Source organism: Zeugodacus cucurbitae, chromosome 4 (assembly GCF_028554725.1).
Source record: "Zeugodacus cucurbitae isolate PBARC_wt_2022May chromosome 4, idZeuCucr1.2, whole genome shotgun sequence".
Taxonomy (NCBI): domain Eukaryota; kingdom Metazoa; phylum Arthropoda; class Insecta; order Diptera; family Tephritidae; genus Zeugodacus; species Zeugodacus cucurbitae.
In genome coordinates this window covers 39,747,131-39,891,309 of record NC_071669.1, presented here as the reverse complement: position 1 = coordinate 39,891,309, position 144,179 = coordinate 39,747,131, and the positions used below count along the sequence as shown (strand labels likewise).

Here is a 144,179-nt window from a genome sequence, read left to right as displayed (position 1 = left end):
CTAAGTAAGCTAAGCAAGCGTTGTTCAAATAATCTTCTTCCAGTTGCATTTTGTATGAAGGCCTCATCAGAGTGGAATCGTAAGGAACCGTAACTCCGACGAGCTGGCAAGGTAGCGCATTACAGGCCTAATATCATCAGACCATGAAAGAGTTGGTGTTGTTGTTTTATGATCCAGGACTAGACGACTGGAATCGCATGAGTTGGATGAGTAACGAACAAGCTGAGAAATTATTCAGATTCAAAGGCCCATGGATCTACTTTGTTTGCGAGATTTTATCAAATGAAAATTGGCAATGTTGTCTGAAAAAAGGTGAGGCGGAAGCACATTTACAGCTTCACCTCGACTGTCCGGCATGCACAGGTTGAAATGTCGTGTGTTTCACATCATCGCTGAGATTGATTTTAGTTAACTTAACAATATGTGATAGTCTCAAAGGGCTTTGTCGTTCCAAAAAAGTCTCCTGGACTTTTTTGCATTATAAAGGACAGATGCTTGTATTTTCCGAAGTGGAATCATTTTGATTTCGTGGGGGTCAGTTCTGAAAACTAACTTATCTATTAAGAAATGTAACTAGTGACGGTCCTAGTTAATTTCTTCAGTATATAAAGCTTTATATTATTTCTAAATCTATGTCAGTTCGAAAACTGAGCACTTTCCTAGCGAAAAAATGTAAATGGATATTAAAAAGAAACCACGTTGGAGAAACATGCGTTGTTTTAACTTGCAACAAGCACTTCATTAATCAGTTATCTATAAAAGAGAATATTTTAGCACCATCAGTAGGATGTTGTAAACTCATCAAAAGCATTGTCAATATATTATATTAAGTTTACTTCTGCTATAAGTTCAGAATCGAGCAAAAAACTGTTTAAGAATAGATATATCGATTATATAAATATTATTATATTATATTAATTTAATTTATGACTCATGATATGGATGAACAAAATCACAAACAAATTCTATTATTGTAATCTAATCCCCAAATGTGTGTGCTTATTTGCATATGAAGAAATAATGTCTCTACTCTGTGAGTGCTTCTCACAATAAAATCAGCTGTTTTTGCTAACACACTCTTTTGCTTTCTTTTCACCCTTTTTGGTCTTTTCCATTGCTTTATCGCTGTTTTTTTGCTCCCAATTAACTTCTCTTCAACGCTCACGCCAACTCCAATTATATTCAGTCGCATTGTCTTTCAATAGCTTTTAACAACTTTATAATTATGTTATTTGTTCATTTTATGGATTTGAAGATTTTGTTAACTACTAATTGATCTGCGGATGTCGTTCGATGTCGGCAATGTCATTGTAAAATGTTGTTGACCAATGCAAATTTTGATTTTGTGTTGTTGTTGTGTTGGTAAATAAAAATTAGTGTTTGCGGTTTTAAGCCAATTTTAAAGGTTCGCACAGATGAAAACAATACAAGTTAATAAATGGCCCCTCATCTCAAGAGTGCAATGTAAAGTGAATATTGAAATTAATTTCATTGATCGAAGTGTTGAAGTGACAGAAGAGGGGATTTGTGTACAAAAAAAATATTAAAATGAAGGATTATTTCTCTTATCTTCAATGAGCTTCGGGCCCCTGAGTGGCACTTGCATCACTTTCTGACTGGGTTAATTAAAATCTCGCGTATTATATCAGAGTGATAGAGAATAAAAAAGTATTGACGCAAGATTACAAACAAATTTATTAAAATTAATATTATTCACACTTTGTTATTTTCTGTCGATTTCATCTTACCAGGCCGCATTCGGTATACCCTGGGCGTATGCGTATCCTCCGACTGGCAGAGGGGCGCGAAATTTCTTAAACAGATGGCCTGCGGAAAACACTGTGGGAGCGGCATAGCTTGCCGAGCCTACGAAAGGTGGCGACGCTGCATATGCCACTGAGGCGCCATAAGCCGTCGTTGGTGCCGCAAATGTGGCGGGCGCGGGTGCTGCGCCAAATGCCAATGGCGCTGCGATATTTGGCAATTGTGGCGCTGCAAAGCCTATAGCAGTAGTGTATGTGGTGGTTACCGGCAAGCCAGCGGTGGCTTTTACACGCGGCTGTGCTGCATATTTGACAAATGTAGGCGCCGGCGCCGCGTAGTTGAATTGTGGCACTTGCACATAATTGACGGGGTACGAAGCGAATTCGAGTGGCTTGGCGAAGGCAGCGGCACCGTAACCCTGCAAAGGTGCCGTGTCACATGGTATGGGAGCGGCAAAGGCTACACCGTTCGGTGGTGCGTTAAAAACATGTGGCGCGTCGACATAACTGGCCTCAGCAGCACGTGGAGTGGAAAGCATGAGGCACATGCAGATTGACAGTAGCTGGAAGTAAATTAAATTAAATTTAAAATTTTGAGGCGTTAACTTTTTGATGATATTTACCAGTTTAAGCATTTTCGTTAATTAATTTCCGAACAATAGAGTTGACACTTCCACTTCCTTCAATTGAATGATGGTCCTTTACTGTTCGAAAGTGAATTTATACAATATTAAATAGCGTCTACGCTTGGGTGTTTCTACTACTATTTGCAGTTATTTGCATATTACATGTTATACTTTGGATTACTTGAGTACATATAAACTCGTTGACCAGTTAGTCGTGCCTTTAAATCACGCAAAACTCTTTCAATTCAGAAAGTTGAAAATAAAATGCATTGTCGGTGCTTTCGTTGTGACTTGCCACAAGCCGTCGAAAACCATGTCTTCTGCATCGATCGATACACGAAAATTCGTACGTGATACATGTGTTGATGCAATACCCCGTTGCGTAAGAAACAGTGCGTATGTCATTCAAATTAATTTATTTAATATCCAAATATGTGATAATATGTATATAATAAATCGCAGTAAAGGTTTTATTTGGACATTTAATAGGATTAAATTAATACTTCGAAACTCACTTTTAAAAGACAAAAAGTGTAACAAAATTATTAAAAAATTTGGTTTTTTAGGTGGACGCTTAATCTCTTAGCTCAATGGTTTTGCAAGTTGTTGTTTTTTCTCATTTTTAGGCTTTATGCTTTTCAAACAAACTTCACAGAGTAAACTCAGTTCGGTCAAAAATTGCCATTTAAGGGGTTATATACTGTTAGACGGCCGAAAAAAAGTGAAATTTCCAGAATTTTTTCTGAGAAAACTTTTTAATTTATTGATCCAAAAATTTATACACATATTATGGTATCTTTTAACTGTATTTTAAGACTTAATTTTCGTAAAAATATTTATTTGAAAAAGAGCTACAGCTGATCTCCAGGAGCTCTTCTCAAAAAAGACGTTTTGCGGTGACCACTATATCTCGGAACTGGATCATCCGAAATTAAAAAACCAAACAGATTTCGTTAAAATAATGTTGAATCTAGTAATTAATCGAAGGAATAAGCAAAATAAAATTTTTTGACAAAATGGCGGTTTCTCAAAAAAAAAAATCGATTTTTCACCGAAATTTCGGCCTTAAATTGTTTATAAAATAAAAAAATATTTATCGGAGAGAAAAAATCTACGATTAATTACTAAAAAATATATTTAAGAAGGTCGTGTTAAAATTTGAGACTAATCGGTCTAGCCGTTTTCGAGTAATGTTGGTCACCGACTTTGAAAACACCATTTTGAGAAAAACGCGTTTAAAGTTTGGACCTTGTACTTAAAAGCACTCTGAAATGCCTTTTCAAATTTTTCATTTGCTTGTAACTTTGAAAATATTCACCGGAACGATATGAAATTTTCTGTGTGTATTCTTAAATATATGTACATTAAGAAAATGAAATAAAAAAAATCGATTTTTTGAAAATTCTAACTGTATATAACCCCTTAAATCATACCATCAGGGTTACTCTCACAATTTCGTCGTACCACTATACATTGATATTGATTGTTACTTAATATGGTCGTTCAACTACAAAATGTCCATTAGCTTCAGAATTTTGTGAATAATTGTTAGACATTGGAAATTTTTAATTATATATAAATAATAACATTAAATAAATAATATAATTAATAAAGCCTCAAAAAATGGGATTGGAAATAGCATTCAAAACGATTGGCAATGTTGCTGATCCTGATTAGGTTGTTAATTATCCTGTAGATTTTTAAATGCATTGAAGCTACCTAAAGCTCCAACACATAATTTGCGATTGAAGATATATAATTTCGTTTCTAAATTTGAATACCCAATATTCTGTAATGGCACGATACAAAAAAGTCATAAAGACAACATACTCGGCATACAATTTTGATGGTAAAATTTCAAGATGAGGTTGTACCTCTACGATGGATGTCAATGATTCCTCCAGATTAGCCTACCGTTCAAAAATATTTTCCATGTGGATTATATTTATGGAATACTCGCTGTTTTTGTAGGGTTCTTTTTATACTCTCGCAACAAAAGTTGCTAAGAGGGTGTTAGAGTTTTGTCCACATAACGGTTGTTTGTAAGTCATAAAATAAACGAGTTAGATATAGGGTTATATAAATCAAAATGATCAGAATGACAAGATGACTTCAAATCCGCATGTCTGTCTGTCCGTCCGTCTGTCCGTGCAACGGTTAACTTGAGTAAATATTGAGATATCTTAACGAAACTTGGAACATGTATTCCTTGGCACCCTGAGGAAGTTGCTTTCGAAAGTGTGCAAAATCGGACCATTGCCACGCCCACAAAATGGCGAAAACCAAAAACGTATAAATTTTCGTAACTAAGCCATAAATAAAGTTATAGAGGTAAAATTTAGAAGAAACGATCGCACTAGGAAGGGGCATATTTGGATGTAATTTTTTGGAGGAGTAGGCGTGGCTCCGCCCCCAAACCGGCATTCCATTCCTACAGGGTATGTTAACCTGTCTAATAGATCCACTTCAATCGTCAACCAATAAAACCGTCCATTCAAATTAATTCGAAATTTAATGAAATTTGCCATTTTTAGATTCAAAATCACGAAAGTGCACTTACCCACTCCATAAAAAATAACGTTAAATCTGTGAATAACTATAACATATATATTTCTCTTTCGTTACCCTTTTGAGGAGACTGTAGCGAGGTCAATGCATTCGAATGAATTCATTTCAATTTTGAATTTTATTTAAAGTTCATTTCAGTAAAATTATTTAATTATAATTGAGGGCAGGCAATACGCTAATACAATAACAAAACCATCTTCTGCATAAGCGCTCACACCAACATAACGGTGGCGGCGACGGCTTGCTGCTGACGCATCCACTTGAGGTATTCATTTGTTATTTTGTTTTGGCATTTGAAAAACGTAAAAATTAAAAATAATAAAAATAAAATTAAAATAAAAATATGATCATGTGATGTAGCAAAACAAACGTTTTTATCGTTATTCCATTATTTGAAATGTCAGTCAGTTAGCCGGTCATGTGACGGCGAAAAAGCGCTTTGCTTTATAAATGCTTGATTGTACTAAATTTAGGAGTAACATAAATTTTCAAAATTAGTATTGTAAAATTAACATAACTGTTTTGTGCATATTTGATTAGCCGCATGCGAACTCATTGAAAAATTCGCTTACAAATGTGTATATACAATGTCGCAAAATCACACGAGTGAGTACTCGCGGTTGTGGGACTTTCAGTTTCGTTGCAATTTTAAAAATTTGTATTGCCATATAGGTCAATCACTGTGCCGGTAAATTGCATCCTATTATCTCTTCGTGTATGGCATTAAAGTCGCTTGTAAAAAACGAAGTCACGCAACCACCGCTGGAGACCGAGAATGGCAGACCAGTACTCGGTGCGGAGCGAATGTTTCATACAAAATGCATAAATAATTTTCTAAAGTGGCTATAGCAGGTGGACAAATTCGAATAGAAGAAAATGATTTATTATAGACACAGTTATACGTACATACATATGTACATATAATAAATATTCAGTAATAATATAGCCATGTTTTCGATGTCAACTAATTTATTTCATTATTTTTGCGCAAATTCAACTCAAGAAACACCCACTTAAAGAATAATAATAGAATTCATGACATGATTATTTGTTTTTGAATCTCTTTAATGGGGTTACCCGTTTGAATTATTAAAGACGATTACTTTAGTAAGATTAAGAGGAATGCAATTAGATTTTAAAGCCAAGGAATTATTATACATCAATTTATCATTTGAGCAAGGCGGTGATCATCATCGGCCAAACTTGAGACCAATAAAGGTCTAAGGGAATTAAGATTCTACGTTAAAAAGCTTCTGTTATCGTTGGATTTCTTGTTAAAGAATTATGCCAAAAAAGAGACCAGTATCATTTGGTGTAAGAAAATATCGAACGAATGTGATCCAGAGGATCATATGGTCGCAAGAAGAAAAAAGGGTGGAGAGAAAAATTACATGCTTACAAATAATCTCAAGTTGAAATAGATCGTAGGCGAGCATTCAATACTCTCGTAATCTCCTCAATAACCAGTATGTTCATTATGAAATCAACTTTATGTTGCTTGTATCACGGCTAGGGACGGATCAATCCGTTTTAAAACCAAACCGCATTAGACTAATAATAATATTCGTTTGGAAACTTATTGGAATATTAGCTTGACTAACCTATACTATCTACGACAATCTTTTATGGATAGGGGAATGTAGTATTGGTTTCTAGATATTTCTATTTATTATTCTAGATCCCAAGTGGGTTAGTTGAAGGTATGAATCATTTCGATAGTTTTGAGAATTAAGAATCATATTCCGAGCGGTTTATGAAACGTGTAAAATATTAAATGTATTTGAATGCAATGTATGCTCCAAATTTGATTGGCATAGTTCTAATAGTTTGAAATATATCAGGAAATTGTTTGGAAAATACAAATCGCTCATTTACATGAATAGCGTCACAACTCAAAAAAGTCGATTTTTCAGGAGAGCTGTTTAAAGTTTTTAATTGTCTCTTATTCAGCAAATATAGAAAAATGCCCTACGTGTATTAAAAAACTAGTGGCATGTAATATATTAAATAAAATGATGAGCATAAATGGACTCGTTGTTGTGGTTTAAAAAGTAATGCAACATAACAAGTCGAAAAACGGCAAATTCTTATTTCACGGTTTATTTTTCTACGTATCAGAATGAAATTTTTATACAACATGGACGATGAAATTATGCACATTTCTGCATACTCAACTTAAAAGCCGTATTTTTTGAGTTATGTTAATAGTTGAATAGTTTCATGTAAATGAGCGAAATGTAAGAAAAAATCATCTTTGACATGAGATTTTATTAGCATTTTTTTATATTTTTTATGATTTCACTTTTACAGTAGGAATATAAATTATACCTAGTAATAGAAAATGTTAAAAAACAACAAAAGTAAAAACAAAGACATAAAATATGACTCAAATATGCATGAACAACAAAAATCCTCTTGTCAATTAAGTGTTTGCAAAATGTAAGCACAAGTCGAAGAGAGATTAAAAAGAGGAGAGATTATTATTATTTTCAAAAGCCCACCAACACGTACTCTGGCATGTATTCATTCGACTTTTTGTTTCGAATTGTAAAGATTTAATTGGTAATACCTTTTTTCGGAAGTTCACGAGAAATTTAGCTATATGTTTTGTTTTAATTAATTTAAAGGGAAAATGCAAAATAGTTGTACAAAATTGTTAATATTAAGCTAAGGACTATATACAATATTATTCAGGGGAATAAAGGGAAATATACTGAATTTGAAAAATGCATGTCAAAGTTGATTTTTTTATATAATTTGCCGTTTGCAAACAATTACTTGACAAACTGTATATGGTCCATGAAAACTCAAAATTTGATGTAAATACAAACAGCCTTACGTATATCACCGAGAGGATGACACATGGCCGAATAAAATCGGTGTCAACTCCAGTATCGTAGATTCGGTTGTCATGAAATGAGTTTTGAACTTCTTTTTGTTTTAATTCAGGCGAAAATTATAAAGAAATAGCTTAACTTGTTACAATAATATATAATTTATGCAATAACATTGAACTGAGCGCATAAACTCAAATTTTTTAGGTAAAAATTATAACTGCGGCAACGAATAATCTGCAGCAAGCCACACTTAAGCATCGCCATGTACCAAGCATCCGACGCGTGCAACAAGTGCCGCCAAGCTCTCACACACTCGCACTCGCACTCAATACGAAATCATCACTTTATATGTATGAATGTGCAAATTTATTTCAATATGTCGTGTGCTTAAAGTGGCAGCTTAAGTGTATCACGCGCTGTAGTCTGCAGAGCAAAGCGAAGATGTAGTACAGTGTGTGAGTATAGCGAAATACATTTTAGAAATATTGACACAGATAAATTTCAGTAATTCAGTTTTTTAGGAGCCTCTTCACAGCAGAAATGAGCATCTCTGACCACAACACAGGTAACAGGTTGGTAACAGCATTTCACAGAATACGATTTTTATATTTTTGTTGTACAGATCACTTCCTATTTTACAAATATATATGTATTTTATATTGTAATTTTAAAATTATTATTATAATTATTACGAGGAGTTGGTAAAAATAATGATGAAATAATGAAATTTGGTACGATTTAGATTCCATTACCAATTTTTTTTTTAATTTCTTGCAGTTCCACTTTACCAACAACTTCATCCCACTGTGCATTCATTTGTTATGAAGATGCTTGGCTTGTGTCAAAATAATCGATATCAGCCTGATTGTCTATCAGTCGCCTGCCTACCCGTCATCTCGCTGTTGTCGCTTGTTGTCTGCCTCTATGTCTTTCTCATTGTGTGTGCGTGATTTATGGTTTCGTGACTTTTCGTTGCTATAATGCCGAAACGCACGCCGCTACTCACGTCAATAAATCAAAACAAATTTGCAAATTCTCAGTCGCACACATACGCACAGGCTCTTGACGCATGGCCGGGATTTGGCCATATAACCATTTGCGTTTTAGCTGCTCGATAATATTTATTGCTCATAGATATTCATCTGCTTCGACTATTATTGAGTTATTGGCTTTATGCAATGGCCATACTCGTGCGCGCATTCGTTTTTAGTGGCTTGTGTGGCGCGTCGAGTGGTGTAATGCAGACAAATCACCCATTATAGGCTCATGTGCTCTTTCATTTGATCATCCGCAAAATCCCAATTGAATTGCGTGCACCAAATTATAGGGTTATTTTGGTAATTATAATATTTTTTTACATTCAAAGTCTTGCGATATATGATATATAGGCATATGTGATATTCGAAAAGAAATATAGCTTAAGAAATAATTGCGAATGGTAATAACTGAAAGCATTGAAATTGTTTTATGCATCGGAATCAAATAGAGCTATGCGACTGCATATAGAAAGTATTGACCCGCAAAAACTGTTCCCTTAGATATTTAATATACAAATGTATAATACTTACAGCCGGTTTCACGAAATAAATTTAAGTGAAAAATAATTAATCTTAGTTTCACCATTGGACTTAATTTGTATTTAAATGATCTCGCTTTGCCATTTAAATATTATTTAAATACTGTTGTATCCAACTATGTTCACCTTTTTTTATCAACTGATTTCCAATTTTTTCCCATTTTGACAAATAAATTCAATTTACTTGTATACATAAATCAGCTGCTTTTAAGTTTTTGGATGCCAAATGTGAATAATGGTGAAACGAAGGAAACGAAGAAAGTCCAAAGTTAAATACAAATGAATTGGAACATAATTTTCAATGAAATTTATACCTCATAAAAGCTTGGTTTTCTATACACGAATCAATTTCAGCATATTCTTTTTGACAACTACATTGACCAAGTATTCTAGAGATTCTAGAGATAAATTTTGAATTAGCCATGGAGACAGGTTCATTAAAATTGGCAATGTACGCTTTTTGAGTACTGACTAACGAATGCGATAGCGGAAAATGGATGTTTATCTTCATTTTAACTATTACATAACCTATTTTCGGTCCATTTGGCCATTTGGAAAACCATATTGTATTTCCGATAGAAAACCTTTATTTTCATTTCATTTCATATTGTTTTACTTTGACCTTAATTTGACAAAATTTGTATATTACTGTAATTGGCAGAAATATCATTACTGAGTAAAGAAAGGCTTCTGGATATTGGTATATAATGGGTGCTGTCAGATATAATGAATTTTGGTTTGCTCCGGTCAAATATGCCAAAGGGTCTATGGTGACTAAAGTATACTCCGTTAAATATTATGAATTTAAATAAATATATTTATATGTGTATATGAAATATATTAGGCACCAATAAAGATGAATAAATTTCGTCCTCTTTTATTTAACGGTCGAAATCATCAAGACCCTCAAATACCGAATATGAAGTACTTATAGCTGACTTTATACCTAAAATATCAACTAAACTATGGATAATGAATTTCAGGGGATATTTTACCCTAATAATAGTGTGGTTCATCTTCCTAATATAATAATTTAGTTTATTCTGGTTGACTTTATACATATGTATATGTATATATCGATCAAAGTACGAGATACTTTAATAAGCTTCTTTTATAGAAGACTGTCGTAATTTTTATACTCTCGCAACATGTTGCACAGAGTATTATAGTTTTGTTCACATAACGGTTGTTTGTGTCACCAAGAAATAAAAGAGTTAGATATAGGATTATATATATATAAATGATCAGGATGACGAGTGGAGTTGAAATCCGGATGTCTGTCCGTCCGGCTGTTCGTCTGTCTGTGAAAGCGATAACTTGAGTAAAAATTAAGATATCTTAATGAAACTTGGAACACATATTCCTAGGCACCCTGAGGAGGTTGATTTCGGATTTGGGCAAAATCGGTCCACTGCCACGCCCACAAAATGGCGGAAACCGAAAACCTATACAGTGTCATAACTAAGCCATATACAAAGTTATGAAATTAAAATTTGGAACATAGGATCGAATTAGGGAGGGGATGTAATTTAATTATACTAATTGTAAGTGGGCGTGACCCCGCTCCCAAAGAGGTTTTTTGTATATATCTTGCAAATCAAAAAAAAACTATATAAACCAAACTTTCTGCAGTCCTTTCTTTTAGCTACTTCCTTAAACAGTCCAAAAATGAAATCGGATAATAACCACGCCCACTTCCCATACAAAGGTTAGGTTGAAAATGTGCGTTAACTCACTAACAAAAATCGTCAGAAACACTAAATTTTACAGAAGAAATATCAGAAAGAAGTGATTTTTTTACAAAATGGAAAATGGGCGTGGCGTCGCCCACTTATGGGTCAAAAACCATATCTCAAGAACTACTCGATCGATTTCAATGAAATTCGGTAACACGGGTGGAATATGGGCGAAATCGGTTCACAACAACGCCTACTTCCCATATAACTCAATTTTGAATTTTTCTGATTCGTTCACTTTATAATACATATATGCATTAGGAACAAATGAAGATAGCGGAATAAAACTTTACACAAATTCTGTATTTGGGCTATGACATCAGTTGTAGAAAAACTGTCAAAATCGGACCATGACTTCTCAAGGCCCCTGATATCGAACATGAAAACCTCCGTGCCTAAGAATAATTTTTCACCAAAAAATATAGGTAAATCTCTCAGATATTTTAATGTAATTCATTTCCTCTGAATTTTTTATTTTATTACAGATTGTCTATGTACCAAAAGTGGTTAGAATCGAGTCATAACTTCCTCCAGATCCCATATATCTTATTATAGGTAATATAAAATTAAGTGAGCATATAGTTTTCGATATATTGTATCTTGGTGGTGAATGTGATCGGTTCAGGAATTACCTCAGTCCCCAAATACTATTTATGATGATTTTCGTTATTCTATTGAACTTTATGTACAATATATATCAATAATTTGCGAGAGTATAAAATGTTCGATTACACCCGAACTTAGCCTTTCCTTACTTGTTTCATTTGTAATTTCATTCGTCAAAAATATGAATAATAAAAAAGTTAAAACAACAAAGTATAAATAATAAATGTAAGTGAGTTCTTCCATCGAACTTCACAAAATGTTATGTTATTATTAAGTCCTACGGAGAACTAGGTAATAATAATAATAAGCGGCGTAGTCACAGCAAAAAGTTTAGCAGCGTAACGACATCCACATTGAAAATACAAGTACTTTAAGTGTTCTCAAAACAACATCGTCAACAGAACTGAAGACATTAACACCTATATACATATGTATGTGTTGGTAATTCAAGCGAATTCTCAAAGAGGCCTTTACATACGCATCTAACATTTATGGGTACGATTTGTCAGCAGCGCCCACACCGGCTTCATAAACCTGTCCATCAGTGTGAGAACAAAGCCACAACACGCCTATAATGATGCTCGAATTGCGTTGCATGACAAGGCCGCTTCCGTTGATGCCTTTGCCGTGCATAAGCTATGTTACGGTGACGAAACCACACATCCACCCGCACCACTACCGAATGGCATAACATCGCAATTGCCTTTGCATACGCACGCACATCCCACTTTGACAAATATGCCGGACACAATTTCAACATCCACGACTTCCGAAACGAAATGGCGTTGCAGCAAAGTTTTGCAACCTAATTACGTGCGTCCTTGCCAAAGTGAAAATGGTGCGAAAACAACAACAGCAGCAAAGTAAACACAAATGCTTACCGCATCATCCATCAATAAGTAATTCGTACCAAAATAAGAACGATAGATTAGCTTCCAATAGATTAGCTTCCAGGCACATACAGTGATGTTAAGAAAAATAGCTTAATGACATCATTTGCCGTTATACTATATAAGTAACTTTTAATCTTACATTGAGTATCGGGTTCCTATTAAAAAATTTAACGTCACTATATTTGTTTGTATGCCCTCGTAACCAAATATATACACATATAGTCAAAATAATTAGTAAATTATAAATTCACTTTTATTTATAAAAAATAAATAAAACAAGTAAGGAAGGGCTAAGTTCGGGTGTAACCGAACATTTTATACTCTCGCAATTTATTTATTTAACTTTGTCTATATTAATAATACACAATATGACCCACATATTCGTCCTATATATTGTATAAAGTCCATTGAAAGTTGGAAACCATAATATTAAGTTAGAAGCACCGAGGTTCTCTTGTTCGATATATATATGGGGCTTTAAAAACCTATGGTCCCATTTCAGCGATTTTTAAAATGGGGCTGCCACACTATAAACATAGTATTTGTGCAAAGCCCTGCACCGATATCTTCACTAGTGCTTCCTTATATATTGTAAAGCAAACGATTCAGATTGTCTTCAAAGTTCTGGTATATAGGAAGTAGGCGTGGTTGTGAACCGATTTGGCCTATTTTCACAACATATCATTGGGATGTAAGAGAACTATTACAAACCAAGTTTCATTGAAATCGGTCGAGTAGTTCTTGAGATATGGTTTTTGACCCATAAGTGGGCGACGCCACGCCCATTTTCCATTTTGTAAAATAATCTTGGCGCAGCTTCCATCTGCCATTTCCTATGTGAAATTTAGTGTTTCTGACGTTTTCCGTTAGTGAGTTAACGCACTTTTAGTAATTTTCAACCTCACCTTTGTATGGGAGGTGGGCGTGGTTATTATCCGATTTCTTTTATTTTTGGACTGTATAAGGAAATGGCCAAAATAAATGACTGCAGAAAGTTTGGTTTATATCGCTTTATTGGTTTGCGAGATATGTACAAAAAACCTATTTGGGGGCGGGGTCACGCCCACTTTTCAAAAGCATTTACATCCAATTGTGCCCCTTCCTAATGCGATCCTATGTTCCAAATTTTATTGTCATATCTTTATTTATGGCTTAGTTATGACACTGTATAAGTTTTCGGTTTCCGCCATTTTGTGGGCGTGGCAAAATCGGTCCGCCCATTTTCGAAAGCAACCTCCTCAGGGTGCCAAGGAACATGTGTTCCGAGTTTCATTAAGATATCTTACTTTGTACTCAAGTTATCGCTTGCAACGACAGACGGACAGACGGACGGACGGACAGACATCCGGATTTAAAATCCACTCGTCATCCTGATCATTTATATATATAACCCCATATTTAACTCTTATATTTCTTGGTGACACAAACAACCGTTATGTGAACAAAACTATAATACTCTGTGCAACAGGTTGAAGATATTAATAATAAAAACTTAAATTTGTAGTAGATAATTAACACTGAATGAAAAAATGTATTAATTTTTGTTTTCTGTTTGCTTAGTTTTTGTTTTGATGTTTGCTTAGTTCTTTCATCAGTATCTAGTATATACGCCATTGTTTTCAATTAATTTTGAAATTCGTCTTGGAGTTCTGGAGATAAGTTTGCGGAACGTATCAATTGAAATCTCAGACCAGGTTTCACCAAAATCCATAATTGGTTCTTACTTTGGACTGATTGCTTCCCAATCCGTTGCTTCAGCTCTCCCCAAAGGTTTTCAATTGGTTTCAAGTCGCTGGACTGACTTGCCAAATTAAGAGAACTTACACCGCTGGCCTGGAACTAATCTTTTACCAACTTCGAAGTATGCTTAGGCCGTATCCCGTTTCCACATTTGTGGCATACTTTCCATGAAAAGTAGTCGCAGACCATTACGTTGCCGTTAGCATGTTTAATGATCTCTTTTGTAAGCCCAACTCAATTTTTTTTTGTCGCAATAAAGGTATTCTTCTTGCTATTCAGTCAGATAAATAAGTTCGTTATAGCGTTTAAACACGGAGAAACAACAACCCATTAAAATAAATTGTCCAATTTGGTGAAAAATTTAGAATATTTAATAATGTACTTTTTATTTTGAGCACTTAAAAACTAACTTCTATAATAGATTGGCACGCCTACTTCAATAACTAGCATATAAAATATTTGTAAGAGATACATATACAACATAGATTCCAAAAAAAACTCTGCTTATTTTTTATACACCACTGTACATATAGACATTCGTAGGTATTTATACTAGATAACAATTTTCCAAAATCCCATAATGTAAAAAAAAATGTGAAAGTTTAAAAAATAATATTTTCCAAAAACAATCAATGTATCGTTCTTCATTTATAAAATATATTTATATTTCATATCCAGTAAATAAACGAATCAGCATTGATGTGCGAATAGAATAAAATTTTGCGCCACGCAAATAAACAAAATGTCTCGTGCTCACGAAAATTCGCAGAAATGTTATTTGATATTTTGACTACGTCAATCTTATGTAAACAATATTTTTTGATTATTTTGTTTTGATTATTGTGTCCTTTAATTACGGCATTTGATTTGTAGCATTTGGACAAATTACGTACGTCGAATCGCCAATATTTTAATTATTAGCATCGACAAGTGATTTGCAAAAAATCGAAAACAATAACAATAAACTAATTAACATTTCATTATACATTAATGAGTTAGTTAAATTGAATAAGCATATTGCGTGAAATTATTACGAAAATCGAAGAAAAATAAACAAAATGCAACGGTTAAATATGAGGAGGATTTTGCTTTGTTATATGCGTCAGTTACAATTTGATAGTGGCAAAAATTTCGCCAAATATGATTTAATGGTTTAAAAATGGAATGTGGGATATTTTAAGTAAATAAATATATTGCAAATTTCCCACTTATATATGCATGTAATTCTTCCAGAGGCTTTTAAGTGAAGTATTAAGCTTTCAGAGTAATAGTGCAAAATCTACTAAGTATAGAATACTAAGTATATAGAAAAGTATTTTTCAAAAGGAAGACCATATTTTCTTAAAAATATATAAATATATTCAAGGTCATAACGGCTATTTTATGATAATCGTGACAAGCGCACGTCTGAAGTCCGCTATGTTGGGTAAACCAATAATAAATACGAATTAAGACCACTAAAAAAGCAATTAATTTAACGATTTCTGTAAACAAGTACTTTGCAACAAAATACGTAAATCAGAGAAAGTTACAACAAGCGCAAATACCAGTACATATAACAGCAGCTAATTTTATATCGGAGAAGCACCATAGCTCATATCCACCATCCTAGATGAAATACAAATTAATGCTCTTGTGTATATTTATTCAATAAAAAATGTTTTATTCCTGCGAGATAATGAATAAATAACAGTTAATCAACACATCAATCCAAAGGGCCAATGCCCAGTACAAGGCTATGACCAACGCCGGCAACAGTTGAAGGATATTGCATTTTTAACTGCATTTGCTCAGCTCGGCGCGCCCCCTCTCCACAATCACCAATGCACATTTTCATTGATCACACGCGCCTTTCATTTTTTGTTTGCAACGGCAGTTCGGTTCGTTGTTGAATATTCAGTGACTCAGCTGCTGCGTTGTTGCGCTCTACATTGTTAACCCTTCGACTTCAAGGACATTGCGTCGGGCATTGACCACAAACTTAATGCATTTATGAGCACAGCAGCCGGCTAGGAGGATGCAATGGACTATAGTGAATTTTACTCTTTATAGGCTTAAATATGTACATATATGGATATCTCAGAATTATCTGACAGTTTTTAAGTCACTTATTTGGAAATAGTATTTTATGAAGGCCATTGCAATAAATATTGAATAGATGTTTTTGAGGAAAGTAAAATCTTTGGAGAGTATCTGCAGGTATTCTTTGTTACTCAGTCTCTCATCCAACCATTTTGTGGATTTATCATTAAGAAGGTGTAGCAAACTTCTTGGTTCGTAGCAGTAAAGTGGTCGTCCCACACTAAATGTCAGTAAAGCTGCGATCATATATCAATGATTTTCGTCAAATCAATCAGTAGTTCGGCGCCGGTTTAAAATATGTACTTCCCTTCGATTCATTAGCTTTGAATTTATCTCGCCATTAAAGTTAAAGGGACTCATTCACTTTGTAGATTTTATAAATAACGGTTACTTATTTTTATTTCAAACAAAAATTAAAATACTAGTTTAAACTCAATATGTACCCCTAATTGTAAGACTCTGCCCGTTCACTCCGTTCACTCCGTTCACTGATGACTCGTAATGATTTGCATAGCGACGAATGTACGTAACGGTATGCAAATAGAAGAGATGACAAGTTGCGCGTGTGGAATGACGATGTTGTGGATATTAAGGCATGGAAGTTATAGACTGATTGGATTCAAATGAATTTACTGACAAACATACATACTTTGTTGTTTTACTTGGGTAATTATAAGGCTTATGCATCTGAAAAGCTATAAAAAGGGATAATACAATAAGAGTGTGGTTACTAAGTTACTTTGTATTCCTTATATTGAAATCAGTTACAGTTGCAAAATAATCTTTAATCAGTTTTAAAATAATCTTTATAAATGTCGAAATTCAGCTTAACCAACAAAGCTGTGCTTGCATGCACAGCGACATCTTTAAGTAGTAATATCAAGTGTACTCTTAAGCCTGGCTTCATGAAAGCTCAACTTAATTTAAGTCCGCTAGATGGCGCTATAAGCCATAAGATCGGCTAAGCTTCTCCATCAACCTTCGATTGATGGTTGATTCAATGTTTGAACCACTGAGCGTTGTACAGTGGTTGCTAAAAATTTGAAACAAGCGTTTACTTAAGAATTCTTCGAAAAAAATATTTTTAGTTTGTAAAATAATTGTATACTCTTGCAACATATTGCACATACATACTCTCTGTTTTATCCACATAACGGTTGTTTGTAACACGAAACGTGTTAGAGATATATATACCAAAGTGACCAGGATGACGAGTAGATTTGAAATCTGGAGGTCGGTTTGTCCATCCGTCAGTACAAAAGATAACTTTGAGCAAAACAAAATCTTGGTACACGTGTCCTTTGGCATTATAAGAGGGTTGTTATGGTGATAACCGAAATGGTGATAACCAAAAACCTATAAGGAGCTATAGCTAAGCCATAAATAAAGTTATATAACTTAAATTTGGTACAGAGGATCTTACAAAAAGAGGCTGTGGGCGTAGTCCCCTCATGGGTCAAAAACCATATCTCAGGAACTGCTAGACAGATTTCAACGAAGTTCGGTTTTGTTTGGCATACCAATTATATAGTTTTTAAATCGGCGAAATCGGTTCACAACCACGCCCACTTTCCTTATACCAAAATTTTGAAATCCATCTGATTCGTTCACAAAGTACAAAGTAAGCACCAATGAAGATATCGGAACAGAACTAAATACTGCATTTCTAATGTGACATCGCCAAAATCGGATTATGAAGGACATGAGTATTTGTGACCAATTTTTTTACCAAAAACATAAGTCGATCTCTCAGATATTCTAAAGTAGTTCAAATTATATGTTTTCCTTATAATAGTGTGTCTCTGTGCCGAAAATAGGAAAATCGGGTCCATTCTTCCTCTAACCCCCATGGTGTCCTTTATTCCGTATATATCGATTAATACACAAAATCTTGGATTATCTCAGCCTTTATATACTATATATTTATTTTCCGTTACGCTATTGGCCTTCATGCTGGAAATATGGGACGAATTGTGTGATATCTTAATAACATTATATTCGGTTGCAGTCGAACTAAGGCCTTCCATACTTGTTTTTATTCTCTTTATAGTTGTTTATAGTTTTTAAAAATTATCTTAGTCGTTCGATGTCCTCATATTGGCCGAATTATGTTGGAAGTTGATCTCTGTTGGAAATTTGCCGTATGCCTGTTGAACAGTGCCGAAAAACTCCCATAAATGGAGTGAGGTGAACCCTACCAAGTCTTTAGTGCACACCTTGAGTTCTGTTCTAGACGGAATTATCTTAATGTTGCAACAAGTATATTTTTAGCCTGTGAAAGCTAAAATCCTTAAACAATATGAAGTATCTTACAAAACGCGATCTTTCACGGTTCCGAAAAAATGGAGACATATTTTACACAATTTTAAAGTAGTACGGTAGTTGATCGGACAAGGGCATACTTCAATATATATTCACTGTGATATTTTCAAAGCCTTGAATTTATTTCGTGACAGTCTATAAACAATTGCAGTTCTTGACAACAATCGCTAAATTCGCGGTCACCTACTAACTAATGTAAAAAGTGAAAGAGCAAATACGAAGAAATCGCCGAAGCACGACTTTTATTGTCTCTTTTATCTAAGCAAATTTAAGCAATCTACTTCGCGCATTACTAAAAGACAACCGTACAACAATGAAAAGTCTGGTCTCGCAAACTAATTGTGCGAATCAAGGTCGTTGCTTCATGTAAATTACAGTTGTGACAGAAAAAATGTTTTTCTTTGGGAAGTCGGCATTCGCCGCCAGCACCCACAACATGATAAATGCATGTGCTTTTGTTGCATGAATGAAGCTTTTGTTTAGCTGCAGAGATTGCAAATTGCTGATATGCAACAGTGCAATGCAGACATGCGGCAGACAGTATGCAACAGCATAACAACAACAACAAATTGCTGCTTTTTATTGTTGTATTCATAAGTAGGCGGTGTGGGTGCAAATAAAGTTAAATGCCACAATTGGGGGCACAGCTGGCCAACAAATTAGCTCCCTAATAGACGGGCTATAGGCCTTTGATTTTCCAAAGTATTTTCATTACGCTTTATTAAATCAGTGTTGCACCTACAGATTATGCAATTCTTTGATTTGTATAATTTATTGCCGGTGAAACCGATGGATTTTCCTACGCATTGCATTGAGCTATTGGAGCGAGCACAGTAACTTTTTAGTGGTGTGCGATGTGGAGTTTGAAGTTCGTTGCTTCAGTCTTTTGTTTAAGACTCGCTGCGCTGCTTGCCATAAGCTTTGTTTAAATAACGCTATAGAAACGGACGGATCTATGCTTGAATGAGAATTGATTTTCTTCGCATTTTGATTGAATGATGGATCCACTCTGGTTAGTATAATTAAGCATGTACACAATTTTCGATTTCTTTTCAACAATTTATTACAAAATACTTAAAAATTAGGCTCAATATTAAACACACGAAACAAACAAACAAAACTTCTGCAGAAAAAATACTCGTTGGTTGTTAGCAGTTAAGGTTTCTCAGCTCTGCTCGGCTCACTCACTGCAAAAGTGACTTCCAATCACGCTGGTCGCTGTTCTTATTATTATGAATAGTCTGCATTATTAACTCACTCCAGTCTCTCTGAAATAGTTCACTGTAGAAAAATATAGCACTTCTGTACCTACGCGCTGCTGGCAAGATTTATCAACATGGAAATAGTTGTTTCCATCTCCTTACTTCTACTTGTGCTGGCATTAGTTTTATTTTGTATTAACGTTAAGTAACTCATTAGCCGTTGTCATATCCTTGTCCAAACCAAGTATTTCTCCACTGTCCCTTCAAATTCACTCCTTAATGCAAATAACCATGGCCATAGCCGTAGTTCAAACCATAACCTCCCAAAGACCCGTGGTAGGCAGGTGCGGCATATACAGCTGGAGCGGCGTGCACCAAAGCAGGGGCGGCATGCACTACAGGGATCGCCTTGGTGGCCACTTTGTATGTGTTGGCGTATGATGTAGCCAAGGGAGCGATGGTCTTCACCACAGGGGCTGCTACAATGGGTGCGCTGTAGGTCTTGACAATTGGTGCGGATGCCACAAGGGCGGGTGCGTGATATGCTGGTGCAACAATACCACTGTAACCGCCATAGCCCAATCCGCTTAGTCCATAACCACCATGTCCGCCGAGTCCATAGCCACCAATGTAGCCAGCGGAGGCAACAGCGCAGAGAGCAGACAGAGCAACGACCTGAAAATTGTTAAAGTGAAAAATAATAAGTTTTTAAGCTTATTTAGCGATATTTAAGTAATATTGAGAAGGGAGGGACTTAATTGAGTCCTGTTTGAACTTCGAAATACATAGTTTCTGAGCTAAAATTTTTCAAATATTTTTCTTTGAATATAGATTGAATATGTTTTCGTCTTGTATAATCCAACATTTTTAAATCTAAATGTTTTTTTAATATTTAACTCTGTTTTGAAAATTGATTTTGAATTGAACTGTAAATATTTATAAGTCTGGTTAAAGAGACATATCTTGGGCTAGGATTCTTTAAAATGTCTGATATCTGGGCATCTCCTTTGTGTACTGAGTAAGAATATAAAATTTGAATATAATTATTATCATATACTAAATAATTATTTTAACTATGATTAATATTCACTTAATAGTTGATTTGAATCCTTATATAGTTTATACCTTTTGATTTGGAAATTAAATAAAAATGAATTATAAACAATATTTCAGCACAAATTATTTTTAAAAGCCACTTTTTTTATTTCTAATTAAAAAAATGATATTATTTATTCTATATCCTAGACGAAATTTATTAACTGTATTTTTGGTCCATATACATTTAAAAAAAATTCACTATTCATATTTTTAATACAGCACTTCACTAATATAGTTTAGAAGCGCACACCAAAAATAAAATTCTCAAATCCTCGAAGATCCTTGAGCTGCTTACCAATTTGAACATTTTGTTTTGAGTCGAGTTTTCCAAAGTTTTTAGAATTGAAGACTTGAAGGTACCACTACCACTAGATATTGTTAACCGCAAATGTGTTATGCCTTCAATCAACAACCGAGGCAGATATTTATACGCGAAAATCAGAAAAATTCTTAAAGAGCACTGCTCAGCTAAAGCGCACACAAACACAAAAGAAAAATTGGCATATGAAAAGCAAAAATCAATAAAAAACAAACTGACCGCTAAATCGCGAGAGGCTACTCAAGTGAGCGTCAGCGCAAATAAAAACAAAACTTAATGGCTCGCTTGAAAACCCTACTCCGATCCGCTGCCAACAACAAGCACTGACTCTCAAACAAGTCAGCTGATGCACGTACTCGTGCTTAGCTTGCTCGAGAGCGAGGGGTTGCAAAAACATAAAAACCAAAGCAAAATAAAAACTGAAAGGCCGGATAGAACCGTGCGCATGCGCTCAAAGCGCTGTGAGTTCAGATAGTAAACGCTCAAAGCAACAAAAAAGCAAGATTGCCGGCATTCAATATTCGATCGCTCAGTGTTGACGCTCATTGGCGGCAATCATAATCGCTGCTCCATTTGTGATGGTAATTTTATTAGCTTCATTCTTTCATTAATGCTTTGAGGCTTTAATAGGCGGACAATTGAGTTAATAATAGCGATTTGGTTGGTTTGACTTAGAAGCGCTTCGTCTTTTGATAGTAAATGACTTATTTGGTGGCCAAATGCGGGTAATAATGCTTTTCGCACCGGAAATATTTGAAAATATTTCTTTCAGTAAACTCCACCGCATTCTAAAATAAAACAATATATTCTTGTTTATTTGCTTGTTATTATTATTAATATTATTTTTTTTTTATATCATATAACATCACATCTACATTACGTAGATAACCTCATTGCATTAATTATGGAGTTAAGCCTGTGTACACATGAGCATAAATTGAGTTTTTGTTCGTCTCATTTGTTGTCAAATGCTACTTGTCCTCTGGTCATGTGATCGATAGAATGTTATTCGTAATATATGTATTATTTGCTATTAATTTTAAGGTAGGCTTAATAATTTTATGATCTGTTTGTAAAATCGCTTAGTGTATTACAATGCTACAAATATTACTAAGCAGAATAATTTTTCGTTTTTCTTTTTTAAGAAAAAGTAACATTAGTAAAAACTTTAATGTATTTATATTTTTTAAGAGATAATATTAATTAATATAATTTTTTGCTGACATATCCTTACATTCTTATAATTTGAAAAAATATTTAATGAACGATCTGACCTTTGCTTCTTCTTACTTGTTGGAGTTTAAAATTTCAGGTGTATTTAATATGTTGAATTCTGTATGTGTGTCCATCTATTCATGCAAACGATAACTTGAGTTAGAACAAGTAAGGAAGGGCTAAGTTCGGGTTTAACCGAACATTTTATACTCTCGCAATTTATTTATTTAACTTTCTTTATATTATATAATATTGTATAAAGTCCATTGAAAGTTGGAAACCATAATATTAGGTTGGAAGCACCGAGGTCATCGTGTTCGATATATGGGGCCTTAAAAACCTATGGTCCGATTTCGGCGATTTTTAGAAGGGGGCTGCCACACTATAAACATAGTATTTGTGCAAAGTTCTGCACCGATATCTTCACTAGTGCTTACTTTATACATTGTAAAGTAAACGATTCAGATCGTCTTCAAAGTTCTAGTATATAGGAAGTAGGCGTGGTTGTGAATCGATTTTTCCTATTTTCACAACATATCATTGGGATGTAAGGAAACTATTACAAACCAAGTTTCATTGAAATCGGTAGAGTAGTTCCTGAGATATGATTTTTGACCCATAAGTGGGCGCCGCCACGCCCATTTTCCATTTTGTAAAAAAAATCTGAGTGCAGCTTTCATCTGCCATTTCTTATGTGAAATTTAGTGTTTCTGACGTTTTTCGTTAGTGAGTTAACCCACTTTTAGTAATTTTCAACCTAACCTTTGTATGGGAGGTGGGCGTGGTTATTATCCGATTTCTTTAATTTTTGGACTGTATTAAGAAGTGGTTAAAAAAACTGGAGAAAGTTTGGTTTATATAGCTCTATTGGTTTCCGAGATATGTACAAAAAACATATTTCGGGGCGGGCCCACGCCCACCTCTCCAAAAAAATTACATCCAAATATATGTCCCTTCATAGTGCAATTCTTTATACCAAATATTATTTCCATAGCTTCCATGGGCAGAGCACACTGAGATTCCAATCGTCAGACATGCTTTCTTCCGACCATATTCTGCAAAGAAGCTGATGCATGCACCTTATCAGTTCTTCGCCGCCGTATTTGAATAGTTCTGCCGGTAATCTGCTGCTTTGTTGTTCTTCAAACGGGTAATTGCTATTCGAATTTCTTCATGGTCGGGTAATGGAACATCTGTTCCATCGTGATCGATTGGGGGATCGGGCTCGCCATCTCCTGGTGTTGTACTCTCACTGCCATTCAGCAGGTCGGAGAAGTGTTCCCTCCATAATCCCAGTATGCCCTGGACATCGGTTACCAGATTACCACCTTGGTCTCTACATGAGGATGCTCCGGTCTTGAAACCTTCGTTAAGTCGCTTCATTTTTTCATAAAATTTTCGAGCATTCCCTCTGTCCAGCTTCTCAAGCTCTTCGTGCTCACGCATTTCGGCCTCTTTCTTTTTTTGTCTGCAGATGCGTCTCGCTTCCCTCTTCAGCTCTCTGTATCTATCCCATCCCGCACGTGTTGTGGTCGTTTGCAACGTTGAGAGGTAGGCAGTCTGTTTTCTCTCCGCTGCGAGACGGCAATCCTCATCGTACCAGCTTGTTTTTTGTCATTGCCGAAAACCAATTGTTTCGGCTGCAGCGGTGCGCAGTGGGTTTGAGATGCACAGTTGCCTTATACCGAGATGCTGATGAGTGCTCTCAGAGAGCAGGAGTGCAAGACGAGTAGAGTATTTCGTGGCTGTCTGTTGCGATTGCAGCTTTTCGACGTCGAACCTTCCTTGTGTTTGTTGTCGAGCGTTCTTTGCTGCACAGAGGCGTGTGCGTATCTTCGCTGCTACCAGATAATGGTCCGAGTCTATATTTGGTCCTCGGAGCGTACGCACGTCTAAAACACTGGAGACATGTCTTCCGTCTATCACAACGTGATCGATTTGGTTACGCGTGTTTCGATCAGGAGACAGCCAAGTAGCTTGGTGTATTTTTTTGTGCTGGAATCTGGTACTACAGACGACCATATTTCGGGCCCCAGCGAAGTCGATCAGCCTCAGGCCGTTTGGCGATGTTTCGTCATGGAGGCTGAATTTTCCGACTGTTGTGCCAAAGACACCTTCTTTACCCACCCTGGCGTTAAAATCGCCAAGCACGACTTTTACATCGTGGCGGGGGCAGCGCTCACATGTGCATTATAGGCGCTCATAGAAAGCATCTTTCTAGCTCGCCTTCAAACGGATGTCTGTTAGCTACCCAGAGGATACTTGGTCTAAAACCGCAAGTCGTGAGCTGCTTGAACCATGTGGAGAAGAATCGTTTCTGGCCACTCCCAAGTGAATGACAATCAAAAACTTTCCTCACTTGCTTGAACTTCTACACATGATCGCATCCTCCATTTGGCTACAACTAAGTCAGATAATATGATTTTATATAGGATCAAAATATAGAGGAGCATCTGCAGTTTAAAAATAATTTAGTAGTATGTGTGGCATGTGCGGAATCGGACTACAATCACACTTGCTTAGAACTTAGAGGAAATAGTAATTATAATATTTGTGTGTATCTGTTCTAAAACTGATTGATATCGGACTATATCTTTTCAAACCCCATAGCTATTTCGGATTTCTCAAGCTAAGTCAAGTCAGAAGCCCACGGCTTATATCATAATTTAATAAAATACCAAATACATATGTACATTATATATTTTCAGAAGTTTATATAGAATTTAATTTCAATAATTAAGTTAACTTCATAATTCATTTGGTGTCCAATAATTTTCAAAAAATTTCGGCAATGCAATATATTTCTTATCATAGGTAATTTGTTGGAATAAGGAAGATTAAGGGGGATTTCCCATGTGATGGGCATACAAAATAATTTTTTTCTGAAATTGCTTTCATAGCATTTCTGGAATACGGTAATAAAATGATTTTAAAAACTTCGCCGTTTTATAGATACAGCAGTTAGTAGTAGGAAGTGTTCGGAGCGCTGAGCAGCTAGAATAAATATACGATTTTTTTAGAATGTCTACCAAAAGTACAATAGTAATAGTTCATTGCATGCATTTAAGATTACAGATTAAAACGCCAGATAAACCGATGAGCCGGATTCGTGGAGGAAGTGCGAGTCCATTTTTAGAGACGCGACTGCTTAGAACGCTGTAACTCATGTTATACACAACGTTTTTAGCTTAACATTTAAATATATATTGTCAAAATATCTAACTATGTACTCGTCGTAGAAAAAAAAAATCCCTAAAAAAGGGCCGTCACATGGGATGACCCACAGAAGTATACTTAATTTCCAATTGTCCAAGTATTACCACTGGTTTAAAATTGCACAATTGATATGAATTCACAGTTACTGAAAAGTGAACGCATTCGTGAACGCAATGACGTCCTGAGATATTTGAAATATTTTTTTAGCTTGTACTCCAATTAAACGCTTTTGGCAATAACATGCAGGAATTGCAATGTTGCAAAGTCTTGTTCAAAAATTTTAAAGAAACTTTCAGATTTCTTTACTCTTCAACTTTAAAAAATATATTCTACACATAATCGCAGTCGATGTTCATGTCCACTCTCTGAATTTTTGTGGTTTATTAAAGGTTGCATAATGGATTGTATTCGTGTACTCTAATTGATTTAATTACAAAACAATTAAATGCAAATACAAAACTTTTTGTTAACTATTTTGGCGGATAGTTATTCGTGAAATGTGTAAACGTAGTAAGGCCATGCGGCTGAGCGGTCGATATGATTTAATTTACAATTGGTGAATTTTATTATACTCTTGCAATATGTTGCACGGATGTCTGTCCGTCTGCCCGTCTGTCCGTGCAAGCGATAACTTGAGTAAAAATTAAGATATCTTAATGAAACTTGGTACACATATTCCTTGGCAACTTGAGTATCTGGGCGAAATCGGACAATTGCAACTCCTACAAAACGGCGAAAACCGAAAACCTGTGAAGTGTCATAACTAGACCATAATTAAAGTAATGAAAGTAGTATTTGGCACAGAGAATCACATTAGGGAGACCATAGTTGCGTCTAATTTTATTTGAAAAGTGGGCGTGGCTCCTCTCCCAAATAGGTTTTTTGTACATATCTCGCACACCAATAAAGCTGTATAAACAAAACTTTCTGCAGTTATTTCCCTTACGTAACCCAATTATTCACTATAAAAAAATTTCGAAATCGGAAAATTACCACGCCCAATTCCCATACAAAGGATATGTTGAAAATTACTAAAAATGCTTTAATTCATTGAGGAAAAGTACTAGGAAACTTAAATTTCATGGTAAAGAAGGGACAGAAAAGCAACACTCAAATTAGTTTACAAAATGGGCGTGGCTCCGCCCACTTATATCTCCGGAACTATTCGACCAATTTCAATAAAATTCGGTTGATAACATTTTCCTGGCATCCCCATGCATTGTTTTGAAAATGGGCCAAATCGGTTGACCACCACACCTACTCTCCATATACCAGTTCTTTGAAGTCAATCCGAATCGTTTTCTTTACAATATATAAGTAGTGAAGACATCGGAATAAAACTTTGCACAAATACTGCATTTATAGTGTGGCATCGCCCTTCTAAAAACCGTCCAAATTGGACTATTTACCATATGTATCAGTTAATATGTGAGATATATTTGCAAAATTTAGTAAATATTTAATCTGTGATAGAATGTAGCTAAATGGCAAAAATAGTTGAAATCGGTCCATGAATTACCCAGCCCCCGTATATTACATATACTGATTTTTGTTTCCTAATGGACTTTATACCGAATGTGTGGGTCAAATTGTGTATTATATAATATAAATAAAGTTAAATAAATAAATTGCTTGAGTATATAATGTTCGATTACACTCAAACTTAGCTCTTCATTACTTTTTGATTACTTGCGTACATCGATGCATATCGGCCATCACTAGTTAAAACAACCGAACAAATTGAATTCATGAATGAATCGTTTCAGATGTAGTAAAGTTCTTGAGAATAGTACACAATAAATCAAAATTTAATTCGTTGTATAAATTTATTAAAAATACTTAGAAATACGCTCGAAATCGAATACACAAAAACAATCTTATAGGTACTTAGTCAAAGCTTCTGATCTCCCAACTGCTCACTCTTTCCAATAACTACATGTAAACATCGCCATCGCCACCAACTTCGTGATATGAATAGCCTCTTTACACGATAATGTCACTCGAAATTCATTCGTGATGAAAAGGATTTTATGGTAATGATTATAATAGTGTTTCATGGAATGTTTAACTATAATTAGTATATACGATGCTCGGATCACTTATCGATCTTTAAACCTATATCTGTAGCAATCTTCAAGAGTATGTTGACTGAGAGCTCATTTGCCTTTTTCATATCCTGGTTCGACTTAGTCCATATCAATCCTTAAACACTTAATGCAAATAACCATGACCATAACCATAGTTCAGACCGTAACCTCCCAAGGAACCGTGGTAGGTGGAGGCGGTGTGATAGGCGGGCGCGGCATATACAGCTGGTGCAGCGTGCACCACAGCAGGGGCGGCATGCACTACAGGGATCGCTTTGGTGGCCACTTTGTAAGTGTTGGCGTATGATGTAGCCAAGGGAGCAATGGTCTTCACCACAGGGGCGGCTACGAGGGGCGCGCTGTAGGTCTTCACAATTGGTGCGGATGCCACAAGGGCGGGTGCGTGATATGCTGGTGCAACAATACCACTGTAACCGCCATAGCCCAATCCGCTTAGTCCATAACCACCATGTCCGCCGAGTCCATAGCCACCAATGTAGCCAGCGGAGGCAACAGCGCAGAGAGCAGACAGAGTAACGATCTGAAAATTGTTATTATTTATTTATTAATTGTTTAAAGATTCAATAAATTTGTCAGAGCAATAAATCTAATAATGTTTAATTTTTCTAGTAATTATTATATTAATGCACACATATTTTACTTCGGTTAAAACACTGCACTTTTCAATGATTTTTTTTCAAGCTTGAGTAATACAATCGAATCCTTGAATATCCTGCTTACCAATTTGAACATTTTGATTTGAGTTGAGGTTTTTTAAAGATTTTAAGAATGCAAGACTAATGTTAACACCAAATGTTGTTATGCCTTCAATCAACAACCGAGTCAGATATTTATACCAAAAATCAGAAAATTCTTAAAGAGCACTGCTAAGCTGTAGCGCACACAACGACAAAAGCACTTTTGGGTAAAACGCCGTGACACAAAATAAAAATTGGCATTTGAAAAGCAAAAGTCAATAAAAAACAAACCGACCACCAAAGCGCGAGAGGCTTAAGTGAGGCTGACATAATCGCTGCTCCATTTGTGATGGTAATTTTATTGGTTTTATTCATTGCGGTTTTAATAGTCGGACAATTGCGTTAATAGCGGTTTGATATGACTTTAAGATGGGTCTATATGATTTGGTATAAAACTGGGGAATTTTAGTAAGTAAAGAAATTGAATAATTACATTTTGAAGGCTTCAATTTGATTGGCGAATTTTAAGATATTTTGAAAAATATTCAGTTCAATTTGGATTTTTTGTGGTAATACAATTTAAACTCGAGAGCGTAGGGATAAAGTATAATTAAAAGGTGATCAAAAATCCTTATCGAAGACAGTCACAATATTATGTGTGTATTACTTATTGACCGATGTATACTGGATTAACATATTGAGAGAGACGGAAGTAATTATATTACGTAAATTTAAGATTGCCAGCAACAGTATCATCCATTTTAAATATGGAACCGTACAGTAATCGATATCAAATTGACCGTATTATATTCAGTTTAATATATTTAGGAGAAGAAGTTTTTAGTATAAAGTGGCCAAATATTTAGAGTAGAAATTATGAGAAAATATAATTATGTGTATGGAGGATAAAAAAAGTTTCTGGATTCTCGATCGCACCCCCTAGAAATATGCGAATAGTCCAAAAACTAGTATATACAAAGTTTTGGGTCAATCAAAAAAGGTTTAGAGGTTGCGCAAGGAGCTTGAAATCCTGAAAAAAAATAAGAATTTTTGCCATTTTTCCAAAATTTTAAATGGGCGTAGCTCCACCCACTTATGGGTTAAACCCTTGCATTCCAATGATATGTTGTGCAAATAGGGCAAATCGCTTCACAAGCACACCTATTTCCTATACCAGAACCTTGAAGTCGATCTGAATCTTTTACTTTACAATATATTAATCAAGCACTAGTAAAGGTATCGGAACAGAACTTTGCATAAATACTACATTTATAGTGTGACACCCCTTTCTAAAAATCGTCGAAATTGGACCATAGATTTTCAAGGCCCCAGGTCAAACATGAGGACCTCAGTGCTTTTAATTTTTTTTATTGAAAATATAGGTAAGTCAGATATTTTGAAGAAATTTTTAGAGAATACTTTAATAATATGCCTCCGTGCCAAAAATGAGTGAAATCTGGTCATAACTTCACCTAGCTCCTATATACCTAATTCTAAGGTTTCCAACTTTCAATGGACTTTATAACATATATATGCCGAATATTATATAATATATTTATATATAATAATTATATAATATAGATAAAATTAAATAAATAAATTGCGAGAGTATACAATGTTCAGTCACAACCGAACTTAGCCCTTCCTTACTTGTTTTCTCTAAATTAATTTTGTATAAGTATATACATTAGAGTTTACACCCACCTATGGAGTGGAAGTTACTTTTAGAGTTTGGTTAAGAGTTTAGAGTTGGTTTATAATTGTAATTAGTACTTATTGCTTGTCTATATAACCGTACTTATTACTTGTCTTATATGTCTCAAGTTCAAACACGACAAACGACGAGCTGTCCTGTATTTGGTTTGCCGAAGAAGTTACTTGTTTCTCAAATTCATACATGAAATGGTATCTGTTCTTAAAACATGAATTAAAGCCCGATAAAACCACAAAGGAGCCGCCGGTTCTTGAAATAGCTGAAATATTAAGAATTGTAGATGTTTAAAAGAGTGTCGTGTTCCCAAGGGATAAATAAGTTTCTTCAACCAGAAAAATGGTGATATGCGGTGTCGATATGGTTGCAACTGTGAAGAAAATGCAAAAGCAAGATAGAAAAGAAAAAAAGTTTATCGCGTGGCACAAAGGTATACTATTTGAAGCTCTGCTGTTCTTGATCTTTGGCTGATGACTTTTCAATTGAAAGCTAAATATAATTTCTCGTACCATCTAGTCCTAACCAAAAAGACCCAGAATAGGTCAAGTTAAATTTATCACCGGCTCTACAAAGATCGTACTGGAGTCTCCTACAGAGCCGCTATCATTATTGCTTCTTCTGTTTTAAAAAACGTTGGTTTTATATCATCGAACGATCCAAATTGTGTCTTTAATCATTCAAAGCTGCGCCGTGAAATAACTAAAGTAAGATCAACTTTACAAGAAGAAGACTGCAATAAAATACTTCGTTAGCTGTTGTTGGAGGTGGAAGGAGGAGGAGGAATTCAACAGGCAATCACATTGTTTTATCTGTCAACATGTCTTCTTTTATTACATTTAGACGGAAAAACTACAGAACCTAAATTCTTTTCGGGCGCCATCGGATCTCAATTGCTGATAGTCGAATTACCGTTATACCTACAATATTACCTGAAGTAACTAGGGCTATCAGTGCTGTTATATATTCTTTAACTGAGCCAGAAGAAAAGCGGGTTGTATTAGCCACGTACCAGAGATAAAGAGATGTCCAACTATATTTTCATTGGAAGTGAGAGCGCAATGACAAACGTCAAAACCTTCTTTGGAAAACTTTGACAGTTGACTGGAAATGTTGCCAAAATATAATGCGACGGACACATTTTTAACAACCGTGAAAGATCACTAATAAGAACTTAAAACAATAAATATTAATAAAAACGCGAAATTTAAAAGTTGTTAAAGATTTTTTTTGTGATTTGCAGCATCATTTTTCATGAAAAATTATAAAAAAAAATTGTTAAATGTCAGTTAACACATATTCATTAACCTTATTTATTACTAAATGTTCAAAAACCGGCTGTTTTAACATTCCATTATATCGCTAAATGAAATATAAATATATACTTTCAGTATATGGGCATTTCCGCCAGAAGGTCTACCACAGACAAAATATTAAACATTATTAGAATTACAAAGTTTTTGCATATTTTCATAGGAAAATATCTAAATTTATTTATATTAAATTAATTTTAAATTAATTCATAACCAATTACAAGATATACCAAAGTCAAGTCGAATACGAGCTACTTTTCTCATTTCGATTTTTCTACTGCATTGGTTTTTTCGTCAAACTTGTTAAAGAAACATATCATGTATACTTTTTTTTTTGTGTAAAACCTTTATAAGGGTACAAAGATCCAAATAAAATGCATAAGAAAGCATGCGATTGCAAATAACTGTAAGTTTTTGCTCTCTTATTATCCTATATTTTAATGTCCCGTGCGACATCAAAAAACAACACTTGTTCCCACTGCATCGGAAATATAAGCAGCAAGCTCGCCAAATTTTGGGTATAAACAGTAAAATTTTATACAATTAAAATAAAAAAAACCTTGTTCAAAAATCAGAAGATTTGTGGTTTTGGTAACTACTGAAAATTGGTCCCGTGCGACATCGTAGGTGTGGAATTTAAAAATTGAAATTTGTTTTTTGTCTTATAAAATTGGCTTAAGTATGTAAATTGATACATTTACATTAATTATTTACATATGAGCAAAAACCGCACTTTAAATTCCACTAACTAGCTATTCAAATAGATTTTGGCGAAAATTATAGGCTTCAAAATCAAAATAAGAGTGCTCATTTTAACAAGGTTGTAAGGGAAAATCGTTTGCTTTTAAAAGTGACAAGTTAACGCATGACATTATATTTTCTTAATAAATCTCTTAACTAAAATTAAGAAATCCTTTAGTTGCTTTTCTAAAATATTTATCTCAGTTTAAAATCAAATTTATATTATCAAGTGTGGTTGATTTTATAAAATAATTAAAATACTCTTCATTAAAATATAATTTTTTTGCAAGGAGTCGTCGATGGAGTGGGAGCAGTTATCAAAAGGATAGTCTAGCAGATAACGAAATCCAAAAGTTTTTATATCCGAGGAACTGTATTTCACATTCATAATACTATTTTCATTCCATACTATAGAATTTTTGTTGTGTTTCTCGTTGGATATTAGTTAAAATAAATAAATAAATACATTTACTACTTTTTTAAGCCATTTTATTGGACTTGTTGTTAAATAATTCCGTATTATAAAACAGAATCAACATAAATATTATGATGGAAAAAAATGTCCCGTGCGAATGTGGTTAATAATTAATTTAAAAAAAAACTATACATTATTTTTGGATGAAATTCATACCATCTTTAACGGCCAACAATGCGCAACATTTTACAATCAAAAACATTTGAATATTGCCTCACAATTCGCTGAAATCGCCGTTTGAATCGTTGTTCCCAAAAACGACTTCCATTTTTTGTCCCGTGCGAATGCCTTGGGTTTTTGCAAATATCTTGAAAATGAAAACCGTTCCAAAATCAACCTTAACACTAAATGTAGAGCTAATGAAGGGCTATTAAAAAATCCTACTGTCAAAATTAAAAAACATTTTTGTTTATATTTTTTTTTTGTTGAAATGTGTACGATTGTCCCGTTCGACATGGCGGAAATGCCCATATAATAATTTTTACCCGTAATAAATATTGGGTATGGTTATTTAAATGCCCAAAAAATATTATTTTGTCTGACCTGCTAACAACGCTCTCACACTGGAATAAGTTGGACATCCCTTTATCCCTGCACGTACGTTATGAAACTTTATGGAACGATGTGGTTTACAATAAAATGTAATTCCACGTTCATTAACGGTCCCAAAAATCTATGGCAAACCATTAACCTAAGCCGTTAGTTTAATATTATATAAAAACAATTGTTGACAAAGTAATCCAACGAAATGGATAATTTGATCACTCTGAAAATCTTCACATTGCCATGCGTGAAGACAGATAGGTTTTAAGAGTTAGGCATATCGATTAATTGCAAGATCTTAATAAACGCTGTAGAGAATGATATCACATGTAGTAGAGTTCTTAAAGGTAGTAAACATTAAAACAAATTTTAGTTCGTTGTATAAATTTATTAAAAATACTTAGAAATACGCTCGAAATCGAATACACAAAAACATTCATCTTATAGGTACTTAGTCAAAGCTTCTGATCTCCCAACTGCTCACTCTCTCCAACAACTAAATGTAAACATCGCCACCATCTTCGTGATATGAATAACCTCTTTACATGATAATGTCACTCGAAATTAATTCGTGATGAAAAGGATTTTATGGTAATGATTATAACAGCGTTTCATGGAATGTTTAACTATAATTAGTATATACGATGCTCGGGTCACTTATCGATCTTTAAACCTATATCTGTAGCAATCTTCAAGAGTATGTTGACTGGGAGCTCATTTGCCTTTTTCATATCCTGGTTCGACTTAGTCCATATCAATCCTTAAACACTTAATGCAAATAACCATGACCATAACCGTAGTTCAGACCGTAACCTCCCAAGGAACCGTGGTAGGTGGAGGCGGTGTGATAGGCGGGCGCGGCATATACAGCTGGAGCAGCGTGCACCACAGCAGGGGCGGCATGCACTACAGGGATCGCCTTGGTGGCCACTTTGTATGTGTTGGCGTATGATGTAGCCAAAGGAGCGATGGTCTTCACCACAGGGGCAGCTACGATGGGTGCGCTGTAGGTCTTCACAATTGGTGCGGATGCCACAAGGGCGGGTGCGTGATATGCTGGTGCAACAATACCACTGTAACCGCCATAGCCCAGTCCGCTTAGTCCATAACCACCATGTCCGCCGAGTCCATAGCCACCAATGTAGCCAGCGGAGGCAACAGCGCAGAGAGCAGACAGAGCAACGATCTGGAAATTGTTAAAATTATTTATTTATTAATAATAAAATAGATAGACAAAATTTTAAATTTTAACTATAAATTTTGAAAATCTACTGATTATTAATTTGTGTAAAGATTCAATAAATTTGACGGAGCAATAAATCAAATAATGTTCCATTTATCTAGTAATTATCAACTTAATGCACACATATTTCACTTCGGCTTTTTTCACTGATTTTTTTTTTCTCAATCTTGAGTAATACAATCGAATCCTTGAATATCCTGCTTACCAATTTGAACATTTTGGTTTGAGTTGAGGTTTTTCAATGTTAACAGCAAATGTTGTTATGCCTTCTATCAACAACCGACTCAGATATTTATACCAAAAATCAGAAAAATTCTTAAATACCACTGCTATATTGCAACGCATACAACCACAAAAGTGCTTTCGGGTAAAACGCTGCGACACAAAAGAAAATTTGGAATATGAAAAGCAAAAGTTAGTAGAAAAACAAACCGTCCGTTAAAGCGCGAGAGGCTTCTCAAGTGAGCGTCAACACTTAAACACGCACTGCCAACAACAACACGGACTCTCAAACAAGTCGCGAACAAGAGCGAGCTTACTCGAGAGCGAGGGTTGCAAAAACATAAAAACCAAAAGCAAAATAAAAATTGAAAAGCCGGATAGAACCGTGCGCATGCGCTCAAAGCACTCTGAGCTAAACACTCACAGCGACAACAACAACAGCAAGTAATATAATCTCCAGCGAAATACGTCCACTGTCGGTCACTCGGCGTAGAAACTGTTGACGGCTAACATAATCGCTGCTCCATTTGTGATGGTAATTTTATTGGTTTCATTCATTGCGGTTTTAATAGGCGGACAATTGCGTTAATAGCGGTTTAAGCGGCTTCACTTTAAGATAACTAATTTTTATTCATAGTTTGTGGCAAACATCTAATAAAGTTTTTCGTGGTTAAGTTTGTTTAAAAACAAAATATAAATTTTTAGGAAAGAATGTTTGAACAACCCGATGGCGTTTCCTTGGGAAATTATCTATCGTAGTTATACTCATCAGCCGCTGGTAGCTGTAAACACCTGATAATAGTTACTCACTTGCAATACTACTTTATTTGTCATTATTGATTGATTGTTTGCCTCATGATGATCATGAAAGGGGGCCAATTTGACTCAGCGTTCGTCAAAGGAGCTTATAGTAAACGAGAACAATAATTGCTTATTGGTATATACTATTACCTTCGAGTATATTTGTATGAAGCAACAAGTATTCAATTGTACGTAGTTTAGTGCTAATAATATAAAAATGGAAGCATTCTGCTAATTAATTTAATTACCTAATAACAGTCCACTTTTTAGCGCGGGTATACACTTTTATCTGCATAATATTTGAAAATCAAAGTAATATATGAAACAAAACAAAAACTCAACTAAATTAGTGACTAGATATAAGTATATAAAGTTAGCATTTTTACCAAGCCTTGGTGTTGAGGAAATTGTCGACAAAACAATTTTAATTTTTTTTTTTTGGCAAGATCCCAAATATATTCCCTAGACGGGCAGCCGACAAGGTAGTAACAGGTGATAATTTTTAAGTTCAGTATTTTTTAATTGATCATCAAGAACATATATCTTATATAATAAACATTGTTTCTTTGATATTCTTTACAAGTTTTTCGTCTCATTCTTATTGCAAAAAGTTGGTAAGTATTAAATTCGTGGCTTAGTTATTATATTAACGGCATATTGTGGACTTGGCAATGGTCCGCTTTCTCCGACATTTGAAATATCAACCTCTTCAAACAACCAATAAACATCATCAAGACATACGAGTATATACTTCATTATTTCTACCTATTTCGTCATACTGACAATTTTGATAAATCTCACTTCAGTTTTGGGTGGTAAGCGTTCGATCCACACTCGAATTTGTTCATTGCTACACAATTTTTTAAAAAGTTCTTCGTTGGTGGCTGTGTTAGTATTCAAATTTTGTGTCTGACGATTTGTTCGAAAAAAAATAAAATTTTCTATTTCGCCTGTGTTTGGCCGAAAAAATTATTAGAATATAATTTTTCTAATAATTCTAATAATATTATTAGATTATTAGAATGAAAACGCTGTTGCATTACAGACGTTTCCACGCCCATTCAAGATTGGCCTCATATATGTAAATATATTTCTTTATTATGATTGCCCAATGCTCCTTTATATTACTACCAAAATTTTAAAATATTTAGTTCAGAAAAGTAGGGTAAGATAGACATGTACTATATGAGAAGATAGTGGTCTAAATTTGATGAGCACAACTGAGAAGCTGTCAAACAACGGATTATCTCCAGGCAGATTTGTGGCATGTATTAAATAATCAGAAATCAATAATATGAGTCAAATGGTGAATATAATCTACATTCATTGTTTTCCATGGTTTCCGTAATGCAAAAGATATATGATGATCAAACACACCCATTATTTTATTAATACAAGAGTTATTCGACTAAGAACTCTCCGTAAATTCAGCAATTTTTAATTAATTTAATTAAAACGATATTTTCCTAAATGAATATTTAGCTGTATAAACAAAGAACGCATAAATAAATAACCAATCACTCAATGTGTACAAAATATTTGTCATCATTTGTATTTATAAATTGTGTGACAATATTTTCTTTTGTTCCATTTTGAATACCAGTGTGAGTATGTTGACCCCATACTGACTGCAGTTTTGCGCAGTTATTTACCATTACCCACTTACTATCTTTTACATATGCATGTGCAACAAATATAATATCAACAATTTTTTTTAAATATATAAACACAATACGGGCACATACGTAACAGTGCAGCTTTCATATGTGTCATAAGCTGAAATTAATTCCAATTTATTTATTGACCAGGCGGATGTAAAGCAAAAAGTAGTGAATTTAATGCAATCAACTTCAGTGCTGCACTCAGGAAATACTTTGCAATGGAGTATTTCGCCTTAACCCTTGTAAATGAACTCGGAAATTCTGATTGAAATGAAAGCAATTCTTAGTTAATATTAAAGGTGATCAACGATCACAAAAATTATGTGAAAGTAATTTAATTTTAATCAAGAAATCGCATTTTAGTACTAAATATTAACAACATAGAGGCCTATAAGACCCTCTCTTCACAATTATGGGTTAAAACTCAGTTTGAGTTCGTTGCTTAGATCTTTCGTCTGTTATTTAGGTGCCTTTCGAATTCGATGCCGCAAAAGTAACAAGCAAATAGTTAAACAAATACGACTTGTAAGTTTTCCTGTGAAAAATTTGCAAAAATAATTGTGATCACTACACCTTAATGCCGGCAATCAATCAATGTTGCTGTTCATAGTCACATACGCACACTCAACTTTTCACAAATGCAGGAAGGTGCAGAAAATATTGTAAACAGATTGTCAGCAGCAACGGCAACAACAATTACAACAATGTGGGATAAATTGCAAAAATTGAAATTAAAAATTCACGCATTATGATTAAGTTGAGCGATTGACCGCACCGTGATTGGTATCGGTGGGCGTTGGCGGTGCGCAGAGCGAGGCATGCAGAGCCAGCATAAGGAGGTGATAGATGGACAGCTGGGCAGCACAACACAGCGTAGATTTGATAGACAGATATGGAGCTAATGCAGATCGCGCGATAGCCAAAAGCGCTCAAGAGGAGTGTAAATATTTGCTGCAAATAAACAAAATAGAATGAAAATATTGACGCATTTGGCCACATGCAAGCGTTAACGGGAAAAAAGCCGCTGGATTTAACAGGCATTAATAGTTGGCAACCAATTGCTAAACGGCTAAGCGCTGTCGCCGACAGCGACGAGTGGCAGCAGGCAGCCACGCGGTGGCAACACGCGTCGTTACTTCGTATTAGTATCGGCAAACACTGCTGGCAGCTGCATAAATCAAGTCAATTGTGCACGCCGATCACTGGCCGCCGAAATGCAGCGCTGTGCCTTAGTTGCACTCAAACAGCCAGCAGCATTTTCCATTGAATACCTAATCTTTTCCCGCCCCACCAAAATGTGTGTGAGTGCGTGGAAAAGGCGATTTCACTGATTTGCTATCGCTCGCGGACCACGCACTGGCGAAGTAGGTGTAGAAATGCGAGCAGCCAAGAGTACATACGAATATTTCCTCCATTGCGGACTTTGGGGTTTTGCACAAGTATTTTTGATTTTTTCTTTTTTAATTTAGTTACATATGTACATACAGACATTCAATAAGATTTGTCATGTGATTTAAATATTGAAGTCGCCACTTAAGTAGAAGGCTCATTCCTTATGCAGTCTATCATTGTCACTAGACCATTACAGCACATATTAAAAACAAATACAAAGAACTAAGCTTGAAGGCAATATATTCTTTATCCGCTTGATTATTCAACCATCGCTTCCGGGTATTTGAGCTCTTTCATCAAATTGTCCATTATACGCAGCTTCAAAATCTCAGTTTCAAAATAATGTCGCGACTAAAAGTAAAACTCTTTTGCTCGCTTTGCATAAAATTCGCGACCTCCTTTCAAATTCATATTCGACACATTTATAATGGAAACACATTTATCTGCCAAGTCAAATGAATTTTAAAGCTGGACATTTATTGTATGAAAAACATGAAAAATTCGAACGCATAAAATATGCCCAAAAACGCACCAAGCACACTATGTCTCTATAGTTATGTAAATGCATACATTAGCTTCGCGCTTTGAAATAATAAAATCGATCATAAACATTGATATTTATTAAAAACGCCTAAATCTATATTATAATGCGCTAAAGAGTGGCCAAAAGCATACAAGGTCTCAAACTCTGACCAATACTTAGACCTTCTCTGACTTACTTTGTTTACTTATACTAACTATTCACAAGCGACTGTACACGCCTACTGCAGCTGCTTCTGACATTTGTGTCGTCAAACGGACGGCGTTAAGTTGAGTGCAATTGCTCGTGACAAACGCTCAATTAATGTTGTTTTCGAATCCCATGCTACACAAGAGAATTCTAAACAAAATGCTAGTGTTGTTATTGTTTTTCAGAATCATTTTCATAATGGATGCTTTTTAGCTACTTCGGGTCAATTTTCACTGCAAAGCTCAATCCATTATTCAAGCGCATTAAACATAAATATATTATATAGAAGCTTAGCCCAAATACCCGTCAACGTTGTATTTTATATATTTGTAAACTTGACAGTTATTTTATGACATTTTTATACCCGAGCAAAAATATAGTTTGAGGTATAAAAGTGTAACCATATCTGATATCTCAAAAAATATTCGACCAATTGAAACTAAGTTCGGTTCTTAATATTTTTTGGCATCCCAATGTTATTGTTTGAATATGGGCGAAATCGATTAAAAACCACGCCTACTTCCGTACACTTTACAATGAATAAGTCAAGTACTAGTGAACATATTGGATTACAACTTTGCACACATACTGTATTTCTAGTGTAGCGTAGACCATATAAAAATCGCCGAACATGAGGACCTCGAAGTTTGCGTCTAATATGTTATTGCAAATTTTCGTTAAATCTCTCAGATATTCTAAAGAAATGCCATTCCTCATATTCGGATTTTCAAACTTCGGGTGAACTTTATAACCTCTATATTCCGGTAATATGAGAGATAAGAATCTTTTCTGAAAATGAAGTGAACGTATATTCTTGTATGTAATGTAGCTTGGTGGCAAAAATAGTTGAAATCGGTCCAGGAATAACCCCAGTCCACATATACCATAAATAATGATTTTCGTGTGTTATTTTAATAAGATTATTTAAATAAATTGTGATTATATAATGCTCGGTTACACCCAAAATTAACCGTTCCTTACTCAATTTATTTTATTTTATTTTTTATTATCTATATTTTATTAACTAAGTTATCACCTGGCTATAATTTGTCTTGCCGCCGGCGTGTGATAGTTGTTGGCTAAATGATATTCAAAATAAAATATCTCATATGTCATTGAAACACATTAATGGTCGAAAGCACAGTTTAAGACAACAAGTTGTACCTATCACAATACTTGAGGGTATTGGATGTGACTGTAGAGAATATATATTGTATATTATAATTAAAAGAAATTAATATTTAGAGGATTTACACTATACAATAGCTCAAAATAGGTCTCTTTACTTGCAAAAAATTCTCACCCTTGATCTAATTTTCTAAGATCCATCTATTTTCCAACGGTTACAAAAAATGCAAAATTCTTTCCGTTATCTCTAAATTTTAGTTTAAGTAGAATTCCTTTTCCTTTTTTCTCAGTTGAGTCCACGTTGTATAGACACAGTGACTCTGTAAAACGTATTTAGATAATTGGTTGGAAATCAATTGTTTTCACATATTAGAATGTTTGTACTATTAGAGCATATGCTTGACACATCTCGACTCGGTGGGTGAATTTTCCATGTTATGAATGAAAAAGAGGACTAATTTAGCTTGCAGCAATAGTTTGTTGCCTAATGCGGTGTATTGTCAAAGCGGAATAACACTTTTATATTCGTCAACAGAGACCGGTATCTTGAACACGACGTCAAATTGGCAAAACGATCTTTTCGTCATTTTGAACTTCTCCGGATATGTGATGAGGATCTCTCTTGTGAACAAACATAAATTTAAAACAAGTAAGGAAAGGCTAAGTTCGGCTGCAACCGAACATTTTATACTCCAGCAAATTATTGATATAGTTTTTTTAAGATAACACATAACTTGACCCATATATTCAACATAAAGTCCAATAGAATAACTAAAATTGTCATATATAGTATATGAGGGCTGAGGTAATTCCTGAACCGATTTCACTGTTAAGCCCATCGTACTTTTGGAAAACCCATAATTAGGTATATACGAGCTAGGGGAAGTTATGAACCGATTTTAACCGTTTTTGGTACAGAGACACACTATTAGAAGAAAAAGATTTCCTCTGAATGGTTTTTGATCCATAAGTGGGCGACGCCACGCCCATTTTAAATTTTGTAAAAAAATCTGAGTTCAATTTCTTTCTGTCATTTCTTCTGCACAATTTAGGGTTTCCGATGTTATTCGTTGGTGAGTTAATATACTTTTAGTAATTTTCAACCCAACTTTTGTATGGGAGATGGGCGTGGTTATTATCCGATTTCCACTATTTTCGTGGTGTATGATGGGGTACGTAAGGGAAACGACTGCAGAAAATTTGGTTTGTTTAAAAATCTATTTGTGGGTGTGGCCCCGCCCCCTTCCCAAAAAAAATGACATCCAAATATGCCCCTACCTAGTGTGATCCTTAGTACCAAATTTTACTTTTATAACCTTATGTATGGCTTAGTTATGACACTCTATAGGTCCAATGAATATTTGTACCAAGTTTCGACAAGATATCTTAATTTTTAGTCAAGTTAGAGCTTGCACAGACGAACAGACGGACGAACAGACGCACGGACCGGATCTTCTCGTCACCCTGATCACTTTGGTATATATGATTCTGTATCCAACTCTTTTCACAAAACTATAATTCTCTTTTAGCAACTTTTGTTGCGATTGTATAATAAAACTACTAGTCTGAGACTTCACTACACGGAATTTCTTGGCGATGAAATTCAGAAATTGTATTTCTGATACATAGATATATTTATGTGTATTGAACAGCTGTCTACATTTCCTATTGAAATTAAATATATTCATTACCATGATATGATACTTTTATATGTCTCCTCTACAAAGTGAGTCCTGTAAAATGTAAAACAAGTTCGACATTCGTTTAAATTTGTGATAATTGCTCAGTTGTGCAATTGTTTGGGCAATAAATCACCAAACAATTTTGCATATTGCGCTGGAGGTTTGTTGTCAACTCCTCAGGCTGTTTTGGTTATTTTTCTGGCTCACTTGATGCCTGTCTACGCAGCGCTGTAACCACCAATCCTTATAAAAAACGCCAACAATTAAACTGTATCGGGCGTTTTAATTGGCTGATTTATGTTTTTGCTTATAAAGTGTGGCGACAGCACTCGACAGGCACACACCTACACACCTGTACACGCACAAATATTTAAAAAGTACGCACATATATATACTTGTTTGTGTACATGGAGATATTTGCTAAAAGTAACGCGCCTAATGAAGCACGTGACATTGCCAAGTGGTGGGACCGGTGCGCCGGCACTTGTATGTGCTTGTACAGAAAATATATGTGTGGTGATTGGCATATAATTCGGCCAACAATTTAATGCACTGAAAGAAATTTTACTACCATAATTAAAACATTTATCAGATAAATTCGATTGGTGTTGGACTGTCGCAAATTTATTAGCTCTCTCCTTGATTCTGAAATAAATATCAAAATTATTCCAGAAAGGTCTCAATCCAAGGATAACTGAATGCTAACCAATAAGAACTATTAAAAAATATAATTCATATTATGTATATCTGAAAATAAAAATGAAAGCATTTTTGAAAAAATTTAAGCTAATAATGGCGCTTCCCTTGATGATGACTGTCATTGGTATCAATTAGAGGCAAATAAGCAATAAATGCACAATACTTTACTACGACAGCAATTAAAGTAAACAAACAAGCATAACGGTAAATTATTGCTACTCAAATTACAAGTCTAACACTTCGGCTCTCATTTTGTGATTGACTACTTCATTTCGTATATTTATTAGTAATTAAATGAGCCATAACCACATGTTGATGGCGGCAAGCAACGGCAACCACGTGGTTGTTCAACTCTCAAAGAGCACCAGCACTGGTATGCATTATGTATTTCTGTTTTATTTACTTATTAAAAAATTTTTGTTTTTGTGCAAATGTCGGTAAATATGAATGACAAAACAAGCGCTTTGCGGCAGTTTGAAGTTTGTTGCTTAAGTCTTTTGTTTTATTCACCGCTGCTTCGGCGCTTCGTGCACTGTTACTTTTATTTTCAGATTTTCGATTTTTGCATGAATTTTTCACCTGTGCTTCCCATTGTCTCACAGCTGCTATTGTTCTTTTTGCCTCTATGTTTTGTTTTGTTGTTTCTCTCTTCATTGTCACCAAGCAGCGGGCAAACCGAGCGCAATCACCTTGACCTAGTACAACATGTGGTATACTTAACCGTTAATTACATAGCAGCGCTATGCGAGCGGGTAATTACTTCAATATGACACACATGACTCAAAATAAATAAATTTGATGACAAACTATCGCTCCGAACAGGTGTAGAGCGAAATAGAAAGCCCGGTACGTACGCGTGATTTATGTGCGTGTGCAGTTGAAATTAATTAAGTCACAACGACCAGCCCGTTGACTCGAAAACTTACAAAAACATACGTTAATTACATGCTATAAAAATAGTTTATGACATGCAAGGGTACAATATAATTAATTCTCTGTGTTGAGTAGAATCTGTCACTTTTATGTAGTGCAAGTACAAATAATCTATCGATCTTTATGAACCACGAAGTCTTTTGTCATGCATTACATATTGCCCTGCAGCAGTATTAAAACTTGCATACTCTCATGCTCATGCGCACACCTCAGGGACAATAGCGACTATTTTCTTATAGTAAATGAGCAGTTGCTGTCATCGCGATTTACTAATTAAAAGCTATAAATCTTAAGCTCGCAAAGTGAGTATTTTTACGAGTGATTTCACCTATTTATAAACAATAGTATGTGATGTGGACTACGAACCTCTAATATTATTATTTGCTACTATTAATAATATTTATATATGGGTAATTTTAGGCTCCTAAGAGTAACTATAGTCTTTAAGGGCCTCTTGCAATGTCCTTGTAGTATTTCAATTTAATTTATATCAATTTAAATTTTTTTTTTTATTCGCTGAAGACCTTGTCTAACGTTGTTTAATATTTTAATTAAGAACCAAAGTTTTGGGAAGTTATTATTAAATAATAACAAAATGTAACTATTCGAATTGATGAAACAAAAACCACTATATAGTTGCATTCATATTGATATTTTAAGTAGTATTATTATTTGATTTAGGGCCGTGGCGCCACCCCCTACCAAGTCTTTTTTATAAATATATCACCTAAACTACTAAAGCTATATCAACCAAATTTGCTGGGGTTATTCTTTTAGCCGCTTCCTTATACAGTCTTTAATTCTTCTTCTTCTTCTTGACTGGCGTAGACACCGATTACGCGGTCATAGCCGAGTCCACAACAGAGCGCCACGCATCTCTCCTTTTAGCAGTTTGGCGCCAATTGGTAATACCAAGTGAAGACAGGTCCTTCTCCACCTGGTCCTTCCATCGGAGTGGAGGCCTCCCTATTCCTCGGCTTCCACCAGCGGGTACTGCATCGAAAACTTTCACTACATGACCTAGCCAACGTAGCCGCTGTCTTTTTATTCGCTGGACTATGCCTATGTCGTCGAATAACACATACAGCTCATCATTCCATCTTCTGCGGTATTCGCCGTTGTCAATGTGTAAGGGACCATAAATCTTCCGCAATACCTTTCTTTCGAAAACTCCTAGTGCCGTCTCATAGGATGTTGACACCGTCCACGCTTCTGCACCATAAAGTAGGACGGGAATGATGAAGGACTTGTAAAATTTAGTTTTTGTTCGTCGAGAGAGGACTTTACTTTTCAATTGCCTACTCAGTCCATAGTAGCACCTACAGGCAAGAGTGATTCTACGTGGGATTTGAAGGCTCTTCCTATTCATTGATTATTCGTTTTTATGTGGTGGGTCCCAAACCCTACGCACAACCGCATAAGCGAGATTCGCCTTCTCACTTTAGCTCGCCTCCAAACGGATGTCTTTTGGCTACCCAGAGGATACTTGGCCTAAGACCGGAAGTCGTGAGCTGCTTGAGCCACATGCAAAAGAATCGTTCCTGGCCACTCCCAAGTGAATGACAGTCAGAAACTTTCCTCACTTACGTAAACTTCTACATATGACGCCATCCTCCCAGTCTTTATACGAGTAAGGAAAAACACCAGAAAACTTAAATATCATAGTAAAAATGCCACACAAGGGCTACATTCAAATTTGTATACAAAATTTGAAATGGTATTCTCACTTATGGATAAAAAAAAACCATAACTCAGAAACTACTCGACCAATTTCCACGAAGTTCGTTTCCATTTCCATAGCATCTTAATTCTAAAGTAATAATACATTGATGTCCAACTGATTCGTTCACTTAGCAATCATTAAATTATGCAGGAGTGAATGTTTCGGAAGAAAACTTGACACAAATACTTTATTTCTAATGTGGCATAGCCCACTTAGAAATCACTGAAATCGGACTATAACTTTTTAGGAGCCTAGATATGGAACATCAGGACCTCGAAGTTTACGGTTAATTTGTTATAGAAAATAACTAGAAATTCAAAGTATCCAGCTCCCATATACCTCATATTCGGATTCTCAAACTTCCGGTGTAAAGTCCACCACTATATATATAGGTTAGTATGTGAGATATCTTAGCAATATTAAGTAAACATAAAAACTGGGATGTTGCTTGGTGTCAAAAATACATAGTTGAAATCAGTCAATAAATTACCCCAGTCCCCATATACAATAAGATGACTCACACATATTCTATCTGAAAAGTTATGACGATGAAGTCCAGAACTTTTTCTAGCTTGCACGTGAGCATATTCGAAGAAGAATTAAGCTTCTGTAGCTTGAAAGATACTATTTTCACCGTATACCATTGGGAGTTCATAATGTCAATATATTCCCAGGCTTGCGAAGACAGCTCAGAAAAAACTACTTTCATCAACGTTAATGAAAATATATTGTAAACATTGTGTGACAATAAAAAAATAATAGAAAAATCAACTTTCTAGGTTGCATACGTGCATTGAAGTTAAATAATTTATGCATAAATCCGTTAAAGTGTCAAACAACTTTTGCTTCAAATCATCCATACCTCTAAATGCAACTGCATCGCCATGATATTACGCATAAATAATAAGTTTGCTGAGATACCAACTGTGTCCACATCTTCTTTATCTAATATATGCTCACACGTATACAATACACACTCAATTGCTAAGAAATAAACAACAACAACATAATAAAGTTTATAGTTTACTTTTCGCTTACAAGTCAAGGCCGCCATTGTCAATAACACACAGTGTGAATGTCGGGCTCAACAGGTGTGATATATGCTCGCTTCCCTCTGTGCAAACAAACTAATGATGCGGACAACTCATTTGCTTACAGCTGTGTCTTTAACAATTAGCATCTAACTATTTATAAAACAAGCAAAGAATATAGTTATCACGCTGCGGCACATTACCCCCACCACACACGTTTCCGTCCACAAAAGTTTTTTCCCACAGAGGGAGCTGGCGGCGAATGTTACAAATCCATTTCGAACGCCACAATTAATTCTGATTAATCACAATGAGGCCACACCTGTGTCGCTTTTACAAGTGCTGCGCAAACAGATACACCGCAAGCTTCTTATTATGTAATTATGTTCGTATATGTGTAAGTGTGTTCATTCAGCAGAAATTCAGCGTAAAATGAATCAGAGCCAGTACGTGCACATTGGCACAGAAATAATAATAATAATAATAGCAATAATAGCAAAGCGTTTATTGTCCAAGCCAACGCGTTCGCTTTTGATCAGCACTCACAGTTAATTACAAAATCAAAGCGTAGAAATGTGTGGCTTGAGCAAAAAACTTGTTATGCTCGCATGGCAATCGCATAGTGGCCGGTAGCGTGTCACGCAGGCGCATATCTCTTTGCGCTGTCGCAATTCGGCTGCATTTAAGCGTTTTTTCCCAAGAACTATTGCATGCGGCAGCCGCTTAGCGGCACCGGAAAAAGGCGAACCTTCAAACGAATTGTTTACGTCTTTTTAGTTTCATTCACACAACTCAATTTAATTGCAGCAGGAAACGTGTACATTTTAACCAAAAATACTAAGCTGTTTACCTGCCTTTAACTGAATTAAAGTTAATCGCTCAAATTGTAGTTATACGCGCTTGTCTTCATACATGTTGGTTTGTGCTTGGCAATTACCGAAATTATTGAGCGCGCAGCAGATTTATAATCTAATTTTCGCACTCAGCATTAATTATGAGCGGCCTAGGCCTGTGGCCGTTAATGCATTGGTTTTAATTGATGCTGCCGTTCGCTATTAAGCCGCATTTATCTGAGCGTGCGCTTGTTTGCAGATCTCAAATTCCGCGCTGCGTTTGTAATTAATTAGCCCGCGTTGCGTATACGCCCCACACGACCATGGCGACTACTATAGCTCACTATACATATATGTACACGTGGTGAATACCAAATGCAGTCTTTAAGCAGGCCAAATTGAACAGAAATTTAGCAGTATTAAAATGGACCAAATGCAATAATTTTCATAGAAGTGAAAGCAGATTTGAGCTTTTGGTAGAGTTAGCGATATGGTACGAGTTTCTAGAATTATTACCTCACATAGAGGACCGATTGGAAATGGTTATTCCGCAAATTGACCCCGCCTTAGCCATTTTATATCATTATGTCAATATGTCAAATGTCAATATAATTTTGTACACATTTAAAAAAATTATATTAAATAAAGCACTTAATAAAAAAAAAAAAACTATTTATTTTTCCTTACTTTCAGAATAAGGTACAGGTCTCTAGACTGAGTAAACCCTGTAAACTGTCTGTACATGCAATTTTCTAAATCGTTCTACTCGTTGTAGAGACATTGCCCTAACTTAATTTTGGAAGAATCAATCAGCCGACAAAATGTATTTTATGACTTCGGCACGAATATTCGCCTAGGGCCCGCCATCGGTTAATGGATAGCTCGCTTAAACCTTCTTTCCATCAAGCTCACAATAACAAGTCAAATTGTGTAGTCAAATCTGGAAAAATGGGTAACCAATCGACGACACCTCCCTTTCATATCAAACTTTCTGATAATTCTTCTTGCTGTAGGACGATATACAGTAGCTAGAAAAAGTAAGTTATCAAAACAGCAAGCACTTTTTGAAATGCTCTCAATATTTTTCCATTATCGAAAATACATTTTTTGGTATATGTTCGGAAAGTACCGTTATCAAAGTACCGCAGTTGATGATCAAGTAAATCAAGAAATAATTACTGAAAATTGTAAAGTATGAGCAATTCACGAATTAGGAGCTTTCGAACATAATCACTTTGCATAAAAAAGACCACAGGCAGCGAAAATTTTAATAGAAGTCAGGTCGCAATATGGAATGTTATGGTAGGTCACAAAAAAGAAAATGGAGTCTTTAGGAAGAAGAGAGAAATGCGCCAAAAATTACAACGGGGAGTGTTGAAAAAATAATTTTTAATATTTACAAATGTGATTCAAATCTGTACCAAAAATTTGAGCACAGCATATAAAAGAAGTCAAGAAGGTCCCCTCAGTGTACACTGTAACAAATTGAGCCAAGCAAATATTCATGGCCGCGTTGCAAGTAAGTACCCTACCTAAATGAGGCAAATAAGCAAAAACGATAAGCATTTAATAAAAAGCGTCTATTAATACCTTAAAATTGTTGGCATAAATTGATCTGGACTGATTCGTCAATGATCAGACCTCGTTATTCCTATTCCATGGTTTACGTAGTGCGCTCACCCATAGAAGGGCAGTCATACAAGCGCACCCTACCCACCATTACGTCGGTGGAAAAGTGCTTAATGATTTGGGGTTGCTTATCTGTGAATGGCCCAAGCAATATTGCGGTGCTGGAAGAAAAATTTACTGCTGAAGTTTATGTTAAAATTTTAAAGGAGCTCGCCATCACGTCAAAAATGGAGAATGACCGATTTAAGGGTTGCATCTATAACATTTGGATAAATTTTGCTCAAAACCTGTACTTGAAGCTTGTCAATTTCTCGCAAAAACGATTGGGTCATTGTTTTCATTTTATAAAATCAATGTATTTGTTTTTTGTTTTAAAAATTCTTTAATTTGATACTGTGGAATATGGTCTTTATAAAAACAACACCTTATTATTAACTTGCCAGGATTTTTATCCCAATTTGGCGAGCACGCTTTGTGACCAACATCTATCTATTGCGATTTTTCATCAACAGTTCCATTTTGTCAGAAAAAGATATATTACTGTTTATTGAGCGCCAACAGCCTATTAAACGCTTCTTCTTGAGATCGATTGTAGCTCAGTCAGATGTTGACGCTAACACCTAGCCAATAACGCTCCATTTTACGTATTTTTCGACTTCAAACGAAACAACAATGTTGCGCTGTCACAACGGTGTTGCCGATAACGAACGCAAATCGAAATCCATACTAATCTTGGCGGCGGTAAGTGATAGCCAATGGTCTTGGCCAAATTGTGCATTTACCGCCAACTTTAATTAATTGAACAAGAATAATTACGGTGTTTTCGACGTCAAATTGCTGCGTGTGCGACTAAAAAGGAAGTGCAAAATTGTATTTTCGCCAATCACTGCACATTTTGACAGTGAAAAACGTAAAGTGAAACACCAGCTGAGTTTGACGTTGTTTTGGAAACCTGTCGAATAGAGTTATTAAATGAAATATCTAAAGTTGGGGTTTCCATATAGTTGAGTGCATATTCTCAATTGCAGTTAAGCTTGTTGTTGCTGCACACTTTTTAAATTTATGAAAATGTCTCTTAATAATAATATTTTTATTTGTTTGATTTTTCTTTAAACACCAAAAGCGCTGATGTTTAGTGTTTAATTGCACACTAGCTGTATATATACGTACACATGTCCATAAATGTAGTTACAAAATGTATACATGAATGAACAAGCGGTTTACGCAAATATGCGTAAATTATTGAATTAATCTTCAGACACGCACACTGTAATTATAAATGTAAGTCGGACATTTGGCACGTAGCAACCTGCTGATGGCAAGCGTCTAAGATACTTTGTTGTTATTGTGGTTACGCAATGCACTATTGAATGAATTCATTTTTAAATTAGTTAATTAAGTCAATTTCTTTTTCAATATCAAACTCCTGGTTGACTACAGACCTGATACTGCAACGAGCTTTCATATTTGCCAGACATGACCCCGTGAGGATTAATTCTATTTCCAAAAATAAAGAGAACCTTAAAGAGCCGTCGATTTACAAGCAAACTAGAAATCTTTGCCCAAACCACAAAGGCTATATATATCAAGTGTGAGAAATGTTTCAACGATCGGTAAAAGCGCTTCCATAATTGCATACTATCAACTGAGAACTATTTGAAAGAGACAACATTAAGGGGCTATACCAGTGTGACATTTTCAAAAAATCGATTTTTTTATTTTTTGCTTATTCGATATTCAGTTATAGGAAATACAGAGGTAGTCAAAATTATTTACACATCGGACGTTTTTTTACAAGTTTCACACAAAAAGCTTTCGCTTGTTGTTGTTGTTGTCACAGGGTAACAAAATGCTATGTTGTTGTAAACCTTGATCTATTCGTGAGCGAAAGAAGTCAGTTTGGCTAGAATTGCTGGAAATATGGCGGAGATATAAGCAAATGAACTGAAGACTCGCAGTAGTCAAAAGTATTTACACACAACATAAACTCTATTATCCTGTTCTTATTTAATGATAACTATAACATTTTAATGTTCAGTATAAATTCCTATTCTAAGGCGATAAATTCATAATGGGTTACATTACCATTGGCATTAATACCAGCCTGCTTTATGGTCCGAATTGATTCAACCCAATTGTGCGCTAAGTTAACTGTTAATTTTGACCAAATGTTGGTAATTTCGGCGTTTTCGGTTATTATATCAATTGTCCTCTGATATTTAACGAAAGACCAATCATTTTGACTAAAGTTTTGGTCAGAGCTTTGCGGAGGTCAACTTGATTTGCTTCATTCAAACTTTTGAAGGTAAAGATCCTTCATGAAATGGAGCATTATCCTGTTGTAAAATGTAGTCAACAGTTGGAAAAGGCCGACAGACCACTATAATGGCATGGTCATGTGAATTCTAATATATCCGGATGATTTAGGGTCTCTAAATTAGTACCAAATCTCCACAACAGAAGTAAAGAAAATTCCCCCAAAAAATCATAAGGTCACTCCCGACTCTATTTAGCGTCTAAACCTCTTCTTCTAGCGTCTTATTCCTCTTCTCACGTGGTAAAGGCATAAAGCGTATACTAAAGAAGCCCTGGAACTAAAATTCATGCATGCATTTTAAGGCAAATGAGAGGCATACCGCTTTTTTTGGTTTCGGAAATAAAACTTTTTTGTTTTCGGTAGTGGTCAACTTTATGCACAACGTATGTATTTATGTTTCTATTTTTAAATGTCCTTAGGAGTGTAGCATCATTGGCTGTTCATTAGACCGGACTTAATTTTTTTTTTTTGCAAAAAGAGTGTACCGCCCCCGCAAATTTTTCCTTTTTATGCCAATAACGAAATTCCAAAATCTTAAACTGATTGCCCTAGGTTAAGGCGTGGCACATGCCCACTAAAGTGGCTAAAACCGGTTTATATGGACTTTTCAAGAGACAAGGCACGAAAATATAAGTAAAATGTTTCATATATGTCTTTAGTATATTATTATATTGAAATTAACTTACCTTTAATGATTAATATTCTTTATAATCATTTAAACTTAAGCGCAAAGGTCTGATGGATTAATGCTACAGTATTTTTTCCTATACTCAGTTACTGTTTGCATAAAAGTTTTAAAACATAAGCCTTTAAAAAAATCGCAAAAAGGCAACTCTGTATACTTATATTTAAATCGTAAAATAAAATGTTGGCAAAGAAAAGCGAAGAAATACTCGTATTGAGAAAGAGGTAATCCGAAAAGGAAAGCAGGATGAAGAACAATTTCAAGTAACAGCGAATGATTTGAGTGACAATACTGAAGAACTAATTGATGTATACGATGATAATACTGATCAAACTGCTAACTGTAGCTTTCAACAAAAAAACAGAAAACGAGGAATGAAACATTTTATCACTTCAAAGCTTGTTGCGACCTTAGACAAGTGCAAAGTCAGTGATAGGGACGCAGTACGTATTCTGATAGCTGCGGCTGAAGCATTGGAACATGATATCAGTACATTGGTAATCAGCAAGACATCGATTCGGCTTTGCCGTAAACAAATTCGTTCGGAAACTGCTGCAAAACTGATGACGGATTTTAAAAACAGCAATATAAATCAAATTACGGTACATTGGGATGGAAAAAATTTACCGTCAATCACAGGAAACGCAAAAGTGGACAGATTGTGATAACAACAGATGGCATTGAACATCTACTTGGAGTACCTGCCCTGTCAGCTGGTACTGGCAAAGAACAGACTTACGCCATACTCGAACTATTAAAGGAATGGAATCTAACAGAAAAGGTATTTAAAAGTAATTTCTTATAATAGTAAATATTAACAACATTCTTTCCGAACAAGGTAGAAGCTTTATGTTTTGATACTATCGCGACAAATACACCCTTAATTGATTTAAATTTTATTAAAAAATATTATTAAATTCAATGAATTGAATGAAATAATAAGCAATGAAGTAACGCTCAAGTTTTCGAAACACTTGTGGTACCTGACACCTGAAGCAGCAGGTCTTTCATTTTTTGATAATGCTGTAGACCTTGGAGAAAAGAGAAAAATGGTTGAAAATCTCAAAAAAGAACAAAATAATGAGAATAAAAGAATAGTAACAAACATGAATGAATTAAACCAAAACAATATTTCAGATTTTGTTAACAAAAAAACAATGAGCTTTTTCGAAAGATTTAATATTCAAACTAACTTTCTAAAACTTGACCCATCCAAGTGGCACAATGAATCCGAATTTCAAAAAGGAATGAATATTGTGAAAAACTTACATGTTGTTAATGATACCGCAGAGCGTTTTGTAAAACTAATGGAAGAATATAATGCAGCTCTAACAAAAAACGAAGAAGAGAAACAATATATCTTGCAAACAGTAACTGAATATAGGAAAAAATACGCTAGCATTAATAAATCAGACCTTTGCGCTTAAGTTTAAATGATTATAAAGAATATTAATCATTAAAAGTAAGTTAATTTCAATATAATAATATACTAAAGACATCTATGAAACATTTTACTTATATTTTCGTGCCTTGTCTCTTGAAAAGTCCATATAAACCGGTTTTAGCCACTTTAGTGGGCATGTGCCACGCCTTAACCTAGGGCAATCAGTTTAAGATTTTGGAATTTCGTTATTGGCATAAAAAGGAAAAATTTGCGGGGGCGGTACACTCTTTTTGCAAAAAAAAAAAATTCCCATACAAAAAAAGACCAGTCTACTGTTCATGCAATATGCTGATTCGATGATGCTGCAATATTAAGAGGACTAATTGTGGGATTTTGTATGACAGTTCCTACTAATATTCTGCATTCTCTTTGAGTTATCACAGGTTTCCGCCCAATTATCTTTAAATTGCCCTTGCAATACTTCGTTTCCTTCTTTTTAATAACATTATAAACAGTATTCCATCAAATTCTAAAGGGTGATTTTTTAAGAGCTTGATAACTTTTTAAAAAAAAAAACGCATAAAATTTGCAAAATCTCATCGGTTCTTTATTTGAAACGTTAGATTGGTTCATGACATTTACTTTTTGAAGATAATTTCATTTAAATGTTGACCGCGGCTGCGTCTTAGGTGGTCCATTCGGAAAGTCCAATTTTGGGCAACTTTTTCGAGCATTTCGGCCGGAATAGCCCGAATTTCTTCGGAAATGTTGTCTTCCAAAGCTGGAATAGTTGCTGGCTTATTTCTGTAGACTTTAGACTTGACGTAGCCCCACAAAAAATAGTCTAAAGGCGTTAAATCGCATGATCTTGGTGGCCAACTTACGGGTCCATTTCTTGAGATGAATTGTTCTCCGAAGTTTTCCCTCAAAATGGCCATAGAATCGCGAGCTGTGTGGCATGTAGCGCCATCTTGTTGAAACCACATGTCAACCAAGTTCAGTTCTTCCATTTTTGGCAACAAAAAGTTTGTTAGCATCGAACGATAGCGATCGCCATTCACCGTAACGTTGCGTCCAACAGCATCTTTGAAAAAATACGGTCCAATGATTCCACCAGCGTACAAACCACACCAAACAGTGCATTTTTCGGGATGCATGGGCAGTTCTTGAACGGCTTCTGGTTGCTCTTCACCCCAAATGCGGCAATTTTGCTTATTTACGTAGCCATTCAACCAGAAATGAGCCTCATCGCTGAACAAAATTTGTCGATAAACACATTTCGAACCGAACACTGATTTTGGTAATAAAATTCAATGATTTGCAAGCGTTGCTCGTTAGTAAGTCTATTCATGATGAAATGTCAAAGCATACTGAGCATCTTTCTCTTTGACACCATGTCTGAAATCCCACGTGATCTGTCAAATACTAATGCATGAAAATCCTAACCTCAAAAAAATCACCCGTAATAAATTTTAACTAACTCCGAAGCCTAAACCCGAGTCTTAAACTTAGTAACAGTCTCCAATCTAGTTATAATCGATAATTCCTTTGTTTTCGATATTTTATTTACCAATTTTTATATTTTAAGGCTGAGTTAGGTTGTTAAGAATGCAATAGAATCAAATTACTACTTTTGCTCAAACCAAATCCAAGCATAAAGGCTAAATCGCCGTGTGTAAATACTTTTGACGCAAAAAAAATGTGTGTAAATACTTTTGACTACTGCGAGTCTTCAGTTCATTTGCTTATATCTCCGCCATATTTCTAGCTATTCTAGCCAAACTGACTTCATTCGCTCGGGAATAGATCAAGGTTTACAACAATAGCAAAATTACCCTGCGACAACAACAACAACAAGCGAAAGCTTTTTCTGTGAAACATGTAAAAAAACGTCCGATGTGTAAATAATTTTTACTACCTCTGTATATTTAACTTTAATATCATTTTTGATTTTTTTTGTTTCAGCAACTTATTTGGCCGGAATCATGTCTGCAATTAGAGAACTTTTTTTTTGGCACCTCCGAAGATGGTATTTTTGTAAAAAAAGTTTGAAATATAGTTGAAAATATACCTTATTATGAGCAAAAAGTTTCGAAACAATCAATCGAGTACTTTCTTTTAAAAAAATTCACGAAAATCACCGAATTTTGCATAGGTTACACTGGTATACATATATATACACTTAATTTAGACTAATGAATATTTTTTTTTTTTTTTTTTTTCAAAAAGAAAATTCCATTTATTTTCTAACAGATTAACTAATAATGTTGATTGGGCATACTTTTTGAAGGTAGCAGATGGAAATGATTCCATGCACTTTATATTTTTTTGTGAAAATTCTTAATATTTTCAAAAACACTCCTCATAATTGTACGCTTAGCACTGCCTTGTCTGTTTCTGTACTAGCTCTTTTCCTTATTGTCCGATAGCTAGAATTCCATACACTATAATTTCAACTTCTTGCACAAGTAATCGAAACTAACGAAATCATTTGAAAAGTGCAGAATTTTTCATTAATCCGCTTCCTGACAAACTCTGCTGTTATTTATTTGTTAAGCGTTAAGTTGCCTACCGATTGCCAAATGCTGCTATAATTTCGTCAGTATTGACGACTGCAAAGCACTTTATACACTATTAACGCAATATGCACATACATAATGCATGATGAATGCGCTACAAAAAAGTTTTGTTTACCTCTGTACACATTATACATGCAAACTTATGCTTACGGCAGTACTTACCATTCAACTGTATATAGATATATGTATGTGTGTGTGTGTGTGTGTAACCGATTGCAATGCAGTAGTTGAACCAATTCGCGCGTCACAATTCACAACCGTAAATCAACAGCAATGAGTGACGCTTTTGTTTCAACTTAACCCAGCCCATGTCTGCAACTCAAGTCTGTGGCAAGGTGCTTGCGTACATATTGGCAATCATTAAAATGAAAACAGCAAGCGTACATATTGAACTGGTACACAAATCTACTTATATACTCGTATACCCCCATGGTATTTAATACAACAAAAAAGTTGCAGCGATTGCGGTAAAAAGTGTTTTTATTCGGTTCATTAGGATTTCGTTAGTTGCTTTTGTTTGTTGATTTTTACTTATTTATAGAAGAAGTGTGTTGCAGCCACATTTTTTGTTTGTTATAAATAAGTTCATACGTAAGCAAGTGGACTGAGCGATAATTTGAGAATTAGATATGCATTTGTATTGCATAAAAATGTATATAGTTTTGCCCCAGAGCCTAATATACTTTAAATTATTAGTTGAGGGTATTGACAGCATTTCAGAGTTACAAAAATTTTATGTTTATTGCTACGATTACGTATACTCTTCTTAAAAATTGTGAAATCGGCAAAATGTGTAATTATAATTTATGTTGAATTTATGATGATATGAACATTCACTCGAATTGGAAAGAGACGCAGCAATAAAGCTGATTTATTGAGACATGTTTATTGTGTTCTTCTTCTTTTTTTTGGCACTACAAGCGTGGGTCGTTCGGGCCGAAAACACAAAACTTCGCCAGTTGCCTCTAAGCTTTGCAAACGCCAATTCTACATCCTTATTTCAGGCATGTTCCTATGCACATGGTCCTACTATTCGATGCGTCTGCGCCTTTGCTTCCATTGTGCACCCATGCGTCTCGAATCGAAGGAGATTTTAACCGGAAAAATGTATTCTATACATACGACATGGCCCAATCAATAAATTCGTTGGATTTTTATGCATTAATAGTTCCGTTTCCTTCGGTACTCCTCGATCACACGGACAGCTCCCAAGATCTTGCGGAGCACAATTCTCTCGAATGCTACAAATACTCATCTCTGCTTGTCATCGGCAATGTTTACGCGTCCGATAATTTGACGAGATTGATGATAGACTTATTGAGCGTCGAGAGAGGAATCTAATTCTCAATTCCCTACCGATCCCAAAGTAGCAACTGCTGTTGAGAGTTATTCTACGCTTGATCTCCAGGCTAAGATTGTTGGGGTATTTATTCTGGTTCCGAGATAGACAAAGTCCTTCACGTTTGCGAATATAAGGCATCCAACAGTGACATAATTCCCAAGACAGAAGGTATGTTTGTGTATGACCTCTAGGGAAAAAAATATGCTGGTTCAACAGTGTTGACAACTATGCTATCTTCATTTACTGAATATATGGGTCCGGCTGATCAATCCACGACTAAATTCACCCAACTGGAAACTAAACTCTTTAGCGCTGGGTAATAATATTACTATAGGTCATATATCTTTGGCATAAAAAGAGAATACAGATTCCTTCCACAGATAGCAATAGTTAGTTAAAGAAACTTCCCTCCTTTCCTATTGAATAAGTAGTTCGTTTTCAGAGTATATTTTCGAATCCTTAAAAGTGTTTACTATCGAAGATGAGTCGTATAAAATGTAGCATCTTCGGTCATTCTAATAGGAATGGTAATCTCTCTATTAATAAATATTCACCAAGCCACAAAGCAGAGGTGGCTAACTAAAAGTTGGTCTAAGGTGGGTCTAATTAACAGAAAGAGTGGTTTTATGTGCCTTTTATATAGAGCAACATCGAAGGGGCTAGGAAGTAGGAGTAGTTGTACAATATGTACAAAGGTACAATATACATATGTATGTAGGGACGCAAAAACTCGCCACCACAAAAGTGTTAAATATCAATCGATGCGCCTATAAGTATGTCACAGAATAGTTAAACTAAATTAATGTAACTATAACGGTAGATTAGCTTTATGGCGCCTAAATGTATACTCTATTTGTAATAAACTTCAGCTATAAAAATCTACACTAAACGCTTTAGTGCTAATTAGTAGATTTTTATAGCCCTGACTTGATTTTTATGAGCTCATTACAATACAAATTGGCCACAAACATTTTATAAAGCAGAGGAGAGAAAAAAATCAAACACATTAAAGTTAGCAAAGTCAATATTTTAGAGAGCAATGGCTTGACACTTTATGTGTTATTGTGCAGAGACATTGGCTGCACATACTAACTGTACATATACATATGTACACATATATTTAGATATATATAATATTAGCCATATACACAACATTAGCTGTCTATACAGTCCAACGATTGCCAAACACTTTAGTAGTCAGCAAAACTTTTAATAAATGACAAAACATTTCTTCGTCTATTTATATTACGCGTTCTCTTATACTTTTGAAAGTAGTAAAGAATACATTTTTATTGAACATCTGTCAGCTAAGACAACAAAATGCTTATGCATGTTCGTGTGGGATTGTGTGGGGAAACAGTTACACTTTATATGATGTATGCATAAATTAGTGGGGGCACTAGAAGATAGTTATAAGCGGTACATTTTCTCATACAAATAGTTTTTTGAAGACCATGTACTACTACCTAAATATATTAGTTGTAAATAAAAGTAGGCTCTTTATTATTTATAATTCATATATGTACAGTAGTTTTCCGAAATAACGAATATTCGTTTTAACGAAAACCGCTTATAACGAACAAGCAAATTTGTTACATGAGTACCTTAAATAACGAACACCGGGGAATTGTAGGTACTCGGTTTAACGAACAACATGAAGAAGACATATGAAGAAAGAGAAAGAAATCAAACAACATCGAACCAGAATTAAAAATAAAAGTTGAAAAAAATTCAAAAGAAATGGGCAAATTGAAAATATGTCGAATTTTATAAAAAAGCTTAAAATTATTGATCAACACCAAAGAGAAGTATATATGTCAGAATTGGTCCGTTTTGGAGGAATTTATTGGATTTGAATTGTTTTGTTATAGTTTTTCATTTTTCTACAAATAATTAATAAAACATTTTATTAAACTGCAATTTAGGGATATTCAACTCATTTTACCTCTAACGAAAAATTCGAAAATTCGGAAAACTACTGTATATACAGTTAGAGAGACTTCGAGTTATAGAATTCTTCATATTATACCTCGATAGTCAAATTTTGTATTCTGCTCAGGTTTAACTTACATTTCCAATTCTATAGTTCGAGTTATAGAAGTACGAGTTATGGAAGTTCTACTGTATACATATACATATATAATTTACTCGTACTTTAGTGTCTTTCAAAACAATCGAATAACGTTTCCTACTTATAATTACATCAACAACATTGTACGATTCGTAAATGTAGCCTTGAATTATTAATAATATTAACATGAATGAACTATGGCAATATGGGCATGTGCTAGTTCTAGAATTTTTCTTATACTTATTTTTAAGGAAAGTTTCCTGATATTGAAAAAAATCGATATTGATACTAAATAAAATGATTTTGAGAAAATTTTTGTTTAAAATATTTTATTTAAATAAGAATTGATCTATAAACTAGTATGTCTTTCAAGCAGAGTTCTACTCCAAAAGAAACACAAAAGAACTGCACATTTTGGTACGATTTTCCACGTGAAAACCAATTCAATGTTAGCTTCAAAACGTTTCAAAGTAAATATTAAATATTTTAACTTAAAAGCACCTGAATGCTCAAAACGCTCGAGAAAAAAACCGAAAACTCGTACAAACATACATAAGTCACAGTTATGGCTTAGTGCATAATTACATTACAGTTACATGTAATTATTATTTGTTTTTTTTTTGCCTCCACCTCTGCTGTTTTATAGCCAGACAAAGCGACGGTGTTAATGAAATGCTAATTTGGTGTGACTAAAGACAGCCGGCACTGATACCCGACCGCTGTCTACGAACAACCGTTGTCTTGTCTTTAGTTTTCGCAATGCTTACAAACTGAATTAATAACTTTTGCGTTTACACCACAATTTGCTTGAATTTACGATGTGACCACATGAAAGTTTCACTGTAATTGACTTTTATAGTTCTGCAATCTTGTTTTAATTTATATGCCAAGAGCTGTGCAAAAAATATAACAGTACTTTACTCGCATACATATTTACATATAATATATCCGTATATATTTAGAAAAAGTGAGTGTAATGGCTAAAATTTGGCTGAAGGTCACGCATAAGTAAAGCTCTGAGCAGGAGTCTGGGCAGACATAATCAGTAATTGTGTCTGAACAGGTAAAAAATTAGTCGGCAATTAGTCATCAAATTAGCGCTAATTATATAGAACTTAATTAAAATGTATACATATATTCTCATTCGATATAATCTATATTTAATTCATGTAAGTTTATGACTTTTGAATATGCAGAGTGGTTTTTTACTTAATGACATAATTAAGACAATTTTTTTTTTTTGAATTTGCTGTGGTTTGTGTGATTGCCCAACATTAGCAGAAAATAAAAGAAAAAATAAATTAATTTTGTACTATTACATTTGTTTGCTAGAAGGAAATGGTCTAAACGATCTGTCGACACAACTAGCTGCTTAAACAACTCAGAAATTAGCGTTAGGGTGGAAATGAATAAAACATTTCAAAAACAACTAAACGAAGTAGAATCATGGCTTCATAATTGGAACATCTTGGTGAATGCAACAAAATCAGGGCATATCACCTTCACCATGAAATTAGGAGATTATTCCAGTGGTAATCTCAAACTTACCAACTTAAAATAAAGACCAGAAAAATGTACTGGTCACTTGGCCCTAAATCTAAACTCAGTTTTAAAAATAATATGCTTCTATAATATATAAATCCATTTTAAAACCGCTTTGGGCTTACGGAATCCAAATCTGGGGAACTGCAAGCAAATCGAATATAGAAATAATTCAACGATACCAGTCGAAAACACTGCGGCTGATAGCAAACGTTCCATGGTTTATCAAAAATATTCATTTACACAAAGACTTCGAAATAGATATGATAAAGATATGATAATTCAAAAACTCAGTTCTAGATACATACTATGTTAACCGATTGAACAGTCACCTTAACAATCACGCCATTAACCTACTGGACAACAGTGAAGATACTCGACGGCTGCAAAGGATGCATCTCCTAGACTTACCATTTAGATCTTAATTTTAACTTTCCTTAATAAGTTATAAAATATAATAAAAAACTAAGTTATTGATATAATAGACAATCACATGCCATATTAAGTATGGTAAAGTCCGTACGCCACTTTGGAAATTGAAACGATCCACTTTTATGAGGCCCTCTCTGTCATATTGTCAACATTAGTCATAGTAGTTCCTAATGGATTTTCAAAGCAGTAAAATTTTCTTTTTATGAAACTCTAAGAGCTTTTCGACTCTTCAACAAAAATGTAATAAATTGGTTTTTTTTCAAAATATATATTAGTATAGAATATTCTTACATCAAATCTTCACATGGAATTAACTAACCACTTTTCTACTAAAAATAAAAGTATTATTTTATTAAATTAAATTTCCCAAAACTTTGAAACGAATGACCCTAATGTTAGTACATTGTCCAACTCAAATCATTATCATCACATTAACTGATGCGCACATACGGACGAACACATTAGACAGCTAAGTGTGTCTAGGTGTCTGCACAAAAACATTTGTTTATGCTAATTTTCTTTCATAAAAGTGCGCTGTATTACCAAAACTACGTTGATTTATTCCCACAAAAGCAAAAAAGTTACAACAGCGTATCAAGCGAGCGGGGAGGGAGGAAACATCTTGCTGGAAATTAGTGCTGCTAGAGAAATAAGGAAGAATGAAACGTGATTTATACACTTTTGGAGTTCAATGATGCCGTGCGAACATTACCAAATATAGCTACATATGTATAAATGAATATATACAGTGTGCTCGAATCTTGTGTATACGAGTCCGAACGAACAATTTTATAAATATTCTTAAAAATTACCACCCTAAAATTTGGTTCATATAAGAAGTGGTTTAAGTTCAAGGTTTTACATGTTTGATTTAATCTTACCGCTGTGGCTATATTTAAAATCAATATCATTAGTCACATATTAATTAAGTTTCAAGCAATCAAAAATACTTCATTCTGGAACCATATTGTATGTTATTATTTATCTAACATACATACATATATATGTTGATATATATGTTATGAGTGCTCGTGTTCTCAAGTCAAAAGGTCTGATAAACGCTTTTGGCGCTAATTAAAGAACCACAAAGAATTAAAAATAAGATAAATACAACATGTGCGATTAATGAGCCAAAGCGAATAAATTGTAATAAAAAGTACTAAAATGGAATATAGAAAAATCTAATAAACAAGTTATTAAAATCCAAAACAAAGTTTTCTTTAAAAAATTTAATGAAGTTTATAGTTTCCAAGGCGAAGTGAAATTTAATAATAATTCGTATATCTCTTTTGTTTTACTTGAAAATCTCATAAATCATAACAATGATAATCGTTTTCAAATTCTACTTGCTTGAATTCTAATCTTCCCTGTTTTGGTACTCAAATAGTACTACTCTCCTAGCAGATGGTAACACCATTTGATCCCTTAACACAGCATTATATTCATTAGTGCAATTTTCTTCTTCCAGTGGATTAAAATGTGTTGTTAAAGGTTTTTCCCGTTCAGCGAAATACCTTCCTTTTTGTGTTTTCGAAGAGAACGCTCTACGCAATTATTTTTGTGAAAAACCTTCTCAATTTGATTTGAGTCCGTTTATAAAAAACAATAGCATCGACCTAGCAGAGGTAAACTTTTAATTACGTCTGTATCTTGACCTGAAAACCGTTGTTCCCTTTTTTCAAATTGTCCTAAAATTCATATTTATAGCTTTTTTCTTTGGAAAGCAATCAAAATCTGTTAAAATATAATATGATATACATATGATATTTTTTCGACCCTGAAATGGAATTCCAGAGGAATAACAATATTAAAATTGCTTATTGAAAGTCCGTTCTATTTTAAATACTAAAAGTGATTTCCAATTTATGACTCCTCTCACTTTTTTGCACTCTTTCATTTATCAAATTACTCAATTTGTACAGACTCTCGAATATTCAAATATTTCGAAAACAAATGTGTCTGCGTTTTACTACTTGGCAGAAGGTACTGCTTTACTACTGTTTAAGAAGTTATGCTAGAAACCAGCAAATATTATATTTTCCATAGTGAAGAGCGCTCTCCAGGGATCTATCTTATCTCAGGATCTCTTGTGTTCAATAATTCTGAGATCGTTTTGGAACACTATACGATTAAAAATGCTGTGTGCTAAGGAACTTGCAGATACGTTTGAAAAAAATTGAGATGCCTAATCTAGTAGTGTTTTGTAAATAGCGGAAAAGAATAACTCATTCTGAATTATAAAAATTAAATCTGCGAATAACATCTTAATACCACAGCACAGTGAACAATTTATTTAATTATAACGATAATATTATTTTATATATACTAGCATAATAATAATTCAAATTAATGTTGCTACAAATTTGAGTGAAGGTTGCTCATTTACGATATTTTCCGCCTCGAAGTGTTAAGTGGCCACTGTCGGCTGTGTGCCCTATCTCGCCGCAGAGCTTCCAAGCCTTTGTTTTTACAGCAAACAATTTGTTAACTTGGTCAGTTATACTGCTGACCTACAACTACGTCAGTAAATTGTGGGAGTTGGCATGGAGTCGTTCCTCTTCAGTGCACATTTGCTTGTTTGGTGCGCTATTTCCACGTACTTTTGGTTCACTTTACGCATTTTCTTAAATTATGGGTCCATTGTGTTTGGTATTTTGAGTGCCGCATGAAAAATCATCTCAAAACTTCTTGCAAGAAACAGAAAAAATTGTAAAAAATAGTTTCCACGACATAAAAAATAACACAAGTCGGTCGGTGATATAAAATAGAAGACAATTTCCAAGTTTGGCATAGTTTTCTGGCAGCAACCGCATTGACATCATTTCCAAAAAGTAGCTTAAAAAACACCAAAAAAGCAATATGTGTAACTTGGTAAGTTTACTAAATAAGTATTCTGAAATACTGCAGTTCTCGCTAAGCGCTTTTCATTTTCATCTTTAGTCTGTGCTTTTCGCCTTCATCCTTTCGATCGCCGTGATCCAGGCGCGTCCAAGTCTGAAGTATCTTCCAACTGTAGCTGAGCATGTGGAGTACACGCCCACTGTGGTCGGACACACCGTACACTCACTGCCCACCGCAGTTTCGCACCAGAGTCAAACTATTGTGCATGAGAAGCGTCCCTACCTCCGTCCCATCGTGGAACACACACCCATAATTAAGACGTACTCGCCCGTTGTGAAGTCTTATTCGCCGGTGATTAAAACTTATGCGCCCAGCACAAGTGTAGCTTGGCCGTCTGTTTCATATGGACCGGCGTATCCTTCAGCTTACGCTGGTGTGTATGACGGTTGGAGTTCGCCCAGCCTGAAGAGTGTGTATGGCGGCTGGAGCTCCGGTTGGAAGCCAAGTACTGCTTATGAGGATTGGGATACTTGGGCATTGAAGAAATAAGTTGCAGAAAATAGTGGAAACGAAGTGAAAATTTGGTGTAAATTAAGAAAACATTGAACACGATATTGAAAAAGTGATTGAATACTAATAATGATGTACACATTAAGACAGTGAATGGTAGTAAATAAAGCATATAAAGCTTCATATATTGTGTTTTATCCAAATGCGAGGAATAATTTTTATTGCCATTATCGAAACATGGTTCTGTTCAAAACGATATTTAATTATCAGTTATATAAACAATGTAGCCCAGTTACCAGTTACCAAATACCGAACCTAAACTTGAATAAGCATTTTTTAGAACAGAATGACTAGGAACTTAAAACATTGTTAATCGAATGATTACTAAAATCTAGATCAAACCATGAAATCAATACATCTAGCAATCCCTTTAAGAACGGATGGAAGAGATATCTCGTTTCAAATGAAACTAACTCTCTTTGTAGTTAATGGTACACCGTCAATTTAGACGGAAAAACTATATCGATGAACTACCTAGTCTCAGTCTAGGAACTAGAAAAAAAGAAGCGCCAATTACATTCATATATCTATAGAACATATTTCGAACCAAATCAATATTTTACCTTAGTAAAGATTTGAACACTTGAAAACTACATTAGTTTCCCACAATTCTAAAAATAAGATATATTCAGTCTGACTAACTGTTGTTGGCGGCTGAGGAAATATCTTGTCTCAACAGCCCAAAATCACAACTACCAATAACAAAAAAGTCGAATAGTGGATATACCTCAGTATGTATCTCACTTCCAAGTAAAAACTTTGGTAGAATAGCTCTGATTTACCATACAGAGGACAGAAAAAAGAGCAACCCAGGACACAGGTAGAAGCGAGAGTTTCTTTTTTAAATAATTTATTTAACAAATCGTTGATTTTAAAAGTCAACAACGTTATTTTCTAACTATTCTACAAAATTAGGGTATTCGTTTTATCACAAAATCAGGGTACAAAATCTTTCGTCCATTTCTGTTCTTTTTCGTCGTCCGTTTACCAGGATGAGTAGTGGGTGTCATAAGCCAAAGGTGCAGCATAACTGTGCACAACTGGAGCAGCTGCGTATGATTTGATGACGGGGGCGGCTGCGGCATATGAGGTGTGCACCAGAGGAGCAGAGTGGATGGTCTTCACTACTGGGGCGGAGACATAGCTGGTCTTCACAACTGGGGCCACCACATCCTCCACAACATGAGCTGAGCTGTGCACAATCGACTGGCTTTGATGGGAGACAGCGGTGGGAATGCTCTTCACCACGGAGCCAACTTTAGCCAAGACGGGTTCATGGTAGGCAACGGCTGCTGGAGCGGAGTACACAACTGGACTCTCATACAAGTGGCTTGGGGCAGCAGCGGCAACGGCGACGAGGGCAGCAAGGACAAACTGTTGGAAGATTGAAGAATTGGATTGTTAAAATATTTCCAAAAAGGTTGCTAGAAGAAGGTAGTCCTGTCAATAGGGAACCTTTAACTTACCAATTTGTACATTTTGTTAATTTTTGTGTTTTGAGTTCGTAAGAAAGAACGATTTTTGACTTATGAGCGTTGTTAGCTGATTGATGTCTTTCGGTTGAGTATCCAACGCTTTTATACGCTTTAGAGTTTATGCTTTGAAAGTCAATAAAAACACAATAGAAACATTAATAGAGGCATTTCAATAATCGTAACAATAACAAAAATGCTACAAAAAATTCACTGAAACGTGCAAGTCATATACGACGACGCATGCGCAGACGGCGTTTAAACTACTCGTAGACACACACAATAGAACAACGCGTGATTGTGAGGGCGATTACTCATACACGTACACTGCGCAGGTGCGCGCTCTTTCACACCGCATAGTGGGAGCTGAAAGCAATTACGGCGTGAAGTTCAGATGAAAACACACAAAAATAAAAAAAATAATAATAAACGAAAAAAATGAATGCATTAGACCAAAGAGGCGAGACTCACTCTTATTTTCATGACGCCGCGGTAATGCGTTCATTAGCTGGTGGCCGAGCTTTGGCCGACGCTTGAAGTCGCGGCTTGTAATTACCCGCAACCTCGCACGTCTACCCCGAAAAGGTTATTGTGACGCTGTCTTGCGATAGAACAACAACAACAACCACAAACGAAAATCAGAACAAACGACGAGATTTATTTAAATAGAACATTTTTTTAATTAATTGATTTTTCTGTTTTGTTTGCGTCGGTTCCTGTATCGACGTCGGTGGCATGGGCGGTCCGTTAACGGAACTCTCTATTTATTTATGTAACTTATTATTATTATATGTGTTCTTTTGGTCACGAAACACAAATGTTATATGTATGTTTTCACGAATTTGTATGACCGTACTTCAAAGCAATAATTATAGTTGACTTCTCTGACTTACTTAACTGTAGTGATACAGCTATCAAAGAAGAAAACAATACCTCAATTTCGACTTTACAAAAACATTTTTTTACAAATACTTCCATATTTGAAATAAAATATTGTTTTTTCAAATTTCTTGGTTTTCGTGTTGCATCTAACCAGGTTTTAAGTAAATCATTAAAAGTTTGAGATAATAGATAAAGCTATGTTGTCGATTTTGATATCGCAAGCTTCATTAAATCGTCCGTGTACTATTTCTGTTCACGAATGTAACATTAAACAAGTAGGAAATTGATTTTTTCTACCGAATAACATAATCCTAATCGGGGAGCTTTACCATATAAAACAGAAATAGTTCTTTTTAGTTCAAAGTTTAAGATTTAGAAATATTGAGGTATACAATATCTATAGTTATAGCTGTAAAAATAATCACACGTACTTTGGCAAAATATTATACAGACTTAGACATGAATTTCAAAACTCGCGATCCGTGATTGTCAGATCATACACATTAAATTGAACCTCATTAAAATTACAGAAATTGCATTTTTTAATAAAAACAATCCTGAAAATACTCTCCAAGCTCCCTTGCAAACAGCAAAAGTGACTGATGTTATGTTCTTCTTATTATACTAGTCAATGGGTTTTTTGATCGAGTTTTTGTGACTAAGTGAATTTGTTGTCTAGGTTAGGGTTTTAACATCTTCTATGTTAAGTCTATTATCCGTGCTGATAGATCAGATTATTCCTGTGAAATAATCCCACATCTAAATAGAGCGCCATATACAGTTTTAAGCTTATTTGAAACGGAAAATATAGTATTTTGTTGCAGAGGCAAAACAGTTATTTCAAGATAAGATTGCAATAGACAAATGTTCATTGACGCAGCGTTTTTTAACTGAAATATATACCAAGAGTAAATTCCTTCATAACATGACAAGCCATTGATGATTGCTTCATTGCCTTGCTACTACACCATAGACCATACTGTTGTTAACAAATCGTAGTAACAAAGATACTGCCGATACAAACAATTATTATTACAAGAACAGGAACAGGAAGAACAGTTTGGTTGATCTGTACAGAATACCATATTAGCTCTGCATTCATTTCGAGTTCTTTAAATCTACAACTGCAAGATACATTAAATCGTTTGTAACTTTGCATACATTTATTTGAAGACTTAAAAAAAAAAAGTTACATATTTTTTGTTGTTGTTATTTTTTGTGATCAAACAAACGGCCTTATTTTCGGCGGCGCATGTGATTGCCCTCACTGGAACATTTGAAACTAAAAATTCCAACGGGATTAGAAAGAGTACAAGTTTAGCTCTGAGCTCCGTTCTTCAGATTTTCTCCGATTTGATTTATCCTAGTTCATACCATAGCTATATATATATATAGAATAACGTATAAAAATTTGGAACCGATTGGATTAATAGGTTTTGAGTAACCTTATGCGCTAGTCGTAAAAACACTGTTTCGAGAAAAATGCGTTTATATCTTCTTATATCTCACGTAGCTGTGTATCATCTTTCCTATGTACACTTTATTACGGTAAGTGGGGGGGACTAGAAGCAGATGTTTCAGGCAGGTAGTCACAAAATATGCCGAAGGAGGAGGGGCACTTAAGAGAGCTGTCGGCTGACGCTTCCACCACAAATCGGCTATATCTTCAAGAATTTTTGAAATTTTAAAGGAGTATTCTTGAATAGTTAAAGGTTCGAATTAAATTAAAAATCGAAATAATCGATTTTTTTGAAACCGAGAATGGTTGGTCCCCTTAAAGAGATTATCGGTAATCACAGGTGGAACTTGTAAAGGCTCAATGGTACATTATCTGATTTCTCGACATTGTACAGTAACTAATCAAGTGGAATCCATAATTGTGTTATATGGGAAATAGGTGTGGTTGTGAACCGATTTCGCCCATTTTATATCCATAAACTCATAGTATGAATAAAATATTATGTACAAAATTGGGAAATTTGGTATTGGTCGAGTGGAGCCTTTGATAACTCTAATTTAACTTGTTACAAACAACCATTATGTGAAACCTATTATACTCTGTGCATCATGTTGAGAGAGTATAAAAACTTCAAAATTTTTAAACAAAAGATAATATTTCTAATACACTACAAGATTTTGTGCACTAATTTTGTGATAAAACGGATACCTTAATTGTTTAAAATAATTAGATAATAACGTTGTTGACTTCTGAATCAGCGATTTGTTAATAAATTATTATATTCAAAAAGTTATATTTATTTAATATATAACTTTTTGAATATAATAATTTATTAACAAATCGCTGATTCAGAAGTCAACAACGTTATTATCTAATTATTTTAAACAATTAAGGTATCCGTTTTATCACAAAATTAGTGCACAAAATCTTGTAGTGTATTAGAAATATTATCTTTTGTTTAAAAATTTTGAAGTTTTTATACTCTCTCAACATGATGCACAGAGTATAATAGGTTTCACATAATGGTTGTTTGTAACAAGTAAAGTTTGTAACAAGTTATATTTATTTAATATATAACTTTTTGAATATAATAATTTATTAACAAATCGCTGATTCAGAAGTCAACAACGTTATTATCTAATTATTTTAAACAATTAAGGTATCCGTTTTATCACAAAATTAGTGCACAAAATCTTTTTTCCATTATTGTTCTCTTTCGTCGTCCGTTTACCAGGATGAGTAGTGAGTGTCATAAGCCAAAGGTGCAGCATAACTGTGCACAACTGGAGCAGCAGCGTATGATTTGATGATGGGGGCGGCTGCGGCATATGAGGTGTGCAACAGAGGAGCAGAGTGGATGGTCTTCACTACTGGGGCGGAGACATAGCTGGTCTTCACAACTGGGGCCACCACATCCTCCACAACATGGGCTGAGCTGTGCACAATCGACTGGCTTTGATGAGAGACAGCGGTGGGAATGCTCTTCACCACTGAGCCAACTTTAGCCAAGACGGGTTCATGGTAGGCAACGGCTGCTGGAGCGGAGTACACAACTGGGCTCTCATACAAGTGGCTTGGGGCAGCGGCGGTAACGGCGACGAGGGCAGCAAGGACAAACTGTTTGAAAATAGAAGAAGTAGATTGTTAAAATATTTCCAAATATCTTACTATAAGAATGTGGTCCCGCTGTGAAGAAACGTTTAACTTACCAATTTGTACATTTTGTTAGGTTTTGTGTTTCGTGTTCGTAAGAAAGAACGATTTTTGACTTCTGAGCGTTGTTAGCTGATTGATGTCTTTCGGTTGAGTATCCAACGCTTTTATACTATTTACAATTTACATTTCAAAATAACCACGAAGCATAATTAAACCATTAACAACAACAAAATTGGTATAAACATATTCGTTGAAATGAGCAATTCATTCTCTGTGCGCATATGTCGACGTTATAGTTGTGGTAAATTAAAACGCATAGCAGACAATACTTTCAATTATGGCTGTATTACTGATTACGATTATAGTTCATCTGTACATAAAAGTCAAGTGCATGCTCTTCATATTTACTGCAATAGTAGTTAAATTACTAGTACACTTTCGAATATCTTCTCAAGCTTCATGAATTCAGCGTAAGCAGATCAAAGACCTCTACTGACCTTGCAAAACATGTGAGGAATGTTTACATGTATAGGATGATACCACGTTTATTAGCTATGACAGTGCTTATCGTGAGGTTCTCTACCAGAGAAGATATGAGTACTTAGAGGTCTTATTGTGTACATATATGAAGAGTATGGATTTTTTCGAAAACAATAAACAAATTTTCAATAAATAAATATGTACTTTGTTGCTCTCAGAGAAGTTGCAAATGAAAAACCATTATATGAGTTTATTCATTTAAAGTCGCAAATTTATGACAACATCTCAAAACAGCTGTTCATCTTTACGTGACTAATTTTTTGCGACAATCGTGCAACTATGCAAGACTATTTTCAATGGCATTTATGTCGCATTTGTCGCAAAATCACAATTATATTTTGTAATAAATGGAAGAGATACTTCCTACTTCCAATAAGGTTTTTGTTGTTACTTATTCTTCGATACTTTTTACAAATAAAACCAAGACAAGTAGAGTCCGGATATCTCTCTGTTTCCGTCTATCCATCCGTATCTTAAATAAAGTTGGTGTAGAAAACGTGTAAAATCTGACCTTCTACTTCTTCTTGACTGGCGTAGAAACCGCTTACGCGGTTATAGCCGAGTCCACAACAGCGCGCCACGCATCTCTCCTTTTGGCAGTTTGGCGCCAATTGGTAATACCAAGTGAAGACAGGTCCTTCTCCACCTGGTCCTTCCATCGGCGTGGAGGTCTCCCTCTTCCTCGGCTTCCACCAGCGTGTACTGCATATACTTCTACATATGACTCCATCCTCCGTTGCCCCAAAATGTGATTAAGCAAACAACTATGAAGTGCGATCGCTAAGCCACAAATTAAGCTTTAAATTGGAAACTCGGCATTGAGGATCACTGTAGAGATGGTCATCAGCGATTTTAAAAAATATGATACTTTGTCGACTATATCGACTTAAACAAATATGTCTAATTTTATACCTAAAATATCGATCAATCTGTAAAATAAATTAATGAATTTAAAAGGGTATTCCTTCCTAATTGTAAAGCGTTCTGGTGCTAAAGGTAAATTGGTTGAATACTTTGCCTATCTCCCATTTACCAAATATATGGATATACGTTATATCGGTCAATATATACTACGGATAGGAATTGGTCAATGTGTATTATTTATCTTAATAATTGTTTGGAAGATCCAGACTTTTCCCTAGTCCAAATATACGCAATACTTCGACTTCCTGTTGATCTTATTCTGATATATTGGTATATGTTCGACATTTTAATGAATTTAGCCCTGGATTTTAATGAAATTGGTGTGGCTCTTTGTCTAGCCCCGATCGAATGTGTTAAAAAAAATAAAACTACAAAATGGTGACTCCAAACACCTTCTCAAAATAATAAAAAAGTGCTTAATTACGTAAGTTTGTATTGAGCGGGTAACCAACCAGATACAATGTCACTCCTAATGCGAGCGTCGATCGGTAGTCGATAATCGACTACTGTGTGATTGTCGATCACAAGTGATATTGCGAGTGTCGATCAATCGGTCAACCATCGACTGTGAATTAGTGATGAGCGATATTTCACTACCGGTGATTTTTCACTGTGATTGAAAAATCGTATATAGTAACTGCGATCAATTTTTAAATATCAATGATTTTCAATCGCAATTGCAGTACAGTATTCTGAGTTCGATCACAGTAGATATAGAGAAGTTCAGTGCTTTTGTTCGATCACTGTACATATGGGAGTTCAGTATTTCTAATTCGATCACTGTAGCAGTAGCAGTTCGAAAAGAAGCAATCACTGTTCAGTGATCACAGTAGCCATTTTAGTTCGAATTTTGATAATTTTGGGTACATTGATTACAAAAGCAGTTAAATGTACCCTAAATTTATTAATTAGTTAATTGTGATTACAAAAGGAGGTAAATTTTGGATATTGCTAAAATTAATAAAAATGTAAATGTAAAAAAAAATAAATTAAAAAAATTGTGGAGTACAAATACTTATAAATTCGATTTTTTTGTTGCGATCACAATAGCAATATAAAATCACAGTGATTTAAAAATAGCAATATCGCTCATCACTACTGTGAATGAATTTCAATCGCTCATTTGTCGACAAGTATTTTTCAGACGTTATATAATAAATATTAAATAGTTTAATTAAAGTTGTTAATAAGAAAAGGCAACTTGCTCGTTTAGTGGATATAATGCAGATTCGCCAAGGTTTAGAGAAGATAATTTGTGGAAAGAACAAGCAAATCGAGTCTGGTCCACCTGAAAAGTGGCTAAAGTTATGGACTTATAATCTAATATTGAATTTTGTACAGATTTTCTATATGTTTCTGGAACCTGCTTGCAGTTTACTTTATAGTAGAGTTAGTAAATGACCTTTAAAGACCTTTAAAGATATGTAATTTTCTAATTGCTTAAATATAATGTAAACATTGCTTACAATTGGTCCTCCAACTCCAACATCTCTCAATTTCTATCCCAATTTTGTAAACTCCAAGCTATCACTTTTATCTTCACTGTCATCATTAAACCATGACTCAACATTTTCTTATTTTTTAATAAAATACAATGAGTTTTCAAATACACAATGCAATTTCAAATAGTTCAAATTGCGTTCAAATGTAAACACAATTGAGAACATTTTTGTCGATCAAGCTACGCAATACCAAATCGTAATAGAATCGACTGGAGTCTATTCTACTGCCAGTCGACACTCGCAATAGGGGTGTGTGTCTGAATCAGAGAGATTCGAGTTCAATCGTAATGGAAAGTTCGCCACAGTTCCGAATAACAAACTTTGTTGTGCTTTGGTAGGATCTTCGATGAGAGCGAAATAGTTTGCCAAATACAATTTTGCAGAAATTAGTTGAAAATACATACATATATGAAAATATATAGAATATGATTACTAAATACTAAGGGTATCTTGAATTGTACTAAACGTGCTTTAACTCATTAACGGAACTCGCTAAACGCACTAAATTCTACAGTTTGCTGGTATAGAAGAGTTGCCCACAACTTATTTTAAATTAAACAATGTCCGTGACCCCGCCTACTTTTGGGTCAAAAACTATATTTTATAAATACCTTGGCAAATTTCAATCAGATTTGGGAGGTATCATTTTATTGAAATTCTGAGTTCTATGGTTCACAACAGCGCTTACTTCTCACATAACCAATTTTTGAATCCCATTTGATTCGTTCACAATTTTGGTACCCCTATAAATAATTTCCAATTTTGTTTCTTTAAAAAAAAATAATTTATTAACAAATTGTTCATTAAGAAAACAACAAAGTCTTTATCTAATTATTCTATTAAATAAAGTTAATAATTTTATCACAAAATTTGTGTACAAAATCTTTTGTCCATTTCTGTTTTCCTTCGTCGTCCGTTTACCAGGATGAGTAGTGAGTGTCATAAGCCAAAGGTGCTGCATAACTGTGCACAACTGGAGCAGCGGCATATGAGGTGTGCACCAGAGGAGCAGAGTGGATGGTCTTCACCACTGGGGTGGAAACATAGCTGGTCTTCACAACGGGTGCAACCACATCCTCCAAAACATGAGCTGAGCTGTGCACGATCGACTGGCTTTGATGGGAGACAGCGGTGGGAATGCTCTTCACCACGGAGCCAACTTTAGCCAAGACGGGTTCATGGTAGGCAACTGCTGCTGGAGCGGAGTACACAACTGGACTCTCATACAAGTGGCTTGGAGCAGCGGCGGTAACGGCGACGAGGGCAGCAAGGACAAACTGTTGGAAGATAGAAGAATTATATTGTTAAAATATTCCCAAACATCTTACTATAAGAATATGGTCCTGCTGTGCGGAAACGTTTAACTTACCAATTTGTACATTTTGTTAGGTTTTGTATTTTAGTTTCGTAAGAAAGAACGGTTTTTGACTTCTGAGCGTTGTTAGCTGATTGATGTCTTTCAATTCAGTATCAGCCATTATATACTTTTTATTGCGTTTTGTGTTGGAATTGCGGCTGGCTCATAAAGCATAAATACGAAAACTTTAAAGTGCTGCTAGCAGATATTTCGTGTATGAGCGAGAGAAGTCGTATTTGCTGTAGTTAAGCTAATGTATATGGTGAGATAGTTACGGATACGAGTACTCAACGCAGTTGAGCGCTTTGAAATTTAATTATCAAAACTAATGCAAAATTCGTTTACTGACAATACTTTGTAAAATATATACATGTTTTCAAGAAAATAGACCGTGGTTGATTGATTGTAGAGTAAGCGAGCAATCGTTTCGACGATGTAGTAAAACTATGGAAGACAGTAACGCTTCAAGAAGAGATAAAAGAACGTGTAAAGAGAAAATAATGTTTAAAGAAACTCCCTTTCTTCGCATATATCGTTTTTATACAACCCCTAGCAGTATAAACTGTGATATTTTACATTTATTTTTAATTTATCCACATGAGTAACTCGATCGCGATAAATGCCAACTGGGATGTTTTTAGTGTTTTCACTATTATATTCTACAGTATGCCGAAAACTGGAATAATTTCAACCACTCTACTCTTCTGTCCTCTATCTTCTTCAGAAAATTAATATTTTTCCTTTAACAAAAAGTAATTTATAAAGAATGCCTTGGCAGCCAAAACGCCTAAATGATACAATAAACTTTGAACAAAACTATTATAACCAGCTTATAAGATGAGACGATAAGTTGCATTTTGCAATCACTTAAAGGATTAACTTTTACAAATAGAATACGTTAAGTCCCTAGAATTATAATTAAACAATAATCGAAGGTCAATACAGAGAGAGGTAAATATTTTTCTTAGACATTGGGGACACTATTCTATTAAGATCAACTTTATTACGGTATAGAAAGAGCGCGCAGCTTTGTTGTGTACTTGTATCAGTAACTGCTTCACCAGTATTAAGCTTAACAACAAACAATTATGACTTCTCTCACTCACACATATGCGACCGCTAGTAGTAATTTAAGCTGCAATTGGAGCCAGCCGCAATCCCAAAACAAAAAACAGTCAAAAGTATAAAAGCGATAGATACTCAACTGAAAGACATCAATCAGCAAACAACGCTCAAAAGTCAAAAATCGTTCTTTCTTACGAACTTAAAACACAAAAATTAACAAAATGTACAAATTGGTAAGTTAAACGTTTCCGCACAGCAGGACCATATTCTTATAGTAAGATGTTTGGGAATATTTTAACAATATAATTCTTCTATCTTCCAACAGTTTGTCCTTGCTGCCCTCGTCGCCGTTGCCGTCGCTGCTCCAAGCCACTTGTATGAGAGTCCAGTTGTGTACTCCGCTCCAGCAGCAGTTGCCTACCATGAACCCGTCTTGGCTAAAGTTGGCTCCGTGGTGAAGAGCATTCCCACCGCTGTCTCCCATCAAAGCCAGTCGATTGTGCACAGCTCAGCTCATGTTGTGGAGGATGTGGTTGCACCCGTTGTGAAGACCAGCTATGTCTCCGCCCCAGTAGTGAAGACCATCCACTCTGCTCCTCTGGTGCACACTTCATATGCTGCTGCCGCCCCAATCATCAAATCATACGCCGCTGCTCCAGTTGTGCACAGTTATGCTGCACCTTTGGCTTATGACACTCACTACTCATCCTGGTAAACGGACGACGAAGGAAAACAGAAATGGACAAAAGATTTTGTACACTAATTTTGTGATAAAACGAATACCATAATTTTTTAGAATAATTATATAATAATGTTGTTGACTTCTGAATCAGCGATTTGTTAAATAAATTGTTTCACTTGAATCGATAAACTTATTACTAATGTTTTATTGAATTTGAAGTTTATCTGAGCTGAAGAATGGTTTGTTTATACCAATTGCTCCGAACAGATTGCCTTCCATAGATTTGAATATTTTTGCACCAATCAGATATCTTTAGTAATTTACTGAGTTATTTCTGTATAACATAATAAAAAATGTCAAATGTGCAAAACGACCAGATATGCGAATTGAACAGAATTAACTGATAGGAATCAAAACGCTAATATGATCAAATAGAAACAGAATAGATAGTGGCCACTTGTCCAAAGTATCTATATACATTCTAATACAGATATGAACTAACTAACTTTATGTTTGTTTCGCATGAAGAGTGATAGAAGACAAGATTACGCCATAGTGACGTCGTCAGGACCCAGAAAGGGAATACGCAACATGAAGAATTGTCAAATGGCAAATTGAAATGTAAAACATAGTGAACCAAATTGAATAATGTGCAGAAAAAATATCACTATGAACGTGATTCTTAAAATCGTCATCTATAAAATGATCCAATATAATAATGCATATTTTTAATTAAAATTGTTTGTTTTGTTACAAAAGGTTCGCCATATTTGCCAAACGCCCACCAAACGTCGAAAACCGAAAACCGAAAACACATAAAGTGCCATAACTAAGCTATAAATAAAGCTATGAAAGTAAAATCGCACTATGAAGGGGCATATGTGGATGTAATTTTTTTGGGGAAGTGGGCGTGGACCCGCCCCCTACTAAGTTTTTTGTACATATCTCGCAAACTACTAAAGCTATATCAAGGAAACTAGAGTCGTTTCTTTTAGGTACTACCTTATACAGTCCAAAAATGGAGGAAATCGGATTATAACTACGCCCACCTTCCATACAAAAGTTTTGTTGAAAACTACTAAAAATGCTTTAATTGAGTAAGGAAACCCAACAGAAACTTTAAATTTTATTATAAAGAAGGTGCAGAAGAGCTGCACTCAAAATGGTATACAAAATTTTAAATGGGAGTGGTTCCGCCCACTTATGGGTCAAAAACCATATCTTCGAAACTACTCGACCAATTTCACTGTTCATAATATCTTCCTACCTTCCCAATGATATGTTGTGAAAATAGTCTAAATCGGTTCACAACCACACCTACTTTCCATATACCATAACTCTGAAGTCGGTCTGAATAGTTTACTTTACAGTATATAAAGTTAGTACTAGTGAAGATATCGGAGCAGAACTTCGCTGAAATATTGTATTTAAAGAGTGCCATCACCCTTCTCAAAATCATCGAAATCGGTCCATAAGTTTTCAATACCCTATATATCGAATATGAGGACCTCAGTACTTCTAATAAATTTTTTACCGAAATTATAGTTAAGTCTCTCAGATATTTTGAGGGAATATGTTTCTTCTAATAATATGTCTCCGTGCCAAAAATGAGTGAAATCGGGTCATAACTTCATTTATCTCCTATATACCTAATATTAGGGTTTTCACACTTTCAATGGACTTTATACCATATATATGTGAGTCAAATTGCTTGTAATATTAATAAATTTAAATAAATAAATTGCGAGAGTATAAAATGTTCGGTGACAACCGTACTTAGCCATTCCTTACTTGTTTGGTACTATTGTTATTAAATTCCACCATTGCGTACTTCTTTTAATTTAGAATTTAAAATAATAATAAAGCTCTACCGCTCACTTCCACCTTCTGGCTATGTTTTATTGTTTTGTACTATCGTGCACTGGGTCTTTATGACGTCATGCGACAGGAAATTAAAACTCAAAAAGCTAACGGCAAACGAATGTCGTAATCTTGTATTCTATCATTCTTGATTTCGCATGTTATTCCCTTTTCGTTTCCAAATAATGAAAAAGAGTGAATTTTTGTCGTCTCATATCTCTTTAGAAAAGTGCGCTGGAACATTATTCTGTAAAGCCTATAAAGAATGTTGGTCTGATTTGAAGTGCACTTATGTTAAAAACAAGTAAGGAAATATATTCGGCAAAAAGTTCAATAGAATAACGAAAATCATCATACATAGTATATGGGGACTGAGGCAATTTCTGAAACCATTTCACTCGTCTTCACCACCAAGATATAATATATCGAAGACTATACGCTCACTTAATTGTATATTAGGGATCTAGGGGAAGTTATGACCCGATTTTAACCATTTTTGGTAGAGAGACAAACTGTTATAAGAAAAAATGCAGAGGGAATGAATTACATTAAAATATCTGAGATATTTACACATATTTCCGGTGAAAAATTACCCTTAGGCACTGAGTTCTTCATGTTCGATATCAGGGACCTTGAAAAGTCATGGTCCGATTTTTCCACAAGTGATGTAACAGCTCAAATACAGTATTTGTGTAAAGCTTTATTTCGCTATCTTCATTGGTTCGTAATGTATATATTATAAAGTGAACGAATCAGATGGAATTTAAAATTGAGTTATATGGGAAGTAGGCGTGGTTGTGAACCGATAGCTTTATTTATGGCATAGATATGCCACTTTATGTGTTTTCGATTTTCGCCATTTTGTGGGCGTGCCAGTGGTCCGATTACGCCCATCTTCGAACTTAACCTTCTTATAATTTTTAAAGTTTCATCAATTTTTACTCAAGTTATAGCTTGTACAGACGGACGGACAGACAGGCAGCCGAATTTGAACTTTACTCGTCACCCTGATCATTTTGATATATATAACCCTATATCTAACTAGTTTAGTTTTAGGACTTGCAAGCAACCGTTATGTGAACAAAATTATAATACTCTCTTTAGCAATACTCTCCTTAGCAACAAGCGAGAGTATAAAAATTAGAAATTGTTATTTAAAATTTACGGACATTATCGTTATGCTCCTAGGGTTAAAAATATTTATTCATAAGCCTATTTTGCTTGCCAATTTGTTCTAACTATGAAATCGGTCTAAACTTTGGTCTAGTGATTTAATATAATTCAATGAAATTGCTTTTGTGTATAAATTAAAATAATTAAAGTTTGTTGGAAAATAAGTACAGTTTATTACAATAATAAACTACCGTCTATGTCGCTACGTGCGTTCTCCAGAAAACTCTAGACCTTCATTCTGCATACTCTTGTTCGAAGGTCCGAAAAATGCTGTTCTTGTGAAAATGGGTTTCGAAGTTGCTTGAACTTACAGATATGCTATTTCGCGTAAAAGGAGCTTCAGGATTGCAGTAGAAGGTGAGAATATTTCAATTAAGAATAAGTAAATCAGTTTTGTATTAGCTTTCTTCTAACGGGTGATTTTTTTGAGGTTAGGATTTTCATGCATTAGTATTTGACAGATCACGTGGGATTTCAGACATGGTGTCAAAGAGAAAGATGCTCAGTATGCTTTGACATTTCATCATGAATAGACTTACTAACGAGCAACGCTTGCAAATCATTGAATTTTATTACCAAAATCAGTGTTCGGTTCGAAATGTGTTTATCGACAAATTTTGTTCAGCGATGAGGCTCATTTCTGGTTGAATGGCTACGTAAATAAGCAAAATTGCCGCATTTGGGGTGAAGAGCAACCAGAAGCCGTTCAAGAACTGCCCATGCATCCCGAAAAATGCACTGTTTGGTGTGGTTTGTACGCTGGTGGAATCATTGGACCGTATTTTTTCAAAGATGCTGTTGGACGCAACGTTACGGTGAATGGCGATCGCTATCGTTCGATGCTAACAAACTTTTTGTTGCCAAAAATGGAAGAACTGAACTTGGTTGACATGTGGTTTCAACAAGATGGCGCTACATGCCACACAGCTCGCGATTCTATGGCCATTTTGAGGGAAAACTTCGGAGAACAATTCATCTCAAGAAATGGACCCGTAAGTTGGCCACCAAGATCATGCGATTTAACGCCTTTAGACTATTTTTTGTGGGGCTACGTCAAGTCTAAAGTCTACAGAAATAAGCCAGCAACTATTCCAGCTTTGGAAGACAACATTTCCGAAGAAATTCGGGCTATTCCGGCCGAAATGCTCGAAAAAGTTGCCCAAAATTGGACTTTCCGAATGGACCACCTAAGACGCAGCCGCGGTCAACATTTAAATGAAATTATCTTCAAAAAGTAAATGTCATGAACCAATCTAACGTTTCAAATAAAGAACCGATGAGATTTTGCAAATTTTATGCGTTTTTTTTTTAAAAAAGTTATCAAGCTCTTAAAAAATCACCCTTTATAATCAGGTACATCATTTGTGCTGGTGCGGTTAAGACGAATTTCAGCAAACCAATTCATGAACATTGAATATACTGGGCCAGATTAGAATAGTTCTAATATTCCATACAAGCTTCCGAAGCTTCTGTCATTGGCCTGATGGAAAACAAATCCCTTAAACCAGACCGTTTCCGAGTAATTGCTTCCTTCAGACGGCATAGTTGTGCAAAGCTTGGGTAATGAAAATAGTCCTTATAGGATTGTCGGACTCCATTACTTTATTAATATTTTCGACAATTCGATTTCCAGAGACAAAAAACTATACATCTGTGACATCAAAAATACCGGAACGAAAGCGACAAAACCAAATTTACGCTTGCTTGGCTGTTACAGTACCAGGTCCATAAACCCAATGCGAATTAGATTAAATAAAGGTATTTGATTTGCTTGCAGTAAATCCATGAAAAGATATTCCGACGTACACTAGTAATTGAGACACTGGGAAAATATGTTGATCATGCACCTGACATTTGTACACAAATACTCGCATGCATACGTAAATGAATCATAATAATACTCACTAATACAGACATAATTAAAAGTATTGTCTGCTATGCGTTTTAATTTACCACAACGTCGACATATGCGCACAGAGAATGACTTGCTCATTTCAACGAATGTGTTTAAACCAATTTTGTTGTTGTTAATGGTTTAATTAAGCTTCATGGTTATTTTGAAGTCCGAACTGTAAATAGTATAAAAGCATTGAATACTCAACCGAAAGACATCAATCAGCTAACAACGCTCAGAAGTCAAAAATCGTTCTTTCTTACGAACTCGAAACACCAAACCTAACAAAATGTACAAATTGGTAAGTTAAACATTTCTTTGCAGCAGGACCACATTCTTATAGTAAGATGTTTGAAAATATTTTAACAATATACCGCTTCTATTTTCAAACAGTTTGTCCTTGCTGCCCTCGTCGCCGTTGCCGCCGCTGCTCCAAGCCACTTGTATGAGAGTCCAGTTGTGTACTCCGCTCCAGCAGCCGTTGCCTACCATGAACCCGTCTTGGCTAAAGTTGGCTCCGTGGTGAAGAGCATTCCCACCGCTGTCTCCCATCAAAGCCAGTCGATTGTGCACAGCTCAGCTCATGTTGTGGAGGATGTGGTTGCACCCGTTGTGAAAACCAGCTATGTCTCCGCCCCAGTAGTGAAGACCATCCACTCTGCTCCTCTGGTGCACACCTCATATGCCGCTGCCGCCCCCATCATCAAATCATACGCTGCTGCTCCAGTTGTGCACAGTTATGCTGCACCTTTGGCTTATGACACCCACTACTCATCCTGGTAAACGGACGACGAAGGGAAACAGAAATGGACAAAAGATTTTGTACACTAATTTTGTGATAAAATGAATACCTGATTTGTTTAGAATAATTAGATAATAATGTTGTTGACTTCTGAATCAGCGATTTGTTAATAAATTATTTTATTTTGAAAAAAAAAAAAAATGTTTAATTGATGATAGCGCTTTTCCATTAAGGATAAGTCCGGAAACAGACAAACATTCGCCTTGTTTGGCACTCGCAGCACCTAAAATTTTCCGGGAAGAAATCCAGATGATAGTCAAGTATATGTATCTATTTGTAAGGACATATTACACCCCAATGCTTAATATGACTTTATGAGTTCATTTACAAGACTTTGTTATTTTCGGATTTATGGTTTGATAAAAAATACGAATTTATTTTGGGATATTTGTCCCCTTATAAATTTGTCCTCTTATAAATTGAAAATGACGATGGCGTCACCCACTTTTTTGTCAAAAACTATATCTCAGTAACTCCTCGACTAATTTCAATGAAATTTGGTATATATTGTTTTCTGGACACCCTGATGGTGCTGACATTCCTACTTCCCACGTAACACAGTTTTGCATTAAATCTGATTCGTTTACTTTAATATGTACATATACGTATACTAGCGTCGAGAAAAAAAAATATTTTCTTGTTTTTTAACGGCATAGCTATGAAAAATTATTTAAAGTTAGAGGTGGCTCAGTTATTATATATCACAGTCTCGCCACATAATAATGTCAGTGTAACCTTTGGCAAGGAGGTAGAATGCAGGTATTCATCTATATGCTATATCCCTTATAACCTATTTGTTGTCACCAAGCATGGCAATTGGATTTTCTAGGTTTCCAAAATATCCATTTTGTTGGAATACTTTGTCAACGATTGCTTTCATATCGGAATTCAAATAACGACTTAGGTTAACGGCTTAGCTCCGTCAATGCACGAGGAATTACATTTTATTGTAATCCACATCGTTCCATAAACTTTCATAACGTACGTGACTAATACAACTAGTTTTTCTTCTGGGTCAGTTTAAGTGGCATACAATCTTAGAACTAGGTTACCTATTGTTTGCAATCTAGAATAGTTGAGGGCTTCAGGACCATATTAGCAAAATCAGAAGAAATTATACCCGTACTGATAGCGGGCATTTTGATGTATCAATACTTTTGCTCGGTACTAAGTTCCTCCCTAGTTATTTCAAGTAATATTGTAGGCATAACGGTAAATGAGACTATCGGCATTGTTTGAAAAATTTGTAACTGAGATCCAATGACGCCCGAGTAGCATTTGGGTCTGTAGTTCTTCCGTCTAAATGTAATAAAAGATGACGTAGTAGTAACTCATTAAAATGCAATTGACAGATAAACCACTGTGATGGCCCATTGAATTCCTCCTCCATCAGACGTATAACACCACCTTTGAAACCTGTATTCACAACAGTTCCATCGCACCCAACAACAGCGAATTCACTCAGCTTTACCCACTTAGATTTCAAATGCAATAATACAGTGTTTTTAATATGTTTAGTTACCTTCGATTCATTTGATATTGCCTTTGATCCGATAAAATCACAAAATGATCTTCTATCTGTCGTTTTCTGTAAAATTTCCCTTGATTATCAACACGAACCAAAGACTTATCCTTCCTTCCGTCAAAATTCAAACAAGGAAGTATTTTATCGCAGCCCGCTTCTTGTAAAGTTGATCTTAGTTCTTTCACGGCGCAACTTTGAACGATTAAAGTCACAACTTGGATCGTTCGATGAAATCATATCAACGTCTTTTAAGACAGGAGAGGCTATAATAACAGCGAGTCTGTTGGAGACTCCAGTACGATCACACGTAAGGACTAATGATGGTACGAGAAACTATCACATATGCTGCTGCTTTCAATTGAAAAGACATCAGCTGTTGGAACTATATCGACACCGCCTATTACAATTTTTCTGGTTTAGCTTTGGTCGATTAAGAAACTTACTTCCTCCTTGGGAATACGACACCCTTTTAACCAGCTACAATTCCCAATCTTTCAGATATTTCAAGAACTGTCGGCATCTTTGTTGATTTACCGGGCTTTAATTCATGTTTTAGGAACAGATACCATTTCATGTATGTATTTGAGAAACAAGTAACTTCTCGGGCAAACCAAAGACAGGACAGCACATAGTTTGCCACGTTTAAGCTTGAGACGTATTTCTGCTATTAAGACAAGTAATGAGCGCTAATTACAGTTACAAACAAGCAGAGTTAATATCCAAAAACTCTAAAAGTCACTATGACTATAACGGTGGGTGTAAAGAAAGTAACCACCCCACCCCCCACCTCCCAGGGTACGTAACACGTTGCTTTAAAGTGATTTATTTCTATCTTACTCTAACATAGCATCGCTAAGAACATCGAATAGCATTTATAAAATGTTTGCGAAAATATGACTAGTTGACATAAATTTTCAAAACATCATGTCGATGGGGGCACCTCTAAACTTAGCGCGAGATTACTGATTTTTTGTGTGTTTAAATTTTACCTAAAACAGAAACTTTCTACAGGTATAACAAAGCAAAAATCAAAAATAAAGAAAAATCGCCCCACCGTAATGTATATATCAAGAACCGATGAAGATACTGGAACACAGAAACACTGCATTTGAGGTGACATTATTCATTTAAAATTTTCCGAAATTGGAATACAAATTTTCAAGGCCATAGTTATCCAACATGAAGACCTCAGTGCCAATGTATAATTCTTTACCAAAAATACCTGTAAATATCTCGGATATTTTTAAGATATTCAGAAACAATTGTTTCTTCTAATAAGGAGTGTCTCTGCTAGAAATTGGTGATATCTGGTCATACCTTCCCTTAGTTCCCATATACCTAACCGTGTTTCAAACATCCGTTGGGCTTTATACCGTAGATATCGGTTAATAATATTAGATATCTTAGCAAAGAGCGCGAATAATCATGGATATAATGCAGCTTGGTGGTGAAAATAAGTGAAATCGGTTCAGAAATTAACCCAGTCCTCATACTAAATACATATAATGATCTTCGTTACCCTAGTGGGCTTACTTGTTAAATGTATATATCGTATACTATACTTTTGAGTTTATATACAGTATATCAGTATTTATGCAATTGCATTAAAATGAATGATAAAATGATAAAAATCATTTTCTTAAAATCACATAAAATGCGCAATAATCATATTAGAACAATGGTTGATTGGAAGGTATCTTCTCCTAGCCCAGAATTGAGTTTCAATTCTCTTAAAATTAGCTATGAAAATAAGTCTTCTTCTTCTTCTTGACTGGCGTAGACACCGCTTACGCGGTTATAGCCGAGTCCAAAACAGCGCGCCACGCATCTCTCCTTCTGGCAGTTTGGCGCCAATTGGTTATTCCAAGCGAAGCCAGGTCCCTCTCCACCTGGTCCTTCCATCGGAGTGGAGGTCTCCCTCTTCCTCTGCTTCCACCAGCGGGTACTGCATCGAATACTTTCAGAGCTGGAGCACCTTCATCCATTCGAACAACATGTCCTAGCCAGCGTAGCCGCTGTTTTTTTATTCGCTGGACTATGTCTATGTCGTCGTATAAATCGTACAGCTCATCGTTCCATCGTCTGCGGTATTCGCCGTTGCCAATTCTTAAGGGACCATAAATCTTCCGCAAAACCTTTCTCTCGAAAACTCCTAGTTCCGTCTCATCGGATGTTGACATCGTTTGGTTTTTGTTCGTCGAGAGAGGACTTTACTTTTCAATTGCCTACTTAGTCCATAGTAGCACCTGTTGGCAAGAGTGATTCTGCGTTGGATTTCCAGGCTGACATTGTTATTGCTGTTAATGCTGGTTCCCAGGTAGACGAAATTATCTACAACTTCAAAGTTATGACTGTCAACAGTGACGTGGGAGCCAAGACGCGAATGCGCTGACTGTTTGTTTGACGACAGGAGATATTTCGTCTTGTCCTCGTTCACCACCAGACCCATACGTTTCGCTTCCTTATCCAGTCTGGAGAAAGCAGAACTAACGGCGCGGTGTTGTTTCCAATGATATCGATATCATCGGCGTACGCCAGTAGCTGTACACTCTTATAGAAGATTGTACCTTCTCTGTTTAGCTCTGCAGCTCGTATTATTTTCTCCAGCATCAGGTTAAAGAAATCACACGAGAGTGAGTCACCTTGTCTGAAACCTCGTCTGGTATCGAACGGCTCGGAGAGGTCCTTCCCGATCCTGACGGAGCTTTTGGTGTTGCTCAACGTCAGCTTACACAGCCGTATTAGTTTTGCGGGGATACCAAATTCAGACATCGCGGCATAAAGGCAGCTCCTTTTCGTGCTGTCGAAAGTAGTTTTAAAGTCGACAAAGAGATGGTGTGTGTCGATCCTATTTTCACGGGTCTTCTCCAAAATTTGGCGCATGGTGAATATCTGGTCCGTTTTTGATTTTCCAGGTCTAAAGCCACACTGATAAGGTCCAATCAGTTTGTTGACGGTGGGCTTTAGTCTTTCACACAATACGCTCGACAGAACCTTATACGCGATGTTGAGGAGGCTTATCCCACGGTAATTGGCGCAAATTGTGGGGTCTCCCTTTTTGTGTATTGGGCAGAGTACACTGAGATTCCAATCGTCAGCCATGCTTTCTTCCGACCATATTCTGCAAAGAAGTTGATGCAAGCACCTTATCAGCTCTTCGCCGCCGTATTTGAATAGCTCGGCCGGTAATCCATCGGCACCCGCCGCCTTATTGTTCTTCAAGCGGGTAATTGCTATTCGAATTTCTTCACGGTCGGGCAATGAAACATCTGCTCCATCGTCGTCGATTGGGGAATCGGGTTCGCCATCTCCTGGTGTTGAAGTGTTCCCTCCACAAACTCAGTATACTCTGGTCATCAATAACTAGATCACCTCTGGGGGTCCTACAGGAGTGCGCTCCGGTCTTGAAACCTTCAGTTAGTCGCCGGATCTTTTCGTAAAATTTTCGAGCATTACCGCTGTCGGCCAGCTTGTCAAGCTCTTCATACTCACGCATTTCGGCCCCTTTCTTTTTTTGTCTGCAAATGCGTCTCGCTTCCCTCTTCAGCTCTCGGTATCTTTCCCATCCCGTTCGTGTTGCGGTCGATCGCAACATTGCGAGGTAGGCAGTCTGTTTTCTCTCCACTGCGAGACGACAATCCTCATCATACCAGCTGTTTTTTTGACTTTTCCGAAAACCAATGGTTTCGGTAGCAGCTGTACGTAAGGAGTTTGATATGCCGTCCCACAGCTCCCTTATACCGAGATGCTGATGAGTGCTCTCAGAGAGCAGGAATGCAAGTCGAGTAGAAAATCGTTCGGTTGTGATTGCAGCTTCTCGATGTCGAACCTTCCTTGTGTTTGTTGACGTGTACGCTTTTCTACACAGAGGCGGGTGCGTATCTTAGCTGCTACAAGATAGTGGTCCGAGTCGATGTTGGGACCACGAAGCGTACGCACATCACAAACACTGGAGACATGTCGTCCATCTATCACAAAATGATCGATCTGGTTGCGAGTGATTCGATCCGGGGACAGCCAAGTAGCTTGATGGATTTTCTTATGCTGGAATCTAGTACTACAGACGACCATATTTCGGGCCCCGGCGAAGGCGATCAGCCTCAGACCGTTTGGTGATGGTCATGGAGGCTGAATTTTCCGACTGTTGTGCCAAAGACACCTTCTTTACCCACCCTAGCGTTGAAATCGCCAAGCACGATTTTGACATCGTGGCGGGGGCAGCGCTCATAGGTACGTTCTAGGCGCACATAGAAGGTATCTTTGATCACTTCGTCCTTCTCTTCCGTCGGGGCGTGGGCGCAAATCAGCGATATGTTGAAGAACCTCGCTTTGATGCGGATTGTGGCTAGACGTTCATCCACCGGAGTGAATGCCAGGACTCGACGACGGAGTCTCTCTCCCACCACGAACCCCACACCGAATTTGCGCTCCTTTATATGGCCGCTGTAGTAGATGTCACAAGGACCCACCTTCTTCCGTCCTTGTCCCGTCCATCGCATTTCTTGGATTGCGGTGATGTCAGCCTTTACTCTTACGAGGACATCAACCAGCTGGGCAGAGGCATCTTCCCAATTAAGGGTCCGGACATTCCAGGTGCATGCCCTTATTTCGTAGTCCTTTAAACGTTTGCAGTGGTCGTCATCAAAATTGGGGTCTCTCATCATATGAAAATAAGTACACGACAGAAATAGAAGCTGTATGACAGGAAATGGCACTTAACTTTTAAAAGGCTTTTGAGGCAAGTTTTGATAGTTCGCAATATGAAACCATTAATAAAACATTACTTTCTGCTTAAAAAAATTATCTAAATACATAAAGTGACTTGGTGAGAATAATCTGGCCTGGGTGCCAGATGAAGCAATCATGTGAGACATTGCCAAATGAAATCAACATAAAACAACTAACCGTACTATTAAAACCCTTATGAGAAGAAACCCTAAATGGCGTGCACCTGTTTATAATACATTTAATAGTTTTACTCACCTCAAAACTTTACCTCATCTGTATTGAATATTTTTACGCACTTAAAGCTCAAACGTATGTGCATACATAGTATGTACAAAAACATAGATATATGGTATATGTAACTGTACCAACTACGCACATAGAGTATGACTTTCGAATTTCAACAAACTATTTCTCTGTTTTGTTACTTTTAATGGATTAATTAAGTTTCATGGTAAATTGAAGTCTTAAAGGTATAAAAGCGATGGATACTCAACCGAAAGACATCAATCAGCTAACAACGCTCAAAAGTCAAAAATCGTTCTTTCTTACGAACCTAAAACTCAAAACCTAACAAAATGTACAAATTGGTAAGTTAGTAGTATAGTAACATATTTCGGAATATTTTAACAATCTAATTCTTCTATTTTCAAACAGTTTGTCCTTGCTGCCCTTGTCGCCGTTGCCGCCGCTGCCCCAAGCCACTTGTATGAGAGTCCAGTTGTGTACTCCGCTCCAGCATCGGTTGCCTACCATGAACCCGTCTTGGCTAAAGTTGGCTCCGTGGTGAAGAGCATTCCCACCGCTGTCTCCCATCAAAGTCAGTCGATTGTGCACAGTTCAGCTCATGTTGTGGAGGATGTGGTTGCACCCGTTGTGAAGACCAGCTATGTCTCCGCCCCAGTAGTGAAGACCATCCACTCTGCTCCTCTGGTGCACACCTCATATGCCGCTGCCGCCCCCATCATCAAATCATACGCTGCTGCTCCAGTTGTGCACAGTTATGCTGCACCTTTGGCTTATGACACCCACTACTCATCCTGGTAAATGGACGACGTAAGGGAATAGAAATAGACAAAAGATTTTGTACACTAATTTTGTGATAAAACGAATACCTTATTTGTTTAGAATAATTAGATAATAATGTTGTTGACTTTTATATCAGCGATTTGTTAAATAAATTATTTTATCAAAAAGTTAAATTTTTTCCTGATTTTTCCTGTTTAAACTTTTAGATATTATAGTAGTAGTAGTATATTAGTTTGTCAAGAGTTTAAAATTATCCTGAGTTCGATGATCTTGACTCATACTCAACGAATCCAAATTGATACTATTGAATACATATCATACACGTATACAAATATCATAATCATCGATGTTGATTTAGAATGTCAAGAAGAAGTTGATATGTATTTGACAACTGAATAACCCAATTTGTTTCTCTGTATTCGATAGTTCGAGATTATTTGATTCCGACTTTACTAAAACTTGTAGCGTGCCGAATCGAACAGGCAACTAACATAAATCAGGCAGTTATACTGATATAATCAAACAGAGATGGAATAGAAAGTAATGAAGGATCTTAGTGAGGATCCCATATATGAGCCTTCTTATAAATGTAGAATTGTTAGATTTCCCTTAAATTCTGAAATAATTGTTTGCAATTTGTAGAGAATGAGCTTAAAGTTCTAAGGAATTCTTCAGTTTTATCTCGGGTTTTTTATTTTCGGATTTTATTAAACTATACGTTTTTTGAGTTAAAAAAAATGGCGGTTACAATATATAAAATACGATCTTAATCTACATAAACCTTAAATTTGGAAATATTGACTTTGCATAAATTTTTTACCAACCAAATTAAAAAAATAATAATAATTTCTGAACGAAATAATTAGCAGTTGCTTATAAAAATCGTAGTTTAGTAGATAATAATGATTATTATGAGAGTACAGTTCAACTTTCAAGTTAATACGTTAGTCTCTGAGTACCATCTTCGCCAGAATTCAAAAATGTGGATTCATTAAATCACACAATGCGCAAAATCTCTGTTCTGATAAAATTGTTCAAGCTGTTTTCTGTCTTATAGATACATATTTAAGGAATAATTTCCGAAATTAAAAAAAAAATAAATAAAACTCCTCCATTGTGACGTCATTTCCGGTGACCCCTCGGAAAAAAGGTGTGTCCGCGTTGTCAGCATAACTCCTGACAGGATCAAAATAACAAAAATAAGTGTTTTAGGGAAGATCATAAACTCGTACTTGAACGAAGGAAAGACAAAAAAGTAAAAATTGGAATTTTGGCAGACATTTTTCCAAAAAAGTAAAAATCCTTCGTTCAAGCACGAGTAAATTTTTAGTGAAAATAAACCTGACTTGGAGCGCATACCTTCCCAAGGCTGCATCTTCGAAACTATTATTCGGATCGACTTGAAAATTTAGGATAATATTCTTGAGATGTTGTAGAAATTAATAGGCCAAAAAACAAATCGATTTTTTAAACCCACGAAACCCATGTAACCCCTTAACCTCTTCGTGCAATTTTTATATTCTCGCAATATCTGGCACAGAGTATAACTTTTGTTCTTATAACTGTTGTTTGTGTCACAAAGAATTAAAAGAGTTAGATCCCTGCAAGCGATAACTTAAAAGTTTTATAATTAAGCCATTTGTAAAGTGATGAAAGTAATTGAAATTTTTTTTTTGGAAAAAGAGGCGTGGCCCGGCATACTATTAAGATTTTTGTTTATATCTCATAAACTACTAAAGCTTTATCAACCAAACTTACTGAAGTAATTTCCTTAGGCTCTCGATTATACAGCTTATTATACAGCTTGAAACATAGGATAATATCGGAATATAAACACGCCTACCTCCCATATAAAGATTTTGTTGAAAACGACTAAAAGTGCTTTAATTCAGTAAGTAAAAACCAAACCAGAGACTCTAAATTTTATGGTAAAGATGGTACAGAAAAGCACTAAGATTGGTATAAAAAATTTACTATGGGCGTGACGCCGTCAATAAAACCCATATCTCAGAAACTACTCGGCCAAAGGAACTATTGAAATAAAAATATTTTGGCATCCCAATGATATAGTTTGAAAATGAACGGAATTGGCTTATTACCATGCCTTCCTTATACCACAGTTATGAAGTCAATATGATAGACGGATTTTCGAGAAAATTGTGTGTTATCTTAATAAAATTACAGAAATAAATTGCGAAGGTATAAAATGACCGGTTACACCCGAACTTAGCCCTTCCTTACTTGTTATTCTAAGAAATTGCGATAAGGTGATCGAATTTTTTTAATCAAACATTTTACCAATATATAAAATAATATGATTCTTTGAAAAATTTACTTTACCCAACAATATAGAAACGTACCGGTCCAAAGAACGCAGTGATCAATGAATCGGCGCAGGGACTTAGTGCACACTGACGTCAAGACATATGTGAGGTAAATGCCCGCATAAACAACATTTCATTCTTCTTACAAATAACTTCCTCGCTGCTAAGTGCTAATTATGGAATTTCCAGTAAATCGAATCTATTTATCTAAGCCATGCTTAAAATAGTACAATACAAGTCAAACCGGAGTTTATATATTTCTAATACTTCTGCACTTCTGACATTCCTTTAATTTAGCGCATAGTTGTGTGTTATGTCTGCGTAAATAAACAAGCGATTCAAATCTCATTTCCTCAATGGTAATATAGCGATAGCATAATTGTCTCATTAACACCACCCAAACTGGTTCTGAAGGCGGCACTAATTGCTTTGACGAATGCGCTCGACTTAGACAACGCTCACATACTTACAATATACGCATACAAAAGCCGTTATGGATATGCACGCATATGCACAACTGCAAGCACGCACATTTCGCAGCTCATTGATCAGGTGACAAGGCCGTCACCGTTGGCAGCGCAGCCACCGGACTGAACTGTGATCGAAGTTTATTGGCTGTCAACGCATGCAACGATTTACATTGGCGTTTTGTGGGCGCCTAACGGTATAAATACTACAGTCGATATTGAGAACGGTATCAGTTCTTTAACGCTCTCAGTCAATACAGACCTCCAAACAACAAACAAAAAACTTTTAAAATGTTCAAGTTGGTAAGTTGTCGCATCACTCACATAGGAATTTACACACACACAGGAGCAATATGTTGACATTTGCATCTTCTTATCAATTTGACAGGTGGTATTGTCTGCTCTCCTGGCCGTAGCTGCTGCTCGCCCCAGTCTCATCGAATCCCATCCAGTGTTGGCTTCCGTTGCGGTGCAAGAGCCGGTGCTCGCCAAAGTGGGCTCTGTGGTGCAGAGCATCCCTACTGCTGTCTCCCACCAGAGCTCCACCATCGTGCACAGCTCGGCGCATGCAGTTCAGGATATTGTTGCGCCTGCTGTGAGGACTAGCGTGGTGTCCGCCCCCGCGGTGGTAGAGACTATTGCTGCCGCTCCTGTTCTGCACTCAGCTGCCGTGCATCATGTTGCCGCTGCTCCATTGTTGCACCACGCTTCAGTTGCTCACATCTCTGCACCGCTGACTCATTTGCATGCTGCATCCCCACTCACCCTCGCCGCCACCAGTTTGTGGTAAACGCATTGAGATAAGGACGATTTAGTTGGACTGCCTTCTTCTTTAGTAAAATTTAAATTTTTTTCGTTTCATTTTAATTTTTATTTCCTGATTGTTATAATTTTATTTCGAACTAGTTATTTATTGGAGAACTCTTGAAATTTTAAACGAATAAATGTGATTGGAATGTTTCAAAAATAATTTAATATTATTAGAGGGGCCAAATTTTCACGTCATTTTGCTAAGATATACCACATATTAACCGATATTTACGGTATAAAGCTCACCGAATTTTAGGAAATCCTCATATTAAGTATATGAGTAGGTAGTGCAGCATTTTGATGCAACTACATATATGAGTGCTCCATAAAATACTGAATCTCACAAACTACAGTGTACCCATAAAATTGTTCACTTAATTTGATGGAAATTTGTTTGATGTTATATAATTTACCAATATTTTCGTAATTGAAATAGCCGTAGGCACAGAATTCCTTTTATTTGTTACATGAAGATTTGAAAAGTTATAATACGAATTCGACTATAATTACGAATTTTTACTTAAAGTGTACACACATATTAGAAGCAATATTTGTACTACGTTTTTACACTCTTGCAACATTTTGCACAGAATGTAATAGTTTTGTTCACCTAACCGTTGTATGTGACACATAAAGGTAAACGAGTTAGATAAGGAGTTATATACTTCAAAATGATCATGATGACGAGTTGAGTAGAGTAGAGAAGGTTGGTATTGTAAAAACCCGTAAAGAAAATTATAAAATAATACGTAAATATAGGGATATATTTGGATTAAAATTGTTTGGGAAAGTGGACACACCCACCTCCCATACAAATATTAGGTGGAAAACTAGTCCAAAGAGTTTATGATCAATATTAATATAAAAATTTTCACAATTTCAGTTATTTTGGAATTCCGACACTACTTTCAGAAAATGGGCGAAACCACATCACAACCAAGTGATGTTAAACACCAGTGAAGATACACCGGACATGAGGACCTCAGTGCTAATGGTCAAGTTTTTATTGGAAATTTTGGTAAATTTGTTAGATATTCCAAAGAATTTCAGAGCAGAATTTTTTCTTACAATAGCATGCCTCTGTGTCAAATATGGTCAAAATCGGGTCAACACTTTCTCCATGTACCTGATATTTGGGTTTTTAAACTTCCCATGACTATATACAATATCTTTTGATTAATATGTGAAATATCTTAGCAAATTAAATGACCGTAAAGTCTTGGACATAATATAGCTTGGTGGAAAAATTGTTTAAATTGATCCAGGGCCCAGGGCCCAGCTTCCATCTACTGTATGTAATACACCCGAACATAGACCTTACATACTTGGTTCCTGTATTTTCATTTATGTTTGATTTATCTTTTGCAACGCGAAAGAAATTGTTTGAATTTAGTAAATTGATTGATGGAATTTTGTAGAATAATTCAAAGTGTATTCAACAAAGTGAACTAAGTATATGACATTTCATTATTTTACCCGAATTTGACATGTTTGTTGCCATTGATTTAACCCTTACATTTATTCAAAAATTCAAATTTTGAAATTCAAAAGTAAACAAATTTCAAACTAAAAAAAAATATTTTTTAAATTAATAAAATAAAATGCCGAATACTTTCTGCTTATGCAAAACAACTCATGGAAGCAATTTACTAATGTTTTGTGCTCCAACTAACAATTCGCAAACAATTTTATCAATATATATTATATTGTTCAAGATAAAAAAGACGGGTTAATGTAAATAAATACATGAATTGTTTACTATTTTATTGTCAAAAACGGGTATGTCAAATACTTAGTTCACTTTGTTGAATACACTTTGGTATAATTTAGCCAATTGTCAAACTACAATATAATGTTGTCAAGAAAATGTTGTATGGGTCCCAAATTTTCTTTAATTGCTTGTGTAATTGCTATTGTTTGAAAATGAATCTCAAAATTAACTGAACAACTTTTTAAACCTTTTGACCAATGCTACAAAAATATTGATTAATTTTCCCAACTAACACAATTTAAGAAATTATTAACATAACCTATGTTTGTGGTGTAGGGCGTGGCTATGTTCCCATTTCACTGATGCTTCATTGTATCTCAGAGTTCCAGTCTACATCAAGTGGTGGATGGATGCTTCTGGTAGATCGACGGGAAGATATTGGTTTCGTCGCCCTGATAATTTTCATTATGTATATAAGAAACATTTATTTCTTTCCGAACTTAGTACAGGGCTCATATACAAAAATGGGTTTCAAAATATATTTTAGTATAGATAATGCTTGAGACGTATTGATCAAATGAGTTGTTCCTACAACCATACTTTATTATGATGATTTCGATTATGAATTAACTTTGAAAATGTATTTTCAAAATATTCATACTTTCAAAACAAGCACAAGTTTTCGGATAAGTGACGGAAGCCGATTTCAATGTTAAATACAAATGATACTTCCAAAGTGATATAGACAAGTTCGAAGATCGCTTCAACAGACTTACATCGATGTTACCGCTATGTTGAATATTAAAATTAAATTTCGTTAAAGAAATGTGTTTTGCTTTAAAACTATTCTTTCTTTGATAAAATCTCTGAAATGAAATAGCGTATTTTTTTGATTCTCAAAATTTTATTTACTTAACTAAATAATCACAAAATTCTCAATTTAACCGTCCAGCTCTGGTCCATAATTCAATCCGTTATCTAAAACATCGGTACTCGTCTATTCCTTTTGATTACCACAAACCGTGAGCGGTGTAGGTGAGTGGGGAGGAAGCGGCAACGGCAGCAGGGGCAGCAACCACAGCAGCGCCATAGGTGGTGTGCACCAAAGGAGCGGAGTGGACAACTGGGGCAGCAGCAGCGTAGGTGTGGTGAACAACTGGAGCAGCGGCAGCGTAGGTGTGATGAACAACTGGAGCAGCTGCGGCATAGGTCTGGTGAACAACTGGGGCAGCAGCAACGGTCTTCACAACTGGAGCGGCGGCAACAACTGGAGCAGCAGCAACAACGGGAGCGGAGTAGGTAGTCTTCACGGCTGGCGCAACGACATCTTCAACTGCGACGGCCGAGCTGTGCACAACGGTGGAGCTCTGGTGGGAGACAGCAGTTGGTACGCTCTTCACCACGGAGCCCACTTTAGCGAGCACCGGCTCTTGCACGGCAACGGTGGCTGCGGGCGCCGAGTAGACAACGGGTGTTTCGACAACATGGGGAGCAGCAGCAGCTACGGCGAGGAGAGCAGACAATACCACCTAAGGGAAGGAGAAGGATAAATATTTTTTTATTTCGATTATTTTAAATTCTTTTGATAATCCTTATTTCTTGTGAATTACTCACCAACTTGAACATTTTGATTTTTGGGTTTGTTTCTTGTAGGTCTGTATTGACTGTGAGAAAGTTGTTGCGAGAACTGATGCCAGAAATGTCAACGCGTCGCCTTTTTATACGAAAACCGAGCCATTAGAAATATATTTACATACATACAGATATGCATATTTATCTGGGTACTTGTTTAGGGATTAATTTTTTTTTTTCAATATTCGATATTGAAAAAGAATTCGTCAATTGAAAAATACACTTGAAAACTAATTGTGCTCGCCATTACCTATGGCCTTCAAACCAGATCAAGTTTGTATCGATTCGGTGCGTTTGTGAGCTTGAAGCAGCTGAGACAATTATGAACATATCGATACGCTATGATATGTTGTTGCTGTTTATTTATCTTTTTTTCAAATATTTATTAATACGTTTTTTTGTTGTAGGTGTTGTCGAACTTCTTTAAGCGCGTGTTAAAGAACATACCATTGCTTCATACACACACCCCCTCACGAATACTTTACTTGTAGTTAAAAACTGTTAAGCCAATAACTTGTTTACAGTTTTTTGTTTCGCTCACAGCAGAAATCTTGTATAAAGCCCTTCTAATGAACTCTGTTGCAGAACTCATGAACTTGCATTAATCACTCATCCGCCCGACGCAGCACGCAGCTGCTTGCGCTGTAACTTGGAGTTGAATGATGGTGCGTGCGCAGCCACCTTGAACCTTACATGTCTGATGCAGTTCGCTGTGTATTTCTATTTTTACAATATTTGTTTTTAGTGCATGGATGCCGTATGCAACAATTTACAGCTATTGTCGAGGCATACCAGAAGTGAGTAGCAAATACGAGCATGTTCAAAATTGTTGTAAACTCATTCGAGGTCATAGAGCTACCACAAACGTTGGAGACTTAAACAAAGGGCGCACCAAATCCAACAGGTTGCAACGGTAATTATCATTTTATTCAACCACATGCAAATGTGTAATTATTTATCCAGGAAAGAAACTGAAATTGGATTTTCATTTGAGCACAAAACAAAATGCATAAAGATCTCAATTCAAATTTTCTTCAAAGGAACTTAAAAAACCCAACCCATTCAGTAGACGAAATTAAGTGATCATTACAAATTATGATCAATTAAAATATATTAAAATTGCGCATGAATCTTTTGTAATGAACATTTTGAAAGCTAAGGGAAAAGTGCCTTAATGTATATTTTATTATTTCTCGTCTTAATTATTTTATTGACCTGTTAACCAAAGATGCACTGAAAGATTAATTTGAAATCTTCACCGCCTATACAATCCTCGCAACCCAATTTCCGTAAAAAGGCACTTAGCTGGCACACTTCAGCATAAGCTTGGATTAGGTCGCTTGCTAGTTCACGAGATATGTAGATTGATCATCTTAGAAAATGTTTCTGGAGTCAAAAGAAATTGAAACATATTCAACATTCTCTTTTGCGACACTCCAAACCTAATTCTGGTTTAATAATTGGTTACAGAGTATTTTTCACCCTATAGGGCTATTGAATAGAACTACTAAACTGAATACCTACAGAGAAATCAGAGTTTTATTTGACTTGCACGAATATTCGATCCATAATTTAAAATTGTTAATCTATAATCCTTAATTTGTTAAAAATTTAGGGCATCTGTAGGAAAGGCTGCGACCCCAACTTTTGAAACCTTAAAATTGCAAGGCAGCAAAAATTCCTCAGGATTCGAGTCCAGCGAAACAAAATTATTTAGTTTACATATTCTCTGAACATCGTCATTTTGATAATGAAAAATTTCGAAATTTTCAAGATATTTCTAGAGAAAATTACAGTTAAGACATGGCAATAAAATTAAACCTTCAGATGCTAAGTTCTTTAAAATGGTGTTTTAGTTTTTTGTTATTTCTTTAAATTTAATTTTCCCCGAATTCGAACGAGTAGCCTCGTAATTTGGACTCATTTTCGTTATTACGAGTATTATTTCTTCCATAAAAGCGATCTTATCATTACATTCAGCTCGACGTACTTTAACTACTGCATTACTTGCAGTTTTAGTGCGTGTTGGAGGTCAAGCAAAACCAAAAAATCATTAACAAAAAATCGTATCAGTTAAGTGAAGAAAAATAAGTCAAAACAAAGAGCCAAAACTAATTGAAATATTCGTTTATGATGGCCTGTCTATCTGTCTCATTGACGCGGTCGCTACCGTTTGGCTTGTTATTCTCGTATACTCTTTGGCCTTTCCGTACTGCTGCAATTTATTGCTTTATTATTGTTTGCAACTTGCCGGTATTATTCACGCATTTTATTCCTGCCATAACTGCTGTCGTAAATCAATATACCGAGTGTACTTTCAATTCAAAATGTAAACAACCAACATGCATTCAATTACAATAACAAAAACACAACAATTATGATAAATCCGAAAATTGTTAACTTCTTTTCGAAATGCGGCTAATTTTTGGGGGCTGCGTAAAATTTGGTATAAAAAGCTAAAGTGCATTCTGAATATTCATCAGTTGAATTTGTGAACTCACATAGCACAACACAGACCTTCCCAAAAAACAAAAATCAAAATGTTCAAGTTGGTAAGTTAGCCAGTGAGCCATGAAGAGTGCTCGTACTCAATACCTTTACCTTTGCTCTTCTTTCAGGTGGTGTTGTCTGCTCTCCTCGCCGTAGCTGCTGCTGCTCCAGGTTTCATTGCGTCCCATCCAGTGGTGTACTCGGCACCCGTCGCTACAGTTGCCGTGCACGAACCCGTTCTGACCAAAGTGGGTGCCGTGGTGAAGAGCATTCCCACTTCGTACTCCCACCAAAGCCAATCGGTTGTGCACAGCTCTGCCCATGTTGTTCAGGATATTGTTGCACCAGTTGTCAAGACCAGCTATGTAGCCACTGCTCCAGTTGTGCATACCTATGCTGCTCCCATTGTGAAGACAATCGCTGCACCAGTGGTTCTGAAATCGTGGTAAATAGTTGACGCCGTGATGAACTAGATGAAAGCTTGGATTAGTTGTTGGACCGTGATATCATTATTATTTACTTTGGAACTGCCCATTATGTACCTAATTTTTTTGTTGATAAAATTAATTAAAAGATAAATTTATTCTCATAAAATTAAAGTTTTTTATACAAACGTCGAACTAGTGATTTATTCAGAATAACTAAAGTCCTAAAACTCTTTAAAGCATATTCACCTTAAACATACAATATAAAAGAGTGGAAGATAAAGCATTATGAAGTTTGCTCGATATGTGTGCTATTTTTTTAGTACCAAATTAATTTGTAACATATTATGGTGAAGTTAAATTTAATCAAGTTTAAATTACCAATTATTCAAATACAATTATCCACTATTTTTGCATTAAACTTAAAGTTCGGACAGTTCGGGATTATAATATGGAGAATCTCCCAGTGTTTCTTCCCACAATCTATATCTGTGGCTTTGCGTTGTCTTTATGGACACAATTCCCTCCAATTAGCCAATGCTGACAGCTTCTGGGCGATCGCTTCCAGCTCATGGTATATGATTCCCTGTCATCTTACCAAAATCAAAACCTTCTTACCATTTATTGTGGTTTGACAACCGTTTGCGCGGGCTTAATATTTATTCTAAATCCTTTTTTCTTTTAATATACATGTTTAATGAGGGATAATTGAAATTTTATAAGAATAATAACTGTGCCATTGTGACATCATTTCCGGTGAGTCCTCTGGAAAAAGGTGGGTCTGCGTTGACAGCGTTGACGTAGCAGAATAATTTGACCTTAAAATAAAAAATAAGTGTTTAGAATTTGAACGAAGGGAAAATAACGAAAATTTCAATTACGATCTCGAGAAATCTTTACAACCGACATTGAAAACACAGTTTTGAGATAAACGATGACAATAGAGTGTATTTTAGAAATGTTGTAGAATTTAACGAAACTATAATAAATAGGTAAAAAATAGCTGTGAAACCCCTTAATTCGTGGTTTACCCTCAGATCATACTGCTTTTTATATCCAGTATTATTTAATGGTACCGTACGAAAAATGGTTTTACTCCTGGGCAATAGAAAGAGTGCCAACGTGGGCTTCCTTCCTTGACGTCGAATATCCGAACAGAATGAAACTGGCGGGCTCGTCTTTATCGAAGAAAAATTATGGCTTATTTTCTCTTTGCTGGTATCTATCTTTGACACGTCCCCAAACAATATTGAGTCAAGGAATCACAAAACTTGTTTATAACGCAATCTTATGTTTCTCGCACGATCACCATCACACTTTTACAACGCGAGATACAGGTTACTAAAGCCATCTATATGGATGGATGAACAGTCAGACATCGCGGAATTATTTTATAATATACATATATCCCAATTATCTTAAGATTCTATAAACAATCTTTAACGGTACAAAACGTTTAAATGCCATGAAATCTTCTAAGAGTACTAACAGTCAAGTCATTGAAGTCTCAAGTCGATAGTATAATAGCAATTCTAATTACGAGTCACATATCACAAATCGATAGGCATAGGCACGTGATGAAGCAGTATTAATTACAAGCAGGAAAAAAGTACAAAATATTACACTTAACATTGACGGATAAAACATAACCACCCAACAGTCGCTGAAGTATCTAGGCGTAATATTAGACAATCGACTGAAGCACATCGAGAAAGCATGTGAAAAAGCGACGCGAGTAACAGCGGTCCTGTCAAGAATGATGGCCAATATTGGCGGACCGAATCAGAGGGCACTCCTGGCTAAAATAAGCCAGTCGGCGCTAATGTATGCGGTACCCATATGGGGATCAGCAATGAAAAATAAAACATATGCAATGAAAGCAAGTTCTGTAACTAGGCTAAGTGCAATCAGGGTTATAAGGGCATTCCGTACGGTATCACACGAATCAGCTGCCATCATAGCAGGCATCATGCCGCCAGATATTTTGACAATGGAACTTAAAAGAGTGTATAAAAAGTCCAGAGATATTGGAAGACAACTCACAACAGAAGAACGGAACGAATATAGGCTAAAGAGTATATGCGATTGACAGAGTTGATGGGATAGGTCGGACAAAGGAAGATGGACGTACAAGCTAATCGGGAATGCCCAAGCTTGGTTGGAAAGAAAACACGGCGAGACGGATTTCTATCTAACAAAATTTCTGAAAGGAACATGGCTGCTTCAGAAATTATCTGTTAAAATACGGTCACGATAATGGATCAGAATGTTCCTTCTGCGGTAACGGTGAAGAAAGCGCGCACCATATATTCTCTACCTGCACGAAATACGAGGAAGAGAGATCAAACATAGAGACTCTTATAAATGAACGGGTGACGCCAGAAAATATTGTGCACGACATGATTAAAGGTAAAGACGTGTGGAATACAGTGAAAATATGGGGTAAACCATAAAGGTGATTACGAAGAGCCATCTTTGGCTTAGCTTGGTCCTGCGAAGATATGCCTAACGGCGGTCCCGTAGGACTTGTAATCAGTAGTCGGAGTTAAGGGTTTAGTACGTAGGTATATTGTTACGTAAGTCCACGATAGTAAGACATACTCGCTGGGCGTGGTCCCGAAAGAGGTGTGCCCTTAGCGTGCAGTATGAATCGTACATGCCGTCTAGTTAGACGGTATCTATGAAAGATTCCCCCTTCGATCCAAAAAAAAAAAAGGCACATGATGAAAAAATCGCCTCATCATATCACATGTGATATTTCAGCATATCACAGCATATCGTATGATATCGCATGAAATAACGGTTCATTTGTAGCTGTGATTTATCGAAAGCTCATAACAAACCACTTCGTTGATAATATTTAACAACTGAAGGTTGCAACCACAAACAATTTACGAACAAACCCACTCATTTAACCCACAATATCAAAGCCGGTTCGTGCTGCCACCTTGAAGATTGTGGCACACACATCAACTCTATGTATGTGGCAGTGTGTATGTTGTTGCGTGTACGCACAATGCGTGAACATGAACTTGAGACACCTCCATGTAAGCCGGTGTTAGTGAAGTTTGAACCACAAGACAAGCGCTGCGGAGTAATGATAAAAATAAAGACACTTACAACAATTACCAATCAAGTTGTTGTTCTGTAGTAGGCATTAGTTGCATCAGCTGCGACCAAATAAACCGCTCAAGCAAACGAATGCGTTGTGATTTTTCACGGTCAAGCCTGGTGTACGCAGCTATGTGGCTGAGACTGTCAGCGAGGCAGATACGGCAGTTAAAACTCGGTTTATGACCAAGTAAAAAATCAAAACATGCCACTAGCAAAAGCCATTAAAGCACTCACAGCGAGCGTGTGCGTGATGCAATCGCAGCTACATGCTTTAATAGCCATCTGTTGTTGTTGGTGGTGGTATGCTGAATGCAAATATGTTTATTTCTGTGTGCCGCCAGCGCAATTTGTTCGGTGTTGCTGCGGCAGTGTGTCAACGGCTTAACGTGGCAGACAAAACACACAAGCGCTGCGGCCCACAATGACACACAGCAAGACATGGTGCCAAGGCGTATAACGGTTAATAGCCGGCTGTTTCAACTGGTCTTGTAGCTCACGAGTGGAAAAATGAAAATAAGAGTGCTTCTATTTGAAATGTTTTTGTTATTGCTATAATTTAGTTTTCGTATGGCACACATTTGCACAAGGCAGCCGACGTAGCAGCGGAAAAAACGCAAACAATGACCGGCCCACCGACTCGACAACCCACTGCCCGACCGCACTACTTCACACTGCTCGCTCATAATTTGCAACAACCAACGCTTTGCCCGTAGCCAAAAATGCGACCAATCTGGCGTTTTTCACGTCGGCTGCTTTTATTATTGTAATTTTCTTTTGTTTTTATTTTTTGTTATTATTTTATTCTTCGCTTTTGTTACCGATTTTCCTCTTTTGCATTTTTGTGCATGTTGATGCTTTATTTTATACAAATGTCTGTGCTTTCGGTGGAAATTTGTTGGATTACTTCGTTTGTATAAAAGAGCAGGCGCTGGTCAGCAACAAGCAACAGTTACAACGGTAATTCACCGCAACACAGATCTACAATTCGCAATCGTTCCACAGCCGAGAAAGGATTATCAAAATGCTGAAATTGGTAAGCTGAGGAGTGTCGGCTTTTCAGCTTCTTATTATACATCCGCATCCTTTTGCATGCAAATTTATTTACATAAGTATGTTCTACTCTCTTCTAGGTGGTGTTGTTATCTACTCTGCTTGCCGTCGCAGTTGCGCGCCCCGGCTACCTCTCACACGCGCCCCTGCTCTACTCGGCGCCAGCAACAGTCATACACGAGCCGGTTTTGGCCAAAGTAGGCGCGGTCGTAAAGAGCTTCCCCACCTCGGTCTCCCATCAGAGCTCGTCGATTGTGCACAGTTCGGCCGTTGCTGTGGAGCCCATCCTAGCGCCCATTGTGAAGACCACTTACACAGCGCCGGTGCTGCATGCCGCCCCGATCTATAAGACCATTGCCTTGCCCTCTTTGCATGCATCGCCTTCGGCCGGTTGGTGGTAATGTGGAGCTTTTACATTAATTCCATTTATCAAACAAAGTGGCGGCTTGTAAGTGGAGCTACGGCTCCAGTACCAGCCAGTTGTCAGTTGTTGGTTTTCATCTTCATAAGTTTTGCATATTTATATAATTGTTTATATATTAATATAATAATTACATATAGTCGATCGCATGTTTGTAAATAAATGTCTAAAATCAAATTACAAGTCTTGGTTATTGCATATTTTGGAACCATTTTATAAACCGTTTTTCGAATTTTTACAAGAAGCGATGTTCACGTTGTTTAAGAAAATCTAAGAAATTGCGACCGATTCTAAAGCCCACAAACGAACATTTTGAAACTATATTTAAAGAATCATGAATCATAGAAAGAACCTATCACAAATTTGTAGACGGAAATTTTACTAGAATCCACCCTTCTCTTTTCGTCTCATATTCACTCATTATCTATGTTCATTCCTCCGTCTTTTTCTACACTAAAAAAACATTTTTTATTCGTTGAGATTTTTATTCTACGAGCTTTGAGGCCAATATTCGAAAATAAGAGGTCTAGTAAAATAAATTAAATTACTTTTCCAATAGACGGCTTTAATTATTTGTATCTCGTGTTGTATAAGTACGATCGGTATATTTAACGAGGAGTTTACGTCATTGATCTAATTTGCAGTAGGACAATCCCTGCTGAATCGCAACAAAATGAACACATCGGGTAAATCGGATGGATATTTTGAATCGTATCAAAAAACGTCAAACAAAACTGTCGGACGGAGCCCAAACAAGGATTGACTGTCAGGAAGGTTTTTCTATACCCCGCCAAACATAATTTCAACCTGTACTGTCAACAATAGCATCGTTTGAAGGTTCCATCACTATAACTACGATTTGAAGTAAAAATAATGGATTTCTACATATAAACTAGATTTCAGACAAATACGAATTAAACTGTGTTTTAGAAGAAAATAAGGAATCGGCTAAGAATCGGCCATATACCTCAGTCAAATAATTATATGTGCATGAACTTTTTGCAAAAAATATTAAAGATTACAAAATTGCAAAATATTTCTGAGTATGCAAGTTTGTTATTATTAATGTATACGATATAAAAAACAAAAAATTAACAAATTTCAAAATATTTTTTAAACTATAAAACAGAATTGAAGTTTAGGCTAATATTAATTAAATATTTATATGTGCATTTTACTATTCATTTTACTATTTTTTTTACTTTTACATTTTTACTATTTTTACCAGTAAAGCCTAAACATTTGAGTTTAACTGAAAGAAATGTTTATTTTAATAGTCAGTAGAATTGTCCTTTTATTTTAAAACTAAATTAAGCCGCTTAATCAGAGAATTAACTACTGACTGTAGAATAGTTATGTAAATATTGGCAAATTCTTGCTTTATGGCTAATTTAAGGTGACGTACTGTCTCAAACTGTTTTCCGTTTAGTAAAACAGGAGCAGAGAGGTTCCCCCAGAGATCCTCAATAGGATTTAGGTTCGAACTCAAAGCTGCACATTGTAATACCGGAATTTTCCGGTCGTTAAAGATGTTCTTCGTGTGAATTGAAGCCTTATCCTTTCGTTATGTCCAGTTATATGCCATAAATAATGCCAGCAAATTTTATTAACTCGCTGTCCAAAAGATTTACATTGATTTTAGCATTCATTTGAGTTAATATAAAACATGTAGGTAGTTTTTTACAGCAGCAAAATGCAGCCCATGAAATCAAGGTACCGCTTCCAAAACATCGCTTGTAGTAGGACCGTCGTTCCTGGTGCGAATCTCTCCAATATTTCTTGCAATGACCTGGGCCAACCAAATTTAATTTTTTTTCGTCACTAAAGACTGTATTCTATCACTCATCGCCACAGAATTGGTATTTATTTGCAAACCTCAAATGTGCTTTATCGTGTCTTTCTTTAGCGCTGGTTTAGGTCCCATGGAGGTGTGTTTCAGAAACTGATTTTTATGTTTAATTGGAAAAATTATATTTATTGTGTTTTTCTGTCTTAACTAGGTCCATACTTGATCGCTGCTTATCAAGTCCGCAACTACTAGCCGTCGAATCATCCTTTCGCACCGCTCATCAATGTTGTTTTTCGTCGGCTGCGCCGCACTATACCATAATTAGTGGGGTTTTTAAGAAATTTTGAGATACAGTTCCGATGTCGCTTTGGTCTAGGCCATTTTGGAACTGCTTTCTAGGCTCAAAGTTAAATAAATGTTATCAAATTTTTAATAATTCATTAAGTTAATGCACCTACAATAATTTTGAAAACAAATTTAGCAAAAAAAGTTTTTGCTGCGACACTATCAGTAAGAAAGATCCGCTAAACTGATCTTGCACTTATAAATATTTACTATGCAATACCCAATTCACAAGCACATTCTTAATGTAACTGTACAACGAACGAGAAAAGTATGAAACAATTTTCGTTGCATAGTAACGGTAACATATCAACATTTTATTACACATTTACCGAAATGCAAAAAAAAAAATAACAGTGAATAAGAAATATAAACAAAAACAGAAATGCACATATAATTATTTGACTATAATTATTTGACTTGGGGTATGATGCCGATGCTTAATTTTTTGGTCGATACTGGCCGATGCCAAGACCGATTAATCGGTCGCACTCTAATTATTTATCTTTCTTTGAGTTATAATTCCTCCATTTCTTCGTGTGAGTTATTTAGGCCTTGATCTTTCGGACCTGTTTGGCATGGACAGGATTCTACAATGCCTTCCAAAATAAACTTCATTCAGAAATATTTTATTTACTTGTACATATGTGTATCCAAATCAGTAATAAGTAAAAGAAAGTTTTTTAAGCTAGACTCAAATACACAGCATGTTTGGTACACCGGATAGTAAAGTACCAACATAAACAGCGAACAGATGTGAATATTCTAAAAATATTATAGCAAAACAACAAGTTCGTTGTGTGAAATTTTCAAAACTTGCGCACATTTGTTGTTGTTTTATTGTTGTTTTCGAGCCATGCATACCTTTATTTCGTGGCAGCTGCGCATTATGACTGCGTTGGTGTCTTTTAATGATTTCTGTTTATTTAACTCTTGTTGCTAATTGACTGTACTTTGCTACGCCTCTGGCTTCCCAGCTCAATAGATAGACCTACAGTCATACATACATGTATGTATATGGCATAAGCCGCGTCAAACTGTAATAAAACTCAAAGCGCTGATTAGGGGTTTTGTTGCGCAATGAAGTGGCGTTGGTGTTGCAAATGAGTTCCGCTTTGTTCTGCTACAATAATTTCAGCATTATTGTCGTCTATTTTCTATCTTCTACCTATGTATAACATACGCCGTTGACCAATTTATGTGTGTGTGTGTGTGTGTAACGTTAGGTAACATTTGAATACGCGAGTATCCAGCCGGCAGCGCGAGCCAGTAACGCTATCTGTCAAATAGCCAATATTCTGAGATAAATTTCAATGATTAATGACGCTCGACCGGAGGCAGCGACAAAATATCGCCAAAGGCTCTTGTTCACGGTTGTTGCGCTATGTTTTGGCTAGATTTTTCTTCAACAGACATAACACATTACTTACACTTATTGCTACATAAGTGTGTGTGTGTATTGTATGCAAAAACAACATTTAAATATTACTTGTAATATTATTCTAAGCGGCTTGTGACGCACAATTGAACTTATATGATATATATTTACATGTGGATCCAGAAACAGTTTTATTTTTTTCTGTTAGAAGTTATATATCACAATTGCTCAGTAATTATGTTTTTTAAGCTTTCTTTAAAGTACGTACCCTATGCCGGATATTATGTTGCATAATATATAAAATGTATGTACATACAAATATAAGATACAATATAAGGTAGACAGATAGTTGATATAAGTTCACTGACTTTTGAAAAACGAAACAAATATTAACAAGTAAGGAAGGGCTAAGTTATTTATAATCTCGCAATTTATTTAACTTTATTAATATTATATAATACACAATTTGACCCACATATTCGTCATATATATTGTATAAAGTCAATTGAAAGTTGGAAACCCTTAAAAACCTATGGTCCGATTTCGGTGAAAGTTCTGCATCGATATCTTCACTAGTGCTTACTTTATATATTGTAAAGTTAACGATTCAGATCGTCTTCAAAGTTCTGGTAAATAGGAAGTAGGCGTGGTTGTGGAGCGATTTGGCCTATTTTCACAACATATCATTGGGATGTAAAGAAACTATTACAAACCAAGTTTCATTGAAATCGGTCGAGTAATTCCTGAGATATGGTTTTCGACCCATAAGTGGGCGATGCCACGCCTAATTTCCATTTTGTAAAAAATTCTGAGTGCAGCTTCCATCTGTCATTTCTTATGTGAAATTTAGTGTTTCTGGCGTTTTTCGTTATTGAGCTAACCCACTTTTAGTCGTTTTCAACATAACCTTTGTATGGGAGGTGGGCGTGGTTACAACCCGATTTCCTCCATTTTTGAACTGTATAAGGTAGTACCTTAAAGAAATGACTCTAGAAAGTTTCTTTGATATACCTTTAGTAGTTTGCGAGGTATGTACAAAAAACTTAGTAGGGGGAGGGGCCACGCCCACTTCCCCAAAAAAATTACATCCACATATGCCCCTTCCTAGTGCGATCCTTTATTCCAAATTTTACTTTTATAACTGTATTTATGGCTTAGTTATGACACTTTAAGTGTTTTCGGTTTTCGCCATTTTGTGGGCGTGGCAATGGTCCGATTACGCCCATTTTCGAACTTAACCTTCTTATGGTGCCAAGGAACTCGTGTTCCAAGTTTCATTAAGATATCTCAATTTTTACTCAAGTTACTGCTTGCACGGACGGACGGACAGACAGACATTCGGATTTTGACTCGTCTCGTCACCCTGATCATTTTGATATATATAACCCTATATCTAACTCGTTTAGTTTTAGGACTTAGAACCAACCGTTATGTGGACAAAACTATATACTCTCGTAGCAAATTTGTTGCGAGAGTATAAAAAGGAAAGAAATAATAAGAGAACGCACAGAATATTACATTGACAATAAAACCTCTTTTCGCTAGAAGTCTTTACAGAAAGACAATGTGTCATATCCATAGAGCGAAATAATTTTTAATCAACATGTTTTTAAACACCAAAACTTACATCACTCAAAGTGCTAGAACTAATTTCGAAACATTAATATGTACGATTGATTTTTTAAGGATGAGCTGTTATACATTTTTGTTTTTGATGTTCATAAGAAGTCACAGAAAATTTCCAGCGTGGGCAACAACTCACAGAGTTGCATTCCAGTTTCAACTCGATTTGTGTTCGATTAAAAACTAATGCAGTAAATTAAGATTATTCTTTTGTATAGCAAATCGATCTAAATCAGCACTTTAATGGACAAATTAATCAATTAACTCCTGTGCGAAAAGCCTATTAGTTGATAAAATCTGATGCAAAAGTATCTTCAATCAATAACAGATATTTGTGAAAAAGGCGAAAAGGCTACGATCTTCTATGACTACGAATACAAAATTCTCATTAAAGCAAGAATTTGTTAATAAAATAATAAAGTAAAACAATACGATAAACAATACATAAACTGATTTTAAAATGTCGTCCAACGAATCAAAATCGTTATGTGTGACGTTATGGTATCGTATAAATTTATTGCATTGTTAATAAAGGAGTTTTCAATTAGAGCGATACAAAACTTTTTTATTTGATGCCATTTTATGTGGAACTCGATTTCTTTGCATGGATACTTCTGCAATTTCACGTTCGATATTCGTACGAAGTGCATCCATCGTCGCTAGTTTGTTGGCATAGACCACAGACTTGACGTAGCCCCACTGAAAATAGTCAAACAGCGTCAAATCGCCTGACCGCGCCGGCCAATTGCCTGGGCCATTTCGTGAGACAACACGTTAACCAAACTTGGTTTTCAATATATCGATTGTGACATTCGTTATGTGGCTTGTGGCGCTGTCCTGTTGGATCCACATATAGTCCAAGTCGATACCATCTGATTCGGGCCAAAAATATTCGGTTAACATTGAGCCGTCAGACAGGACGATTATGACGACCATAAAATGGACGTAGCCGAATTTCGGTAGATCGTATATCTTTCAATGATAAAATGGCAAACCTTAATGAAGCAAAAGAGCGGGAAAAAATATGGCACCATTTGCTGTCCCTGTCCTTTGAAAAACCCTTTGTATAACGATCTCTTCATATAGAGAAAGTTAAATTATCTACACTTGGTCAAATCTCGAGCCCTTTTCAATTGAACACCTAATATATACAAAGTAAGATATATGTAGCTTAATAATTTGTGTAATATTCTTCGATATCAAATAGTATTTACACGTAGCTGTCCTTGAGCCAATTAAACATGCTTAATGTCTTTTATATGTTGCGTGATTAACAAGAATAATATTGGCGGAACTCATGTATCAGACGGCAGTAACGTCAGAGTCAACTGTCGAAAGGTAAAATGTAGTTTTATCCATAAATGCAAAATACTAAATGATTACAGTTTAACAATTTACATACGTGAATACCAGCACGATTCTGCATATTTATTTCGCTGCAGATCAATCTAGAGCAAGTCGCTGCCGTGGACGATGTGCACGAACATACATACATCGCGAATTAAATCTTACGCAGTAGATAAAGCACTCGCACACATTAAAATAGTCAACTTCGTTTGTTACGAATGACAAATGCAGCGTTTAGTTGTAATAGCTAATATCTAACTGCTAAATAATGCTACAGTAAGACTGTCTTAGTTGAACGGCTTACATTTTGAAATACATTTAAGCATACGTATACGCACATATCGTCATACAGTTCGCTTCAGTTATAGTTAAATCAAGTCAGAATGCAAATTTGCATTCTGCCCGGACAGTGCACAGAGTTGGTCACCTATGTCCCTGCTGGAAACATTTCCTTTCATGAAATTGAAAGTATTTGACAAAAAAGGTTGGACTTTTCTTATCAAACTTTACAATTATTGAAATTTTGCCATAAGAGTTCCTTTTTTGAAAAGTTATCCCTTTTTATACTCTCGCAACAAAAGTTGCTAAAGAGAGTATTATAGTTTTGTTCACATAACGGTTGTTTGTAAGTCCTAAAACTAAACGAGTTAGATATAGGGATATATATATCAAAGTGATCAGGGTGACGAGGAAAGTTCAAATCCGGATGTCTGTCTGTCCGTCCGTCTGTCCGTCCGTGCAAGCTGTAACTTGAGTAAAAATTGAGATATCTTAATGAAACTTCGAACACGTATTCCTTGGCACCATAAGAAGGTTAAGTTCGAAAATGGGCGGAATCGGCCAACTGCCACGCCCACAAAATGACCAAAAACACATAAAGTGCTATAACTAAGCCATAAATAAAGTTATGAAAATAAAATTTGGTACAAACGATTGTTCTAGAAAGGGGTATATTTGGATGTATTTTTTTTTGAGAAAGTGGGCGTGGTCCCGCACCCTACTAAGTTTTTTGTACATATTTCGTAAACTACTAAAACTATATAAACGAAACTTTCAGCAGTCGTTTTTCTTAGGTATTTCCTTATATAGTCCAAAATGGAGGAAATCGGATAATAACCACTCCCACCTCCCATACAAAGGTTATGTTTAAAACTACTAAAAATGCTTTAATTCAGTAAGGAAAACCAACAGAAACCTTAAATTTCGATATAAAGAAGGTACAGAAGAGCTGCACACAAAATGGTATACAAAATTTTAAATGGGCGTGGTCCCGCCCACTTATGGGTCAAAAATCATATCTCCGAAACTATTCGACCAATTTCAATGAAATTCGGTTTTTAATATTTTCCTTGCATCTCGATGATATGTTGTGAAAATAGGCCAAATCGGTTCACAACCACGCCTACTTCCTATATACCAGAACTTTGAAGACGATCTGAATCGTTTACATTACAATATATAAAGTAAGCACCAGTGAAGAAATCGGAACAGAACTTTGCAAAAATACTATATTTATAGTGTGGCATCGCAATGGACTTTATACCAAATACATACATATATGACGAATATGTGGGCCAAATTGTGTGTTATATTAATGAAATTAAATAAATAAATTGCGAGAGTATAAAATGTTCGGTTACACCCGAACTTAGCCCTTCCTTACTTGTTTACACTGTTTTTTACTTAAAGCCGCAGTGATAAGCAAATTCCAAACATTACCTCATCTCATCAAATTTTCTCTAAACTTGATTCTCAGCTTAATCAGGGCTTTTAACAAAATTTTCTAATATATGTCGTTGTGCCGAGTCTATAAGTAAGATATGAAGTCAAGTCAAGTCGAAGATCTCCATAACTCGAACTCTTCAAGAGGCAAACTTTCATACAAATTTCCTTCCATAAATTGAACTTTTTGGTCAGGACATAATAAAAAATTTTAAATTTTACTATCGAGGCAGAATTTTAAATGAGTCCCTCTATATTGTACGGAGGCAATCAAAAAATATAATATTACACATATGGATTGCATAAATCACCTAACAAAGGCATGGGACACAGACGTCAAGAGCAATAAAAGCAAACTGCAACAAACAAAATTACAGAACACATGTTTTAACAAATGTACATAATACTTTATGTGAAGTTAATAAATAGAACAGTGTATAAATCTATATTTTACACCCTTTTGAAAATTTATATGTTTTAATGAAAATTCTATAACTCGAAGTCTCTCTAACTCGAAGTTTTTTTGTGGATTATGGTGATTCGAGTTAGAGAAGTTCCACTGTACTACAGAGATTTTCGTATTATTGGCAAATGCTTTATTTCCGAAATAAAACATGAATAGCTCCATCCAAAGTCCAAGTGATTTTGAAATCAAGTAGATTTCCACACTGTCCAAAAGACTGTCATCATTACGAAATAGCCTTATTAGAATATTGGAAAAAAATTCAATAACTAAAAAAATCTTAGAGTATCGCAAAACTGTGTCAATTTCCTAAAGGGTAAACGATGATTGACCGTTTCAAATTCCATATAAAATTTGCCACTGTGTTGTCGTACGTATTGTACTTACTTATGTCTGTGTATGTGTTTGCAAACATGTCAAACAACATAATATTGTTTTATTAGAATATGTTTACCCGGAAGATGCTGAGAATGTGCAAATTGAATATGAAATTACGCTGCTAATCAAATAAGGGTAAGATAAATCGTGCGCAACCGTAATTTTATAAGCGACTAACGTTGTATAATGATACAAATTTATGTGATTGTATATAATACACTTTTCAATGTATGTACACTGAAATTCATTTATTTCGAACATGAAAAACTAGACGAACTATAGACGAAGTGTTACGGATAATATTTAGATTCTAAATGTTTTATTTAATATTACGAAAAAATTAAAAGACATCCGTGCAAGGAATTTTCAAACATATTTGAGCTCTCCATTTTACATAAAATTTAAAATGCTCAAACCTCAGCGACTCATAAAAATTAAACGACCACATTAACGTTGTCTTTTCTTTCTCACTCACTTTAATCAGCATTAGTTTTTCCTTTCATTTCGTTTGAGTAACACGATGACGATGAACAGCCTTTTAAGGAAGCCTCTTCTGTATCTGTTTTGAGGAACACGGGCAGTTATATTCTTAGAGAATGTTAAGATATTGATATGATATTAAATGAGAAATTTTCGGTAACAAAGTAGACACAGACACTGTGGACTTCATATTCGATATTGAAGGTCTGGAAATGTTATATATATATAGTCCGATTTGGCTAATTTGTGGTAAATGAGCGTTGCTACATCTCCAAAGCAGTATTTGTACAAAGTTTTATTCCGATATCTTCATTAGGTCTCGGTGTATAATAAACAAAATGAATAAAAAATCAAATTGAATTCTAAATCTGAGTCATATAGAAAGTGGCCGATTTCTTATAATACATAATATCAAGGAATCAAGAAAATTATATATACTAAACTTTGTTGAAATTGGTTGAGTAGTTTCTGAGATATGACCCACAAGTTGGCGAGGTAACGCCCATTTTCAATTTTTTATAACAATTAGAGTGCAGCTGTTTTGTACAATAACTATAAAAGGAAGTGTGGTTTATATAGCTTTGGTAATTTGGGGGATATATACAAAAATCCCATTAGGAGGCGGTTCTATGCACTCTTTTCCAAAAAATTGTCATCTGATTATGGTCCTCGCGAGAATTATCCTATAACCTTTTTATTGAATTTTCTTTTAATGAAATTTTTTATGGCTTAGTTATAGCACTTTTAACTTTTCGGTTATCGCCATGTAATCATATTCGTCCAAGAGTTGGAATCTCGATAGTATCCCAAAAAACTATTTGGGGAATATTTCATGCCGCGACAACATCCATCATCAGGCTATCAAAGTTTTTTACTTAAACATTAATATTTTAAATTTGTCACAAAATTTCGGGAAATGACAAATATGACTTATATATGAATGTATATATGTACAATTTCTATGACGTTGACTACATAAGTTCCGGCTTAAAATCACGCTTTAGGCCCGCGAGTGACAAGTCATCAACTATTAAAATAATTTTAATTTTTGTTTGAGGTTTACGCAAATCAGAGCATTCCTATTTTGACAACAATTGTTGAGTACTGAAATCCAAAGTAACAATTTGAACAAACTCAGACGAATTTCTTTTGTTCAAATGACAACAAAATCAATATAAACCGATTAATTTGACAAGTCATGCTATGTCAACATAGCATGACGTAACGGGTGATTTTTTTGAGGTTAGGATTTTCATGCATTAGTATTTGACAGATCACGTGGGATTTCAGACATGGTGTCAAAGAGAAAGATGCTCAGTATGCTTTGACATTTCATCATGAATAGACTTACTAACGAGCAACGCTTGCAAATCATTGAATTTTATTACCAAAATCAGTGTTCGGTTCGAAATGTGTTTATCGACAAATTTTGTTCAGCGATGAGGCTCATTTCTGGTTGAATGGCTACGTAAATAAGCAAAATTGCCGCATTTGGGGTGAAGAGCAACCAGAAGCCGTTCAAGAACTGCCCATGCATCCCGAAAAATGCACTGTTTGGTGTGGTTTGTACGCTGGTGGAATCATTGGACCGTATTTTTTCAAAGATGCTGTTGGACGCAACGTTACGGTGAATGGCGATCGCTATCGTTCGATGCTAACAAACTTTTTGTTGCCAAAAATGGAAGAACTGAACTTGGTTGACATGTGGTTTCAACAAGATGGCGCTACATGCCACACAGCTCGCGATTCTATGGCCATTTTGAGGGAAAACTTCGGAGAACAATTCATCTCAAGAAATGGACCCGTAAGTTGGCCACCAAGATCATGCGATTTAACGCCTTTAGACTATTTTTTGTGGGGCTACGTCAAGTCTAAAGTCTACAGAAATAAGCCAGCAACTATTCCAGCTTTGGAAGACAACATTTCCGAAGAAATTCGGGCTATTCCGGCCGAAATGCTCGAAAAAGTTGCCCAAAATTGGACTTTCCGAATGGACCACCTAAGACGCAGCCGCGGTCAACATTTAAATGAAATTATCTTCAAAAAGTAAATGTCATGAACCAATCTAACGTTTCAAATAAAGAACCGATGAGATTTTGCAAATTTTATGCGTTTTTTTTTTAAAAAAGTTATCAAGCTCTTAAAAAATCACCCTTTATATGCCAGCCAGACCTATGTGAATATATACATATATATATAAATATGTGTGCAGGTGTAAGTGACAGTGAAAGAACGCAGAATTTATTTTCGATATAAATGCCTTGCCGGTTATTGGCCAATACCTCATTCACAAGAATATTTCTGAAGTCTCAACTGCGTTTGCGTAACGAATAAACAAAATGTACAAAGTTGTAAGTGTTTAACGATTCTAGAAAGGATCAAATTTATTGCTATTTAAGAAGCAAATACACATAAGAATGAACTAAAGTGAAGTGAATTTGAATTTTGAGTTTAGTCCGTGTGCATATAACCCTATATTGTGATCAAAGAGTTAAAAGCTCAACTGAAGATCATAGAGAGATAAAAAAAAAACAAAAAAGTGTATCTCAATTGAACATAAAGGTTTAAGTGTCCTATCCAACTTGACAACAGTCAGATATTGGTTCAAGTGACATATAAAAAGTCCAGCATGGAGTTAAAGCCTTGTATGATAGATATTTATGCTTCCTCAAAAATCAAATCCGTGAAAATGTTCACTCAATAACCTTTAGCAGGAGAGTTGTAAAGTATATTTTTGCCAACTCTAAGATTATATCGAAATTTTGAGCTATATTGAATAGGTGCTAAAGTTACTGTACCGGCATATGGCATTTAATATGCAATAATTACTAAGCGTCTAAAAAGCACATACATAACATATCCACGACAATCATTTTAACTATTTTTACTTTTCCACAGATCTTCGCGATCATCTTAGCTTGCATTGCCTACGCCAGCGCTGGCATCTTGGCAGCAGCACCAGTTGCCCCATCCGCTGTGGTCTACACTTCGCCATCGGAATTCCCCAGCGCTAGCGGTTATGAATACCAGCACACCATTCAGACCGCGGACTATGTCAATCACGCATCGGTGGTGAAACCATTGAATGGTTTCGTTAATGCACCGGCTGTAGTTCGCACTGTCTACAATGCACCATTGACTCTGGCGCATGCGTGGTGAAGTCAATAAATACGCTTAAATGGCTATGGACTTATTAAAAATACAAAGGAATTGCGAAAATTTGATTGAAATAAAAAATATTTGACTGAATAAATGATAAAGCTCATCAATTCAAAAAGCTTTATGTGAGCATAGCTCAATATTTTAGATTTAAGAGTGTGTATTTTTGTGACAATAATCCATACCACAAGGTTCTATTAATATGGCTCCAAGAGGTTGGGATGTAATTTAATGTTATAGCATCTTGTTACAGTGTAACAATTTATAATCACTACTTTAACCACGCTCGCTTTCTAAATAATAGTACATTCTTTTCAAAACACTCTAATTAATATCGGTAGAAACGGTAAGGACATATATAACATATTTTAAATTGTAGTGATATATCTTTCCTTCAATTATAACCGAATTCGCTTTACATTATTATACAATTTATGGAAAACAAAGTCTTTATTGAGATTAAGGCATTGGACCGTTCACTAAAAGTTGATATTATTTTCTTCAATATTGGATTAAAAATTTTCGAAACCACGAAGCCATCTAAAATTTCTGATCTTTTGAGTGAATCCAACTATAGATGTATGAAATCAGAATCAGAATTCAATTATGGAAGCAGAGTTCTGTGGTGGTCATTGCACTAAACGATGTTAAGAGATTTATATTTGGTAACTATGTACCAATTAAGTGAAACCCTTAAGTATCTGGAGCAAAGTTTAGCACAACTAATTTTTGTTATTTAAAGTATTTATAAAAAGTAAAAATTATAAAAGTGCTCATATAACTCAGAAGATATTGGCCGAAAAAATATGAAAATATAGTTTTTGTTATTCAAAAGCCGTTGACTCATCACATTGCACTCGCAGGAAAGTAAGAGTTTACATCAAACGTCTTTTGCAGTAGTTAGCAAATGTATTGGAACTAGTACTTAGTGGCACGCACATGTAAATGCCCGTTAAAAGCAAACATACTTATTAAGAACGTCAGCAGTTATCATTTGGCATATTCGAAAAGCCATTGCTACTCAAAATATGCAAAATAATGTGTTTGTAATTCACTACGAGAATGCTTTTGCTACACTTACACATGGTTTACCCTCCACCATCTGCACCCAAAAGTCTGTAGAGTATTTATTCAACAAACCGCTCAATAGTATTAACTACATTGCTTCTTGCAACATGCGCGCATTTGACTGCTGTGCACCGTAATCCAGGTGGTAGCAATTTGAACTGCCACACGGTTTCGGTAGACGCCAACTGACTGTTGCAAATCAACAATTTAGCCGCCAGTGCAGTCAGTGTGTAAACCATTTGAACCCAGTAACCCACTAAGCAACTGAATTTTTTTCGTTTTCGGCATACAAATTGCCGAACTGGTGTATTTATGTACCAGTTATGTCTAAGCGTTACTCACTTGAGTCCAATTGTTTACATATTCTGCTGCCATTAAAATAAAATTAAACTAAATAAAACAAAACTGTGTTAAAAATCAAGCGGCAATGGTAAAGCACAAAAAGTTCCACCTCATTCTGCACATTCGTTGCACATCGCAGTTATCTGTTGCATGTTGCATGTTTGCGCACATTTTGTTGCTGTGAAAATGTCCGATTGCGCTTTTTTCGCTGAGTTTTGTTAGCTGATCGCTCATTTCCTGGAGCAGATAAACGTTTTGGAATTAATTGAATTGACTTGGGGTGGTTAAAATGCCTGCATTGCTGTTGTTCTGATAGCTTTGCTGTACATGAATACTGCTAACAGCATATACTCTAATAATTTTATGTATTCAGCGCGTTTTACTGCTTAAAGTGACTAATTCAAAGCAGGAGTGGGCGTGTTCCACTGCTAATGGTTGATTTTATGTTCACGTTTGTATGTGTCTGTAATATTTTATAACTCAAGATAACTAATTTTATTTCAAATAGTCAGCCCATAATAAAGATATTAGATATCAATTGGCTTTAGATAAAAATAGAAAAAAAATTTGTTCAAAAATTGAATTAGAAAAGGATAATTATATATATTTCTATTGTGTGTAGATATTCTCGTACTAGAGCATGAAGTTCTTTACTTACGGTCTTCATTCTGGTATCCATACTTTTAAGAAACCTGTGAAAAATATGAACAGTCTCAAGCGGTCACCGGTTCTGACACTTGTAATCATCAGGAACAGTATTCGACATGGATGTAATTAGTATTACATTTTTCATATGATCTGTCTTCAAATCAGATATCCAATATATCTCAAGCAGTGAAAACGTAGTAAGTTGTATATAAGAGAAAGTCAACCAAATGTGACAAAATCTTTATTATAAGGATATGGGGGCTAGATCAAGATCTAGACTAATTTCAACACTTGATTGAAGCTATGGAAGGTCCTTAGGCGCACATGATCCCCGCCACGCAATTTAACTAAGAAAACAGGAAACATTTTTATCAGAAAAATATGCCTTCTGAATCTTAAAAAGATAAGAGCTTTATTGATATTTTACGGAGAAAATTTCGACTATTTTTAGAACGTGCGATGCCAAATCTCATTGTTCCGTATTGTCTGATTTTTAAACTCTAAAGTGGAAAAAACAGATGGTATTGAAATCGAACATCGGTTATAACCGATAATCGGATAATTATCCGAACGCATTCGTCTCGGCTTTATTTGCCAATTTAAAAATGTTTTAACGGCGCAACGAGACATGTTACGGCTGAAAAGAAATCACAGCAGTAATGAAAATTCTTAATTGAATATTAGTAGATAATTTTAATTTAATTCAGCCACTCCGAACTGTGATAATGAGGACCCTTAATTCCAAATATTAACGGATGAAAAAATCGTTGACAATTCGAGAGAAAATTATTAAGAGACTGAAACTTGGAGTGTATGTCAAGTGCCATCTCACGCAGTAGCCTTAGATGTTGGTTTGAACGACTGGACGAATCGGAACCCACATAGCTGTTACAATTGAAGTGCAAAGATGAGATTCATTATGTTAAAGATCAATTGCATGTTATTTTCAACCAAAATTTTACATTACATACGTATTAAGTAATTCATTATCATTATAGGTCCTGTTTTATATATCATAGTTTCTAAAAGACGCATGTAAAACCCATTACATAATAAAAATTTATTAAGATTAAAATATTGCTTACTTTGAAATCGATTATCCTGTGTAGTAATATACTGTAGATGTTTTGGACCAAATGATATTGAATTTGGTCGTGTAGTTCCTGTGATATGAGATCAATGAGACCATATCAACTTCGGGTGATTTTAAGTTTTACAATCAACCGTTAAGTAAAATATAAATAAAATTATTTCAAATCGCTTAAAGTTACTATTTGATAAACTAGAGAAAGTTTGTGTTGACTTTCTTTGAAATTTTAGTTAGAGTTTCCAAATAATATAACAGAATATGTTATGTTGTCCTTGAGTTGCAAAATATATACATACATACACAAATGTCTCATAAGGAATAGGAAATATATATCTCAATAGGTAAACATCCAGTGGCGGATCCAGAAAAATTTTTGGATGTGTTTTACGAAAAGTTTTATTATTCAACGTATTTTTAATATAGCCTCGCGAAAGTTCAGTTATTATAGGACACGTTTGTTATAATACTCCCGCAACCTGTTGCACAGAGTATAATAGTTTTGTTCAAACTTAAACAGTGCATTAAGCCAAGCGTTAGTCAATAACGCCGAAATTGTTAGCAAAACAAAAAAATCACAAAAATAAAAGTGTACAAACAATAATAAATACTAAATAACAAATTCTAAGTGCGAGAAAATAAACAATAAACAATAACATGAGCGCTGCGCAGCCTCACCAACAAGGCCGTAGGCATTCTCTGAATGCCTACTTTAGCTTTGTCGAGCCTGCAAAACCAGCTCCTACCAACAAACAAGGCAAAGGCGAGAAGGATGAGACATCTCAGCGATCAACGGAGCAGCACCCTAAGCAGAGCTTAGCAACAACAATAGTAGCAGAGAACGGCAGCCAACAACGGCCAGCAACAAACACGAACGCATCAACATATAAGCAGGTACCTGCAAGCGAGCAGACAGCGAAGAAAACACAAGGTGAGAATGCACAAATCAAAAAAGGTCCATCTGTTCAGATTGGCATTGACCGCTACGTCAATATTAAAAGGAAATTAAGTCCTGTGAAGTCAGCGGTCAATCCTAAAAAATTTCTAGGCGGCACGCCAACCAAGAATAAACCTGACGTTTTAAATGGCAACAGATTTGCCGTACTAAGCAATGGTTCTGATGATGATGCGAAGGGTACCACCACAGTCGCGTATGCCAAACCGCCCCCAATATATTTGCGCGAGCGTAGCTCAAATACTCTTGTTGCTAAATTAAGCGAAATTGTAGGTACAAAAAACGAAAATACAGACATACACTAAGTTTTATGGATGTTGTAAAGTTTTTGTCGGATAAAAACAAAAATTATTATTCCTATCAGTTGAAGAGCTCAAAGGGCCTAGCTGTAGTAATTAAAGGTATAGAGTCATCTGTAGACTCTAGTGAAATCAAAGAAGCTCTTGAAGAATGTGGCTTTGAAGTTAAAACTGTCGTAAACATTTTTAACAGAAACAAAGTACCACAACCAATGTTTAGAATTGAATTGATGCCGAATTCTAACCAGCTTAAAAAGAACGAAGTGCATCCAATATATAATTTAAAATATTTGCTGCACCGTAGAGTAACCGTAGAAGAACCACACAAAAGAAACGGTCCGGTACAATGCACCAACTGCCAAGAGTATGGGCATACCAAATCTTATTTCACTCTACGCAGTGTTTGTGTGGTATGTGGAGATTTACATCCCACTTCAAAATGTATCCTCAAGAAAGAGGATTTAAACAAAAAATGCAGCAACTGTGGAGGAAGTCACACTGCCAACTACAGGGGTTGTCCTGTTTATAAAGATTTGAAATCGAAGTTGTCACAGGGAATTTAAGCACGACGTAACCAAATGTTACATACTCCCCGTACTGACATTATAGATATCACAGACCATATTCCGAAATCTAGTAATATTAAAAATAATACTGTACAAGGGAGCTATGCCAATGTTGTAAAAGGCAACAATGTACAAATGCAACCACCGCAAAATCCTCCAAATAGTGGTATTGAAACTATGATCATAAATCTTACGCAATGTATGACACAATTTATGTCTACAATGCAAAACATGATCCAAGATTTAATAAAATCACAAAACCAAATGCTGCAAACCTTATTAAGTAAAAAATGAGCATACTAAACATTTGTATATGGAACGCTAACGGTGTTAACCAACATAAACTAGAGATAATTAGATTTCTGTCTGAAAAAAATATAGATGTAATGTTAATATCAGAGACTCATCTGACAAACAAAAACAATTTTAAAATACCGGGATTTAGACTGTATGTTACAAATCACCCGGATGGAAAAGCACATGGCGGAACGGCAGTATTGGTTAGAAATCGGTTAAACCACTTTACTCTGGGTTCTCATGCTACAGCACAGTTACAAGCTACAACAATATCGTTAAAAAATCGGGGTTGTGATTTAAGTCTATCGGCTATATACTGCCCACCTCGTTTTAAAATTACAGATAGCGAATTTAAAGACTTCTTTGGAACGCTAGGTCATAGATTTCTAGCAGGTGGAGATTATAATGCAAAACACATGTACTGGGGGTCACGTCTTAATAATCCGAAAGGACGCCAGTTGTACCAAACCATTATGAACCACAATAACCTTGATATAATATCTCCTGGTAAGCCTACATACTGGCCCAGTGATCGTAACAAAATACCAGATTTAATTGATTTCGCTGTAACCAAAAATATAGATAGATCACTTGTGACAGTTGATACATGTACAGACTTATCTTCAGATCATTCACCTGTACTAATAAAGTTGTGTGAAGAACCCATATTCGTTGAGCCAAAGGTGGGTCTAACATCTCACAAAACGAACTGGTTAAAATACAAAAAATATGTGAGTAGCCACATTAATATTGATGTAAAAATAGATACAGAAAGAGATATTGATGAAGGTATAAGAAAATTTAATGATGTAATATCAAATGCAGCTGTCATAGCAACACCAAACATAAGCAATAAACCGATTATCCGCAGAAAACTCACTAATAATGAAATAGAAAAGCTTGTAAATGAAAAAAGGCGAGCTAGACGTGAATGGCAGTTAAATCGCCCCCCTTCTACTCAGCTGCAACTAAAATATGCTGTACGAAAACTAAAAACAGCGCTTAAACGTGAGGAAGAATACCACACTCACAATTATATAAAGAAACTGTGTCCAAATTCAAACAAAGGAAATTCTCTTTGGAAAGCCCAAAAGTCAATGAAGCCTCCAGTCGACTCCAACTTGCCTATAAGAGGCTTGGGTGGAAACTGGGCAAGAAGTGACGAGGATAAGGCAAATTGTTTCGCAAATCACCTAGAAAAGGTATTTCAACCTAATTGCCCAAAGAACAGCTTTAAGCTGCCAATCATCTCCAATAGCGCTAACGAGTCGCTTGGGTCTATTCAAACGTCATCTTCTGAAATTATTAAAATCATAAAAGAGCTGAATCCTAAAAAGTCGGCAGGACACGATAAAATTACTCCAAAAATGCTAATTGAGTTACCAAATATTGCTTTAACAGTACTCTCCTTGCTCTTTAACGCTATTCTCAGTTTCGGGTACTATCCAAGTTCATGGAAAAAGTCGCAGATCATCATGATAGAGAAAACAGGTAAAGACTTGACACAGCCGTCTTCATACAGACCAATCAGTCTTCTACCCTGTCTTTCTAAAATATTTGAAAAAGTGTTACTATCAAAGATGTCTCCTTTCCTCCTTGAAAATAATGTAATACCAACGCACCAATTCGGTTTTCGTGCAAAACATGGCACTGTAGAACAAGTAAATAGAATTACTAACGAAATCAGAAGGGCGTTCGAGTATAGAGAGTACTGTTCTGCTATATTTCTAGATGTGGCTCAGGCGTTCGATAAAGTGTGGCATGACGGGCTTTTATATAAGATTAAAAAAAGCTTACCTCTCGAAATGCATAAAACCTTGGAGTCTTATTTAAAAAATAGAAAGTTTACTGTCAAAGTAGGAGACTTCATATCTGAAGAACGACCAATAAGAGCTGGTGTACCTCAGGGCAGTGTTTTAGGGCCAACTCTATACATAATATATACAGCAGACCTTCCAACAGCTAGTAATATTTTGACATCAACTTTTGCGGATGACACAGCTTTAGTGAGCCGAAACAAATGCCCAATTATAGCATCAAAAGTATTAGGAGCGCATTTGATTTTTGTCGAAGAATGGCTAGCAAACTGGCGTATAAATGTAAACGAACAGAAGTGCAAGCATGGTACATTTTCTCTAAGACCAAAAACGTGTCCGGCAGTTAAAATGAACAATATTTTAGTACCCCAAGCGACTGAAGTAACATATCTTGGTATTCATTTGGATAGAAGGCTCACGTGGAGAAAACACATATCGAGCAAAATAACCTGCATGAAGATAAGAGCAGCACATTTAAATTGGCTTTTAAATAAAAATTCAAAACTTAGCCTAGACAACAAAGTTCTATTATACAACGCGGTCATAAAGCCGATTTGGATGTACGGCATCCAACTGTGGGGTACGACCTGTGCAACCAATATCGATATAATTCAGAGATTCCAATCAAAAATGCTTAGGACAATCACGTGCTCACCATGGTACATGCGTAATGAAAATATCCATAAAGATCTTGGTATTCTCATGGTAAAGAAAGAAGTAGAGAACAGCAGAAATAAATATTTGTCCAAACTCCGCGATCACCCAAACCCATTGGCTAATGCTTTATTACATTCTTGTAATCAATCACGTCTAAAAAGAAGAGATATGCCAGCACACTGAGGAGCAACGTTTCACCAAAACAACTCAATCAATTGGTTGAGCTTGTCTAGTTTTAATTAGAATTAAGATTTTATAACTTATTGTTAGGCTCCAAAGAGCAGATTCAATAAATAAAGAATTATATGAAAAAAAAAAGTTTAAAGAGAATTAAAGCCTATTTACGAAATACGACAGGTCACGATAGGCTTGATGGCCTAGCATCAATGAATATTCAGAGGGATATTGATCTGTCAGTTGATGAAATACTAGAAGAATTCTTTCAAAAACCAAAGAAAATATAACATGGAATGTGAGATCCCGTGTAATCCTCAATTAATCACTGAGTTTCAGCGATACTGCTTGTACAAATGTAGAGAAAGTTCGAATTATATGAATAACAACAAAAATCTTGTAACTTAGTGTAATTGCTTATAATTTGATGTGATTTTTTTTTATCAATAACCTCATTCCAATCCCATATCAACAAACATATATTTTTCTCTGAGTTTAGGGGGTGTTTTAACACCAAAAACCCCCCCGTCGACCCGCCACTGTAAACATATATTTAGATGATAAAGGGAACTGAGATATATTTTATTCTAAAATGTTTACTAAATTCAGGATACATAGTATAAGTTTATAGTTTATATATGAATCTCAAGGAAGAAAATTGCATATTTAGAAAATTTCGCCTGAAATACATTGGTAAATGTCATTAAAACCCAAAAAATCAATTTCACATATAAAATTTTTATACATCAGTGAACCAGTTTGTAGACTCAAATTGAGTCGCTGCAATTTTCTTTATACTAAATGAAATAACACAAGATATCCTTCAACTTCGTGTCACTATCGTTTCAGCAAAGTTCACACAGCTTTGTGTTAGATATATAAAACTAATGTAAGCCCTGAGTGGTCATTTTTAACTTGTTGTGTGTTGCTCATCGATGGCTATTGCTTCTTTTATTATTTTGGACAACACCAACAAGTCAAGGCTATCGCAGCATTTGTGACTTAATTCGTACATACATATATTCACTTCAACTAAACTACACACAACGACACAACGTGTAACAAATAAAAGCGAGATTAGTATGGCAAGTGTGGCACATCTAATGCAAATTGTTATTGGTTATGTAACATTTTTGTTGTTATTGAACTAAATTCTTTGGAAGTTGTAACAATTGAACTTTAATTTAGTAACACACACACACACAGACGCTTACAGAAGTTTAACAAAAATGATGATGGCAGACATCGCGCGATAAGTTCATACTGTTAGCAACACTATTTAATATCTGCTGTCAAAGAAGGTATGTATTTAGAAAATTATTTACAAAAATCTAAATAGCCTTACTTGAACGTAAAATTTATAGACACCTGCATATACTTTTACAAACTCTCATTTTTTTAAACCCCTCCATTCTCTCGCATAAACACAATTCTGTTAGAATTGATCTAAATGAGATATGTATATTTTATACACAACACACAAAACAGCATTTGCATGCGTTTGCTCCACTGTACTCCAAAGCACATCACGCTTCGGCAGATGTTTACTAAACGAACGTGAACGTGGACATGAACGTGGACGTGTGTAATCATTCGTTCCACATGAGTTAATTTCCGAAAATTATGCAATAACTAATTCTTATTCTATTTTATGTGATACTTTAATTAAACATGTCTACTTAAATAATTTCTTGACCATAATGTACCATATTTAAAAGTCAAAATGAATTTCCGATATATTTTATGTTCTATTGCTGTGCATATCCATTGATAAATTAGATATTTTAATGGCATTATATTAGACATGAATCGGTTTATACGCTCCTGAAACTCCAACCAATATACATATGGAATTATTTCAATCCCTCTGTGGATTGTTGTTTTTAATCAGGACTTGGCAAACAATTATCCTATTATTAGTGACACTTTCAGTCAAGCCGAACGTTATGCTACAGCTCGTGCTAAAGATATAGTGAAAATATAATTGCTATGGATCGCTGGTTTCCACTTACCTCATTTTCGACGATGAGAAATATTCTCCAAAATTAAACAAACAACAGAATCAAAATATTGTCACATACTTACTTCCCATCGCAAATTACGCAAGTGAGAACTTCCGTTGCGCATTGGGGACATTCTCAAATGGCAACTAAAATATGCACTAACCAGCCGCTATTTAAAGAACGCTAAATGCGAATAAAGCTACAAAGCAAGACAGTATTCAACGGCAATAATGCCAACACAATAAACAATGAGCGAGAACACTAATTGAGTCGAGATAAGAGCGCAAAAAAGCCGATAGCAAATTGCCACTGCTGCCGGCATAACTGCCACTGCTAGTGCTACAGATGAAGGTCACCAGCAACAGTTACATAAGAAATTGCAACAACTAAAAAAATATCTAGCGATAACGTTGCAAATTATGCTGTAAGTTCTTAAACTAAGAGTTCACATTTGAACAAACAAGTTTACCGACCCTGCTTGTACTTCACTTATTCCAAGTCGACGTATTGTTACACAAAATTTAGGTTCGTGGACATCGTTTTTGAACAAAAAAATCGATAAACGAATAAAACGTAAAGCTGCCGTTTCATCAATATTTAGTACCAAACACATAATGTCTAAATAGCACTAATATATTTTACATATCATCCGATATAATGGGCAAGTCATTATATTACAGAACAAGGCCAGGTCTATTTTGTTTGTATGTGACAGTAAAACACATTGTGATCAAGGAAAAATGACGAATTAATTTCAGTCGACGCGTTATAAAGTCAAGAAGAATAATGAAAATTAATAAATGTATTAGACATATGTGGACTATAAGAAGTACTAAACCGATTATATTCAATTTTAAAACAAGCATTTATTGACATATTATTTGCCGAAAAAAATTAGACAAAGACAGACACTATTAGATGAGACATACAAGGACATTTCGCTCCACATTTATAATATTCTAAATATCACAGGTGTATCGGCAGGTATTAGTGATAGCCATGAATAATCGAGTCGACGCCGTTTGCTCAATGGAGTCTCTATGGACTACGTGGACATTTTTGCGGAAGGAGCTCATTTCTGGTTGAACCGTTACCGTGAGATGATATAAAATTTTTTTTGGAGAGCTTAACTACCTTGACATGTGGTTTCAACAATGGGCCCATTGTATACAATTTATTTCAAGTCAATTGACTGCTGAATTTTCTTAGAATGTTTTTTATTTAAACTTCCGGATAACAATATACCTCAGGCCAAGATTTAATCTCTCCACAATAGATTTTCGATCAATATAGGCATACTAGATTAAGCGGTCACGTTTTAATCATTAAAGCGTTGTACATTTAAAATTAAAATTTAATTCATTGATATTCCTTGATATTTACCACTTAGTTTCCTTTCTCTGAGAAATTTTCAGCCGTTTTACCTTTGTTTCTATTGATCTAAGGGAAGTTTCCTAAAAATCTATGTGTAGGATATAATCAATAATTTTTCATTTTAATTGATTACGGTTCCGAAAAGCTAATTTGAAATAAAAAACCTGCTTAAGGTTTAGGATATCTTTGGAAGTAGCAGAGCTATCAATTTTGAGATGATAAATTTTTTTCGAATCACACTCCAAAGACGAATTGCTTAAGAATTAAGACATTTTTATGAAACAAATATTCATATTCAATACTTAAACTGCATACTCGTATTAAGTCGACCAGATGGAAATCACCACAGTTTATTTTTTTTAGTTTTCATCAGTTTGTTGTTCTTTTATTGCGAACAAGGTTATAATTCATTTGAGTGTAATGTTAGTCACATTTTGTGAACTTTAAGTGATAACTACCGTGCACGATCTCTGCTGACTTGTCTATATCTTTTATTCATAATACACACAAGTATGTGCATATGCATATCTCTGTTACAAGAGTTTTACACACAATTAATTCTGCATCATTTAGTTGCATACACTTGTTTAAATTAAAATGAATGCACATTCAAGTGTAACATATAATTGGGACAATGCAATCGGCGCACCGCTGCCGGCAGTGGAAGTGCCTCAGAGGCGCTGCATCAAGCGAAGACGGCAAAGAAGATTTACAAGCTGCCGGCAAATAACGCAAATTGTAACGCTTACAGCAGCCACGTACCATAGCAGTGCGTGTGAGTATGTTTATGAGTGTGTGCTAAATGCACATTTGTGATTTCGCTTGTATTTTCAGCTTCTTGCGGCAACGGATGCAAAGTACCTTTGAATATCGTTTGGTGGAGATCAGAAGACGGGGTTCTGCAAATGTGTGAGCTCACGAATGAATTAATGAATGAATGAATGAGCGAATGAACACGGCCGCTGATAGAACGTCTTTTGCAGCCATCTTCGCTGAGGCAGACGCCAATGGCTTATGGCTAAGTGACTATGCATATATGCAAGCACAGATCTATGAACTGATTACAACAAAAACAGCAAATATACTAAGAGTTCGTCCAGAGGGGAAATGACAATTGGTGTCTTCAAAAAGTAAACAAGTGTCTAAGTATATATGAGTGTTTGTGTGCGAAACAGCTGCCGCATCACCGGCAGCAACAAAGTGGCTGCAACAGCGGTAATTGTTGGGGGCCAATTATTGTTGCACCAACAGTTTGGTTTGCAGTTTTTTTGTTTTTGTTCTCACTATTGCACACTCGCTATTGTTGTCAATGTCTGAAGTTGGTGCAAAAAGACTAAAACAATGGCTTCATTTACAACAGATCTTCACTTTGCAGGTATTAAAAGGTAAAATATAAAAGAGTGTGAACTGCAAGTTGGTGGCATCAGTCGGAGTTCTGAGTCAAATTGCAACGCAACGCGAACTAAAAATATCAAAAACAAAAACAAAAAACTCGAACGCGGAAATTTCGACAAACGCACACATCAAAGGCCAAGCGAACGGTTACTTTGCTATTCGAAATTAAGGACATCCACAGGATTACTCACAGACATCACATAAAGAGGAATAAAGGCGAGGCGAAATGTTTAAACTGGTAAGTTGAATCTGAAAAAAAGAAATAAATGAATGTAAAGGAATTGAAGTGAATGAAAAGACGAAGTGTTCTTCATATGTGAAAAGTACAAGAAATATCCTGACCAAAAGATAATAGTACAAATTGATCCAGAATTCGCATAAATATTCGAATTTCTTTTAAAAATTCAAAATAATACATTGTCCTGGATATTGCATCGTTACATACAAAATACTCACATCTCCTGTAATTACTGGACTGGACCTTATCGCAAGGGATACAATTCTACAAAAAAAGTGACAAAAATAATATTTTCAAATTGAGAATTAGAAATCGGGGATGCAAAATTTAATTTAGGATCGAGCAACTTTTATCCAACGTTGTGTAGTTGCCACTTGTCACAAACTATTGTGTAGTCAATCCAAGATTATTACAACCTCAAAATATTCCATAATCAATGCAGTACAGTGTTTAGTACCATCACTGACTCACATATTGTTTAATTGACTCAGAACTTACTTCACTAACGGGGTTCCAGTCACAATATTTGACAGAATATATACTCTCAGAAGGGTATCCTACGCGTCATCGATCTCTTAAACTTTTCCATTTCAACGGCATCTTTTTATTTCATCGCTTTGTAAGCACGTGTCTTGTTTATGTTTCCACTATCTTGCTACAATGGAAGACACCAAATATTTACCTTTGAGAAGTCTGAATGTTTACGCGTATGTCAAATATTATTCTGTGCTCAGATTAACAGCAACTGCAATGGCTAGCAAGAAAAACCAATTCCTCGGGAAATTTACTGATAAAATAATAATTATCTTACTGGAATATAAATATTAAGACGTTATGGCACACAGTTACAGAAAGAAACGTCTGGAACTACAGGTGATATACTCGTGTAGTTATATAGACTACATATACATAGGGAAATTCTGAACAAAAATATTTCTAGACCTAAAAAAACTAGACATTTCTTGGACCATTTTGGGGTTAGAATAATATGTATTAATTTCTCAAGGTAGCTTTCATATTTATAATTCATCTCATACAATATATATTTACATACATAAAAAGGATTTACACTTTTTATTAATTCCAATTTCAACTCTCGTTTCATTTTTAATTCAGTCGCTAATTTTATCAGCGCTCATCGCCTTGGCCAGCGCACGACCTGGCTACCTGCATGGCCATTACCCACACATTGACTACCCATTGCTGCATCACCATCACGAGCCGTTGCACTTGACTAAGTTGGTACACATACCGGCGGCAATTTCACATCAGAGTTCAACAGTTATTCACAGCGCGCCCATCATTAAACCAGTTGTAGTGCCGGTGCTGAAGACCGTCGTGCATCCGATTGTCAAAACATATCATCCGGCGCCCATAATCAAAGCTTACCACCCGATTTCATTGGATCCCTACCATCACTACGATCATCACGACTTCCATCATTTCCATTAAGGGGAGTAAATATTTATGTTAACCGAGGGAGCTGATGGATGCTGGGAGGCTAGCAAATGTCTAAAGATAATTTACAAAATTTTATAAGAGCCACTTTTCTGCTTTATATGTGTGTATTCTATATTACAATCATTTATATTTTATGTCTTCTAACACTTTTGTTGATTTCTACAATTAATCTAACTGGCAAAAAACGTTTTCTTGTGCAAGAGTCACAAAACCGTTAGAGGTGAAGAAGATGATGTTCGTTATAAATAAATAGCTTAATTGTTTATGAAAACAACACAAAAATTTCTACATCTATTTAAAACGCGTTCAATCTCAAAAAACAACTAAATTAGATTGCTAAAAATTGAATTATATTTTTTGTTCAGACTCTGCGTATAATTGTCTAATCAATTATGAAGAATCTGTTACCACTATGCATCGTAACGTGCGACCTTCTATCGCCCCAATTCTCTGCGCAAATGTGACACCAACTATTAATGCCTCCTGGCTCGGCATAACTGATTGCGTTATTCAAGCGTTGCAATCCACTTTGCTACCCGAGGGCACATACATAAATGCTGAAAATAGATGCCTTCATATCTTATTACACAGAAATATGAAGTATTCTGGTAGATACAGTATCTGTGCATTAAATTGTGCCCGAATCATACTAGTCGGAATATTTTTTCTTAATTTTAATCCGGTAAATCACACAGCCAATTAGAGGGAAGAGGATGATCAGTCTAATTTTATTTCATACATAAAATATTTCATATAGACCGCTAAAAAACATGTTATATAAAATCAATCGAATTAAAACAATTATTTGGGGTCAGAGCTTTGATGCTAATATGATCTATTATCCGATTATATTGTGCTTTTAAGTCGTTATATAAACCATCTGGATATTATCCAGATTCCACATTTTAGATTTTAATGGATCTCTGCGGCGTTTTGAAATCATAGCCCGAAACCGTAACCTCAACTCGCTGCATCAGCCTGATCATTAGATACTTACGAATCCCACCCCTTTGAAAGTAATTTTCCATTTTAATGCTGCCGGTATTAATAATGCCGAGTAACTGTATAGTTAATGCAACAATGGCCGTTTGATTGTCACTTTCTAAACATCACATGCTCGTGCACTGGTTGCGCTTTGCATATTTCTCGTAACGTTTTGTAGCGATATGCAATCAGGTTGTAGTGCTAAATGCGGGCATTTATAAGCAGAAATACAGAGCATTATACATATATGCTGCAGCATTCGGCATACGTACAATTGTAACATAGGCAATGTAGTGCTCATGAAAATAAAAGCCGATATTCATAACTGTATTTATTAGTAGCCGTCATGCCATAGTTAATTGAATCATAAACTATTGAGAATTTTCATTGCAACATTGATTAGGATTTCTAAAGCAGAGGTCCTTCTTAGTCACTATAATTAAAAACCGTTTTTTAACACAACGGTTCAATTGAAAACGTGATACGCAAGCAGTAGTGAAGTCATCAATCATAAGGAACAATAGAAAAATCAAGCGGTATTGACAGTTGAATTCATCAGTCGCACATATTTCTCTGCATTAGCCTCTTTAAATTACTCAAAACATTTTCTATAGGCTTTACATCGGTCAAAAACTGGCAGAATTTTATTTCTTTTGATTTTCGCAATACAGTATACTCTCGAAAAGTAAATCGATTGGTATTTTGGGTAATTTACTTTTTCGAATAATTTACTTTTCCAAATATATACATAAATTATCTGTTTTTATAATATTAAATGCATTTTTAAACTTAAAAAATCCATATGTTTTATTGAAGCAAATAATAAAACATATGGATTTACATGAAAAACAAATTTACATTTACATACATACATATGTATTTACTAGAGAAGAGAAAAAGAAGAGAAAAAATCTTGAATACTCTTTTTTTTCTTTTGCAATATGTTTTCTGACCATTTTTGTACGACAATTCAAAAAGTCCGACACCTGATTTGCATCGTTTTCATTTTTAAATCAGTGGATCAAGTAGGAGAGTTTATTTACTAAAAACGACGCGATAAACAAGAGAGTAAGTGTTTTTGCAACATCGTAAAAAACGCTGCTTGCTTCGTTTCGAATTTTTTATCACACTCTCTGAAAAGTAAATTAAAAAATTTACTTTTTCGAGGTGCATGTGTAATCTTAAAGGTGATTAACTTTTCCGCGATTATTTACTTTCTGAGAATTTACTTTTCGAGAGTATACTGTATATTTTAAACGGTTAATTTGTTGAAAAGCTATTGAGGTTCAAATAATCATCATTTGACACCATAAATTCTCATTTTATCAAACTTTCACTGCATTGCTTTGCATTTTATTGGAATTGGTGAATTCGAAAACTGTCAAATCAATATACCAGGAATGAATCTTTGTTTCATCTGACCAAATGAACTGAAAATGTTTCTCAAAACCCTACATATCTCAGCTAAAATCATAGTTTCGAAGTAACCTATTCCCAGTATGTTACATTGGTATTGGTGGAGAAAAATTACCACGGAATCATGGATCCTCTGATTGTGAGTATTTTACACAATGAATTGTTATTATCAATGTGATAAAAATTGGCAAACGTTTATATCTCTAACTGATCCGACAAAGATGCCGATTTGTCAAGGCCAGTATTCAATTCTTTCATAAAGGTTCTTCTTTAGACTAAATCATAGTAACTTCACTTAGTCTCGAAATATCAGAATTATTTTCTATCGACAATCACGAGTAAATTCTAACCGACTCCTATAACAATCCTTACAAAACTTCGACCAACTTCTAACCAACGAGTATAAGACTGCTTTTCAGACAAGAAACGGCAAATCGCCGTGTTCCACTCTCTGGGCTTGAATATCAACTAAGCGGCTGCTAACAAGACACCATATAATTTATATTATTTTCAAAATGACAAGTATTCGCAATAAGTACAAGAAATTGCATAAGAAATTACACAAATATGTATTTATTTATGTCAACAAACATAAACCTTGCTGATCGTGTAAATTACCATATCATTACCATAGTGATCTCATAGCATTTAAGTCAACATTTTTATTTTTTTGTTCACACATTTTGCTAACAATATTGATCTTATTAACCTTAAATCAGTTGTATTCTCGGATCCCAGCAAACATATGGACTAACCTTATATATGTTACTAAAATAGTCAAGAGCGCTCCAACTTTACCAACATTTTAAATATATAAAGAAATTTATATTGTCATTTCATACAAAATTCAGTAGCCGTCACTGGACCAATCTGCTGAATAATCTTTTTGAAACTTTTTACCGGCGATGGCGAATCTGGAAACTCATCTGAAACAATATAAACAAGGGATCTGAATCTAAATAACGACCGGCGCAGAAAACTTTGAAACAAGTAAAAATATCTCTGTATCAAATCCTTCAGAAATCGATATGGTTGTTGACAATGCTACCACAATTCAAATCATATTCTTTCTTACATGTTTGTTGGGATAAACCTTGCAGGAAATGTATATCAATCAATTCGCACATAAAATAAATGTTTTTTATTAGATTATTATCTTGTTTCAAAGCATGTTATAACGGGGTGTTATAATTGGATTTCTATAGTAGTTCGAAGTTTATAACTAAGTGCCGGCATTGAATCATTGAGTATGACATATTTTAGTCGTACTAGTGAAAGACGTTATATTTTCGGTACTCAGTGAAACTGTAAAATATGATTTTAGTAGCTTTTTGAAGAAAGAAATTCAATAAGACCTACAGACCATATTAATTGGTATTTCCATATTATAATAATTTTTAAGGTATTATACATCGTTGTGGTCGTCCTATACTCTAGTAGCATAATGTCCTTCCGTTTTCAAAATCCGTTGAATGTCTCCAAACTTTAGACAGCTTACAAACTGCTGCTGAATTGCCTAATTCTAAGAAGACATTGACAACTCCTAACTAATAACTGTAATTTATCTTGTACGAGTTTGCCCCATTAGCAGGTTTAAATAAGTGTTTATTGACATGCAGAAATACATATACCTTTCACTTTCAAGTTTACCTGCTGAGTTTTGTTGCCATCGGCGACTTATGTCAATCGTTTTGACAAGTGCATGATTAATGAATTCCTATCGTGAGGAAGCCATAAATAATAAACCAGTTAAAAAGTGATTATATTTATTTGAAATTAAATTTATATTATATGTATGATAAAAATTAAAATGTATTACATTGTCCAAAGTAAGTAATATTTTCTTGGAACACATATTCCTTGGCACCCTGAGGAGGTTGGTTGGAAAATGGGCGAAATCGGACTATTACCACGCCCAAAAAATGGCGAAAACTGAAAACATATAAAGTACCATAACTAAGTCATAAATAAAGTTATAAAAGTAAAATTTCGTACAAAATAGGTTTTTTGTACATATCTTGTAAACTACTCTATCAACTAAACTCTGTACAGTCGTTTCTTTTAGATACTACCTTACAAAATCGGAAAATGGAGGAAATCGGATTAATATTTTCCCATAAAAAAGTTATGCTTTAATTCACAAGGGAAAACCCCAGAAACCTTAAATTTCATCATAAAGGAGGTACAGAAGGGCTGCATTCAAATTGGTAAACAAAAGCTTAAATGGACGTGGCTCCACTTATGGGTCAAAAACCATATTTCCGAAACCACTTGACCAATCTCAACGAAATTCATAATATTTTCCTGGAATCCAAATGATATGTTGTGAAAATAGGGCAAATCGGTTCACAACCAGAACTGTGCATTTATAGTGTGGGATCACCTTTCTAAAACTCGTCCCAATCAGATAATAAGATTTTAAGGCCCCATATATACAACATCTGAGGTCCTCATGTTGCTTCTAATAAATTTTTTACTGAAAATATAGGTAAGTCTCTCATATATTTTGAAGAAAGTCAAATGGCATATTTCTTCCAATGATATGTCTCCATACTAAAAATTTGTGAAAACTTCTCCTAGCTCCCATATACCTAATATTAGGGTTTCCAACTTTCAATGGACTTTATACCATATATATGACGAATATGTGGGTCAGATTGTGTGTTATATTAATACAATTAAATTAATAAATTGCGAGAGTATAAAATGTTCGGTTCCACCCGAACTTAGCCTTTCCTCACTTGTTTTTATTTGTGCATCTCTATTAAGATTAGAGTTAAGAGCATCTAAAATGATGTTACATAGTAAATGGTCGAACGTAGATTACCATTTTTAAAATATATTGAGATTTGTAGAAAAAGAAAATGATGCACGACATTGAAATGATCACTACCTGCCTACCTATAAATAAATATGAATGTTACTCAATTTCTATCTAGAATATTGAATAGTGAAAACAATGGATTCGTAAACAAAACTGTGATAGCCCTTTTAAGAAAACGAAAGTGTAAAAAAGCGTAGATTGTTTTCTCTAACAATTGAATACAGCGAAGATTTCGGCACGAAAACCCCAACAATGATGTGAGGAAAAGTAAAATATGCAGATCGGACTGGCAATTGTATGCCGTCTTTTTGATTGCAGAATTGAAATAGTTTGATTTCAAAGCTTGACATGGAGAGTCATGTGGTAGAAACCTTTAACCTTTCGAACTGACATACCGAACCAAAATCCATCGATAAATTCCATGGAAATTCTTATGATGAATTGTGTATAACCGCGAAAGATGATATCGGACTCATAGAAGCTGACTACTTGCCACAACTCTACGAAATTCTTACATGTTTTGACTTCATTCTGAATTATTTAAACCTCTTCGCCGTCGAGACTAATCTAGGCAATAATTTGTCTGCACCCACAACTGCGAAGAATATAAAACAGACATATAATGCTAAGTGAAATAAAATGTATCAACTTAAGGCGTACTACATTTCATTTATCGAACCATCGATGTTTCATTTTACGATGTTTGCATCCCTACGTGTGAGCCAAGACGCGAATGCTCTGACTGTTTGTTTGATGACAGGAGATATATCGTCTTGTCCTCGTTCACCACCAGATCCATCCTTACCAAGTCTGGAAAAAGCAGAACAAACGGCGCGGTTGTTGTTTCCAATGATATCGATATCATCGGCATACGCGGGCAGCTGTACACTATTATAGACAATAATATCTTCTGTATTTAGTTCTGCAGCTCGTATTATTTTCTCCAGCATCAGGTTTAAGAAGTCGCACGATAGTGAGTCACCTTGTCTGAACCTCGTTTGGTATCGAACGGCTCGGAGAGGTCCTTCCCCATCCTGACGGAGCTTTTGGTGTTGCCCAACGTCAGCTTACATAGCCGTATTAATTTTGAAGGGGTACCAAATTCAGACATAGCGACATAGAGCAGCTTTAAAATCGACAAAGAGATGGTGTGTGTCGATCCTATTTCACGGGTCTTTTACATGATTTGACGCATGGTGAATATCTGATCAAATGTAGATTTTCCACGTCGAAAGCCACACTGATAAGGTCCAACCTTCCGGTCTTGAAACCTTCAGTTAGTCACCGGATCTTTTCGTAGAAATTTCGGGCATTAACCCTGTCGGTCAGCTTGTCAAGCTCTTCATATACGTATTTCGGCCTCTTTCTGTTTTTGTGTGCAAATGCGTCTCGTTTCCCTTTTCAGCTCTCAGTATCTTTCCCATCTCGCTCGTCTTGCGGTCGATCGCTACATTGCGAGACGGCAATCCTCATCATACTAGCTGTTTTTTGACTTTTCTGAAATCCAATAGTTTCGGTTCCAGCTGTACGTAAGCAGTTTGATATATTTTCTTGCAATTCACCTTAGGCCAGAATGTTCTAAAGATTGCGTAAGTGCTAGTGACTGAGAAGCACTTGGCCAGCTCAGCTGAAACCCATCCGTCTAGTAGGAAACCTCAATAGAAAAACGGTGCTCCTACTTGTTCCCTTTCTATTGTAGGTGAGAGAATCATAAATTTTCTGAAGGTAGCTCCACTCTGGAGCAATAGATGCGCTACTGAAAAATAAAAAAAATCATTTCCCACTATAATTAGTGGGATACATGTGACGCTATGAGAGTAATCTGATCAATTTTGATTACTTTTCCCCCTCATAGACTATCGTATTCACTATCTCGAAAACATATTTAAACAACTTTAACACCTTTTCGAATCTTTTTCATCGAATTTAGTGTGAAAATCATGCATAATTAATTTGTCCAACGTTTCAACCATACAAATTATTTGGTTTTTATTTTTGTTTAACGAATTCGACCTTCACCATGAAATTTTTCAATTATTTTCTATTTTTGCTCAAGTCTCTTTTGTTTTGCTTTGACAATGAATACGAGTTCCAGCTGTGATAGTTAAGTTTGACCTTTGACGCTTATTTTCAAACATTGCCCCGAAAATATGAGCAAACACGTAGTAATTATTAACAAAAGCCGGCAGCGCGTTATTATTTTCAAAGTAAAAAAATACAAAAAACATGAAAATTAACAATCAATAAGCCGCAACTAAACAGAAACAAACTCATATGAGCATTATGTGAGACGTGCGTGTACGCATATACATATATCTAGTCTATAGATTCATATGTCTATATTCATGTTTGGTGGCGAGAGTTCAACGACCAATTGATATTCGCGAATAGCAAACTCATTAACTCGTAGACCAAAAAGCAAAATCGTCAAAAAAAAGTATCGGATTTTTGAAACTTGAAATTCTGGGAAATCGCACGCTGCACTGGTTGCAATTCCTCATTCGCTGCAAGTGAGTACACACTTATTATAGTCGATAAGCTCCCCAGCTCGACGTAGCGCCGCAGTTGTAATGGGCGTGTGTGGTGTCACCTCCAGTGGCTGTCGATCACAGCAATAACTAAATTGCCGCAATAACTGAATTAATGGCTTTGTTTGAAATCAGCTATAAAACAGTTATTAATCATAATAAAACATCAGCTATGCAAATTGTATGCAAATGCGAAACAGAGGACAACAACAACAGTGGAAAACTGATTGCACAAACAAAGTGTAACAATAAAATTAATCGGTATGTCCGTCGGTGTTAATAAACGATTTTTTAATGCCGCAAAGTGGAGCAGCCTACGAACGTGTTTGAAATGCAAGAACATATGATCATTAGGCGCCCAACCCATCGGCCCACAACTCAGCGCTTGACCACTGTCGACAGCCGCACAACAATCAAAAAGTACGAGCGCTTGCGTTGGCACAGTGGGCGAATATCGTCATTTGTTTCGTTCATTATCGTATTGTGGATGCCACCATCTCAACTAAATCGCATAAGTAGAGGCTACCATTATTTCACCTCCAAAAACCAGAATTAAATCACCAATCGCACTAGGAAGGGGCATATTTTGATGTAATTTTTTTGGGGAAGGGAGCAGGGCCACGCCCACGTAAACCAAGTTAAAGTTATATAAACGAAACTTTTTGTAGTCGTTTCCCTTACACCACGAAAATAGTGGAATTCGGTTAATAACCACGCCCACCTCATACACAAAGGTTATGTTGAAAATTACTAAAAGTGCGTTAACTCGCTAACGAATAACATCAGAAACACTAAATTTTGCAGAAGAAATGGCAGAAGGAAGCTGTACTCAGATTTTTTTACAAAATGGAAAATGCGCGTGGCGTCGCCCACTTATGAGTCAAAAACCATATCTCAGGAACTACTCTACCGATTTCAATGAAACTCGCTATGTAATATTTTCTTGACACCCTGATAACACGGATAAAAAATGAGTGAAATCTGTTCACGACTGCTTCCCATATAACTCAATTTTGAGTTCCATCTCATTCCTTCACTTTATAATATATACATAACGAACCAATGAAGATAGTGTGATAAAACTGTATACAAATACTGTATGTGATCTGTGACATATGTAACTTGTAAAAAAAAATTTGAAATTGGACTATAACTTTTTGATGCCCCTGTACCAAAAATGGTTAAAATCGGTTTATAACTTCCCCTAGGTCCCATATACCAAATTATAGGTTTTTTCAAAAATACGCTTAATACCTTATAAATCGGTTAATATGTGAAATATCTTAGCCAAATTAAGTGATCTTGGATATAATGTATGTTGGTGATGAGAATGAGTGAAATCGGTTCAGGAATTTCCTCAGCCCTCATATACTATTTATGATGATTTTCGTTATTCTATTGGACTTTATGCCGAATATATGGGTCAAATTGTGTGTTAACTTGATAAAAATATAGCAATAAATTGCGAGAGTATAAAATGTTCGGTTGCAACCGAACTTAGCCTTTCCTTACTTTTTTTTAATCCAATTCGGGTAAAATTTCATGTATGATTTGCGGGTTTCTAACCATTGTGCAGCGATTAGCCAACGTTGTCGTTGGTAGACGCAATCGCGCCGCATTATTGCAGCAGACAATTTTATCACTGCTTCTAGTAATACATACATATGTATATGGATGCAAGGCAAGCACTTTTTGCAAATTTCATTTATTATTGTTATTCGATTTTCTGGTCAATTTCTTCACACGAGCTCTAAATTACTTTAATTTTTTTCCATTTCTTCATACATGTTTTAAAAGCTTCAGTCAATTAGCAGCACTGTCCACCTTTTCATTTCAGCAGGGGGGGGTAAACATGATCCCTTACATACATACATATTTGTATTTTGTAAATTTCTAAATTATTTCGTAAGTCAAAAATACGGTACAATCGGCACTAAAAAGTTCAATTGGAAATGTTTCAGTAATAATTTCTTAATGTTAAAGATGCTTGAAGGGTCTTCTGCGGGAGTATTTCCCATTATTTTAATATGAATAAATATTTTCAGACTCGTTCTGATATTAAAATCTATAATTTTATGGATTCAGAGTTATTTTATATCCCCGATCGATAAAATTAGGATACGTCTCTCTTGAACAAAATGTGCACAAAAACTTGCTTTGATTATCCCTTCATGTACTCATTTTTGCTTTAAAGATCTTAAAGAATCAAGATGAAGCCAAATATCTTGGCGACACATTTTTTATACAATCTAACTGATTTCTCCTTAGATTGAGAAGCTCTTTCTTAAACCTTTCTGCTATTCTACATTCAACAAGCTACAGATAATGTTTAATATCTAAGTACTTAGAATTCTTACTGATAATTGATAGAGTTCTGTTGCTGTAAGCTATATGTATCTGTGTTATTATATCTTCACCCTACACAATATAAATTCTAGCGCTCCATATTCGAATTTGTAGGTCCAAAGATTGTACTCCTTCTTAAATTGAGTGCTATACAAACAAAAAGCTTCCCATATTTCAGTCACCAAGTCGATCGTTTGAAACCAATGCTTAACTCTTTCCACTCTTTTCTCCTTCCGGAACACTTCCTTTATGGTATGTTTCATAATAAGCAACCGTTGCACAATGAGCTACTCATTTGTCAACTAATTTTCAATTATTAACATTTGATATACCATGTCCTAACAGTGAATATTCTTTATGGCACATTCAAAAATATATATGTACACAGAAATGTAGATATTTTAAGTAATTCTTAACTTTTACCTTTTTGATTTAGTTCAATTCGATTCTGATTACCAGAAATTATTAGTGCATATGTTACGTATACGCAGTGTTTCACTTATTTCCCTAGTGTAGCCAGTTGGCAAAAGATGCCGATGCCGATTCTTTCATGAACAAATTTATTTATTGAACTAGTATTGTAACAAAAGAAAAACAAAAATAGATAACATCACAAACTAAGTAAAACATCAGCTCATATGTAAATATGAAGGTCTTTATTAATTTAATTAATATTCAAAACTAAATAACTTATTCTTATAATATATAGATAGAAAGAAATAAGTTAATCGCCTTTTCTAAAAACAAGTTGCTACGTCAGAAATACAGCTTTTTTCCTATAAGGACAGAAAGAAAGGTTTTATGGGAGGTTCTTTTGCATGCAATACATAGTCCAGATCAGCACCAAAGGATTATTACCTGTTCCTAAAATTTCTCTCAAGAGAAATATACTCTCCCAGTATTTTAAACCATCTGCAAAAGGCTGGATACACGAAAAAGCTTGATGTTTGGGTGCCACATGATTTGACGCAAAAAAAAACCTTCTGGACCGAATCAACGACTGCGATATGCTACTAAAACGGAATGAACTCGACCCATTTTTGAAGCCAGAATTGACCAACAGGAAGTGTAGTGTTCCCACAGGACACCGCCAGACCACACACTTCGTTAATGACTCGTCAGAAGCTATGGGAGCTCGAATGGAAGGTTTTATCACATCCACCATATAGCCCGGACATAGCGCTAAGTGATTACCACCTGTGCCTGCCCATGGCGAACGCCCTTGGTGGTGTAAAGTGAAACTCAAAAGAGGCTTGTGAAAAGTGGCTGTCCGAGTTCTTCGCAAATAAGAAGGGGGTTTATACGAGGGGGGTATTATGAAGTTATCGTTTAGATGGAAACAGATTATCGAACGAAACTGCGCATATTTGAACTAATTTCGATCACTGTAACATTTTTTATAAAGCATTGAATAAAGAGCAAAAAAGCGGAAGGGATATATTTGCCAACCCATACTTGACTTAATATTATCATCGTGAGGAATGATTGATTGTACCACATGAGATGGTCTATCGCAATATAAAGAATTCCAGATTGAATATTGGTTGCATTGAATCAACCAGTTCTCGATAAATGTAAAATGGTCTGATTCGTTTAAAATATCCCAAAAGAAGGATGTTTACACAGAAGGTGAAAAACGTATTCACGTCTTCTTAATAAATTATTCATGAAAATAAAATATTTAAAATTTAAATTCCCAATAATCCCATTACTTAAGTAGCTACTCATGACCGTATGCAGTTCTTCTCAATTACACTCAACCAGCAATTGACGGTGCGTTTCACACTTCCCGCTGTCAGCTCGATTCGAAATATCCATTGTAGCGTGCAAAATGTCGATCAAAGAGCCCACAACAATAGCAACACATGGATACATATGCTAATGTTTGCAAACAACATGGCAACAACAACAAGCGGCAGTCGAGTTGACAACATTGAACTTCAATTCAAAGCCAACAGCAACAACAATATGGAACCACCATCTTAGGCAACGGTGTGGCCATTACACACCCACACGCACACAAATCATGTGCAACCGGCTTTCAGCGACACCCAGTTGCATAATGCAATTGACTTGCAGCTGAGTGGCAATAATTCAAAGTGCATACATGGCTTAAATATTCTATTAAAGGTGACAAAGATTTACTATAAAAACTCGAGTGCAGTTTGGAAAAGGTATCAAACAGTGTTTACTCTCATATTAATTACAAGTCTTAGCTTCCGCAGCAAACTTAACCGCAAAAATGTTCAATCTCTTCAAAGTGGTAAGGAGGCAAACAGCCTGCGTCTCCTTTAAGGATACTTCACTAATTAAACTGTTCTTTAGTTCGTCGTCTTCGCCGCTTTGATGTGCATCGCTGCAGCCTACCCTAGCATCATAGGACCAGCCATCATCCCCGCTCTTGGACCAAGAGTCGTTGTCGGACCAGTAGGAGCAGTCGGACTGGGTTTGGGTCTGGGTCATGGCCCCATTGTTGGTCACTCTCCCGTGCTTCTTGGTTAAATCACAGTTTTTAAACTGTACTAGTTGGAATGCCAACAACCGCTACTGGACAACTACCCTATGCACACCCAATCAGCGTTTTTCTTTTCTCACCCAACTCATCCAGGACTCCACGAATATTTTGAATTGTTTCGTTCGTTGCATTGCTGCGCATTCCTTTATTAACTATCAATAATTTTTTGTAAACCGTGTATTTTTCTTTTAATTTGTTTTATTTGAATAAATATGCAAAAAACCAAACTCAAAAATTAACTTTTTCATATACTCGTATCATAAACTTGTAGCCATTTTGGTGTGAGAAAAGATTTTAAAGTGATAGAGGTGGTCATTTAACATTTTAGTTTGTAGCTTTATGTATAAGGGAAGTTGCAGATAAAATCAGTCTGTAGAATCAAATATGTAAAGAAAAGAATATAAAACTAACTTCCCAATGGTATTCAAATCAATATAATCACCTTAGCATATACAGATATAATGAATCCAATAAATTTTTTAAGTGGAACTAAGAAATATTCTGAAAGGTATTCTACATATTTCCTATCTTCACGACAGGGGCGGCCCACATAACGTAAGGAATTTGATTATTTTGTGACAGTTTATAATTCGTCATGATCTTAAGAGGTATAATTATAATAATATTTAAATATAATAAGATTTATTATTATAATGAGAATACCAATATAATTTTATAT

The 144,179-nt window shown here is 35.4% G+C and overlaps 16 protein-coding genes across 18 annotated transcripts; 8 read left to right on the top strand and 8 right to left on the bottom strand.

The window, feature by feature from the left end:
• Positions 1-955: 955 nt before the first annotated feature.
• On the bottom strand, positions 956-2,548 carry LOC105214451 (uncharacterized). Its single transcript, XM_011187888.3, has 2 exons — positions 2,387-2,548; positions 956-2,326 (listed from the first exon to the last, which is right to left on the bottom strand). Exons 1-2 carry the CDS (start codon positions 2,396-2,398, stop codon positions 1,745-1,747), a joined length of 594 nt encoding a protein of 197 aa, XP_011186190.1. The 5' UTR covers positions 2,399-2,548; the 3' UTR covers positions 956-1,744.
• A 17,239-nt stretch (positions 2,549-19,787) lies between these two features.
• LOC105214448 (cuticle protein 63) lies at positions 19,788-21,498 on the bottom strand. The gene is made up of 2 exons (XM_011187885.3): positions 21,345-21,498; positions 19,788-20,626 (listed from the first exon to the last, which is right to left on the bottom strand). Exons 1-2 carry the CDS (start codon positions 21,354-21,356, stop codon positions 20,228-20,230), a joined length of 411 nt encoding a protein of 136 aa, XP_011186187.1. The 5' UTR covers positions 21,357-21,498; the 3' UTR covers positions 19,788-20,227.
• A 6,108-nt stretch (positions 21,499-27,606) lies between these two features.
• LOC105214449 (cuticle protein 38-like) lies at positions 27,607-28,785 on the bottom strand. Its single transcript, XM_011187886.3, has 2 exons — positions 28,628-28,785; positions 27,607-28,427 (listed from the first exon to the last, which is right to left on the bottom strand). The coding sequence occupies exons 1-2, from the start codon at positions 28,637-28,639 to the stop codon at positions 28,011-28,013; spliced, it is 429 nt and encodes a 142-aa protein (XP_011186188.1). The 5' UTR covers positions 28,640-28,785; the 3' UTR covers positions 27,607-28,010.
• A 5,154-nt stretch (positions 28,786-33,939) lies between these two features.
• Positions 33,940-34,974, bottom strand: LOC105214450 (cuticle protein 38-like). The gene is made up of 2 exons (XM_011187887.3): positions 34,813-34,974; positions 33,940-34,550 (listed from the first exon to the last, which is right to left on the bottom strand). The coding sequence occupies exons 1-2, from the start codon at positions 34,822-34,824 to the stop codon at positions 34,134-34,136; spliced, it is 429 nt and encodes a 142-aa protein (XP_011186189.1). The 5' UTR covers positions 34,825-34,974; the 3' UTR covers positions 33,940-34,133.
• Positions 34,975-64,147: 29,173 nt separating this feature from the next.
• Positions 64,148-64,957, top strand: LOC105214447 (uncharacterized). Its single transcript, XM_011187884.3, has 2 exons — positions 64,148-64,294; positions 64,364-64,957. Exons 1-2 carry the CDS (start codon positions 64,283-64,285, stop codon positions 64,811-64,813), a joined length of 462 nt encoding a protein of 153 aa, XP_011186186.1. The 5' UTR covers positions 64,148-64,282; the 3' UTR covers positions 64,814-64,957.
• A 710-nt stretch (positions 64,958-65,667) lies between these two features.
• Positions 65,668-66,451, bottom strand: LOC105214445 (pupal cuticle protein G1A). 2 transcript variants are annotated; one of them, XM_054229154.1, is made up of 3 exons: positions 66,301-66,438; positions 65,999-66,208; positions 65,668-65,968 (listed from the first exon to the last, which is right to left on the bottom strand). In XM_054229154.1, exons 1-3 carry the CDS (start codon positions 66,310-66,312, stop codon positions 65,819-65,821), a joined length of 372 nt encoding a protein of 123 aa, XP_054085129.1. In that variant the 5' UTR covers positions 66,313-66,438; the 3' UTR covers positions 65,668-65,818. The 2 variants fall into 2 exon arrangements, with proteins under 2 accessions (XP_054085129.1, XP_011186181.1); XM_011187879.3 differs by having other exon boundaries at positions 65,668-66,208; positions 66,301-66,451.
• Positions 66,452-69,721: 3,270 nt separating this feature from the next.
• LOC105214446 (pupal cuticle protein G1A-like) lies at positions 69,722-70,512 on the bottom strand. Of its 2 annotated transcripts, XM_054229155.1 has the most exons (3): positions 70,357-70,512; positions 70,055-70,264; positions 69,722-70,024 (listed from the first exon to the last, which is right to left on the bottom strand). In XM_054229155.1, the coding sequence occupies exons 1-3, from the start codon at positions 70,366-70,368 to the stop codon at positions 69,875-69,877; spliced, it is 372 nt and encodes a 123-aa protein (XP_054085130.1). In that variant the 5' UTR covers positions 70,369-70,512; the 3' UTR covers positions 69,722-69,874. The 2 variants fall into 2 exon arrangements, with proteins under 2 accessions (XP_054085130.1, XP_011186184.1); XM_011187882.3 differs by having other exon boundaries at positions 69,722-70,264.
• A 3,560-nt stretch (positions 70,513-74,072) lies between these two features.
• LOC105214468 (larval/pupal cuticle protein H1C-like) lies at positions 74,073-75,138 on the bottom strand. The gene is made up of 2 exons (XM_011187910.3): positions 74,639-75,138; positions 74,073-74,546 (listed from the first exon to the last, which is right to left on the bottom strand). Exons 1-2 carry the CDS (start codon positions 74,648-74,650, stop codon positions 74,187-74,189), a joined length of 372 nt encoding a protein of 123 aa, XP_011186212.1. The 5' UTR covers positions 74,651-75,138; the 3' UTR covers positions 74,073-74,186.
• A 664-nt stretch (positions 75,139-75,802) lies between these two features.
• On the top strand, positions 75,803-76,566 carry LOC114804248 (larval/pupal cuticle protein H1C). Its single transcript, XM_029041781.2, has 2 exons — positions 75,803-75,924; positions 76,017-76,566. Exons 1-2 carry the CDS (start codon positions 75,913-75,915, stop codon positions 76,404-76,406), a joined length of 402 nt encoding a protein of 133 aa, XP_028897614.1. The 5' UTR covers positions 75,803-75,912; the 3' UTR covers positions 76,407-76,566.
• Positions 76,567-81,441: 4,875 nt separating this feature from the next.
• On the top strand, positions 81,442-82,201 carry LOC105220634 (larval/pupal cuticle protein H1C). The gene is made up of 2 exons (XM_011197072.3): positions 81,442-81,601; positions 81,694-82,201. The coding sequence occupies exons 1-2, from the start codon at positions 81,590-81,592 to the stop codon at positions 82,081-82,083; spliced, it is 402 nt and encodes a 133-aa protein (XP_011195374.2). The 5' UTR covers positions 81,442-81,589; the 3' UTR covers positions 82,084-82,201.
• Positions 82,202-88,831: 6,630 nt separating this feature from the next.
• LOC105214444 (larval/pupal cuticle protein H1C-like) lies at positions 88,832-89,407 on the top strand. The gene is made up of 2 exons (XM_011187877.3): positions 88,832-88,942; positions 89,010-89,407. The coding sequence occupies exons 1-2, from the start codon at positions 88,931-88,933 to the stop codon at positions 89,397-89,399; spliced, it is 402 nt and encodes a 133-aa protein (XP_011186179.1). The 5' UTR covers positions 88,832-88,930; the 3' UTR covers positions 89,400-89,407.
• Positions 89,408-92,338: 2,931 nt separating this feature from the next.
• On the top strand, positions 92,339-93,142 carry LOC105214443 (retinin). Its single transcript, XM_011187875.3, has 2 exons — positions 92,339-92,475; positions 92,561-93,142. The coding sequence occupies exons 1-2, from the start codon at positions 92,464-92,466 to the stop codon at positions 92,960-92,962; spliced, it is 414 nt and encodes a 137-aa protein (XP_011186177.1). The 5' UTR covers positions 92,339-92,463; the 3' UTR covers positions 92,963-93,142.
• Positions 93,143-95,577: 2,435 nt separating this feature from the next.
• On the bottom strand, positions 95,578-96,460 carry LOC105214442 (larval/pupal cuticle protein H1C). The gene is made up of 2 exons (XM_011187873.3): positions 96,308-96,460; positions 95,578-96,222 (listed from the first exon to the last, which is right to left on the bottom strand). Exons 1-2 carry the CDS (start codon positions 96,317-96,319, stop codon positions 95,704-95,706), a joined length of 531 nt encoding a protein of 176 aa, XP_011186175.1. The 5' UTR covers positions 96,320-96,460; the 3' UTR covers positions 95,578-95,703.
• Positions 96,461-98,745: 2,285 nt separating this feature from the next.
• LOC105214441 (cuticle protein LPCP-23) lies at positions 98,746-99,435 on the top strand. The gene is made up of 2 exons (XM_011187872.3): positions 98,746-98,877; positions 98,944-99,435. Exons 1-2 carry the CDS (start codon positions 98,866-98,868, stop codon positions 99,262-99,264), a joined length of 333 nt encoding a protein of 110 aa, XP_011186174.1. The 5' UTR covers positions 98,746-98,865; the 3' UTR covers positions 99,265-99,435.
• A 3,794-nt stretch (positions 99,436-103,229) lies between these two features.
• Positions 103,230-104,002, top strand: LOC105214440 (uncharacterized). Its single transcript, XM_011187871.3, has 2 exons — positions 103,230-103,387; positions 103,485-104,002. The coding sequence occupies exons 1-2, from the start codon at positions 103,376-103,378 to the stop codon at positions 103,803-103,805; spliced, it is 333 nt and encodes a 110-aa protein (XP_011186173.1). The 5' UTR covers positions 103,230-103,375; the 3' UTR covers positions 103,806-104,002.
• Positions 104,003-129,198: 25,196 nt separating this feature from the next.
• On the top strand, positions 129,199-131,056 carry LOC105214439 (uncharacterized). Its single transcript, XM_011187870.3, has 2 exons — positions 129,199-129,426; positions 130,543-131,056. Exons 1-2 carry the CDS (start codon positions 129,415-129,417, stop codon positions 130,876-130,878), a joined length of 348 nt encoding a protein of 115 aa, XP_011186172.1. The 5' UTR covers positions 129,199-129,414; the 3' UTR covers positions 130,879-131,056.
• Positions 131,057-144,179: the final 13,123 nt, after the last annotated feature.